The sequence below is a fragment of the Rhododendron vialii genome, chromosome 2a (genome assembly GCF_030253575.1).
Source record: "Rhododendron vialii isolate Sample 1 chromosome 2a, ASM3025357v1".
Classification (NCBI taxonomy): domain Eukaryota; kingdom Viridiplantae; phylum Streptophyta; class Magnoliopsida; order Ericales; family Ericaceae; genus Rhododendron; species Rhododendron vialii.
Genome location: NC_080558.1, coordinates 44,345,685 through 44,454,887, shown reverse-complemented (window position 1 = coordinate 44,454,887; position 109,203 = coordinate 44,345,685). Strand labels below are relative to the sequence as shown.

The window sequence follows — 109,203 nt, the reverse complement described above, 5'->3', positions numbered from 1 at the left end:
TGCACATAATGTGTATCATTCTTTATCTGTCAATCACCCAACAAAAGAGAATGCTAGTGTCCCTATCGCAGAAGTTGTCTCTGCGTAATTTATCGTTTCCATCACGTGATACTCTGGAAACGCTAAATAATTACTCCCCACACCTTGTCTAGTTGCAGGTCTCTAAATCCTTGTAACCTGTAAGGTTAATTATTAATCACATAGGTAAAAGAAGAGTTCTCCTATGCAGTTATGTCAAATATACCCTTGTTTTGAAGTGTTTTATTTTCAAATGGTAATGAATGCCCTTTAAGTTTTTTTGTTCCTTATAACTTACTGTAATATATATGTAGTTTGGCTGAAAAAATAGTCAAGGTTTTTTGTTTTGGTTTTTTTCCCGGGTCAAGGTTTTTGTTTGCTTTACAAGGGATATATGAAAAAGAATAAATGAACGAAATTTTAAGTGTGCGCGTTTGCTTGGCTGTACAGAAGTGAATTTGAAGGTCGATGCATCTTGAGGAAATAATTAACATCATCCATGCAGGAGGCCAGGAGGGGATGTATCGGTTTTAAGAAAAGCGTAATTCTGTCACTAGGGTATCACTCCATTTTGTTTCGTACGTCTTCATTCCCGTGAACTTGCACAAGTACTTTTTAATGTTTGAGAGTGGAACAAGTAAAAGTGCAACATTATAATTCAAGACAAAAAAGAGTACAAATAAGTGTGAAAATCACTATTATAAGGTTTTAAATCAGAATTCATCCTTTTTTCCTTTTGAAAAAGCTAGATTATTAAAGATGTTTGTTTTTTGGCACAGAAATTTGAAACACTTGGGCCTACAATAAAAACCAAAAGAGATCGCTTTTAAGTGAAAGGTGGGTATATATTTTCCTCAAAAGAAAAAACAAAAAACCAAAAGGGCAAAAAACAAATAATTTAGACAGGTCATTTTAGTCTTGGATCAAAGGAAAACATCTGGAATCAATCCTTTCAATGGAAAACAGGTAAGAGCAGCAAAAGGACATGCAATAAAGCAAATCATATGTCATTTTCTCTTAGTGTACAATATATAACATCCATCTTCTTCTTGTTATTATATGTTGAGTTTAAATAGAATTTCTGCTTCCTTTTGTCCAAAATGTATGAAGATCGAACTCCTAAAGTTAGGGTTTGTACTAAATTAAATAAAATTTTCGTCTATGTCTTATTTAATTCTCTTTTTTTTTTAGAATTTTACTCAAAATAATTGATTTTTCAATTTAGTCTCGCCGAGAGAAATCAGTAAAATGAAAAAGATAGAGCGTACTTGAAGAATTTAAGAAAAGACAAATAATGCAAAAAAAAAATGGTCTGATTAGGATTAATATGACAGTAATTTTGTTGATTTTTTTTTATGATAAGATTTTACGCTTCGAATTCTTTACGTCATATCAAATCGGGAAAAAATAATTGACGCTAAACTTAATAAACATTCGAGACAAAAAACAATTCCGAAAAGACATAAAAGTTGTACAGTCTCTGTACAAAAAGTGAAAATTCTTAGGATAATTTTCCAACGATAATCATTGAATGTTAAGAAAACAAGAGGAGGATACAACGGATGAGAGATTCTCCCTCTACTGGAGATTTGTTTTAATCAAAAGTCCAAAAGAGAGAGACAAATACATAGGAGTACTAGCTAGGAGTAGTATGAGAGAGGGGAAGTACTGGTTCTCACGCTTTTAACCCTCAAATTAAATCTCATTAACTACAATTAAAAATACTGAATAATCCTCGGTGCCGGGAAATGTACGGCCAATCATTGGGTACTGCCGGAGCACCAAGTGGGCATTGTCATGTGATATTCTTCGCAAATAAAAGATCGTCATCAGACAATGTGGGTGAGTACTCCTTGTCTAATGACTCAACAAACTCAACAAACGTGAATGCTAATGTCATTGCTACATGATTTGTCACTACGTAAATGGTTAGAGCAATGCAATTGACATCGCATATTATACTTCGTAGAGTTTCTGTAAGGACTAACACACTTGTGTCAACGGAGTAAAAATGCTGTGTGCAAATGCGGAGTCGCTAAACTTTTCCAAATGGTTAGGAGTACCACGTACGCAGGCAATGACACATGGTACTCCGAAAGAGAGAGAGAGAGAGAGAGAGAGAGAGAGAGAGAGAGAGAGAGATACGGTAGTCGTATGTGGACTTTGGGCAAGTGGGCAGAAATAATAAGGAAGAAACCAAGAGTAATTAATAAGTCTGGACCATCGTATTAATTAGCGCCTTATTTAATTTACTTTCAAAACAAGAACCGAGGAAAATTTACTCATCACTGTTGGTTTGGGGACCATTTATACTCTTTTGGGGAGATTTTGTCCAAATTTTAAAAATAATAAACTTTTAAAAAGCACAGAAACTGATGGTATTGTTTAGAATTTAATGAACTTTCAAAGTTATATTATTAGTTGGAAAAAAAGAAAAGCATGGGTTGTGACAGACTTTTGGGGTACACACAAATACTGTAAACTTTTACGCCCTTTTATAGCACTACGCTTTCCTTTGATCCCTTTTTTTTTTTTTTCTCATTGTGCGGGGCGGTCTTTATCCGGTTCTCCTCCAAATCTTCGGTTTGGATTTGGAGAGAGTAACACTTTTCTCAAACTAGATCAGCGAGATAGAACACTATGTCTAGCCGGTTGGTAGGCACTCTAATGCCTAATTTAGACTCAATTGGAGAAAAGGAGAGAAAAGATAGAGCTTAAGAGTATCCACAATGGCATAACCAAAAGTGCTAAATTTTTAAAGTTAATAATGTGTTTGTGCAAAATATGATTCACAATGTTATCATCAAATTTAGCAACCTCTTTAGAAATAATCAAATTTTAGATTTTGGATAACAAAAACTAACAATATTTTGTCAATAACCAAATTTAATTAACCTCACATTCTCAATCAAATACACATCATTACAAAAAAAAACGTTAATCTCTTCCATTTTCCACTCTCTTTCTTCTTCTTTTTTCAACAATGTTTTCAAAAAAAAAATCTACTTAAAATTATTTTTATTTTAAAAACTGTTCCCCCGCCCCACACCCCCCCCCCCCCCCCCCCAAATAGTATTTTTTAACTGTTTTTAAAAATAAAAAAATTGTTCTTTTTTCGAAAATTGCTTTGTATAAGAAAATTTAACATTTTCTTATATAAAAATATATTTTTTCAAAAACCGTAGTTACACAAAAACTATTTTTCTTTTTTTTTAATTTCAAAAAAAATTTAAAATTATTTTTTATTTCTAATAAATAGTTTTTATTAGTCTCAATTATTTTTAGAAAAAACTATTTCTATGTTCACAGTTATTAGGTTTTTTGTAATTTAAAAATGTGATGTGACAACTTTTGGTTATTCAATTTTGATTGTGTTATTGTGGACCTCTACATTACTAATCTTAGTAATATCTTAAATTGATAATCAAAAGTTGATGTGATAACTTTTGATTATCCATTTTTGATTATAGTATTGTGGATATCCTAAGATTCAATAGTAGTGATCTATATACCTCCTTAGGGTTTATCCCTTAGGCTTTTATAGAATGAGTGTACTTGTTCCTCAAGTAATTACGTGCTAGGCATGAGCCCCGTGATTTCACCCATAACTGTTTTAGGTAGGTAACGTCATGCATGATGTTCAGTGTCCACATGATTGAACACACGTGTCCGGAATGTCACACTGGGACACCACGTAGAATTCAATTCACTGCTGAGTCACCTTACAGACCGGGCGCGCTCCTTTCTGGCCGGACCATTTTGGTTTTCTTCGATTTGACTTGTGTGGCGGGCTTTCGTGAACGGCTAGACTAAGCATGTAGCCGCCCATGTGCGTTCGGTCCAACCAAGCGCAGTGAAATAGGTTGCCCGTGTTGTCAGTCCCAATGGATCGGACATATGGTTCGGCCACACGCCCATCTCGGCATGTCAGCCCAAGCATAGCTTGTTCGGGCCAATTGGTACGTACCCACTGCATGTCTTGGACTACTTATTTGCTAGGCTTGGAAAATAGCATTTCGTTTCGGCCCAATTGACCTGCCGATTTGGCCAATTGGTGTTTCGATTCGACTGTTTCGGTTCGGCCGCACACTGGCCGAACCAAAAAAAGAAACAAATCAACGAGTTTTAAGAGTACATCCGATAACATTTTGCAAGAAGAGCACACTAATAGATACTACTCCAGTAATTTAAAACTATCAAATGATACATATTTTTTTAAAACTGAACTATCAAATGGTCTGATTTGTCAATAAAGTACAGAGGCATTAAATTAAATTTCTCTTTTTTTAATCTTTGGTATTTTTATATTCCTATGTTAGTTGGGGAATATATTCAATACGATGGAATTTTAGGGGCAACCCACTGAATCTGCGATCAACAACATTCCACGTGTATTTACAATGACCTTCTGGGCTCGGCTAAGCTCCACTGGAGTCGCGGCTCGGCTTTGATTATTAGTACCAATCATTTGATAGTTTATCCAATCTTAGGACCTGAAATCTGAATGAAAAAATAAAAAATTGAATCGAACATCTACGCATACCGAATTGAGCTAATTTTTCACTGGCTCACTTGGTTTTTAAAAAAAAATTATTAAACAGCTCGGATCATCCGTGGAAAATCCGAAGTGAATCCTGCGTTCCCGTCGGTACTCCATTGGTATCCATTCTGTCAGTTCCCTTAGGATTACGCTATGTTAAAGTACAATACATAAGTGGTAGGAGTTAGCTACTGGACTTTTAAGCTCATAATGCTGCTTCGGTGACCCTGGCATTTCACTCCAGGTTTCGAAGACGAAGGACGGGTACCAAACTTCCAACTGAAGGATTATGGAGCCGGACACGATAATGCTGCATAAGAAGAACTACCCCGAGGCCAGTACACTGGCCCGGGACACCCCTGCATTACCAAAACAAAAAAATCAAAAACTATATGGTACAGTAGTATATGTAAGCAAAATCTATAGCATGCCGTGCATTGACATGTGATATTCAATCAAAGCGTGCAACGCTTGATGAGGAAAAAAAATTCCAAAAAAAGGAGTCGCTTTCGTTGCAGTAATGGGCTTGGTTACAAAAAATTGATGATTTCACCCAGCGTTGAATAATTGAGCCATTTTTTGATTTGTCAACTTTTTCCTCAACATTTCAACCATAGATTTCTCAAACCCTATATTCAAGTTAGGTAGTTCTAGTGGACTACGAAACGCCCACGTCGACCTGTACTACATACTCAACTTGTCTGAAAGCATCGGTCAACTTATTTGCTTACGCGTATCTCGGATAATTTTTGCGAAATCAATCACACCTTATGAACTAACTTTCCAAGAGCTAATAGCGTCGAGAAATTTGCAACCAGAGATGTTTAAATTTTGTATATTTTTTCATAGTTTATGAAATATCTATATGACTATGACTATGTCTATGTCCTAAGTAACCTCTGGACCATCGATGTAGTCGATGATGGGTTTTGATTTTGGTTTTTGAATTTTTGTCCTTCTTTGATCTTTGTACTCCTTTTTCTTCTCGATCATTTTTTTTGTATCGACTAAAAGGGCCCGTTTGTTTGACAAATACTGAAAGGTAACATATTATTATAGGTTATTTCAAATTCAAGTACCACTTATCTTAACACAACTCGGACTACATCGCCACAAACGAGATCAACACCTATGAATCAAAGAACTATTGTTGCTTTTGACACCACAGTTCCTTGAAATCCCCTTCAAATGTATGATGAATCTTGTGGGGCTATGGAGGTGTTGAAACACAACATGCGCGTGTGGCATTACCGCAACCCATTTACTGGAAAAAAAATTATTCCTTGTGAGATTATATATGTATTTCATACTCAATTTGAATCACAAATTATAAACGAATTCCAGATATTTAGCCTTTTTAGATTAAAAGACCCCAACCCACTTACTGAAAGAAGATTATTCCTTATGAGATTGTACATGTTTTCCATACTCAATATGAATCACATGCAAATTATATATAACCAAACATCATATATTTAGTCTTTTTAGATTTAACATCCAATGTGATATCCCGAACACGTAAGTTATTAGGAAAAAAAGTCCGATATGATAAAGATAGCTCATGTCGGTCATGCATAAATATAAGACTCTGAATTCAAAGCCTACAGAGACTAGCACTAAACTTGGGCACAACCAATAAGAAAACTTTAGTTAGCTAGACTAGATTACGTTAGGTCGCGCGGCTCGGTAGCCGCCCTATATATAAGTTTACATAATTAACTAGGCCTGGGGGCTGGTTTAAAAAATTAAGTGAAACTAGGGGACCACAATAACATTTTTTCTGATAGGGGGACCCAATAACAATTAATTTGTTCATACTTGAGGACATGAGGGGTTTGGTGTATTGTGTCTACTTACCAGTCAAACCCACACTATGCCAACGTGTCCCTACTTTTCAAAAAATATTGCCTATATTTGGAAAATGGTATGCTCTCATTGCTGAATGTTACGCTTCTTAACGGTAAATATCACGTCTCGCAATGGTTCGAGGTGCATATGGTGGTACATATCCTTTACAGGTGTTATGCCTATCGCCTAAAATGTTACAATAATATTACGCCTCTCAGTAAAAATATTACACCTCTTAATAATAGTTCATATTTTGTCTCTCGATAAGGTGGTGTGTAATGTGGGCTTGTAACATTAAACATGGCGGCTGCTGGGTCATATTATTCACAACTACCTTTCCTGGGTGGGCCCACCCAGATTTGATTTGGACCCTTACGTGTGCTGAATTAATTTAGGAAAATATATTAATTAAGGACCATAAAGTCATATAAATAGTAAAATAATTACACCAAACATGCAACCCGGCCCCCCGGGTGTCCTCCGTGAAAAATTTATCAGTTTCAATCAATTATCGAAGTCACACACAACTTTATTGTGTTATAATTAGAGAACAAATAAATGTGAGAAGATAGTGTGATTCGAGAAAGGGCAAAAAGGTCTTTCCATCTTAAACAAAAAACGAAAACGTGAAAATGAGAAGTAAAAAGCTCCTCGGACTAGTGCATTTGTTGGGAGTAAAACATAGAGGAAGGGGAGAAATTTTAACTTGCTGAAAATTGTTGAAATGGAGTTGGATGATAATTGTGAAAGGGGAGTGAAATTGTTGAAATGAAAGAAGGGTGATGTTCATGACGAAATGGAGGATGGTGCCTCTATATTTTTAGAGTTTTAATCCTGTTAGTCTCTAGTGCTTGTATGTTTTTTTTCCGTGATCTAGCGAGGGTGGTGTGTTTTTTGTCGGGTTTTTTTTTTTTCGTCCCCGATTCTTCTTGCTTAGTTCGGCGAAGTCTTTATTAGCTTGGGTGTTGGTGTTGGCTATATATTCTGTTGCAGGTTTTAGGCTTTCCTTTTTATAATATATGAGAAAATAATAAAATGAATGTATACGTACCTATTGAATTATCAAAATCAAGAGTAAGTACTGATCCATAAGAAAACGTGTAAAAAAAATGATGTTGGGGCGCCAGGTAGCACTGCCCCATACCACCAATTTTTCCCCCTAGTAAATGGGTCCATGATTTCCTCGATTGAGACAAAAGTACTAGTCATATACTTTGATTGCAGAATGCAAAAGTAGCTAGGGTTGTAGCTTGGTTTTGCAAGTTTTGTTCCTCGTTCTTGACATCTTGTGTTTACAAAAGCATCTTTGGCTTGTATTTTATCAAACAGTAGTTTTTAATCTTTTCTTGAATCTTTTAGTAAAGAGAAGAGATTCAGAGATTCAGAAGAGAAAGCAACAATATATAATATAGCATATATAGTTCCAGAGAAAGAATTATTCTTGGTTTAGAATCATAGTAATTTTCAAAGAATATTGAAGGCTTTTGTTCCAGATCGAGAGAGACTTTATTCTGTTATTCGAAGAAGACGAGACAAAATGCTCCGTTGTTGGTTTTGGCCTTTTCTAAATGTTTCGTTACTTAAATAACAGAAATCCTATTGGTACCGACGGTACCCATAGGGAAAATGCACCGACGGCCACCGGACGGCCGTCTCCGGTCACCGGACGGCCGATCCGAGCCGTCCAAAAATTTTAAAAAATAAAACCAAGTGGCCTTGCGCGAGAATCAATGGCATCCGAGGTGTGTAGGGTACTTGATCCGAGTACCCCTTTTTCGTGTATATACACGTATATACAAATATACACGAAAAATGGGTGCTCGGATCAAGTACCCTACACACCTCGGATGCCATTGATTCTCGCGTAAGGCCACTCGGTTTTATTTTTTAAAATTTTTGGACGGCTCGGATCGGCCGTCCGGTGACCGGAGACGGCCGTCCGGTGGCCGTCGGTGCATTTTCCCTATGGGTACCGTCGGTACCCATAGCAGTACTCCTTAAATAAATGATGATCAAGTTTGAATATTTCTTAAAGCGTTAAAGTTTTTTGGCCAAACTTTAACTAGCTTCGCCTCGGTTTCTTCAACTTGTGGCGTGTATTCGAGTTACTCGATGAAAACTCGTTGAGCTTGTATCAATTGATATGCACAAAACACATATACCTCTGTACCCAAAACACATATACCTCCGTTCTTGAGCAATTTCAGCCACATAATATTGAACAAAAGACTCTTCCCAGGAACAGATTATTGTGCTTATGCAATCTTGCCGTTAAAATTTTATGAACGCTAATATATGTGTACTACTTTTTCCGATACAGTAATGTCTCTGCACGTAACATGGGTAGTAGTAATCAATTTGACCAATAATAGGATTTGTGAAACTTTTTGGAGTTTTGCTTAAATTAGGTAATTAGCCTTTTGACTCTGCTCGTGAAACCAAATAGAAATGCGACATTAAGCGCTGCTACTTTTTGGGTCGCGTCAAAATGATTGAATTGTGTTGTAGCAAATGTGGAGGTGACACAGTCTTAGGTCAAACATATACTATGTTAGTTTGTCATTGAATGGTACTAGAAATTTTCTCTCATAATGTGGCACAAATAGTACTCAATAAATTGGACCCATCAAATTTACAATCTTTAGAATGTGCCAACAACTCCAAATCGGAGAATTCATCATTATTTATATATTATTATACGCTATCAGAAAGATGTTCGGAAACGACATCGAAACCAGAAAGAGCACCTCTGGATGCCCCAACTTGAAACTCCATGGAAACTGATCACTAAACAGCAAAATACAATGTAAATGGTTCAGATACTAGATAGGAAACATAACTGAAAGCTGTGGAATAGATATCAATCATCCCAAGCTTGCTTATAAAACCATTAAACCATTTTTTCCCAGCGCCCTGGCAAACACATTTGCTAGCGGATCTTCTGAACGCACGAATGGTGTCCTGATGAAATGACAGTCGACTTCAATCAATGTGTTTCGTCCTCTCGTGGAAAACTGGATTGGACGAGATATGGATGGCTGCCTAAACTCGCAATGGTTAAGCATGGGCTCATATCCTGGAAAGCCCCCCCAGAAGGCCGTAACGAAGGAGATTCCCTTCACAGAACGTAAAAGGCCTCCCTTAATCACAATAACTGAAAGATCACAAGTTGTAACAATAAAAATATGGATTGGATTGTCTCCGGTCCTATTTAATTTGGACCGGACCACCAAACAGTCTAGATTTCAATTGCTAATATCTTGACGATCAATGGTAAAAATTGCGGATGGCTTCGTACAATATGAGAAACTAATATTATGGTAAGATATTACACCAATATACAATTATTGATTGTTTGGATGGACGATTGAGATTTCGAACTGATCAGTCCAATTTTATGTAGCACGAATACCGATACATGATATTACACGGATACGACATTGACACTTACATAAATTTGATAAAATTGGAAAACACTACCCTGTTGGGGACACGTTTGAAAGCTATATTATGTATATCATGATATGAAGAAACAAAATTTTGAAAAACAACGCTCTAAATTTAAAGGGTCTTGGTAACCTCTGCCTGGTAAGCAGTGGACAATATGCAAGCAATGGCAAATAAGTTCGAAATTCAACACACTTTGCATTTCATGAATATCGATATGTTTTTCTCAGATATCAATGCATCTTTTATGCTTTTCTCAGATATCAATGCATCTTTTACGCGTTATTCTTCGCCCTTAGTTAGCATTTCTTAATTCTAAATATCATATCAGTTATGGAAAACGCTTCAAGACATACCTAATAAAAAACACATATCATATGCACCCAACAAATAGCGCAGATTGCACTATCACATCATATTTGTGATTATAATCATTGACAAAAGTGCCTGAGAGTGTTCCGAAAATGCTTGTAGCAATTTCTAGAGTAGAGTCTCGAGAGCGTCCAAAGTATTTGACACGTGTTCGGAGATTGTCGGTCGGTGTGAGGAAGAATCTGACACCAGCGCATCACATTCGACAAATTGTCCCCTTGCTACATAGGTCTAATGATTAGCCGTGACCGTTGCTGCAGTTGACAAATCAATTCCTACTAGATATGTGTTCTCAAAATAATAAAAAAATAAATCACTAAGAAATAAAAATCACTGGCACGTAAAATCATTACGAAACAGAAAATGGTAACGATTTTTGCATTCCAAAATTTGCCTTTTAGTGGTTAAAATTACCCACCAAACAAGCACTCAAAGATAAATTTTTGAAGTGCATTAATGAGAAAGTGGGGTGCAAACATCATTTTCTAATAGTAAAATATATTAAAAAAAAGACGCGGACACAAATTAATGTGTCTAGAATTTTCAGACGTGTAAGAGCTTCACGTCTACCATTTAGAGTGCATCAGACAGTTACATATCAATATTAGAAAATTAGTCATAAGTTCATTATGTGAACTTCATAAGCCCACAAGTCCACCTATTAATTTTGTAAGGTCTCAATATCTGGATCTATGCATTTTCTTCGGTGTTTTTGGCCTGGTTTTAATATTTTATTCTCAATTTGAGCCTTTCCAGCTCAATCCCTTTCCCTCTGTTTTTTATTTTTACCATGTTTGGTTCTCTTATTTGACGGGTTTCTTTTGATTGAGATTGCTTATTCATGTTTAATGGATACTATATTTTGGGGCATATTTCAAAAAGGGGAAAAGAAAAAACTACGAGGGCGTATTTCATATGGGAATAAAATAATTAACCTGGTTGATGTTTTTGGCGAGTGTTGAAAAATTAATAATTTCGATCATCAAAGCAAGTTTGAAAAATAATCTGTAAATGGACTTAACAGGCCCGTTCGTCCGGCCGCTCAAAAGGGACGAGAGGGAATCCAATTCCATTTCCGATTAGCAGACAATTACGTGAGTGCATTTCCACATTGCCATATAGGGTCTCCTTTCAAGGCATTGACTTAAAAACCTAAAAACTAGAAATTAAGGGCTTCTATTTGATTAATATATTGCCCTGTTCCTTTAAGGGTTTTGGATTCTAATCATTATTCTATTTTTCTCCAATCATTACTCTCATCTTTTTCTCTATCTCTCTCCAATCATTATCCTTATTTCCAATTATTACTTTATTTCTCCATTTTTAAAATATTTTTTTGAAGGTTTCTGTATAAAAATCAGCTCTACTAGATATCGGTAAGGGCTTTCTCAGGATTTCTGAAAAAGCTCTTACCGATATCTATTGCACCTTATTTTTTACAAGAACCCTCAAAATGATATTTTAAGAAAGATAAGCGGTTCGAATCATATCTGTGGAACCCGATATAGACTCCACAAAAATATATGTGCATGATATGTGTACGAAAATCTGTGCAAGTAGCACAACTACTAAAAAACTGGAGTTTGCATAAATCTGTGAGAGCCCGTATAGGCCGCACAAACTTACTTAGGAATTTGACTCTTACCTGCGTGTGTTATCTTGTTGGTTCATCCGTTACGGATTTTGTCATGGCTTTAATTCACCTCCCGCTCGTAGATGGGATTGATCTCCAGAATTAGTCACTCGAGCGAGCCCGTTGCCGAGCTGCAAATAAACAAAACCTTAAATTAATGATGGCTGTTCAAATTGAATTACTAATTAAATGGAGGCAGGTGAAAAGGAAAACAGACAAAACAACTGAAAATCAGTTAAACAAATTGAAATAAAAAAATTGAAGCAATTGCGTGGGGTACGTAGCTAGCTAGATAGGCATATAGAAAAAGTTTATATACGGTTGTACAATTTTCCCCTATTTAATTGTTAATTAATTGTCTTATTTTGTACCATAACAAGTAGCACTGACTAATTGATACAAATATTAAATTCCCCAAATAATAAATAAATTGCAGATTATAGAGGAGAATCTATAAGAGAGATAAAGTACAAACCATGTAGGGTCAAAGGAATGCAAATGGAATTGATATGAAATATTATATATAAATAGATTTAGGGTTTAGGAAAATATAAAGTGGTCCTCATTTGGTGACGTGGGCATAATATAAAAAGCTTAAATTGAAATGAACAATTAAAATATTTCAGACTTTTTGACAATTATCGGCATGTGATCATTTATATATTTTCAAAAACCAAATTTAACAAAGTTTTACAAAGTGATTACCGCAAGAAGTAAATTATAGCTTAAACAATATTCTGCTCACAGTTCATGATTAAGCTTGCATGAATCAATCCTGTTCTGCTAAAAAGAAATAAGTACTTATTTTTTGAATTAAATGTAATATATTGTGAGATAATGATCTATCTCGTAAAACGAAAAATAAGTACTTAAAAAAATACCTTAGCGGAACGGGGGGTTTTAAGGGTAGGTTTCTGCTAAACTAAATGGATTAAATAGACTAAAACTCATGTTTTTACGGATTAATTTCTAGATATGTCATTCTTCTCATACACATTAACTAAAATACCATTTAACGAAAACAATTTGACTATCATCATTAACCTATAGTCCATTTAATTTAACGAAAATACACCCTAAATGCTTCTTTCCCCCAAAAGCTATTGCAATTAATAGGAGTAGTTATTAAGCATTTAGACGATGGGATTGATCTCCCAAATACTAAATAGGAGTACTATCAGTGCTCTAGAAATATTCATGGGGACTTGAGAAATTATCAAATATCTATTGGGTTTAAATGATTGTGACCCTGAATTAGTCTTCTTGTTTCTTTTCAGAAAATGGATCATAATTAAATTAAAGGCCTAGTATAACACCTCAAAATATTGAGGCCTCATTTCTGAGGAGAAAAAAGAAAAAAAAAAGGAGCTCAAGCCCTGCCTAACCCGACCTTAAGACTGATCTTGCATTAACACCTGGGGGTTGATCGAATGAGAGCATTGCAGAAAAGAAGGGGCTTCTACCCTAAGCTCGTAGATTCGACTCCTACCCGCTAGCAAAAAACTTTAGAGGCCACAAAAGTTTATTTAACTGTTAAGTTTGGGTTTTCGAAAATAGTCGAGGTATGAATAAACTAGGTCAAACCCTCATTAGTCGAGGTATGAAAAGGTTTTGTATTGAAATCATGGAATGTCAAGGAGGTGACGTCGGTGGGATAACTATAGTGATTGGAAAATGGGACGAGTTCTCGAGATTATCGAAAAATTAGCGTACCTCTGTACCGAGATCTTTTGGGTCATTAATTAGATCGTGAGGTTGTGTGAGTTTTTTTTTTTTTTATGTTTCAAAATTTTTATGCAATCCAATAGCCGAAATGCACCGGTACAGAGAGGTTCAAAGAATTTCAATTCCCATTTTATGGAGCCATCTAGAGTTCTAATTATTCAGTGCCCCTGGAGCACAGCCACGCGGTGTTCTCAGACAATTCAGCACCACACATCTTCGCGGAGTTCACGACTCAGTGTATAGACCCCACAACCCTAATGGGTGGGATCAAAGCCTCAGACTTAGGGGTTTACTTCTTCCTAAGGTCTCAGGTTCGTAACCTCTTAGGTACTATCAATCTCTTAAAAACCAAACTATACAGAGCTGCTGCTGCTTCTTCTTCTTCTTCTTTTTTTGTAAAAAGAGAGAGTCTATATAGAGCTTTGTTATGCCTTTAATTGGGACACCCGCAAGTGGGCGGTGGAATTGGTCTCCTAAAATTTAGTGGAGGCGCGCACAAGCTGGTCTGGACACTTGAGTTATCAAAAACAATATGAAGAATCGTGGCTGTGCTCCGGGACTACTTAATAATTACTCTGGGGTAGAGTTCTTTTATTTGCTAAAGACGACCTATTGTGAGAGCGTCATAACCCAGGATTACTAGTTTAATTTATGATTTACTAATTTATCAGTTGAAAGGTCTATTAAGAATTTCCTATGGATGCAAGTGAACTATCAACAATAATATAAAACCGACCCCGAATGCGACCCAACTGTTTTTTTTGTACTTTATACAGTAATTCAAGCTATATATCTAGGTAGCCAATTAAGGTTGTTATTATTCGGTAATCAAAGGTCTGTGCCAATTTACGCGCACATCAATTAATTAACTCGTAGGGACCAATTCCATCATTCACTTTCGGAAAAGCCAGATTAAAGTATTAGGACCGATCCCACTAGAGTTGATTGCACCTAGGAGATTTCAAACTTGAAATTTTAGGCGAACAAATTAACTGTGAAGTCTCGAGCCTCAACCAACCGAGCAATCCCGTGAGATTGAACTTGGTTAACAAATTAAGTGTGATGAAATGGACTTGGTTAACGTGAGTACTATAGAATCCACCCCAAGAAATCAACAGGGTCCTTACTTTTCACGTTAACCGAGTCCATTTCATCACAGTTTTCTATTGATTTCTTGGAGTGGATGCATTAATGGCTGGGGTGGTTGTAGGTGGATTTGCAGTTCTATTTAGGGAGAAGAATTGGACTACTTAAATTAATTTTTTTTGTCTTTTGGGCTTTTGTTTGTTTGTGAACTTGTTAATGACGGTCCTTGTTCTATCCTCTTTATTGGCGTAACATAATGAATGTTATCTTGACTTTGGAATGGAGAGGTTGCCAAGCACCTCCTGCAAAAGCAGGTGCATAGCGGTCAATCCGGCCGTTTATCTTGACAATCGATGGCTCGGATCTTTGCCGAGTAATCGACGGCTCAGATTTGTATGCGCTCATATTCAATCCGAATCGTCCGTTACGAGATGAACGACCAGATCGGCCTCTTAACACTAATTTGCAGAGATGCCACTCTGCAGCATCCCCTACCTAACTTTGCTCTTTCACGTTTTCACTCCATTTTTCTTCATATAACCATCAAAATAAGCAACACATGGTTTGACTTTATTTCTGCTCAAAAGTTCATGTGGGAGAATAGTCTGCAAGAAAGAGTAAAAGCTTAAGAATTTGGTTTAGCGTGTAAGATTCCAATATCTCCCCTCATTAGCAAGGCCTGCCCTGACATTTTGGGGCCTAAGACGAATTTGGAAAAAGGGTCCTAGTTTTTCATTTCAGTACATGAGTAATTTTTTTTTCAGACTTATATATTGGGTACTAAAAATCGTTGGAGGCCGTAAATTTTACATTTTTGTACGGGAGTTATGGCGGTCGCCTCTTGGGCCTTAGCCCAGGGTCGGCTCTGCTCTCATTGTTCTAGTGTAGTTCAAATTACAAATTAATCACTTTGCAAAGATAATTTATTTTTGGCACTCTACTTTTTGATAGCCACGCTCTAATATTTTATCTTTTAATGTTCAAAACACACACGGCAAGAACACTTTTAAAGACAAATATTGGAGCGTAGTTATCAAAAAGTAAATGGAGGTTAAACTATCTCTCCCTGTTATAAAAATACTAATTCTCTCCCTCTCCATCAATTTTTGTATAAGAAGACTTGTGCATCTAATAAAACCTTGGTTGAGACTTGAGAGTTTGATTATCATTGGTGGTTGAGAAGAAATAATACTAACTTGAAATTCTCATTCAGAAATGTGAGTGTGAACTGTAAAACATAACAGTGAGAGCTTGGGAATCAGTGGGCGTGTTGTCCCTTTGAGGGGCAGCAGAATGCTCTACCCCACCCAATTCACTCCGGTCTCACTCCGATTGATCCGAAACATTCATTCTGTAGATTGGAGCAGGCCCCACTCAGCGAAGCAGCACGGTGCTGCCTCTCAAAGGGACAGCACGCCCCGTGAGTTCGAGAGCTTGATCCCTTTACATCTGTTTCAGTGAGAGTCTTCCGAAGAAAAAAGGAGCAGCAATTTTTCAGAAATCTTCACTAATTTTTATAAGAATGGGCCAACCCACCTTCATATTGATTGGAATTGATCTAGCCCACTACCCAAGACCCTGTTCGGCTGTTTTTAACATCGTGGATTTAGAGAAGATGAAAAGGTTAAGGAAAAGGGGAAATATAATTTTTTATTCCTCAAGCGTTCGGGTCAATTTACGCGCATCTCAGTAAATCCTGAGGACCGATATCACCGTCCACTAGCAGGAATCCCATTTAAAGCCAGAACAATACTTTGTATAAACTGACTTTAAAGGAGTTGATAACACCTGAGAGGTTTCGAACCTGAGACCCTTAAGGGCGTGTTTGATTGCAGATTTCGTTTTGAGGGGATTCGTAATGATATGGGATTAGGATTGGGATTGAGAATGAGGTGGGATTATTAATGAGGAGATGAATTATTTATTCATGTTTGTTTTGCATGGGATTAGGATTGGGATTCGATTGAAAATGGGAAGGGATTGTAAATAACATGTTTGTTTTGGCTAGGATTAGGATTGGGATTGGGATTGAAGTGGGTTTTTAAACATGTATTGCTCAATCCCATGGGGATGGGATTACTAGTAACACCCCCCCCATGGTATTGCTAATACCCCCATTTTGGGGGATTAACAATCCCATGGGACAACTAATCCCCCCTACAAAAACCTAACCAAACAAGGTATTAACAACCCCATGGGATTATTAATCCAATCCTCCCCTCCAAACCTCCTATCAAACACGCCCTAAGAGAAAGCAAATCTCTAAAACAAGTAAAGATATTTTTTGTTCATCAGCAAGATTCAGCTAAGAGTCACAAACACATTCAATCAATTTACATTATTGCCCTTTTGTTTGTAGAACTTTTTCACGCATGAAAAGACGTCATCGTACACTCACATGGATAAAGACCAAAACAAGTACAGATGCTAAATGGGAAGGTATAAAACTTAATTGCTATCATATCCAATTGCGAAATTTAGGCAGTGGAAATAAATCGTTAAACTGGATAACATTCCAGACCTTAGAGACGCAAAAAAAAAAGTTACCACTACAAAATTTTGCTTCGAAGGTCAGCTATTTGTTTCTACAGAAATTACAATTGTACAACAACCAGGTTTAGGCCTTCTCTCCTCAAAATGTCGAGTCTTTCCTCATATACCAACCAGTAACAAATGTACTCTTTTAATGCCAGACCAATGGGCATATCATTTCTATCCCTCCTCAAGCAGCAAATCAATGGTTAAAATACAGGTATACATACTATCAACAGTCGCAAGAAAACGGAAACCCATATGAAGGCAACATCCGGTTATCTACATATCGTCAAACCACATTGGTAGTGGTTCGAGCAATCCTCTGCGCTTCTTCAAGGTCCTTCAAAAACCTACATTAACACCAAAGTAAAGATGTGGGCAGAAGAGTTGGAAAATGAATTGAGGTTGAAAAATGAAACTCATTGTCGGGGAAGAAATTATTCAGACTCCAAACTAAGAAATCTGGGCATGCTGGTCATTGGCACGGGCTGAAGAGAATCCCATGACCAACACAAAGCACAGGTCCCCATACAAGCCCTCCTCGTATTAATTTGTCAATTGTGTTCTCGTTCTCAAAGCGTGAACTATGCAGTGTATTGGGTTTAAGCTTGAGATATGCACAACTATGCACTGAGCCACTGATAGAAAATCTGTTGAAGAATGGGTCTTGCAACAGACCTCTTAGAATTGAGAATTGCAGAGCCACCAAGTATGAAGCGAATTCCAGAATTGGCAGCATTTTGTAGAGCAACGGAACGTGACTCCTCATATGTTGTCCCACCAACAACAAAAATCACCACCTCCTGAGGCCTGCCGGAAATAAAATTTCTGAGATATCATAGATTATGAGGGTAATAGATCATATTTCACTTCGCAGACCTATTATTGGATAGATTCTCATAAAGTTTCCACAAGTAATGTTAGCTCCAATCCTGCTAAACATTATTTTCAGATGAGTGGTCCTTTACTATGAGATGAACCAGATAAATGATGCAGGGAGATACCAAGCCAACATAATGCATTAAGGAGCCGGATCTCAGCAAACATTAAGCGTACAACCAGTAGATCATGTAACTCATATCTCTCTTCAATTGCATGCATTAGTAGATGAGACAGCATTCATACTTCTCCAACCCCAAAATAGATAAAGACAGAGAATCTATTGTCACAAGTCACCGTGTAGATTTACTTTTGACAAACAAATGGATCTGAATGATCAAGTGGAAAGCATTTGATACGAAGTCCAGTGACACATGACTTGCTAGGAATAGATCATCAAATCGTCTACAATGTTCTATTTTCTTTCCATCAGCACTTGAAGGTTAATTCTATATGCATTTGAACTGGTAATGAAGAGGTAAACATGTTATTGCGTATTAACTTCTCTTATAAGTTACATCATGTGTCAATGCAATTTTAAGACAGTGATCTGATTTGTTTTGGGTCTCAAAACCCAGCTCCTCTCTCTGCGCCCGGTCCCCAATAAATTTTCTATATCTCTCTCTGCACTCATAATCCCCAAAAACCTCCCACAAAACCCAAACTGAACAAACCCTAGTGATTTTTGTCACTGCCTTACTTTAGATCAATTGTCATTAGTGAGATGGTGAATGACACAACTGCAACCAAAATATGATTCACTTCCGACAAACCTGGCCTGCTGAAAATGGTTTCCAATAAAAGGGTAGTCCACATCTCTCACCCTCCCCTTAACAATGCTTTCCATGGTCTGGAATAGAAGGGGCTGGTGTTGCGTGTATACATTCTCAACTCCCTGCAAAAATGAAAAACCAATCTCTAAGAACCCAGAAACTGTATTCCATGTTTTCAACATATTCGGCAGGGTGCCTCGTTGGGTGGTGGAAAAAGAAAAAGAAAACACGCGCGCGCACACAGAGAGAGAGAGAGAGAGAGAGAGAGAGAGAGAGAGAGAGAGAGAGAGAGAGAGAGAGAGAGAGAGAGAGAGAGAGAGACGAGACGAGACCTTGAGTCCACGTGCCATGTTCCGAGCAATATTTAGAAGGTCTCTGTTTCCGTAAAGATCCCCGGTTCGCTTATCCACACCCGCTTGTTTTAACAGAAATTGCACAAGCTGGAATTACAGTGATCAAAACAAAATTTTACATATCAGCCAAGCTGAATGAATGGTATATCTGAGAACATCAATTCAGAAGGTTACACAATATTAATCATAGACACAGTAGCTTTCATTCATGAGATGTTTGACAGCACCATGAAAACGTGACCCTTCTAAAAGATTCTCAATCAAGCCCTCACACCCCTACTAGGTCAAAACCCCAATTTCCCGAACCCATATTTAACTAACACGCACCAAAAAACACCGATGTGCTCAAATACACAAACAAGCTAGACGGTTGTTGAACATCTAGCATGCAAAGCAAACTGTTAAGAACTTAAAGAGTAACACATGTAGAATTCATTACCCCAGGCTTATACTTGGGAGAGCGAGAAGCCAGTTTGTTGAAAAGCTGCATCAGTTGAACAGGGCTCTCCTTTTCATAGCGCAATGCATACAACATAACAAGCCGTAGACGATCAATATCAGGGACATTTTCATTATTTAAAAGATTAGTCACAGCCTGCAAAAAAGCACAACTGGGAACAGTTATCATGTTTGCGGTTTCCATTCCTTGAAGAAATAAAGGATGTTAACTAACTATAAAACAGGACTGAAAATATAGCAGAATAGGACAGAGGTGAAGCACTAAGCGGATCCAATATGGTGTACAAAACAAGAACAAAGCACAAGAATAGAATACTTCAATACCGATAGTCATTCATACATCTAAACAGAAAAAAAGTAAGAACACTAACAAGCATCACATGTCAACCAAAGTAATAAAGCAAGACTCAAGAAAAGCAAGCAATGGCAAACCCATCAACCCAAAATTTCATCTAGAGTCCTAGACAGTAACTTTCCAGAGTGGATCCAGACATGTCCATTCACATACTGGTACGTGATTCCATCAGTAGGGGCTTTAACTCCTAGCATGACATTGCATGGCTCATATTACAGTCATGCCACAGAACTACCGCGTAACCTCCTTTTTCGGTTTCTATTCTCTAATCACATTTTGAGTAAATAGAATCCAAACAACGAAGCTAACAACTTTTTAAATCAATCGAATCAACCACTAACGTGAATTGAGAATTCAAAGCACCATACCATAGTATATTGATTATATACTACTTGGTCCATCAAACTATTCCATAGTTGCTGCCACTAAGCTGATCCCTCAGTTAGTTGATGAGATCCTCCACTAGGGGGTCACGAGTCCGCTCCAAAACCTCGCTCCTGCGCTCCAATGTAAGATGTTCCTAAGAAGCTTGGTTCACTGGTATAGGAACTGCCTTCCCGATTGGGATGGAACCTCTCAAGCCCAGAGAAGAGTTGCAGCAACCATGAGAAAATCTAAGAAGAATTAACTAAATTTTGTTGAACATTTAGTATTCACATAATATTTGACTTCTACTCACAAAATTATTTGGAATTGTCACTGATCTGGCAATCTCTAATACCAATAGATATTCTAAAAAATATATGACTAACTAGTATTCTAGATATAAACATATTCCTGTCTAGTTCTCCTATAGACATTTCCAACCTTAGGATCTTCTATATGGTCACTTCTCCCCCGCTCCAGCTTTGTGAGTTGATTGTTAAACCATCCTACTCAAAACCAGTTGGCTATTAGTGGAGAGGCCACCAGGCTCGTTTAGGCGGAAGGCAATAAATTAATGAAGTGTGACAAGCTTTAATATGGGTAAATTGCTGCCCATTCTCCACATCCTAATCCACATAAAAAAATCCATCTCTTCTTTACTAAGAACTTCATTTGCTCAATACTTTCTTACATCTTACAACAACAAAATTTGTTCTGCACAACCATGGTTTTAAAACTCAGCTGTAAACCTCACGTTAATAGAATGGGTGCTTACCGCCACCCGTTACAATACACCTCTCTATTGCCGCCATCGTTATGCTCCAGCCATTACACCCCGTGACCACGTCATCACGGTCACTACATGTCAGAATCTCAATTAGACCCAAGCAAACTGAGTTTTAATTACACAATCTAGAGCATTAAACAGTTCAGTTCCAAAAGCAACATCTCAGTGATCAAAATGTTTTGTCCAACTTTTCCTTACTTTTTTCATAAGACAAAACATCAACATACAGAATTGAAAACATAACCACCGAGATTCTTAAAAGGTTAAAATAACAATTCTCACAATGAAAATTATCAGTCATATCCAACTATGGCATTTAGCAAGTCTGATCTCAATCATGGTACATTTTGTACTGTGCCATATTTATTTCCATTGAAGGAATAATCATCTATTCATGGAAAGAACACTCCAGATCACATCCACTTAAGACCCGTAACTTTTAACATTTTCGCATTTATGCTCTTTAACAGGGCAATCAAAATTTTGTTATTGATTCAACCTTCGGCTCTTAAATACCTATGCAACCTTACAAAGTTAGAAATGATGTCTTCCACAGTTGACACCAACTGATGACAACATGGTTGGGCCAGGTAACAAGACAAGATAAAAGCAATTAAATAACTCTTTGATTACTATTATTGTTGACATCTGCAGCAAATAAGAAGTCACTGTAAATTGAAACATGCAAAGAAATTACTGACTAGACCATCACAATTTCTGATCAGCAGGACTGGAATATTATACAAAAAAATTAACCACCTCAAATGCTGCCCCTTGTCCCCCATTGCAAGCCAATTCTTGTTCTGTTTGTGAAACTAACATGAGTTTTCTCTCTTCAACTATCTTGCTCATTTCTGTTACCAAGGTCACATGCTTTGAGACATTTCCATGCATTTTCCTGTACTCAGGGTAATTGTCCACGAATTTGGCCATGTCTTCTGCAGAATTTACAGAATTTGATAACCAATGATGTATTAGCTATTACTAACCTATAATCATCGCGCAGAAAGTAACTGATAATCTGCTATTAGTAACAACAAATGAACCGGTTGCGCCGATTTCCAAATGTACTCTATACAAACCTATTGTCTGGATACTCTGGTTACTTTTCGCCACTAGCTGAAATTCGTCCACCATCCGCTTGATATTCAATCCTATATCCCCAAAATTCTCGTACATATTAGCTTTAAAAAAGGCATCTTGCTCTGATGACAGCACAACCTCCTGTAACCATGAGTAGGAAAAACTTCACAAAATGTGAGACGAAAGTATTGAAAAAAGAATGAGCGAGTATGACAAGAAAAACTCACCTGCTGATCCTTCGAAATTTTGCCGATGTTTCTCAAGTCCACTTTATTGTCTTGAATACCAATCAACTCATGAACCATAGCCTGTTGAAAGACTCATAAATGCATTAGTTGCATTTTCTATAATGCTCAACCCTCCATGAAAAAAGTTAGAAAGAAATATCCAAACAAAAGTCACTGCCCGTCGAGGACCAAGAAGTAACACTTTGAAGTCTTAACAGTCATAAACCAAAAGTACCTGATATGTCCACTGGTTCAGCAATGGTGTAACAGGGTCATCCCTCCTATCTATTATTAGCAACAAGGGAGAAATTTCTGATCTTCTGAAATCAAAAAGGCCACTCTCCTGCTGGTACATCAGCTTCTGTTATGTACAGAGGAAATAAAATAGATTAATTTCCCATTGCAGTACAGATCATAGAAGGGTTCACAGGCAGACAATTTAAAGGGATATAGGAATCCATGTCAGAATTAAAACATTGGCATGCAATATCCAAGCAAAATATTGCACTATGGCAACTTTTCTCACCGCTGCCTCTTGTGCAACCCTTTTAGCAATATCAGAGGTCCGCTGATATCTAATAACGGGTCTACGTTTTAGCGCCAAGAAAATTGCTGCAATGCCATCAATCACTCGATCACAGAACTGTTGCAAGCCCGAAGGATCTACAACTGCTGGCAGCATATACATGTGATTCGCAGGGATATTTAAAGTGAAATGGAAAGGATCAATTGCAACAAAATCTGCAAAGAATTCCTGCAAAATAAATGTAGATTCATATATAGGATATCCGATATCTTTTTTCGAACCAAGACACAAAAGTTCAAACCGTATAATTCCTATGTCAAACAGAATTTTTGTTTACACATTGCTCGAAACACCAGATAAACAAGGCTTATTGCAAACCATGCACACATGAAACAGAGTATCTTGGAAGGCTCTCCTTGTTAAACTATCACACTAAATTTCTATCAACAGAGTGACATTATCAGGACTCGGTAAGGAAACCACACAAAGATATAACAAAGTTTTCGTTGATTTTGCAGGACAATACCCCATAAATCTGCCATCCAAATCCACACTCCTTGTACAAATAGATAAATGGAAAAGATAAAGGGCAACTGATTGCATGAAGATCCTGCCACTGTAAGGGAAACAATACCCCCGCATATCGAGAGGCTGTTTTCAGGTATTTATTGGAAAAATATTTAGATAAAAGCAATTTTTTGGTATTATCTTAGCAAAATGCAGACTTACCTGAACTTGCTGGACAGCTTCATGTTCATCCGAATCAGCTAAAATGTGAAGCTGGGTGTCTTTCAACATGTTGGAGAAAACTGTAAGTCACAAAAGAGGCTTAAGTCAACAACTTGCGAAAGACTGGAAAAATTAGAAACATGAGTGATATTCACATTGAATATCTACTCTCAAATTTTAGTTGAGATCAACTTCAGAGTACATAGATTAGATTCCCTCACATGTTCATGGAGATCAACTTACAGAGGTGATACTCTCCAAATCTTGGACTGGCCAGCTGACGTCGCATTTGCTGGATATTCTCAGAAGTTGGCCGAAGAAAATAAACTGCTTTGAGATGTGACATGGGCTCCCTTGACTTGGAAATGGAATCTACCAGTTCCACCAAAAACACTTCTTTCTGAAGAAGGTCTGACTGAGAATAGACAACGCTAACTATACTAACCTGCAAGTTACAAAACAACTGACTCCTTAAAGAAACCCAGTAAGGCCATCACACAGTCAGAAACTAGAAGGCAAACCTGAAATCCTAGTACTTCAATTTTCACAATCATCTTCTTCTTTTAGGACAGTTTATGCGAATACAAGGAACATAACCCAGGAATTACAAACACGGTTGGTGGCCATCAACAGACGAAGATGGGGGCTATCCAAAGATGGTATATGAGGTGTCAAAGAGAAACGCACTATTTCCCACTAAAGAAAGAGAAGAAGATGTTTGAGACATAAAAGCAACCAGAAAAACATGGAACTACTACAATTATTTTGCAGGGAGCTTCCATTCTTTTTGTACCACCTATTCTGTTGAGTATCCGAGACGTTCAATACAAAGCAAAGCCTAGCTCAAAGACATCACAAGATTTCTTTAATGAGAGTCCACAACGAATTAGGTTGATTACAACATATGTTCAAATAAGAAGTAATCCACTAGCATTAACTGTGAAGCCTTCCATAAAAGTCAAAATCCTAAATCATGAACAGCTAAGCAACAAAACATAGGCAAAGAACCAGAGATCGCATTTCAATCCAATGTACTTGTTTGTTGAACATGTGAATCCAGCACTCGCTCATAAGACTAAAAAGCAGGAGAAAAACTACGTGAAAGAAAGAAAGCTTGCCCCAAGTATGCAAACTCTCGAGGTTTGGACCTACTACCCTTCACATTTCACCGGATGTGTTCATGGACAGGATTGGCATGAGTACATGCGGAAATAGGTGGGTCAGATAGGGGAGTTTAAGAATTAACAGTGCCAATCTACGGTTGGATTATACCCTCAAATTAAATATCAAGCCATTAAAATACGTAGATCTAGGCTTTTGGCTTTCAGACCTCGCCCAGACGATTGCGGTATCAGGTAAGAAAGAGAGAAGTTAACCCCTATGAAGTTGAAGTTAGAGATAGACACTAAATCAAATCAAATCAAGTCAACACTAGACACTAATCGAGAATATACTCATAACAACCAACTAATCAAACAAAAAACAGCATTTCCTAATCGGCTCATGAAGTAAAAAGCCCCTTAAACCACTGAACGAGCATAAACCACAAACCCCAGCCAATTTCTTTAAATTCTTACAGAAGTCTTTCTATTCGTTTCTTGTTTTACAATAGATCTGCAGAAGCAGTAGTCAACAAGAGTAACATGATAGTGGTGGACAGTAGGACTAGGGGAAGAGGAAGACCTAAACCGACTTTGGGTGCTGCGATACGAAATGATTTGGGTTTACCAAACCTAAGTGAACAGGACAGAGCTCAAGGGGAAAATAGAATTCATGTAGCCGACCCCAATTTATTTTGGATTATGCAATGAAGGTCGGACAAAACAATAAAAATAAACACATTATTTTGTCAGTTTGTCCTTGTGCAATATAAATGAATCTCAAAATCGATACATTCTCTTGTGAATTAGATAACGAGATGTGAGAAGGAATTGAAGTACGGGTGAATTAAGTGTACGAACCATGCTAGAATACCACTCCTCCTAAAATAAACACATTACTTTGTTCTCGTGCAATGTTTCCGCTCAACTAAAAGGACTACAAAGCCCATGTTTTCAACAAATAAAATTCCCATTACTTTGTTCTTGTGAAACGTTTCCGCTCAACTAAATGACTAAAACCCATGTTTTCCACGGATTTCTAGGCAGGTCATTCTTTACACATACATCAAAAGCTAAAATACAATTTAGCGGAAACAACTCGACTATTGTAAGGCTGTAGTCCAATAATAAAGGTGAAACGCAAATCTCGAAATCAATGTATATTCTCTTGTGAACTGGATTAAAGGGAAAGAATTGCTGCCGAAGATTGAGTGTACGAACCGTGCTAGAATCGAGGATGAGGACCTTCATGCCGGAGATGTCCTGCAACATGCGGTTGATGTAATCGCGCACCGCTGAGACTAGAACCATTCTTTCGGTCGAAAAAAGAGCAATTCAATCGTTCGTTCGTTTGATCTGAGCGAGGTTTGAAGTGGTTTTTCCGAATTCGTGATCTTTTCGGTGCGACTCTGGAAGGAAAAGTAAGATCTGTGTTGTGTTGGAAGGGATTGGAAATTGAAGACGACGAGGTCGGTTTTTAGAAAAAAAAAAGGTGCTAATGTTTTTGATAAAAAAAAAAAGTGATGTATAATCAAATTTTATAACCTGCATCCACAATCGGATAAAAAAAAAAAAAAAAAACCTGCATCCACAATGTAATACTAATCAAAATTTGTTGGATCAAATTTTAATTATTCATTTAGAAGTTGTTAAAATAAACAATATCAAGTTACACATTGTTAACTTTTTGTCCATAATCAAAATGGGTTGGTTTAAATCTAACGGTCAATTTTTTTCTTCTCAATCTAATGATCTACATTAAATGACATTCTAATAAAATAAAAGAAAGTAAAATTTATTAAGATTATTTATAAAGTGATTAATATTATTAAATGCACAACCACTTGCTAAAGTGAAAAGTAAGTTTCACCTATCAATAAAATATTTACTTTTATGGAGAGTGAGTTTTCCTCTCTCATGATGAGTGTACTTGATTGAAAATATGTGGGGTCCAATAAATTTGATTATTGGCAAAAAATTGCTAGTTTGAATTATCCAAATGCTAAAATTTGATGAGTTGTTAAGAAGTTGCTAAGTGTAGTTATTACAATGTGAGCACATTTTTTAACACACATTACTAATTTTAATAACCTTTTGATTTTGATTATTACATTATGGATGCTCTTTTAAAACACATAAAGTGATCAATATTGTTAAATGCACAACAATTTGCCAAATTAGAGAGTGAGTTTTACTTACTAATAAAATGTTCACTCTATAGAGAGTGAGTTTTACTTTCTCATAATGGTTGTCTTTGATTGAAAAGATGTAAGGTCCTATCAATTTGATTATTTATAAAAGATTACTGGTTTTGATTATTTAAATGCTCAAAATTAATGAGTTGCTAAGAGGTTGCTAAATTTGATTATTAGAGCATTTACAGTGGACTAATCAAAATTAAATAATCAAAGGTTGACACATTATTTTTTGATTACCCATTTAAGGGATTACAAAAGTTAACAATGTGGAGCTTGTTTGATAACATGAATTCAACACTTAAAACTGAATCAATTAAGTAAATAAGTGATTCAGTAGGTTTGATAATGACATTATACATTGCTTAACAAATTAAGTGCTACTTAAAATATATGCTAAAAAGTTGAAAAAAATAAATAGTGTTGAGCTACTTAATTCCGACTAAATTCTTGTATACTTGTATTTAATCTTCATACCACCGCCACCACCGCTACCGCTACTCCTACAACCACTCCACCACCACCATCACCACCACCACTACTTCACTTCGCCAACATCACCATCACTACCACCACCACCACCACAATGCCACTATTACACAACTGTCACTCCACCGACATCACTCACTGTCACCATTACACCATCACTCCACTGCCACTGCCACCACCACTCACTGTCACCGTTACATCACCATCACTCCACCACCACCACCATTACACCATTATCGTCAGCACTCCAACACCACCACTGCCACCACCACTCCATCACCACCACCACGACAATCATCATTCCGCCATTATTATAAGTACATTGTGACCATTAGTAAATTAAAAGAGAATTGAAACTAACATTAATTTATCTTTTTTTTAATTCAATACTTAATATGTTTACCAAACAGCTTTTCAGCTTAAAAAATTCAGCATTCAGCTTTCGGTACTTAATTTTTCAGCATTTAGTTTCAATTTTCAATTTTATCAAACAGTTCCGTCCATTTGAGGTCTTTTTTGGATAAGGTCCTCTGTTGGATGAGGTCTTTTTTTTGGGTTTCTTTTGTTTGTCTTTCTGAGTTGCACTTTGTGTTCTTCTCTTCTTCTCTCGATGTACCCTTTCGAGGTTAATAAAATGCTTGGTTTGTGGAGCAAAAAAAAAACAATATAGATGTCCACAGTGGATAATCAAAACTTGTCACATCACATTTTCAACCTGTAAAAATCTAAAAATTGTCACCATAAAAAATAATTTTTTTGAAATAGTTTTCAAACTAATAAAAACGGGTTATTAGAAATAAAAAATAATTTTTTGAAAAAACACTTTTCCGAAAAAGTTTTGAAAAATATAGTTTTTTGAAAAAAAGACATTTTTTTTTTTAAATAACAGTTTTTGAAAAATAGTTTAACTAAAATTTGATGAGTTGCTAAGAGTTGTTAAATTTGGTTATGCCACTGTGAGCACTTTTTTGATGGAACATTGCTAACTTTAGCAGTTTTATGATTTTAGTTATTCCACTGTGGATGCTCTTACAATGTGAGCACTTTTTGAAGCACGTATTGCTAATTTTAGCAACTTTTTTGTTTTGATTATTACATTGTGCATGCTCTTAGGCCATCCACAGTGGTATAATAAAAAATGGATAACCAAAAGTTGACACATCAGCTTTTGATTATTCACTTAAGAGGTTGCTAAGCTTAACAATGTTGAGGTTCACAATGGTCACTTCTAATCCATAACCAAAATAAATGGTCCACTACAATTTCACACAATCTCTCTCTTCCCCTCTGTTTTCCGTTATCACTTTCCTCCATTACATTTTTTTTTTTGGCAAAAATATATCAAACATGTGGAGTTCTTCCTAGTATTATCTATCAAAATAACACCAAAACTTTTTTTTTTCTTCCTATTCATGTAGCCTATATCACAATCCACCACTTTTTTAATCTTTTAAAAAAATCAGATGTGTTCTTGAATTTGGAAAAGAATGCAAGATTCTTCCTTTTTTTTTTTTGCAAAGTTCTTCATTTACTCAACCATAGGTGAAGGAACCAAAAAAGAATAACTACTTTTTAGTCGAAAAAATCATTTTTTTTGTTGCTAAAAAGTGATTATTTTTCAAAATAATTGGGTAAAAGTAAAAAAAAAAAAAAAAACTTTTCCGATTCCTTTTGTCAAGACGAATCAATAACTCATAAAAATTTGATGCAAAACTAACAAATGCGAAAAAAAATCAAATAAAGACAATTTTCATATTTAAGTTAAGTTCATAAGAATGCAGCCTAAAATAGAAACGGAAAAGAAGAGTGAAATACCTTAATCCAACAACGATGGGTTAAATTGTAGATGATCGAGAAATATGAATTTCACTTTTGGAGGAAAAAAAATAGAAACGTTTGTGGTTGAAGTGAAGAAGATATAAAACAGGTGAAGAAGAGAAGAAGAAGAAAAGACTAATTGAAATATGCATGTATATAATTTTGGAACTAGTTAACTTATGTGGTGTGGGATTCACAAATTTTGATTATTGAAAAAGGTTACTAGTTTTGGTTATCCAAAGCTCAAAATTTGATTATTTCTAAGGATGTTGTTAAGTTTGATTATACCATTGTGAGCCATTTTTTACACTAATATTGTTAACTTTAACAATAATTGACTTTTAATTATACCACTGTGGATGACCTTAGTCACTCTTCTTCCGTTATAAGAAAACGAGTCTTATGAAGCCGAGCACGCTAATGTTTTGGTTTGTTTATAATTTTTCCTTGAGCTCAAGCTCGAATCAAACCGAGCATGCTAATGTTCACACTTATTTATTACTCTCTTTGTCCCAAATTGTTGACCATTCTTTCTATTTTAGGATGTCCAAAATAAATGTCCACTTTTCACAAATGATCAATAGATTTTTAAACGATTCTTGTTTTGCTCTTTCTCTTTCTCTACGATTTCCTAAAACCAATTGTACCGTAAAGTATGTGCAATATAGAAAGAGAAATGTTAAAGACAAAGAAAATTTACCCCGAAACTACCCCGAAAAGATCAACTAGTGATTGAGATTCACTTTGATGTGTGTGACATAATCATCAAAATGATTCTCAACCATTGATTGCTGTTTTCAGGGTGCTTTCGGGGTAAATTTTCTTTGTACCTAGCATTCCCCATATAGAAAAGTCAAGTACAAAGTTATTATACTGTAATTAATAAGTTGGATTCCCCAAAAGGAACGAGCAATTTAGGATAGAGGGAGTAATTTATTTGTGAGCTCAAGTCCAATAAAAATTTAATGAAACGAACCGAACTCGAACGAGCCCAAAATGAGCCATTCATAACGACTTAGTTCATTTATATAGCCCTGGTGGAGATTGGGTGAGATCCTCTGTGCGATTTGAAACCATTAAAATAGTATCTTACAAAATTCTTGCCAAAGGAGTCTGGGTGGTGTAGTTGGTTATCACGTTAGTCTCACACACTAAAGGTCCCCGGTTCGAACCCGGGCTCAGACAACCCTCTGAATTAATTTTTCTTATTTTCTGCATTTATATTTTTTTCCCCTGAACATGGATGGCATTTGGCATTTTTTTTTTTTCATTCATTAATCCTAATCTACTTCACCTTAGGGAACTTGGGAAGGGGGATTGGTGCTTAAAGGAATCGAACCCTGCCTATGGGCATGAGAGTATAAGGGAGGCACCAACTGCACTCCACTTCAGTTGTGGGTTGCATTTACTTCAATTCGTTAATTATTGTTTTCTAACATTGTACAAATCCTCGCACAAAGAGAAATAATCGCAGGGGCTTTAGAGTGTGTTTCACTAACTAAAATTAAGTACTTATTTTTTTAATTAAAGATGATGTATTGTGAGAGAATGATTTGCCTCATAAAAAAGAAAATAAAGAGTACTTAAAAAATACTAAGAACCTTAGCGGTTTGAGGACGCTGGTGAGTTCTATAATTTTGTTGACAATAGAACAAACCCACCCACCCACACGCACAAAACACATATATCCTCTCATTTTCCCTTAAAATCAGCCAAACATGTCCTTAAACACAGATAATTCTTAGGGTGCGTAAAGCAATTTATTTTTTCAATTAAATGTGATGTGAGATAATAACACGTCTTATAAAACAAGAAATAAAGTACTTAAAAAATAGAACCTTAACAGAATGAGGCTTTAGAAAGTCAACCATGAGTAAGGAAAATAATCTGTGTTCTTATGAACATAACTTAAATCTGAGAAATTTGTTCTTATTTAATTTTTTTTTTCATTCGTTAGTTTTGCGCCAAATTTTTGTGGGTTATTGATCCGTAAAATTTACTTTTCTGATTCCTCTTGTCAACTTTCGTCGAGACAAATCAATAACTCATAAAAATTTGACTCAAAATTAACAAATACGAAAAAAATTAAAATAAGAACAAAATTTTCAAATTTAAATTAAGTTTAAATTAAGTTCATAAGAATGCAGTCAGATTATGCTAAACAAAAGTAGAGTTTAGAACAACAATCAGATCCGTTTGTACTTCTTTTTTTGGGTCAATCGGATCTATTTTCATCCACATGATTGACTTGTTACAAAAAATTGGAATCAGCTCATCTTTGGTTCATGAAAATGAACTGTACCGTCTAATTATCCAGTTTTTGGGCCCATGTGGAGCTCATTTGGATAATTAAAACCGTTCACATTTTAGATCTCGTTTCGAATATTAATCACGCCAAAAATCACTTTGATTAGATACTGATTAATAGGATTTTGAAGTATATTTATTAAAAGATACTTTTTTTTCCAAGATAAATACTTTTCGAAACCATGTCAACCGGCATTCAATCAACTTAATTTTTAATGCGATCATATTCTCAACGAGTTCTAAAAATTGAATAATTTGGATCCCCGAGGGATTCTGAAAAGGGCCAAAACTAGATCGTGAATGGACGAGAGAGGATCCAGTTCCAAAAGTTATACCAACACATGTTCATTTTGAGACTTTAGACTTAACATTTTTCTTTTGTGCACGGTCTCAATAAATTTTTTCTCTAATTATTACTTTTATTTTTCTATCTATTTTTCTCCACTCAGTATCTAAAAAACTTCCTCAAGTCTCAAACCGAACATGGCGGCAATTATCACACACGTGGTACGTCCAAACGTAATTTGAATGATCCGGATTTTAGAGAGAGAAAAAGAGGAGAGAAAGTGGCCGGCGAGAGGAAAGAAAGGAAATAAATTTGGATCGTACAAAACATGTTTGGATTTTGGACGATTATGATCACCGCTCGGCAGCCAAAAAAAAAATTTCGTCCTACGCAGAATCTGCATTGTGCCCAGAAATTTTGAATTGCTTTATTTATGCTTTCACCACTTCTCCTATATACAAACCCCACCCTCGACTTATCAAAAAAACCCCACCCTCTTAAACCCCAATTTCCCGGAAAATTTTCGCTCAGATTTTCTCGAGAAAATGAATCAGCAAATCCTAGAGAAGCTACTCTCGGAATGACGACGGTTGACTCTATCAAGGTCTAAACTGTTCTAATTCAAACCTCCGTATACTTTATGTCTGATTTTTTCCTTTGAAGTAGTATGTCGTAGTCCTAGATATGTAATCGTCCTTAGGGCAGCTACCGAACTGGGTCGCTCGCGAGCAGCTCGAGGCTCGGCTCGATTGTAGATGCTCTGCAATAACGTCTCGTTTCGGTAATCGAACAGAGTTACGAGGATAGTTTTGAACGAGCCGAGCACTTCAAAGCTCGGCTTTATCGATTTTGCATTTAACATAGACACTTCGTATTGTGGTATATATCCAATTCGAGGAAGTCTGAATTTGAAGCGCATTATTATACAGAGATAATGTTGGCGACTAAGGGGGTGTTTGGGAGCCAAGTATTGTTTAGATTTTGAATTTGTATTGTACGTTATAGAGTTTTTGGATTATAATCAGAATCTTTAAAGGTGTTAGGATAATAACGTGCAGAGCAGATATCTTGTAGAAGAGTGATGTGTAAATTTGTATTGAGAATCCAAGAAACTCCTCCGAAGATGATTTTTGAATTCTTCAATCTCTTGTTCATTTATCAAAAATATTCAAAATGCATTTTGACAAAGAACATTCGAATAATTTGCTCCCAAACACTCAAATGCAGAAATGAAAAACGTAGAATGTGAAAAGTGGGTGGCCAAACACCACCTGAAGGTGTTTGGAATCACACCGCCTTTGGAGTTTTAGATGGTTTATGTTGTTTTCAATATGCATGGTGTGAGTTATGGTGACGCTAAGTGTAGGATTTTCAGTTGATATCAAAGGATCTTATTTTGTTTATCAACTTGCTATATCCCAGTCCAGTAGACAAGAAAAGGTTGAATCTGGATAGAATGAGAGACAACTTATTATGACTGGTGCGTGGATTTATGCCGCTCGTTTCTATTGTTTCGTGCTTGGTTTTCATTGCTGCGAAATTATAGAAAGAAAGAGAGATTGCATCTCGACTCTCAATAGTGGGGTTATTCTTTTTATGGCGTCGTGAAAACAAAGAGCTTTAACCTTTTGTCCTTTGTTTCTTTTTTTGTCTAATTTCTTTAGCAAACAAAAAATGGATGTTCCCATTTTCGTGCATAAGTAAATAAGGTGATTCAGAAATACCTGTTTCTTTCCGCATAACCAAAGAAAAAAGGGAAGAATACCTGTAAACCAATGTTTGCATGGACAAGGATAGGGAACCCAACTGCATATCAATTATACCCTCAGAAGTTAGTTCTCTTATTGGACAAAAGATCAACTGAGTCTTGAATCTCTTGATCCTCTGGTAGTATCTTACACATATTCGAGACGTTTTTGAGATTGCAAATTTGCCATATATTTGTAGCAATAAATCTGGATTGAGGCGAATTAGAGAACTCTTGGCATTAAATAATGATACAATACAAATTGCCTTCTTTGGAAAAGTATTCATGTCACATGCCTTTTACTCCATTGGTGCCATCTTATTGCGAAAGCTAACCACAAGCGCAAGGGAACGTAGGTTGGTTGCACACAATAAGTAAATTGTAGAACTCTTTAGAGAAAGTACTTAGTGTTGCCTGTGGTATATGTGTGTTGGCTGGTAGTAATCTTTGTTGTATATGTGATGTTTTCAATGATTCTGCAATAGTTTGCTGCAATTTCACATCATGACTATGCAGTACTCTCATATAAAGTTGGATTTTTTAATTCAATATTGTCATTCTACCGTAACACCGATCCACTCTCCACTTGATCTAGATTGAAACTGATTTTGAGATGTTACCTTATGTGGCTTGGAAAGGAGCAAGAAAAATCTCTTTTCCTGTAGCCGAGCGCCAACCTTTCCCATCCTATTTTGGTTGATTGTATAATTTGCATTACCCCATGTACAAGCAGCTTAATCTGTTTAACTTTCAGTTTCAAGTTATGAACTATTGAGTTTTTAACTACAGGGTCTCATATCATGCATCATTTTGTCTGCTGATTCATTTTGCAGTTACCCTTCTTCCATCAGCAATCTTCTTCTCCAGAAAATACTTATAATATTTGAGTACAATGGCCAGAAGTAGTAAACCTTCAAGGAGTAAAAACCCTTCAATCAAATACAAATATAGTCCACTAGAGGGGGCCTCCTTTGAACTTGCTGATTTTGGTGATGAAGATGGTATTCCCACTTCCAGTGGTAAAGGTAAGCAAAATGGTGGAAAATCTGAACCACAGTCTTTTGAGATGCTCAGCACAGCTGAGCTAATCTCGGCAGTTGGGCATATATGGCACTGTGCCAGTCGGCCTCTTTCTTTTCTCCAACCAAAAACAAATTTGAGGCACGATAAGGGTGACTTTCCCCAAGAGAATGTACTGTGTTGTACCTACGGCAAAGGTAATGTCAGCACATGTAACTCAGCTGAGAGCCAATATTTCCCTGTTAATTTGATGACTACTAACGATTCTTCACCCGTGGTACCACCAAACATAGAGCGTTTGAAAGTATCTGAGCAGATATCATTCTTTGAACCTCACAGAGTAAATTATCAACATTCTCTTTTATGGGGATTCATGCAGCGTAGTTCAAGTATCCGGAAGGAAAAGAGTCCTACTGTTGGAATTTTGCATGATATGAGTAGCATATACGGATGGATGTCACTCCCTGGTCTAAAACAGAAGGTAAACTCTACCCTGATCGAGAGCAAGAAAATTGATGAGTGCTGCCTTTCTGGTGATAATCGTACAAGTTGCTGTAATTTAGGCAATCCCGCCTATCCTCCAACAAATGATGGCACTGGAAGTGCTGACTCCCATTCTCAAATAGCCAACTATATGGACTCGTCATCAGGTCAAACCACTACAACTGTTGCCAAGGCATCTTCAACATCTCTTTGCTCAGATTACTACATTGAGGCTCTCCAAAGGGAAGAAGCAACCAGTAGTGCTTCAAGGACCCCAATTTCTAGACTTCCTGCAGATTACCATCTCAAATATTCAGATAGTAATGCGTATGAAGAAAGCCAACCCAAAAAAGACAATGGTGATATGCATGTGAACAAGAATGATCAGCTGAGTGAGTTTGTAATGGCAGACAAAGGTAAAATAGAGGTTTGCTCACCATCAAATAATAAACCCCACTATGGTCTTGCAAAGCAACAGCATGCTTTTGCTGGAGCATTGGCTGGTATATTTGTCAGTCTTTGTCTGCATCCAATGGATACGGTTAAAACTATAATTCAGTCATGCCGCGCAGATCAGAAATCCATCAACTACATTGGCAGATCAATCATCTCTGATAGAGGTACGATGTTTCCCAGAATTGTAAAAGATTATGCTTGGTAGAAGTCCATGTGTTTTTCTGTCTTGGACTAAAGTGGAAAACCAATTTTTATTCTTTTGATTAACTTTGTGTTTGTCCTGTTAGCAGGTGTAGCTGGACTTTATCGTGGAATTGCAAGCAATATTGCTTCTTCGGCCCCAATTTCTGCAGTTTACACCTTCACTTATGAATCCGTAAAGGGTTCTTTGCTTCCTTTTCTTCCCAAGGTGAAATGTTTTTGCTTTGTTCTATGCAACTTTTGGGACTGTACTTATTTCCTTATTGTCGAGATGTTTCTTTTTGAGTGCTCTCTCTCTCTCTCTCTCTCTCTCTCTCTCTCTCTCACACACACACACACACACACACACACAAGCGCATGCATACTCACGCTCATTCTCTGTTTACTTCATTTTTGGTTGACTTGGGTGGGGAAAGAGTAAGAGTTGGTGAAGCAGGTTTCAAATACAAGAGTTAAGGCCTGTAAGATTAGTGTCTCCCTCTTGGTCTTATCATGAGAAAATTTATACCTAACGTGTTAGTAGAAGACTCACATTTCTATGTACCCAAAAAAAAAAAAAAGAAAGTCAACATTTCTGTGGTGCAGGAGTATCAATCAGTTGCCCACTGCATTGGAGGTGGTTGTGCCAGTGTTGCTACTTCTTTTATTTTCACTCCCAGTGAGCGCATAAAGCAGCAGATGCAAGTTGGTTCGCACTATCAAAACTGCTGGTATTCCTCTAATCTTGACGATGTCTATCCCAATAGTACAAGCTTAATAGGACCACTCTAGGAAAGGGATTGTGTTTGGTCTCAGGTTTGTATAAACTTTGATAAACTAGGTGGCTCACTGAGTCAGGGCTTGACCAATTTTAAGTTCAATCTATGAGAATAAATAAGTCATCTCTTAGTGGTATACTCCCCCCGTCCCAATTTGTTTGTCTACTTTCACTATTCGGACCTCTCAAAAATTGTCTATATTTTCCAATTTATAATGCTTTTTATATGCAATATGGATCTTGTTTGATAGATCTCAATTAGTTCTATTAGACAGAATTTTAAAAATATATGAAAAATTGTAAATTGTATGATATAGATGATTTTGTGAGCAGTAAGTATGTCGAAATTGGACAAACAAATTGGTACAGAGCAAGTATGATATGGAGTATGTCACAATGACTCAACAATGATGATAAAGATCGTGTACCTGCAATATTTGTTTGAAACCTGGTACATCTCTTCATGGCTCTTCTCAGTAATTTGTTATCAATCCTACGACTGGATCAGATAAGGCTCTGGACAGAGTTCCTCATTGAAAGAAAGAATAGTGTACTCTTTCTATCTGTTTATGCCATGGACACGCAATCTTGTTGCTCAAACAATGTGATAATAAGTATTGCTCTCTGTTTTGTGTCTCTTGCGATTCGAGTTGAAGTTGTAATTACTTTATACAAGATGAACCAACTCAAGTTCTGCTGCAACTTGCCACATGAGACTTCTGTGTTATTTCTGTGCATCTATGCAGGAATGCTTTGGTTGGGATCATTAGTAAGGGTGGTTTGCCTTCATTATATGCTGGATGGGGTGCGGTACTCTGCAGGAATGTTCCTCACTCTATCATCAAGGTGATGTTCATTCCTGTCTTTCATTTATAATTGTCTACTTCTACACTAGTGGTTTTTGAGGTCATGTTTATTAAAGTAATCTTCCCAACATATGCAGTTCTACACATATGAAAGCTTGAAGCAATTGATGTTACCATCACATGACCCTAATGCTCAACCTAACACATTACAAACGGTTTGTCTGTCCACATTTGAGTATCTTTCTGATATATTGATGCTTGTGTTTTTACAGTTGTTAGGCTTTTTAGGCAACGGCTGACTAGTTATGTTTGTGGTTTGTTTTAAACCTTTGATTATAGATGCTGCTTTTGAAGAGCAGTAGTATCATTACATTCAACACCAAATCAGTTCAGGGGTTGTCTGAGGCTAAATCCTACTCCCTCCGTCCCTTTTTTAGAGTCCAGTATTCCATTTTGGACTGTCCCTTAATAAGTGTCCATTTTATAAAGTTAATGGGTAAAAGTTGGTGAATTTTCCATTTTGCCCCTAAAAGTAAATTTCATTTTGAAAAGTTAGTGAGTAAAAATGTAATGATGATGTTTTCATAGAGGGTAAGGAGAGAAAGTGGAGGTAAAAGTTGATATGAAAGGTGTAATGATGATGTATTTTTAATAAGTTGGAATTATGAAGCAGGACACTTAAAAAGGGATGGAGGGAGTACTGCATTTTTATGGAGTTAGCAAAGCTAATTGTTTCCTGTTCTTACAGCTGGTTTGTGGAGGATTAGCCGGATCCACTGCTGCTCTATTTACAACTCCTTTCGATGTGGTAAAGACAAGATTACAGACGCAGGTTTGTTATATCTTGCTATGGAGTCCCGTCGTTTAGCTCTCTTTGTAGAGTCATTTCATATGCCAAATGCTCGTACATGCAGCTTTAGTTAAAAAAAACACTTTAGTAATAAATCATATTGCAAAATGTGCATTTCTTTTGTTTCTCTTTGCAATATGTACTTATTCCGACAATGTGTGTGTTTTGCAGATTCCTGGATCTATTCACCATTATAATGGTGTGTTTAATACTCTCATAGATATAGGCAAACATGAAGGTTTTAAGGGTCTTTACAGGTAATAATTCCCAAAGTGGTGGTGGTCTATTGCTAAGAGTATGCATAATGTATTGCCGATAAAAAAAAAGAAAAAAAAAGGAAAGAGTTTGCATAATGTATTTGTGTTTATCTTCCATTGTTCAGTTTTCCAAGGAATGTCTGCATGTATAGGGCGGGGATAAGATTTATCTATCCAAACCAAACCAAACCAAATCGTATGGCCCCAATCAATTTGAGTTGGCCACACTTCCTTTTTTGACAGTTCGTTTTGTCCAAGGGTATCTGTTCACTTAAATTTGACAAAGAATTTTTAACTAAAACGTCCTGTGGTCCCCTAAAACTTCCATTACCAGTAAAACTTTCCACACTTTCTTTCCACTGCTCCATTGGTCAAGGAACCTTGACAATCTTTTTGAAAAGTTTAATAGCACTATGCCTTGTATACTGCAAAAGGAATGAGGCTTTACTAATAAGCCGGTGATTATCAAGTAGATAGAAGCCTACCCCATGCAAATCGCTTTCTGAAATGTTATCAAAGTTCATTAATGAATACTGAATGGTGGGTTTGTGGAAACTCTCTCTATCTCAAAACCAATTGGCAATGAGTGGAGAGGTCCAAAATGTTATTAAGTGATCACCCATTTCACTCCCAAGCAATGTGAGACTATATTTTCCTTAACATCCACATCATCTAGTTCTTGCACAGTGGCAATCTCATCAATTGTTGAACTGATCTGCCGATTTTTAACTGTTGACCTGATCTGAGATAGTTGATAAGTTGAGTACCCAATCTCATAAAGAGCCCCCGCTTTAACCATTTTTGGGTTGTTTTATTTACAATATATTCTTGATATCTTTCCTAATTGTTGATTTGGTAACACGTCTTGTAATTCTCTCTTTTCAGGGGCTTGATTCCTAGATTGGTCATGTACATGTCTCAAGGAGCTATTTTCTTTGCATCATATGAATCTTGCAAGAGGTTATTCTCTATGGAGATTCCACAGATTCATGCTTGGACGTTCGAGTATATACAAAACATGGAAGATGAGGCTCCATAGTTTCATCCGTAGTTCGATGAGAGCAGATGCACAGAATCCAGAGAGTTCGCAATGAGACCTATATATTCAACTCAGTCAGGGTATTATAAATCGACGCAGATTACTCGAACAAGCCCGGGTATTGGAACTCCAGGCCGGTTTTCTTGGAATTACTATACATCTATGCTCCGTTTGCCACCAAAAACGCAATTTACAGAAAGGATTCATCGCTGACAGCTTTTATGTGCTTGGAGAAAGTCGAGGATGTGTCGAGGAACGCTGGGGGCAAAAGAAACTACAGCAAAAAAGATGGACGACATGGTCAAGGCATTGCATGCTAACGCATGTAAATACGTGCAGAATGTGTACAATCGTGGTTTTTTTGAGCTGAAGCCTGTGGTCTAACCTCACTCGAAGCGCGCCTCACCCTTTTTTCCCCGTTGGTAGAAATCATGTTTATTCTTACTTTGTACCTGAAGAACAGTAGTAGGAATTCTTTGTTTGGTTGGCAGGTCTTGCGAAGGGAATTGGCCTCTTTTCCGGCTTTGTACTAACATTCGATTTTTTCAGTATGAAAATTCAAATAAATAATTTGTTGGATATGCATGGGTGTGCAAACTTTATTGAACTTTTTACAGAAAATAAGTCATTGGTTTGGGCCAACAGGTTAGAAAATGTCAAAATCTCGAAAGAGCGTCAATATAGTAAAATCAGATTGTAATGACGTAGCTGGTCACTTGAAGTCTGGCTTCATAATGTGACTTGCAATGGTTATGATCAGGGTGAAAGAAAAACCGACGGACCGAGAAAACTGGCTGATTGGTTTGGTTTTCGGTCGGGATAAGGGTGGGTTTGGTTTGGCTTTGGTTTGGACCGGTTTCGGTTACCTGGAAATTTCTCCGAACTTAACCGAACTGATAAACCTCAAAACCATACCGATTTGGATTGATCAATCAAAGCCATTCATCTTAAACCCCCCCAAAAAATAACAAACCTTAGCTGTCCATCTCAATCTCAACCGCTCATTTCAATCGTAACTGAAAAAACCGAACCACTCCAAACCGATTTCGATCCAATGTTTTTTTTCGGTCTGGTTCGGTTCCCGACTACATTACCCTGAACTGTATAGTTTGATCCTGAACACCCCAAAAACCGAACCGACCAATTTTCACCCCAGTTATGACCTTAACAAAAGCACTATACGGCTTTCCATATTTTAAACCAACCAAAAACTGTCAAAGCCGTGAAGAAAGAGAACATCACAAATAGTAGTAATTGATTTATCAAGATTCTAATGCGTCTGTTGCGATAACCAAAACAAATTCACATCTACAGTATTAAATATCAAACCGTTGGGCCTCTCCCTCAACAAAGTCGTTGTAGTATAGTGGTAAGTATTCCCGCCTGTCACGCGGGTGACCCGGGTTCGATCCCCGGCAACGGCGCTTTTTCTTTTTCTAATCATCTCTCTCTCTCTCTCTCTCTCCTTGTTGTCTCTGTTCACATGGTATAAAAAGACTACCCTCACCGCTAAACATCTCCCCGTTCGTCTCGGCAATCTATAGTTCGGATTTAAAAATAATAATTCACGAAAAAGTTTCTCAAAATCCGAATTGTCCAAAACATTTTTGAACCGTGAAATTGAAAGTGGTGAAGAGGAGCGGTGAATGTTGAGCGGTGGACGAAGACTTTTAGTAATAAATACTCCACACATCAAGACTCGTGTACTTCTTCATGTAATCAGGTCTACTGCTCTCGTGGGTTCCAATTGGCATTGACATTCAAAATGACAATGTTTTTAAATACTCCTACTAGAGTTGGGTTTCGTGGGAGTACCTTAATTTCTGGGTTGGAAATGAGAAAACCAATGGCATATTCCTCCTCCTAATGCTACCTCTCAAAATTTACTTCTAACATAAGTGTTTGCTTTTCCATAACGTCGCATGTTCGAATTCTAACAAAGCCAAATATTTTAAACCAAACCTTGGGGTCATTGGTAGGTTTGTTCGGTCGTTAACTTCGGAGCCCCTAAAATTGATCAAAGTGAGCTCAAGATGACCCTGAACGTTGAATTACCCAAAAAGAAAGAAAGAAGATGTTTCTGCTACTGCTACTGCAACTTTCTTGTTGGGAGGGAAGATTGGATGAAAACCACAGTATCAGAATTCTCCTTCTTTTTGTTCTCTTTCTTGATTAGTAATCCCAAAGGACTCGAAATTGTTATTCGATTCTATCGACGCTTTTTTTATAAACTTGAAAGATCTAATTTTTCGAATTGGTGAAAAATTCCTTAGATTATCCACAAACATACTTTATTCTTAATTCAAAAAATGTTACTTATGTAACTTATGAGGCAAAATCTTCTGTGCCGAGAGGTTTTTCGGCTGTTGAATTTAGAACATAACAAAAAAAATACACAATTTAACGACCAAAAAACCCCTTGGCACAAAAGCAAAGGGGTTTTCGGGACAGAGAAGATCGGACCCGTGACATGCCAGAAGGGTTAGCTTCTTGAAAACCATTAGTCCATGTCACAAACAAGTTCAATCTTTCTGCATTCAAGATGATTATGACAATCTTCAAAATGATCCACAAAAGAAAAAAGAACGAGACAGACCGTTTTCCATTTACTACAAGAATGCAAAAACTGGTGAGAGCTAGGAAGTGATCTTTTTGCCCTAAAAACATAAAAATGGGAGCTTTACAGTAGCATTCCCAGGTGCCCATTACCCGCAAAATACTTTTGTACATGTGCACAAAGCTCCCGCATACATACTGCCTACGAGAGAGAGTGATCTGGCAAGTTTATAAACAGGATGATTTCTATTATTTCCACTAAACACTTTACCAATGAAAAAGTACAAAAAAAAAAAACAAGTGAAAAGAACCACAATATCTCAAAACTTGAAGGATTACTTCATTTCCTTGACTATTGCCTAACCTTATGAAATATGAACAGTATTTTGTGTACATTAAACTTTCCTAAAAAGGTAAAAGTAAGAACAAATCGTGTCGGCTCCCTAAAGAATCACGGTCCCTGCATTGTACAAACTTCACAAACTAATCACTGTCTCTCCTTTGCATCGTTAAGCAAACTAAAAGCCCTTGCACTTACACCCGAGCAATTGGAGAAAAGGGTGGGTTGGGTTTAAACGATGGTGGGATTTCTTCCATCTTCTTAACGACTTTTCTTTCTTCCTCCTTTGCAATTGCCTCAATTATGTTTTTAACTTCCTCCTCAATGAACACTCTAAGCGGATTGCATTGCAAGGATTGTTTGTCTCTCTCCCACCTGACGGCAGATGAGGCTTCTGTACAATGCAACATAGCTACGCAAATGGAGAACGCTTGTAACGAGGATAACTTTGCATGGAAGTCAACTGAATACCGTCCCTCCTCAATGACTTTCATGGTCAATGCCGGGGTATATTCTTTTGCTCCCTGCATAATGTAGGATGAAGTAACAGTTCGTGAGAGCCTAATTGGGGCTATTAAAACAAACTTCAAATTGATATCGATGTTGTACGGATACAGGTACATGTGTTGAGTGTGGGTATGTGTCTAAGCGTCAAGTTCATCTAGACCGTATTTCTTTGGACACAAACACAACTTGGTATACATATATCTTTTCTTCCCTGTATTTTCTTGGGTTCGTGGTGTTTGAAAGTTGGCATAAACAATTTCATGCACAAAATGGGAGACCTGTGCATAACTAGTGCTAGTACTAGTACTAGTAGTCAATCGTATCCCTAGCGACAATTTGTTAGTTGGATATGAGCTACATGTGTCAGCCGCATTACTCATACCCCAGGATACATCTCATACATGTATCCAAGTGTCGAGTGTTGGGATACTTGCACACATTGAGAAAATTGCATGTAGCATAGCAAAAAAAAAAAAAAAAAGGTAATATCACCAGAGTTGTAATTCCTCAGTCTCTTTAAGTTTTCCTTCCTCTTGGAAAGTGGGGGAGACGAAGGGTTAGACTCTTATGGCAACTTCCAGTCATCACAACCAAAAGGGCTACGACTGCTAAGAATTACTTCATAAAGGTGGTTTTCTCCAAACTACTTTGGTCTAAGATGTGCAAATACAAATATTGCAGAAGATTATTTGCATTGACTGGTACTTCATTTCTGGAGGTAATCTTCCGAGGAGTAATAAAACATGTTGCTCCAAATTATGAGAACCAAGAAAGAAAAGGATAAACATATTACAATCAAGTGGAACTAAAGGATAAACATATTGCCTATAAAAGTCATTCAAATCACCAGAAATAAGAGATAATAACCAAGTGTTAGAATGGTCAGTCTGAGTTGTTAGTGACCTTAACTGAGAAGAGCACGGTAAGAAGACTGTCAACCCAATCACCATATATGTGCACCAGGCCTTTGTTTCATTTTTGCATAAAAATGAATTAAATTCCGTGTCTTATATCAGCTATCTATTAACAAAGCTGTGGCAAAACATGTTATCAGGCCTCAGATGAGAAGTATACCTGAATGAAAAGTTCCAAAGGCTCCTGATTTTCAGCATTCTGAATACCGGGATTGCCAAAAACAGTAAGTGGGCAACCCATATCCCAACCACCACACTCACAGCCTCCACCTAACCTGAATCGATCAAGTAATGGTGAAGGACCACAACTATCATTACTGCCCAAACTATGGTTTCCAGAAGTGGTGACCACATTTACCTTTGTGGGCCTAGAGCAATCAGGAATCCCTTCCTTTTTACGCTTATGCGAAGAGAGATCAAGTAAATTTCGATGTAGTTGATCGCTCATGGCATCCCCTCCCTTGTATTTCAAACTTTCCCTCTTTCCAAATGGGACTTGTATGACAATAGCTGCTATTTCAAGACCTGGATGCAAATCCGTAGGTACCCAAGGGCGTGGAGTCGACGAATCAAAATGGGTACTTTTGGTAGCATGTTTTTGTTGCAGATTGAGTTTTGATTCATCGGCAACATCCTCTAATTCACGAGTTCCACTAAATGAACTTGGATTAGATACCTTGGGTGGTTTAGCAACATCAGGGGACTGGTTTAGGTTTCCTTGCACAGCATCACTTTGTCTTGCGCGAGCAACATCATACAAAACAAACTCTGTCACCATATAGTTGTCAAAATCCCCAGCATCTCTTAGCTCTGTACATAAATAGCAGGACACTTGCATCTGTCCCATTATTGAAGACTCTTTATTTAAATCTTTCAATCCCCATCCACTAGCATTACTCTTCCTTCTGTTGTGAAGATTGTGAAAAGTGTACACCCAATTCAAAGCATTCTCTGCTTTCCACCTCCGGGTTACAAAAATGTCTTCTGGGAACTTTGAAGTGAACTCGAAAAATGGCACCCCTTGTTTGTTTTCCAACTTGAGGTAGCCATGTAAGTGAGCTGGTGAACATGAAACAGCTGAATTAGAGACATCTTTTTTAACTGACTGAGGACTCAATTCAACACTCTGCGATACGTTTGAGAAATCATTCAATAGAGATTTCTGTAATGTCTGGCTTCTCTTGATGCTTGGAGGCCGAGCTGGTGGAAGCCCAATAGAACCACCCGTAGAACCCAAAGGACTCCTCTGAGACTTGGATTTGGTGAATGGATCAAACATCTTTCTGAAAGGGCTGAACCGAGACTTTGAAGAATCACCTTCCGATGGAGAAGGTGGATGGGGTGGTGCCAATTTAGAAGATAATGACTTGTGGAAAGTGAGAGAACCTTGTCTTTCCTCAAGCCCATTACCATCATTAGTAGGACCAACAACTGGATCACATCTGAACTTTGGATCCTCTATTTTCTCCCTGTCAACATTTTCAGCAGAGATCTGTTCTCTGCTATTTAAATCCCAACCGGTTTCCAAAAGCACATCGGATGAGACAACATTATCCTCATTGATTGCACACAAAGAATCAAAAATACTGGAGGGGAAATTGATGGCATGGCTTCCGGATAATTCGATTTTAGTCCTACATTCCACATCTTCACCCTTATTCATCATCCTTACCTCTCTAGAGCTTTGATACACAGAACCACGCTTCAGTACTTCCTTCCTCTCGACCCCAGAAGTCCGAGATGGAGTATTTTTACAAGACGAACTACGATAGCGGCGGAAGTTGATCTCCTTGATGTTCTCCTCTAAGGTCAATAAACCATTTGTGCAATTGGGTTTTCCTTTACTGCTGCTTTTTTCTACTTTCGAAGGATGCTGCGGAGGTGGAAGAACAGTTTTCGGGCTCCCTCCAACTTTACAATATTTTTCAAATTCCAACTCCATGTCTTGTCCCATATGCAAATCTACAACCTAGAGAAAACAGTAAAAGGGCAAACACAGATCATTAACTAGAGGGTAGAGAAAAAACATTTTAAGTATTCTTCTTAATAACACTGAACACAGATAATGGTTTTCTTTCAACAAAACTGTGGGACACCAAATATTTGGTGTACGCTAGCACACGGTTACTTACCAAAAAAAAAAACACTGAATACAGAATCAGAATTAAACTGCGAATTAGATACGAAAATGATCTGCTAAATACAGTTCCTGGACCAAATTCATGGTAAAGCACAGAGCTTCTCCCTCGAAAAAACCCCAAAATGAAAGGGTTTTTTTTTGTTCCAACTTAAGACTTGGAGGGATCTTGAAACGATTCTACTTCTAAGAATAAAGCCATTAAGATGGAAGCAAAAAATAGAAAATCATAACCTGCAATATGGAAATGCAAAAGCCATCTATAAACGTTAAACTAGCCCAAATTTGCAAGGATAAAGGACTATAAGTCTATATGTTTACAAAAAAAATACATTAAAAAGCCCATTTTGTTGTCTAATTTGACACTATAGGCAACTTGGTGAATCGCATTATCGAAGAGACCAGTTAAACTCACAAGTGCTACACAAAACAAGATCTAACAGAATAGCCCCTAATTAAATGAACACAATTCAATCACATGTACTTGTTGTGAACTGAATGCACTGACCATAATCCCTACCCATTTGCTCGAATCGGAGGAAAATGTTGTAAAGCAACCTAACAAAACTTCAAAATCCAACTTTAACTTAATCTTCTTCACTTGAAGCAGTAGTTAAAAGACCTTATATTCAGCCAAAAGCAAATCCATGGACCCTACTACTAATTAATCCAAACCTTGAGAACAGAAGAATTTCAACAAGTAATTGCTGATACCATGAAACCAAATTCACAAAAATGGGTACTAGAGCAATAAAGATAGATATAATCATTCAAGAAACAATCTTTGTACACACTTGCATTCTAAGCCAAAAAAGAAATGCTACAAATGCTCGCGAAAATGGACATACCCCACTAGCTAGATCTCAGTGAAGTGAACTCAAAGAAATACCCAGCAAACTGTGTGCAGAACTAATCATATCTTTCAATCTCTTGAGCTCAAAGTCTTCATCTTTTATTCTGAACAACCAGTTCCTTCATCTGAAAATACCCATTTCACACTGGGATTAATCAGTTAAAGAACAGTACTCAGCTGAGACAAAAAGAGGTATAGATGCGTAAAAAGAGGGGTTTGGATCATTAAAATACCAATGTAAAGGAAAGTGATAACAAATACAGAGTACATAACAAAAAGAGAGTGGTAGGGCTAGAGAGAGAGAGCATGCCTTGTTGGGAGAGAGATGATGAGGGTTGATAGACAGAGAGCTGCCAAGGCTCTGTTCATGTCCACTAAAAAAGCCATTTCCATTCACACTCATATCATATTGGTTGGTTACTATACTGTAGTTTTTTGTAGGAAGGTATGTGTCCTGCTGCTCTTTCTCCCTCTCTCATCTGTCTCTCTCTAACTTTTCTTTTTGACGTTACCTTCAAGGCCAGTGCTTTGAACACTCCTTTGGATGCCCAACTGCGAAAAGACAAGATTACCCTTAAGAGACAACTGTTCAGATGCATTTCCAGGGGCATTTTGGGTACTTTGCTGGCTCTGCTAAGAGATTACAGTAAAGAATCACTGACACAATTTGATTATCTTAATGTTATGGGGAATCTGAATGTATAAATTTCTGTTTGCTTTTTCCTACAATAAGTGTTTGTTATAGTTTACTAACATTTTAACAAGATTCCAACATTGAATAGTGTTTTGATACTATCACCAACCGGCTGGCTTAATGAGTGACTATTTGGAGTTTTCAGTTCAATGCATTAGTTAAAGAAAGTATCTAAAACGAGAAATACTACAATGCACGATACTATTTGGGCGAGCACGGTATGCACTCATTGAGTCGCTTCAAATTCATAACGTTTTTGCATAGAAACTCGTAACTTATTGTGTGACTTCATAGCATTTAAGGAAAGATTCACAACATTCATAGAAATGCATAATAATTTTACGAATTTAAATTTTTCATAATGAAAGTATATCCAAATGCTATGAATTGCTATTCAAAAGTTATTACTTCAAGACTGATGTTATCTATGTTTGTGCTAGATGTTAACGAGTCAAAGGCTATTCAAAGGGTGAATAACAACGTACATACCCCAATAAAAGGTGTATTGTAGCATTCCCCTCTACGAATGCAATGAGATCGTAGTTTTGTTCTTGCATAACTATGGTAAGGTTTCCTCCACATGACTAAATGTAGTGGTAACCGAAATAGTCCAAAAAGATGTATGGAGCAGTCTATCTGTATATGTTCTTTCGAAATAAATAAAATCTCAATATTGGATGAGAGGTCCTTTTATAATTGCATCATCCCCTAGTCCGATTACATTCACATTTAACACCCCAAAGATTTGAAAGTATGGTTAGGTTTCGAATTGACAAGTATGCCCATTATGGGTGACATTCAACCTATTGCTTGATGATCAATACCCTACCAGTGTTCACCATGGTCTTGAATGGAGTCACAGGATGAGTGGAATTTGTTAAATATTGATTGGCAAGAATTATGAGTAAGGAATTTTTTTTATACCATAACACCCTCTCGTATTAAGTGGGTATCATGTATGTGTAGATCTCACTTCATGTGAGAACGCCGTTACGGTAATCGTGAAATTGGAGAAGATTAAATCTAGATTAGTTGAGGAAAACACATGCATCATAATTACCTGTCAAGTACTTATCAAATTTCGTAAATCGTAAATTAATGTGGAGAATTTCTATTCCCGAAAAACTGCTAGACTAATCTCCCTAGAAAAACTGTCCGAGCAATATCACCCAGCTTACGAAGTGAGTTTTTTTTAAATTTTTTTTTGAATTTTTGCTCTAAATATAATTGATTAACCGGAAATGCAATTAATAAACAAGTGAAATCTAGTGACAAGAACACTAATTAATAACTGGTCATTTTCCTCAGGCGAACTAGGGGATGGTGCTGTGCACCCGTCGCACAGCACGGTGTTGTGCGGCATCCAATCTGTCTGTTCGGCAATTTATTGATCCAAATCTTATCTCTACCTTGTAACAGCCGAGCCGTTTGTTGCTGAGATGAAATCTGGACCATGAAATTGCCAAACGGATAGCTCGATGTTATTGGTTTTTTTTTTAATTGATCCAAATCTTATCTCCACCTTGTAACATCCAAATCTTATCTGAACACTAATTTATTGGTTTTTTTTTTTTTTGCAGTGGTCGATGTTCTCGAAGAGTATTAAAAATGAATGAGTTGGAATACCAAAGCGAACCTGAAAGGGCTTGCAAACAGGCGGGCTGCAAATGAGCTGAGCTTTGTCGGGCTTGAGCTTGGCTCGTTTAATCAAGCCAAGTCTCCCTTAACGAGCCGAGCTTTCAACGAATGAGTCGAACTCCACTCGGCTCGTTTGCGAAATGAGCTGAGCTGAGCTCGCGAGCTGCTCGGTTCATTTGCAGCCTTGGGCAAAACTTGATTTTTTAAGTCCACGAAATGGACCGGAGAGGATCCATTTAAAAATAAAAATAAAAAAATTAGAAAAGGTTCATTTGAGTGAAGGACAAAAAGGTAAATGCAAGTGCATGGGGTTTGGGTTTTAGGTTTTGGCGGGATGGGTCGTGGTTCACATCGACCCCACGGAGCTTCCGATCCCAACACCAACATTGGGAGTGCACCCGCAGATCACGTGCTCACTGCCCAGCTACTGAACCCTTTTATTACTAGTCAAAGCTACTAAGCTATTGAAATGCTGACCAAATTTCTAATGCAACTTTGACCCATAACATAATAGTACTACTACTACCCAAATGTTAGAGCCAAATTGATAAACTAATGCAACTTTGACCCACAGAAGATGATCACTAGTTTGCATCAATGCCAGTGTTTTCAAAGCTCTAGGCACGTCGAGGCACCATGATCCCTTGGAGGCTGGAGCCTAGGCCTGTGTGTGTTGATGTGCCGCCAGGGTCCCCTGGAGCCTAGGCCTGTGTTTCATCGCTACGAGGCCCAAGTGTAGAAACAAGCTAGGATTCTGGTATAGGCAAAATTTTCAACGTAGGCAAATTTACTCAAGTTTCAAATACCATAGGTGTATTAAGATATAGCATCCACATCTTCAAATAAGTCCGATACGAACAAAAGCATGACAATCCGTGAAAAAGGAAAAAAGAAAGAGAGTCGCAGGCGTCCAGCATTAGAGTAATTAGTAGTAATAGTCTCGGTGATAAAGAACAAAAAAGAACATTGAAGGAGAAGAAAGAATAAAAATCTGAGCAGCTGATGTACTTCTATAGTACACAGAGAGCAGACCAGAGCAGAGAAAGAAGAAAAAGAATTACGAGTAGAAAACAGAGCAGACAAGAAGGAGAAGAAGAAAATCGAGAAGTGGAAGATCAAAAACAAAGCAGAGGAAGAAGAATAATAAGGAAGAAGTTAACTGGAATGGAACAAACTCGGCGGACCGTGAGGCGAGAAGTGAGGCACGCACTCAAGGGCCTCAATTGCGCTTCATGTACAAGCGCATCGCCTTGGGGTGTTGGTGCCTTTTAGAACACCAATCTACGCAACAACTCTCAAAACAAAACAAAAAGTTACAACTCTTAAAGACACTCCTTCGACCAAAAACGGATTGAGATCAAAATTTTGGAGGATCCACAACTTGTCATCCGAATGGTAATTCCCTGTACTGTCATGTAGTTGTCTGGGGGGTGTTTCCCGACAATTTCTGAAGATATTAGACTGATGTGCAAGAGGCTAGATATTAGACTGATGTGCTAACAAAACATAGGATGCATAAGGTCCAGAGCAAAAGACGTGAAGCTATAATTCCAACCACGGATTTACTCATGAAATCAAGAAGGCAATGCCGTATACCCCGCTAACGAAATACTTCCGACCTCCCAACTTTACACCCTGAATCTCCCAAGGTGCAGTTAGATGGTTAGAGCATCATACACTACATAAAGATCTGTACAACTGCAGACACTATTAGCTATATGCACATGAAGAAACCCTAAGGAAGTATTGACACAGTAATAAGCTACTCAGCATCGTCGGTTCTAGGCTTGTTAAATGATTTCTGGGTGTCCAAAACCGGCATATAGGCTTCGGTTGTCTTTCTGAAAACATCACCGCCGGCAGGATTATCAGAATCCTTAGGGCTGACCAACTTCTTCTCAACATCTTCAAACTTGGCAGTCGCCCATGGTGCGGTACCCACGCTCCTGACAGTACTCGGACCGTCGATTGTCAGCATTGATGCCTCGTCTCTAGAGGCATACCAAGTATGGCCGCAAGCTGTACACTCCAACTACAGAAAAACCAACCAAAAAATGACAACAAAAGATAAGTCAGCGGCAACCAGAAGAGATGGATCCTCAATACCGTTTCCAGGATTTGAGCTTTTTTTTAACTAAACCCTGTTTTAATACAGTTCAAGGAAAATCTTGATATACTAAACAGACGGCAAATTATAGTCTCCTTTTCCAAAGAAAGAACAGAAAAATGAAATGAAACTGCCAAAGCCAATGCATGAAACCCTCTCTAAATCCAGAAATTCACCAACCAAAACAAATCCTTTCTACAAGATTGTTTCAGAAAATAGAATCCAAGACACTGACCATGAGATCAAACATAAACAAACAAAAATCCTAAATTTAATGTAAGAGATATAATGCAAAATTCCTTTTATCTTCTCTTTTGTAGCGGGTGGAGTTAATAGGTTGAAAGGCTATAATCAGCCATAGATTTAACTTCTGGATGCTGCTTGTTAAAGCAGGTGGTGATAAATGGAAAAATCTATGCCTAATGAGGAGAAGGTTCTTTATTCAACACGGCCTCATTCTTTTTAAGTTCATGTTCTAAGGTTGTTCCGGGTTGTTCTGTGACAGTTTGGTTTGTCTTTTTAACCCATCTCTTTTCTTTTTAGCGGTTGTATTTGGGTTGTGCGGCTTGTTCCCTTTAGCACTCTTTTTTCAGTAACTACCCCTTTAGCACTCTATTTTAACGCAATCTGTCTTGGTGTATAATCTGCACAGTGCCAGTTAATCAATACCCGTCACCCATGCCCAGTTTCAGGAGGGTGATTCAATCAGCAGTTACAATTTACACCTCACTGGCTTCTCAGTTCTCGCTTCTGCACAATTTAAATTAGGACTGCTGATACGAAATTCAGTTCTTTGGCATGCAACATTGCGAGTTGAATAGACAGGGGAAAACATTGAGGACTACTTTTTCCTCTGAATGCGTTGCTTTCTTGAAAAAAAAGAGACATTTCCTGAATAACATGATCACATTATGACACAAATCCATGCATCGTGAACGTAAAAAAGCATGGTGAGAACTGATGTAATACATTTCTTATGGATTTATTACAGAGCTTCAAGCCCTTAAACAAATCCATTATTAGCAGCATTCATTATGAGAGATCATTTTGCACCAGTTCAACCACATAGATATACTGGCATTTGGTACAGCTTATTCATGGTAAGAGAGGAGGTGACAACAACCAAACTTCCTAAAGAAGAGGGAAAGAATGTAAGAACCTGATAACGTTCTCCATGTCCAGCTTTAATGATATCTATTACACCCACTTTTCTCTCCATGCATCTCTTGCAGCGAGCATCAGTCATCTGTTTCAAGAGTTAAACAAGTAACTAACCATATATCTAGTTTGCTAACTCACAATATCCCACAAGAGAAAGACTTGTGATTTGCACAATCCTGCTTAAATAGGGATGCAGTGAGTATGCAATGCACAGCATACTATCAGCAAATGAGACCCCGATGTCCAACGAAGGAATACAAAAAACATGCCTCAGTTTGAGTTTGGAAACTCAAAGAGAGTGCACTGAAATTGTTTTGTATTTAGTAATTACCTCTTTGATTATGCTGGTTTCTATGGTCTACCCACTTACATACATGACTCAAAATACAGTGAGAAAGCTTACTAACTACAACTAATATTACTGAATTTTGCCAAGCAAAAAAGTGAGAAAGCTGATTATTTAATCATTATGATACGGATTCCATATTGCCAATCGCGGGGAAGAGTCCTCCAAAAGAGTAATGAGATCAATATATCTGTAGCCACGTGATATGCTAAGCTTCAATCTATGTCTACTCATGTCGTGCATTTCTTTATAGGAAGTTGCATCGTCCAACACTCGTTACTGTCAAATGCTTGAAAATTTTCTTCCACGTTGAAGAATAGCACCAGATGGAGAGGGAAAAACTATACCTGCATGCGCTTTGGCTCATCAGGCTCCTTGCTTGCTATTTCCTCTGTAGTTAAACCCTCCTGGAAAAAGTAAATGAAAAAGTATAAGTATGTTTTCTTTATCTCGTAACAACCAAGCACAAACACACACACACACACACAAAAAACCAGATTGTAAGAGCATAAGGTGTCACAATTTATTTTGATTACTACTTGTATGCCTGCTATTCAAGGAAGTCACAACTATTCAACGCTTAGAATTATCTAGAGTCCCAAACGAATTGAACACAAAATATTGCAGTCAACACGACACTATTTGCTCACATTAGTCCCAGAAAAAGTTATGGAAAATAGTTCCCAATTTTATCATAAACCTAAAAGAAAGGTAAGTGGCAGGGCCCCCCTTTTTTGTAGTGGTTGCGAGATGCAGTTCTTGGTGGTAAGGACACAAAGGAATTGTCCTGAAGGTGTGAATACTACACGTTTTGTTAAAATAAAGCATCATAGAGATAAATGGTCATAAACAGACAAGGAATCTATCTGGTATTGAGCACATTTAGGAAGACTTCGCAACTCTCTTTAGACTGCTCAATCATGTGTAAAGAGCCACCAATTCTAGAAATAAGTACAGACCGTAGAGCTGCAACTAGAGGCCAATCATGCCCGAAAACCAATTCCAAGAAGCACATATAATAAAGAGGATACCTTCAACTCGTTAGGTGACATGCCAAGTATTTTCGACGGTTCCAACTCTCCATTCAGTATACGTCTCGTTAATAAAGCATTGCTCTGCCAAGTGTTCAAGAAAGAAAGGGAAAGAACAAATATAAGACGTCACAATCCCAGCACATGTATAATGAAGAACGACACTTGACACACACAGCATAGGAAGAATTCTTATATAATCTACATATGCTGACGATTTCTTCCCTCTGGATACTAGAAATCAAAAGCTCTCTGCTCTCAAACATACCAAACAGAGAGGCACAAAAATAAAAAATTTGCCCGTGTCGGAAGCCTGCTTCCAAATCAGACATTAATTGATATGTGTTTCAAGACAACTCCGCTACACTGAGCGGCAGTGCATGTGTTTGAGAGAAACCTCTAGTTACAAACCATTGTGACTCTGTAGACCATCCTGCTTAATTTAATGACAGATAAGAAACCCATAGGGATGCTTTTAAGTGAGTTTTCAGTCCATTCCATTTATACATAACAACTACAATGACTGCGATAACAAAACTGAAATTCAGAGAGGATCATGATTCATGCATGTGTGACACATACTAGACAGACAGTGAGCCAGCTAACCTTGAGATTGAAGAATAACTGCCTCATCTTTTGGTTATATTTCTGAAAATCTGAGGAAAGCGCATCATGCGAGGCTTGCTCAAGGGCAGTTACAGCGCGAACAGCAGCATCTGGCCATACAAAAGCAGTGCCTCCCTGTAAAATGCAACCAAGACACAATGAAATATCTGCCATCTCTGATCTCAAGTTCATAGGATACTACTATATTTGCGATGCAATACAATCATGCCAAAATCAGATGAAAAACCCCAATGCTCACAATTAAAATCTTCTCTTGAGATCCATTTGCACTTTTTGAGCAACTGTCACGTGCCTGATCAATGCCATGAGATCCGCCTTTCTCCTTATCATCAATCTGCCCATTGTCCACCGAACTGAACCCAAGTTGAATTCCTTGTAGAAGTTTATCTAACCATTTGTCGCGGTGTGTTTCACCAGTAAGGGCTTTAAATTTTGCTAAAATGGTGTAGTATTCTAAATCTTTATTATTACTTTTAACACTCCCTGGGGTTTCCGCTTTTAGAGATTGACCAGACTTCGTGGTTGTCTCATTGTCCCTTGAGACATCAAGAGGTGAAATTTTTGGTTTTCGCATCAGTCTGTTATTCTTCAACCGATCTTCCTGATCAGCAACTGCATCGTCTGTCTCAATATCAGGAAGATCCCCCAGTCTTGATAAGGTTTTCTGAACAAGAAGATCGATTTCATGTTGTTTGTTGTCTTCATAGTCTTTGTCTGTCAGCTTGAACAATCTCCTTTGTTCGGTGTCATACACCTTTTGCACAATAAATCCAGGATGCTGTTTGCGACTGGGGATCTGTTTGTTACGTGGGATAAAATGTGCCACACATTTGTGCATCACAGACTCTGCTGGAACCTCGTCGCGATGAAAACTGTAAAAGAGTTCTCTGGCATCCCTTGATTGCCAGTTGCCCCCTCCCTTTTTTTCTGCCTCCTCAGGACGGTAGAACCACTGTCCAGTTACCATCATGGATCCATCTCTTTTCTGACTAACATCCTATAAAGAGGCACCAAAAAAAACCCAACATAGGAGGAAAAGAAGGAAAAGAAGCATACAAAGGTGGTTTAATACTGTGAACTACACAATTTAAAAAAAAAAAAGTGCAATGCCACAACAAATTAAGTGTTGCCAAAAACTTATAAGCCTTGTACAATAAGGATGTCATCAGGCTCATGCCACAACAAATTAAGTGTTGCCAAAAACTTATAAGCCTTGTACAATAAGAAGGTCAACAAAGCCTGTTGACATCCATACTCAAAAAATTCTCACTTGATTCAAGGACAAAGAAAAGTCGGTATGGGCCTGATTTATAATATCAGAAAATGAATTCGAAAAGATTCCAGCCTCATGTAACCCGCTCTCCAGGGGTGGACAGACTAGAATCAGAGCATCCTTAGATGGAAATGCTTCACTGCCCAACCCTAGAAACTCCAGTTCCTTGAGATCAAAACAAACTTGAACATTTGAGGGCACGCAGTAACTCGATAAGCTATGTTAGAAAGAAAGTAATTCCTCTTTCATTATACCCATTATGTATCCAACTCAAATGAATGAGAACCGTGATGTGCTAAATTATAGAAACCAACTTCTTGTATGTAAATGAAAGTTAGGAAACATCCAGAGCATGTGATCACAACTTGTTGACATGAAAAGCAATGAACCTACTCAAGCCACAGATACAATCGGGAAACACTTCGAAGAACCATTGATAAACAAGGAGAGTAATTGATATAGCGATTACCTTAATAATCGCCACATAAGGCTTTTGATTTTCTGCCTCGGGAACTAAAAGCACAGGATCTTCCTGCACAAAACCCGCACAAAGTACCGCGATGGATAAGCCAAAAAGTATGATAAAAGCATGAAGAAATATGGTTTGCCACCTTTCAAACATCCAAAATGAAAGTATTGTTCAAATGCAACACACATTGTGCGTGTGCGGGATCGCAAGCGTGAAAACATCTTTCAAAAAGATCCCAAAGCAAGGATTGAGTGTGCAAGCGCAGAATAAGGATTAAGTGACCAGAGAAATGACCTAATCAAATTTATCGATTACGAAACAAGGTTTATTTCCTATTCCGTTTGACCCAAAAAAAATTCGAAAGAAGGGGGAGGTGACTCACGAGATCGTATCGAAGCCCGTCGTACTCAAAAGCGTCGTAGTGGTTCCGCCTCCCTTTACCCTTGCCAGAAACCCTAATAACGTCGCCGATCGGCTTGGCATCCTCCTGCACCTCCTCCTCGTTATCGCTTGCAGGCTTCTCTTCTTGTACTTCTTCTACAGCCTTCTTCTTCTGCTTCTTTCTCTCTCTGTCTTCTTCGTCGTCGTCTTCGTCCTTGTTGTTGAGCTTGAGCTTCTTCTTCTTCCTCTTCCTATCGTTCGGTTGCTCTTCGTCCGTCGTCGGTGAAACTGAACGCGGTGCCCGCGGCGGCAAGTCGTCCTCGTCGTCGCTCGTTGCCACCTGCGCGAACCGTCTGTTACCGCCCATTCTCTCCCTCTCTCTCTCTCTCTCTCCAGTATTCGGTTAATTGGGTTTTTGGGAAATGATTTTTGCCCCGAATAGAATATGCGTACATACATGAATGTAGATACAGTGCGTACAAACCAATTTGGGACCCGTCTCGGGTAAAAAAATATGATCCGAACCACTTTATTTTGTTCAAAATAATATGTGTTGGCTCCTTATCAAAAAATTCTACTTAATTGGATATGGGTAAATGCATTTACAAAACATCACTTTCTTTCAAAATCTCAAGAGCCCTGCACAAATCATTTTGAACGAAAGAGTGACTCGAATAATTTTTGTGGGATCCGAGACGGATCAAAATCCATATATACGTGTTGTAGGTACATTGAAAGAAGTATGTACCTATACCTCTATAGGGCGCTTTGCTGTACAGAATCTCCAAGTCAATCTTTACAGGATTGGGAAATCGTGTAGGGTGGAGTGCCTTAGATTGTAATACTGACGCGGCACATGGGATTAAAATATTATTTTAATGTGAATTGTTGATTAATGAGATCGATAGCTGTACGCCGTACTGTAATCCTTGTAGGCGCTTCGCCCTATAGGATTCCCAGGTGTTTTTGCATACACCTTTTATCGTTTGAGCATAAGAACACAATTTTAAAAAACATAACTTCGGACGCCAGTCACACAACTGTATCTAACGCCGTTCAATTCGCGTGGTCTCACACGCATCAAATGGCTTCCAACATAGTTGCGTCTCCCAGTCGTGTTTCTAGACTTTTTGCTATTGTTTTGCACTTTTTATTTTTATGTAGGTAAAATTACCAAACTGTCTTTACTTATTACTCTCTTTGTCCCAATTCTTTTGTCTCTTTTAAAAGTCCGTATCACTTTTCAATTGATTATATCTTGCAATATATAATATTTTATGTGATTTTGAAAACACCGTTTAAAAGAGCTCATTGAGATCTATCAAATAAAATCTATATTGCATATAATCAGTATTATCAATTAAAAGTTATAGTTAGTTTTTTAGCCAGTATTAACGCACTTATCACAATGAAGGGTAATTTTGTCAATCTCTGATAATAAATAGTAACGCAAAAAGAATTTTAGAAAATAGTGTAAAAAGCATTTCCCGTATTTGGGCTATTGTTTGCCCAACCCTGTTTTTGGATTATTATCTTGAAAGTTGAAAAATAATTTTTTTGGATTTTCTCTCCATTACTGCCCAGTCCCAAGTGGACCCATGACAGTTGATGTTTGATAGTAATTGACCAAGTGGGCCCATGGCAGGATAAAGCGAAAACCTCGGTAAAAGTGTAAACGAGCAAAATTTTAGAGTGTCTCGGCTTGGCTTGTTCAAAGCATAATGCACTCAAGCTCAAACTTTATTGATATTTGAGAATTCGAGATTGGTTCGGGTACTAAACGAATCGAGTCCCTGTGTACTAACTCTAGCTCGGAGCATAAAGGAGACAAAAGTTTTATTCTAATATCTGATCTGCTGAACGAATTGAGCGAGTCTTTAATGAGCTGCTCACAAACATCTCCATTTTAAGAGTGATGATTGAACTGTTAATTGCATGGTCTAGAGAAGTTCATAGCATAACGTAGTGACATGAATATTCACATCTCTGCACAAGCAAATGACTAGATAAAGATGATTTCGAACTTTATTCCAATGTCATTTTCTTTTTATTAAAGCTCGATATCCTGTCCAATAGACCGACTAATTGGGAGACAATTGGACAGACTAACCGGAAGACCAATCTCACCATAATGATGGTTCCGTATTGAAAAATAATAACTCAATTGCATCCATACGGGAGTTGAACCGTAAACTGTCCAGTCTCATTTTCTAAGCTGCATTTTCTGCACCAACACCCCCCAGATTTCTAGTATCAATTGGTTAAAAATGAGGGTTCTCACATTTCAATCATGGTTGTGATCACCATCTCGGTTCACTCTAAAATGCCTCTGTATAATCCAACAAGGATAAAGAAACAAAAATGTTACATAACCAAGGCTACATATCGAATAAAATATGGTGATTCCCAGAGCTTGCATCTGAATTCGTTCTACAAATTACGAAAAGGAAAATCCTCATCCGAGGTGCAGATAAATCAACCTATTGCTCATGAAAATGAACAAGAACAGTTATTTGCTCCTTTCTAGTCTCCAAAGTAGTTGAGCATTATGGACAAAATTGACCACCTTATATGAGAAATGGGATTGCTAAATGCGTGAGGCTTCGGTTGTTGCCACGCTCACTGTGCTCAGCAATTTCCTTCAGACTCGTCCAAGGTTTCTTCTTCCGTTTGTTTGACGTGCCGACAGATTTTTCTGCATCTAATGCAGCAGAATTACTTTCTGGTTCAGCTGCTTTCTTAGACGTAGATCTATTCCTTTTCCTTCTCTTTGCCTCCAACAAAGTTGTACAAGTGCTGACCGAAGGTGTTGCTGGAGTCTCTGTCACAAGATCCTCTGTGGTCATTGTTGGCAAGGCAATCTCATCTGTCCTTTTAACCTCAGGGTTGCTCATTGCAGGTTTCTCTGAGTTGACAGACTTTAGGACGATTGAGCGTGAAGATTTCGATTTCATGGGTGGTTTGGCCTTTGGAGGACATATCTCTTTCGTATGGCCTCGAGGAGTCCCTCTCTTCAGGTTTCGATGCGAGCAGAAGTGGCATGAGTATACGACATTGTTTTGGGTGGAAATATTTGGCCTTTTGTGTCTACTACGCCTTGCTTTTGCTCTATTCTTTTCAATTCGAATGGTACAATTGTATCCAGGCTGAAGAATGGATTCGCACCTGCAAAATGACACAAGAATTATTATACATCTGCTCTAGTCTAGAGAAACTCTCCCATGTACAACTCTCTGTTGACTAATATAAACTCTGGTTAGGGAAAAAAGGAGGTAGAACTGAGATATTCAAATTATGCCTTCCATTGCTATTGTGAAATGAGATTTTATAGACAAACATCAGCATATTTCCAAATCATTAGTGCCAATCCAAAACTTGTTTCTGATCAGATTTCACAAAAACTGGTTGGAAGTCCTTCATAACCACAATATGCCATGTTCAACTGAGGAGAAGGGCCTACATGAGTGATCTAAAGTCCTCGCCAATTTGCAACACGATCAGGTTCAGAACTGGCCATTAGGATACCATGACTGGTCATCTTACTTACCAAATAGTCTCATATTTGAGCCCACACAGCACTTCCCAAGGATGTACAGAGGTGAAAAGATATGTAGACGGCACAAAAAGGTAAACAGATGCAACTAAGAGGAATCGAGCAAAGAAGGCAAAGAAAAGAAAAGAAGAAGAAGGCGAAGAAAGAAGAAGAAGATGCAGCCTAAGTATGGTAGACACTGTATGCAAAACTGTCCTTCTCAATTGCAGAATCTTCATATCAACTAGTTGCAGCAGATTACAAAGTTCTGCAAATGGTATTCGCCATGCAAAAATGTTCAAACAAAGAACCATAAAGCAAGGCATGTTGGAGCGCTACCCAACTATTTGTCTGAGAACCATAAAGCAAACCAGTGTTTGGAGGGTTTCTCATTGTGTTTTTGCTCCCTAGCTAGGTGTGATTTTCTCTTTTCCAGGGCTTTCCCCTGCAGTTGATTCAGCAGGTCTTTTTCCCTGCTTCGTTCTGGTTGTAAGGGTTTGCCCTCTGATTTTTGTTTGTTTGCTCAATAGATGGTTTAATTACCAAAAAAAGAGTTAAGAAGTTTAAGATTCAAACTTTATTCCCCAATCCAAGCTTCATTAGAATGTTCATTGTATCGGGGGGTTTTTTCCTGCACTTCTTGGTCCCATTTTCTTCTTTTTCCTCCCTTGAGGGGAAAGAGAATAGAAACTGGAATAAGAAGGCAGCAAAGAAAATGAACGTTTGGCCCGTTAGGCTCGTTTATCAAACCTTTAAAATTGCCAACAGGCAATCACAGAGCAATGCAAGCGTACTAGCATGCATATTGTAGCCGATAACACATGCAGCAGGGCTGCTAAACGATCCAAGCCACCCAAGTTTGAGCTCGTGGCTTGTTAAAAGCTTGTCCACAAAAAAAAAAAAACAACAACTCAGAACGTATATTCTTATTGCTTAACAAACTAGCTACTACTCGGCTTACTCTGCTCGTTTGACTTATAGTTATGATGTATAAGAATTCAAGCTACTCGAGATCAGCGAGTTTGGCTCGATCAAAACTTGTTTGAGATAGACTTGTCTCATAAACAAGCTAAGCCATAACATATTTTGAACCTCGTTAAATTTTTCACACCATGCTTGAACAACAACCCGCTCGGCTCGTTTATCACCCCTACACATACTACACACACATACATACTGTAACATACATACATACATACATACAAAAATAATGAGAGAGAGAGAGAGAGAGAGAGAGAGAGAGAGAGAGAGAGAGAGAGAGAGAGAGAACCTCTGGCAAGTAACCAACGATAGGTCAGGCGGTGCCCCCAACGCCTCACGAACAGCAGCCAATCTGTGCCCGAAAAAGGCACCCAAAGAAGGTATAGATGCTTCGCCGCTGGCCCAAACAGCGAGTTTTCGAAGGTGATCTAGTTTGAGCATGGACTTGGGGTTCACACTAGTTTTCCTCTTCCCAATAGATTCCTCTCTCAGTGTCATTGAAGGCATCGATCCAGAAGGGAAATTGGGTGGCTTCTTGTTTGATCGTTTCTTCCCCATCTTTTTTGCTTTCTCTCTCTCTGGATTTTTGGTCAAGAATGTCGTCGAACACCTTAGCTTTGTTTGGTAACACTGCCACTTTTCTGTTTCCTGTTTTCTACGGAGTATTTGTTGAAACCAATTTCTACTTTTCCTAATAAAAAAAGTGAAAGCGGAAAACATGTTTTGTCAACTGTTTTTTAAAAAATATATATGTAAACATGAATTTTTTTTGACTGAACAGCCGAAACTTCTCATTAACTTCCAAAACTCAAAAAGTCGGAATTACAGAGATTAGTAAGACTCCCCTATGAAAAGCTAAAGCTATCCAGTGAGCAACTCTATTACACTTCCAAATTATTCCAATAGCTTACGGATCTACTATATTCACATTGATCAACAGTCCAAAGAAAGCCAATAACTTTGGATATCTAACATGGACAAAGATATTTGCTCCTCCAGCTAATCATGTGACTGATTTTGACAAGTCACAGAGCCAAAACTGAGTCCGCTTAGAAGGATTCAAATCGATTAGCAGTTAAAGAATATCATCAAACATGAATTCAAGGATTTGGATTCCTAATCCATTCGGGCCTGTGAAAGGAACAACCAAAGCCAACAACGAAGGGAAAAACAAGTACTTTACATCTCTTAATCCAGGTAAATCATTAAGTAATCATCATATTAGATTCGACCCGTCAAGTTTTACAAAGATACACAAGGAAAATCAATCCTGTTGCCTTTACTATCAAAATACAGCACTTACAAAAAAAAAAAACCCTATCATGTTGCCTTTCTTTCATGCAGTGAACACAAGGGCCAAGATTTCGCAGCCTCAAATGCTCAAATCAATGCCTTTTTTCACACAAGCACAAATACAACAGTGACGCTTCTACACGAACGATACCAAGAACAACATATCAAGAACATCACCGTGCAATAGTACTCACCGTACGTATTCCGGTGATCAGAATCCTTGGACGCCAAGCGTGGTCAAATACTAGTGATACTTCTCTGGAATCAAACTACAGCAAGTCATATATTAACGAAATGTTAGAAGAAATCATTTGCAATAGATGAAAGGTCAACTACCCCAATTCAATCCCAAACATGGGACTAATATTTCAGAAAATTATTGCCCAATAGTACAAATGATTAGATTCAGGCAAACTGTAAGTTATAAATATGCCCTAGTTATTGAAAAGAAGCTGATTTCACAAGGAATGAGAAATCAAACAATAACTGATAAATAGCACAAAAAGCTCAAATAAGCAACAAAAAGGATGGATAAGCTGTTAGGGTTTGCAAAATCACATCTACTAACAGAGTTTTAACCAGAGAGAGAGAGACCTAGAGAGAGAATCCAAGCCTCGTAGAATCCAAGCCTCGTAAACATGGGCCAAGATTTATGTTGAAGATCATCATCAAGCCAATCAATCCCATAATTTGAGGAGACCAAGTTGACCCATGTGACCCTAAATTTACTCCTCATAGACTCATATCAGACCTTGATATCCTTTGTTTTCCTAAATTGTAAATACGTTTTAGATTTGGTCTTGTATATATATTTGTTGTAGCTTGTAAATCAATTTAGAGTGTTATCAATAAAAGGTCTAACTTTTTAACATGGTAGCAGAGCGGCACCGATCTTGGTGACCGGAATTGCTTGTCAAGTCCAGTAGAATCTACATTGAAGAGTTTCTAGACATTGTCAAGTCATCCTCAACGGCAACATTGCCTTTGTGAGGTTTATAGACATTAATCCTCATAGAAAACCTCACTGCCATTTCACCGGGAAGACGGAAATACTGGATTGTGATATTCTCAAGACCAAAATCCATCCAGATTTTGATCTTTGTGGCTACCAAATTATTCTGCTAAGTTCTCTTTTATTTTATTTTATTCTATTTCCTTCGTACTTACATGATCTTTACTTCACAATCCTTGTCTTATAGCATCAGATAATGGCAAACTCAAAAAGGACTTCATCCTCTATTATTCATGCTGGTCACATCTACTCTCTCGAGTGAAGCACTTTGCCTTTCGTCCTCTCTTGATCACACTCCGTGGATCCTTGACGGTGGAGCTACTGATCATATGGTTTGCTTCCCAACTCATTTGACCTTGTTGCTACCTGTGAAGGGGCGAACAGTCACATTGCTGAATGGAACCGTAGCACCTGTCACACATATTGGGTCCATTGAATTTTCTCCTCACTTAATTTTAACTAATGTCATGATCTCAGATATTGATTCCTCTGATTTTGATGAGTGCTTAGTCTGTCGTTTAACAAAATAAAAAAAGACTCCCATTTTCTTCCCGTACTTTCATCTGTCTCACCTTTTGAGTTATTGCACATGGACATTTGGGGTGGTTATTGAACTCCTTCTTTGTGTGGGGCTCAGTATTTCTTAACCATTGTAGATGACTACACTCGTTGTACATTGTACATGGGTCTATTTGATGCGTTGCAAATCAGAAACACAAGGCCCTTTTGAAATCCTTTGTACAACTTGTCGAGACCCAATTCTCTTCAAAGGTTAAGATCATTAGGACTGATAATGGGTAGGAATTTAACATGGCAAACTATTTTTCAGAAAAAGGGATTATTCATCAGTCAAGTTGTGTATCTACCCCACAACAAAATGGAGTCGTGGAAAGAAAACATGGTCACCTTCTTAATGTGGCACGCGCCTTGCTTTTTCAAGCCAATTTACCAAAATATTTTAGGGGTGATGCTATCCTAACTGCACATACTTGATCAATAAAACCCCGACGCCCATTTTGTCCGACAAGTCCCCATACGAGATGTTGTTCAAACGGAAACATTCTTATAGTCATTTGAGAGTTTTTGGGTGTTTGTGTTTTGCTTCCACACATGCACAAAAACCATCTAAATTTGATACTCGCTCCACACGGTGTGTTTTTATTGGTTACCCAGACCCTTATGGGCAAAAGGGATATAGAGTGTTTGATATTGATAGTTACAAGGTTTTTGTTTCACGTGACGTCACCTTTTATGAAAATAAATTTTCCTTCTCTAGCATTATTGAGGAACCCAATCATCCTGTATTGCCTCTTCCTATTAATGAAATTGATGAGAATATTTTACAAATACCATCAACATCTCCATTTCGACTTCATAATGTTAGCCCTTCTAGCTCAAAAGTGTCCATTCCTCTGGGTGATATTCCATCACCAACCCCATCTAGCGTGTCAAAGCACACTTCTAGCTCATATTGCCCTGAACCAATTCTATCGAGTGACCCACCGCAAATTACCCGCCAATCAACTCGGCCCACTAAGCCCCCTGGTTACTTGCGTGATTTCCATCTTGGGCATAGTCTCCCGTCCCGATCATTGGACTCGGCTATGGTTACTTCCAGCGATACTTCTCATCCCTTGTGTAATTTTCTTTCTTACGAGCCTTTATCTCCTTCTCACCATACTTTCACAACTTCTATTTCCCTAGAAACAGAACCTCAGAATTTTTTGCAGGCCATGCAAGATCCAAAATGGAGACATGCTATGTGTCTCGAAATTGATGCTTTAGAAGCCAATCAGAGTTGGACTTTAACTTCCCTTCCACCTGGGAAGAAAGCTATTGGCTACAAATGGGTCTACAAAATCAAATACAATCCTGATGGCTCTGTGGAGAGATATAAAGCCCAATTGGTTGCAAAAGGTTACAACCAAATAGAGGGTTTGGATTATAGCGAGACATTTGCTTCTGTTGCCAAGTTAGTAACCGTGTGAGTCTTACTCGCTTTTGCAGCAACTCAGGGCTGGCATCTCCATTAACTTGATGTGAATAATGCCTTCTTGCATGGTGAGCTTGAAGAAGATGTTTACATGGCTCTTCCTCCTGGTTTCGGACAAAAGGGGAAAACAAGTGTATGCAAGCTTAACAAATCCCTCTATGGTCTTAAACAACCATCAAGGCAATGGTTTTCAAAGTTATCTTCAGCACTCATTGATGCTGGTTATAAGCAATCTAGGGTAGACTATTCACTTTTCATCTGATCTCAAAATAGTAGTTTTACTGTTGTCCTTGTTTATGTGGATGATGTGATCTTGGCAGGAAATGATGTGGAACAAATTCAAGAAATCAAAAGATTTTTGAATGATCGTTTCAAGCTAAAAGACCTTGGGAATCTCAAAAACTTCTTAGGCATAGAGGTTGCCCGTTCAACAAAAGGAATTTACTTGCCGCAAAGAAAGGATGCACTTGAAATTCTTGAAGACACTGGATTCCTAGGAGCAAAACCAGCAGATTTTCCAATGGAACAAAACCTAAAGCTTAATAAGCTTGATGGAAAACTTTTGGAAATCCTTCTACTTATCGTAGACTTGTGGCTAATTTATTTGACCATTACAAGGCCAGATTTGGTGTATGCAGTGCACGTGTTGAGTCAGTTCATGGACAAGCCATGTATACCTCACTTGGATGCAGCACACCGCGTATTAAGGTATATTAAGCAAGCACCAGGCCAAGGTATTTTGTTATCCGCCGCTAGTCTGGTTCAGTTAGAGGCTTTTTGTGATGCAGATTGGGCCAGTTGTAAAGACACGCAGCGGTTGGTAACTGGATATTGCATTTTACTCGGCCAGTCACTTATTTCTTGGAAAACAAAGAAGCAAACAACTATGTCACGTTCTTCTGCTGAAGCAGAATATAGATCAATGGCTGCAACTTGTTGTGAGGTTACTTGGTTAAAGCAAGTATTGGAAGATGTAAAGGTAAATCACTCCCAGCTAGTCAGGTTATATTGTGACAACAAGGCAGCCATCCACATTGCTTCAAATCCAGTTTTTCATGAAAGCACGAAACACATTGAAATTGATTGTCATGTAGTTCGTGAGAGAATCCTAGCAGGAATCATCCAAACAGCTCATGTGTCTACAACTCAGCAACCGGCTGATCTTTTCACTAAATCTCTAGGTTCAAATCAGTTCCATTTTCTACTGTGCAAGTTGGGTGCTATGAACATACCCAATACCTGAGGGGGAGTGTTGAAGATCATCATCAAGCCAATCAATCCCATGATTTGAGGAGACCAAGTTGACCCATGTGACCCTAAATTTACTCCTCATATCAGACCTTGATATCCTTTGTTTTCCTAAATTGTAAATACGTTTTTGATTTGGTCTTGTATATATATATTTGTTGTAGCTTGTAAATCAATTTAGAGGGTTATCAATAAAAGGTCTACCTTTTTAACAATTTCGCAGCCTCAAATGCTCAAATCAATGCCTTTTTCATACAAGCACAAACACAACAGTGATAATCCTACACGAATGATACCAAGAACAACATATCAAGAACATCACCACGCAATAGTACTCACAGTGCGTATTCCGGAGATCGGAATCCTTGGACGCCAAGTGTGGTCAAATACTAGTGATACTTCTCTGGAATCAAACTGCAGCAAGTAGAAATCATTTGCAATAGATGAAAGGTCAACTACCCCAATTCAATCGCAAACATGGGACTAATATTTCAGAAAATTATTGCCCAATAGTACAAATGATTTGATTCAGGCAAACTGGAAATTATAAATCTGCCCTAGTTATTGAAAAGAAGCTGATTTCACAGGGAATGAGAAATCAAACAATAACTGATAAAAAGCACAAAAAGCTCAAATCAGCAAGAAAAAGGATGGATAAGCTTTTAGAGTTTGGAAAAACCGCTTCTACATAACAGTTAATTAGAGAGAGAGAGACCTAGAGAGAGAATCCAAGCCTTGTATGGAGTTCGTCAATCGATGGATCGAGAGAACACAGAGAATTTGTTTGGAACCGTGTTCCGGAAAAACGCTATCAGAAAGAATTTTTTCAACGTCCCAAAAAACAAGTAACGCGTGCGTAAGAGACGCGAGTTTAGTACTGACTAGTCTTCTCAGTTTCAACCTGCGAAGTGCCAAAAAGAAGGCCTCTCCCCCTTTTTCTGGGAATTTTCAAACTTATTTCGGAATTAATTTGATGATCCGATTTGTCCAAATTGTAAAACATGTTAATTACGATGATTCTGAAAAGTAAGAATTTAGTCGAGTACCAATTGGTCAATAATCGGAGAAGATATGTTACGAAAAAAATTGAAAAAAAGTTAGCTTGACACACTTGATTATAACCTTATCAAGCTAGAAAAAATGAAGGCGGCTTATCTTGCCTTTTTTAGCAATTTTACACCCGACTTTGGAATTAATTTGATGATCCGATTTGTCCACAATGTGGAAATTGTCAATTAAAATTATTCTGTAACTGATTAATTCAATCTGATACCTCTTGGTCATTAATCGGAGTAGATATGTGTCGAAAAAAATTGATAAAAAGTGAGACGGGTGCACTTGATTTCTCCTTCTCGCCGTCGTGGTCCGTTCACCGTTCCAAAAAACAAGTAACTCGTGTTCAAAAAACGCGAGTTTGGTCATGACTGGAATTCGCATTTTCAACCTGCGAAGTGCCAAAAAGATATTTCTGGGAATTTTCAAACTTATTTTTGAACAAGTTTTTTGATCCGATTTGTCCAAATCGTATAACAAGATTATTATGGTGATTCTGAAAAGTATGAATTAGGTCAAGTACCAATTGGTCATTAATCGGAGCAGATATGTTGCGGAAAAAATTGAAAAAAAGTTACGTGGCTACACTTGATTATAGCCTTATCAAACTAGCCTTCTTCTCCTACCTTTTTTTGCAATTTTAGACCTTACTTTGCAAAAAATTGGATGATCCGATTTATCCACATTGTGGAGCTTGTCAATTAGAATTATTCTGTAGCGTATCAATTGAATCTAATACCTCTTGGTGTTTAATCGGAGAAGATATATCTCGAAAAAAATTGATAAAAAGTGAGCCGGGTACACTTGATTTCAACTTGAAAGGACTTTTTTTATTTTTTCCCTCCAACTGGTCGTCGCGGTTGGTTATAACAGTGGCAAATCCAAAGTCGACCCTCGCCCCCATCGACCCGAGTTCCGGTGTCCATTGCAAATCCCTCCGTTCCGAAATGAGAGTCTATCGGTATCCAAGTCTAACTCACCCACACTGCCAGAAATTGATGCAAGGTATATCATGCCTCCCACGTGTTTGACATTTGGCTTATGAAAGAAGTTGTTTTTCGGCCTATGGGTTTTGTGAAATCTTGATTCAAAAATAAGCAGCACCATCGGTATCCATAGCTTTGAACCGATTCTTGCATCTGAAGTTTTCTGGGTTCTCACAGATGAATGAGAACAAAAAAAAAAGAAAAAAAGATTCAGTTTTGAATATATTTGCAGCTGTTTTTGATTCATTCTATCATAGTGCTTCTGATTTCGATTAACACAACAGGTCGATTCCTGCAAGTCCGAATGATCACGTTGAGATCCTTTGGGAAGGATTTCCTGCAAAACAAGTCCAAGGATCCTCAATGCTCTCTTTGTCAAAATGTGATGGAGTCACATGCCCATCTCTTCTTCGATTGCTGCTTTTTCTTCTGTGATTTGGCGGCAAGTTTTAGATCATAATGATTTGGTTAGACCTCTTCTGCCTTTATCCCAAGAACTGGAATAGGCTGCTCAAAACAGAAGGGGTAAATCTCTTCGTGATACAATGTATAAGCTGTCGTTAGCAGCTTTCATTTATGTTCTTTGGGGAGAGCTTAATCTTCGAATCTTCCAAGGAAAATCCAGGGATGTGAATGGTGTACTTTCAGAAATTTTCAACTCTGTTAGAGCAAAAGCGAGCTCTTGGTCTTCAATCCAATTCTCTGCTCAGAATTGTCAAATTTGCGACGCTTGGTTGCTGGATTCCAGAATTTTCGCTGTCAACAATTGTTCATAGGCTATTTTTGTTCATAGGTGGCTTTGATTGATGTTGTAGTTTCGGGGGTATGCCCATGTGTTCTCTTTGTAGCTTTTCGTGCTTTTAATAAATTTTGCTTACCAAAAAAAAGTCTAAGGACCGATGGTGTTTCCGGTCGTGGACCCAATAGGCAAAAGAGAGAACGAATGCCAACCGAAAAGTGTAATAGTGTGCGTACCTGTTCCATCCAAGTCGTGGCTATACATATAGAAGTGCAGAGGGTGGTTACGTGTTAGTGGGTCGTGATCATGGGATCGTAGGGTGGTTAAGCCGGAGTATGTCTGGTTCATTAACGGAGTGATGGTACTGAGATTTGTAGGAGAACGTGGAGAGTGGTGATTCTAAAACTAAGGCAAGGCCTGGAACGGTGGCGCCAGAGCGTGCCGACCGACCACTCGTGAGCCGAGCAGAATATGACTCACGCAGCCAACCTTGTTTGTCGAGCAGAAGTTCCTTGACACATGACACATTTCAGAGCCCGGCGAGGCGTGTCCAAAAATATACTCATGAGTGACTAATACCAAAGAAAGTACCAGACCAATGATATTCAGGAAGAAATAGCCTTAATCATTGCCTTTAAGTAGTTGAGTTTTTGGATTCCCGTTTGCAGGGCTCATACAGTAATCAAAGTTATTTGAAGCTCGTTAAATTATGAAGCTAAGCTCGGAGAACTACTTCTCGATTGATTGACAAAAAAGGAAAAAAAAAAACTTCTTGATTGTTTGGTTTTTGACTCTTTTGAAATTTAAGACACTAGATATTGGCTTGTGTCCAATTCGATTAAAGCTTATTTTAACCTAGTGTACGCTGGGAAGTTTGTCCACTTGGATTAGAACCACCTTCTTATTTGGAAGAGAAAGATCTCGTCTCGATCTACCAGCAGGGATGCAAATGAGTCGAGCCGAGCCAACCGAACCAAATTCAATGAGCTTTAATTGTATAATCAAGCTAGCTTTTGGTTAGGTATGAAGGATTCGATCTAAATAAGCTCTTAACAAACTGATCTTGAATCGAGCTCGTGGAGTTTTTGATTCGTATTTTTTGCTTCCCAGTTTGCTGAGCAAAAGAACCACAAACTTCTTCACTCCCCTGCAATTAGTGGCTGTTGCTAACAGTTGACTCACACCAACAACTTCGAGTTTGGTGTACTCACCGGCGGAGCAAGAATTTTTACAAGCGCACCAACATTTCTTCACTGAGGAAAGGAGAAAGAATGACATAAGATGGGAAACCAAGGAAAGCAAGACCACACAGGGAATCCAGGGGGAAAAAAGGAAAGAACAAGACCACAGCAAACCAAATGACTGGTGAATAGAAAATCCCAAGCCTATTAATCCGATTTCTATCAAACCATCACCAAAAAAAAAAAAACAGTTGTAGGGAAGCACTAAACGTAACTAACTGTGTTATCGTCGTCAAACCAAGGATGCAAAAGCAACAAGATCCATCACCTATTCACAGAAGAAAAATTAACTATAAAGGTTTTGAACTATAAAGACAAAAAACAACTAACAATTAGCCATCTGCATTCTGATCATTCTACTATACATTTGATTCCTCCTTTCCTCAGCTGCTGCAACATTGGTTTTACAGGCTTACCTGGCACAGAGTCACGTAACACTTCTCCCTCCGATTATTGGCCATCTCCTCTTCGGCATTGGTTCCAAACTTGCATATGTCGCGCCGGAATTTGAAATCATTATTTTGATGTGTAATGATCTCATTTTCACTCACTTCAGCACCATCATTTGTATTCTCCATTCCCCTTTTAGCTTCAATACACAATTCAACCGAATCGACATAATTCTTTTTTTTTTTGGTTGTGTGGTCATAATCGACATCATTCATTTCTTGTTCATGGTGGAGGAAGCTGAACATTCAAATGAATTCATTTGAATGTTCAGCTTCCTCCACCAATGCCTCAGAATTGTCAGCATTTTTGTTCAGTGGTTGGTCTCTGCTATTGCCTTTTCCTTTGCTTTGTGCTTTCTTCCTTGTAAGTGGCGCTTCAGATCAAGCTCACATGTGACAGCGACCTTACACAGAGAACAACTCCACAGTTTCTGTAACTTTTTACTCAAATTGACTGAGGGCGTATGTTGACAAATTCAGTTATTGGTGCCTCAGATTTCCGCTTTGCCCAGAAACGCTCGAGTCCAAAGGCTTAGCCTGCAGCAAAATAATATGCAGTAACCACAAAACAAGTTACACAAAAAAATATAGATAGATAAAGAAGATAATCATGATGTGGGGGAGGGGCAGCAGATTGCAGATGCAGATCGAGTCTTCATATGGATCTCATAGTCTCATGCCAATTAAAGGACCTAGGTTTTATTAGTAACTAGAATCTCATATATTCTTCCCAGTCCAATGTGGTAAGTGGAAATGGCAAAGCAGATTGTAAATTGAAAAATGCAACGGTGGAAATATGGAATCCCAACCCCATATTGGGTTCCATGCACTTCAATGCGTATATGATTCTTCCAACGTAAGTTTGCAAGTGAGGCAGCATGAATATGAAACTACTGAAATGTGGCTATCATATTGTGTCTCTATGAATCCCAACTCTTCAGATACGAGGCATGGAATGGAACAGACCCAAAAGCCGGGTATGTAAATCTGGGCATGTCCCAATCCGACACAAGAAAATGTAGTCGTGTATTTGGTGCATCGTAATGCTTCTAATGAAAGAACATATGAGGTTATACTGTCAAGAAATCTAGAATTGAAACTAAAGGAGGTGGTGAATAAAAGGGGGAGAATGCTCTCAAAATAGGAATCAACAATAAGATAAACACTCTCTTCTTCTTCTTCTTTTTGTATTTTTGAGCATTGCAGAAACTCTAAGCGTCGTCGTCGTCGTCTTGTTTTTCTTGATAAGTACTCATTTCATTCAAGACCAAACATACAAGTTCTTAGGGGCATACCCCAGATACAAACCAAGTGAATGATGCAACCACCCAATGAAAGGTAGACAAGGGAACCTACGTATGACATCCAATGGTATTCACTTGGTATACAGAACACGCGCATGATGCAACAGAATGGGGTAGCCCATTTTCCCCTTGTAGATCCAGCGGTAGTTGATGAAAAATGCTCTTTAAATTTTCTTTATTTAACCTATTCTATAAGGAAAAGGAAGCTTCTGTAGGGGAGGATAAATTTAAGAGTCCCTTTTCATATAATTTCAGAAAAGTAAAATCTAGTAGTTCTTAGCATATGTTTCCCTGGTTGAATTAAATTAGGAATAAACATGACTAGAGAAAAAGTAGCATACTGAAAGTTCGGAGAACTCCAAAAATCTCCTGCGCAATGAAGGTAAAATTTCAGACAGAAGATCTCAAAAACAGTAGGTTAAAACGGAACCCAATTGGTCGAAGTAAGCGTACATAAACATGAGCAGATACAAAACTACAAACAGTTACACAAGGCACGATAAAATAGAAATTAGGAGTCTAGACTCTAAAGGAATTCCCCACTCTTTCACTGAGTAGTCATCCATAGGGCATTTCCAATCCTGCAACATACTTTGTTACCAAAGTCACAGGGTATAGTACGAGTCAATTAAATACTACAGTATGTATCATCTTCTTAGGCCTCGTAAACTTAAATCATTTTAACTTGGCATATATATTCTTTTGCCCTCATTACCCGTGAAGGTCTACATTGCCCAATAGCTCACCTAATTTTTCAAGTAATCAATAACAAACCCCACTTTAGGAGATAGTTGCAACTTATAAGCAAATGACAGATACCGCACAGTAGATACAAAGAGATGCCACCTCATTACCAAATACTAAATGATTTAGGCCTTGTTCCACTAAGGTTCTTAGCAGCTATCTATGCACGATATTCATCCATTTAGTAGAAATAGAAAACTTCAACATTCCAATTTAATCAAGAGTGACCAGCTAACTTTTTTTCAATTTTTTTCAGAACATATCTTCTCCGATTAATAACCAATCGGTACTAGACTGAATTCATACTTTTCAGAATCATCGTAAATAACATGTTATACAATTTGGACAAATCAGATCATCAAATTAATTCCAAAATGAGTTTGAAAATTCCCAGAACAGGGAGAGAGGCCTTCTTTACGTCACTTCGCAATTTGAAGATGAGAAGTCCATTCAGTAACAAACTCGCGTTTCATACACACTTGTTACTTGTTTTACGGGCCGGTCTAGCGGCAATCTCTTTGCCGATTCAAATCCCTTCCTGGATCAAGCGAAGACCAAAAACCCTACCAGCTCATTTGGATGGTGAGATAAGGAAGGAGGGCTCTTTCTCATCAAATCTCACCGTACACCATTTGGTGAGATTGGGTGAGATATGGAATGGTGAGAAATGAGGCAATCAAAACATTTTCATTTTTGAACTTTTCTCCCTCTTTCTCACCAAAAAATACTCAACTCACGATCTCAGGTACGCAGATACTGTCTTTTGGTTATGTTGATTGACTAGTTCTGTACGCATACCCGACATCCTATTTCGAGTTATTTCTTCTTGTTTCGATTAGTTCTGTGGAACCTCGAGCTCGTGATTTTCACGTGCTACAAGCTAGTAGAAATCACGAGCATGTACCTCGTGAAATTAATGATCTCGAAGCTAGTAAAAATCACTAGTCAAGAAATTCATGAGCGCGAGGTATTGGAGTGTCTTGAGCGTTGGAGGTCTAGATCTATTCATGGGTCTCGGGGTTAAAGCATTTTGTGCACTTTAGGTGTTTGTTTAAAGTTCTCAATGAATCCGGTACAGGAACCACGTAAAAACTAACTGAATGCATGTATTGAATGCATGTATATACATAAATCACCCACATAACTGAATGCATTTCGAGCTCAGCTTGCTTGTAAACAAGTCGAGCCTATCTAATTTACCTAACTTTACCTAATGAGCCTCTTGAAACGCGCCGAACCTATAGAATGAGCCGATCTTTTGCAGAACGACCCGAGCAGCTAGAATGATATTGAACTGGATATCGAAGTATACATGGCTAGTCATCGAGGTTTTATGCCTGTTGGTTGGTTTCACATCGAAATGGTATCTGTTTAGTATTGCTTTATCAATTAGAATGTATAATAAGCATGTACAACCTATTTTCCATCGCAGTGTGCCCTTTTCCTTTGAAAATAATGCACTCACATATGATTCGTGGAGGAACGTACATTTTCTTTTTCTTCTTGTTTTTTCGAAATCCGAAAGGAAAATCCTATATGTACCGACCAAAAATGTAGGGAAACCGTACCGACGGCCGTGTGCGGCCGTCTCCGCCCACCGGATGGCCGATCCGAGCCGTCCAATTTTTTTTTAAAAAAAATCCGAGGGGCCCAGCACGGGAATCAACGGCATCCGATGTGTGTAGGGTGCTTGATCTAAACACCCTATTTCCCGCGTTAGGCCCCTCGGATTTTTTTTTTTAAATTTTTGGACGGCTCGGATCGGCCGTCCGGTGGCCGGAGACGGCCGCGCGGCCGTCGGTATGCTCCGGTCGGTGCAAATAGCACCAAAAAGGTCTGAACTAATGAAATTCACGAGCTCCCACCTTCAGAAAATACTACACTTGGCTCTTATAGTTATAGTGCTTTAGGTTGATGGTGTCCCTGACTAAAATCTTGTGAAATAGATACCAGTGGTTGGGAACTGAGTAATCGGCGACCCCTCTTTGGCCAATGGACTCGGCCTCACTCCCCCAATGAGGGCTTGATTGAGAATCATTTTGAAGGATCACGTTTTCCTGGTGCTATCAAACATCTCATGAACGAAAGGTACTATTTTGCTCCAACAAATATTTGACGATGCCCTATGTCATAAACATAGCCTAAATTGGAATGTTGAAGTTTTCTATTTCTACTAAATGGATGGATATCGTGCATAGATAGCTGCTAAGAACTTTAGTGGAACGGGGCCTAAATCATTTAGTAGTTGAATATCGTGCATAGATAGCTGTTGTGATCGACTTTTTTTGCAGATGGTAAAAAAGAAGAAGAAAAGATTGAGTTTTGAATATATTTGCAGCTGTTTTTAATTCCTTCTATCACGTGCTTCTGATTTCGATTTACACAAGAAGTCGATTTGTTTCTTGAATGGTACTAAAATAGAGATAAATCTGAATATACCCTCGGTATATTGGTATTCTTTGCCTGATCACAGGTGTTTGATAAAAAGCCTTAATGAAAAATCAATTAAACCTTAGTAATTAATAAAGAGTTGTTTTCAAAAAAAAAAAAAAAAAGTAATAAAGTTGCCCTTTTAATATCTTCTTTTTTTGCAATTTTGCGGAGCAAAAGAACACGTGGTCTACTTGTGCGATGCAGAATCTTTGTAAGTAGTTTATGAGTAATATATTTTTGTGTCAGTTTTACAATCTCCGGAAACTATATAGCACATAATTTGATATTGAGGGTTGGAGCTTTGGGGTTAAATGCTAAATACAATAGACACGTGCGTTTTAGTTATTGAATAGAGCTACTTTGTTTGTTTGGTTTTTTTTTTTCCTTCTCTTTCCAAAAGGTTGTAGGCTTCAAACTTCCAAACGAGCTGAGGACCAAAATTCAATATGAGGGGATACAAACCCAAGTAAAGGAAAAAATGTTTCAGCTTAAATTCGATTCTTATTGTAATCAAGGTATCATATCATTCGTTTTTTTCTTCTTTTTTTTGTTAATTAATCTGGGTTAATGAATCTTAGATTGGTTAAGTGAATCACCTCAGGATAAGTCGGCATCTCCTTCACCTTTAGCTTGTGTCTTAAGATTTGAAAGTGAGGCTAGAGTACTGTTGATTTGTAGATGTTGATTAAAAACAAAAAAAAAAAAACAAAAAAAGTTTGCTAAAGACAAAATGAAACAATTGTCTTTTGAGTCGTCTTGATTGAACTTTTTTCAAAGTTTTTTTTTTCATACTTTTCTAATGTATATTTTTTTTGACGAATCATGCTCCTAATAATTTTGAGGAAAAGCCATGTAAGAAATCACGCCAAGTATATAATACCGAAGCAAATACCAGACTAATAATTTAGGAAGAACAAGGCATCTTTTGTCTTTAAGCAGTTGTGTTTTTGGATTCCTGCGTGCAAGGCTCATAAACATATCACGTTATTTGAGTTTGTGTTCGCTCATTAAAAGACCAAGTTTGAATTTTTTTTTAAAGTTTGTTAAATTTTTAAACCAAGTTAGAACAAGCTACTTCTCGGCTTGTTAGGATAATATCTCGTAAAAAATGTATGACACTCAATATTAGCTCATGTTCACTTCGATAAAACTTATATGAGTTTGGCTCATCTCATTAACAAATCAAGCTTGAAACATGTTTGTTAAGTTTTTAAACCAAGCTTGTTAAGTTTTTAAACCAAGCTCAAACAACCTCAAGCCAACTCATTCGGCTCATTTATCACCCATATCTGTGTTCTATTGGATAGTTTTCGGAAAATTAAATTGTCTCATTAGTAGGCAACAAAAGAGAGAATACAAATACGGTTAGAAATTAAAAACCGTTCAGAAAGATGAAAAGTTGGTTTTGGCTAATATTTGGTTTTCATTTTTTATTTTTTAATCAAGAATATTTTTCTTTTAAGTAGTTGTATTTTTTTTCATCGATCAAAAAAAATAGGAATCCTTTTCGTAGAGAAGAATTGAAATTGGAAAAAGCAAAGTTGGGCCAAAATGCTACACCAAGAGGACGTTAGAAACGAATTTGAAAAGGAGAGCACATGTTTGGTATAGATAAAAATGTGTCATTGTGTCGAACTTTAGTTTTCCCTGATTACCAAATCAAAGCACTTAATTCCACTTGAATTACCCTCACCTTTTAATACCCGTAAGGGCAATGTGTTCTGCTGGAAAAGATAGATGAAAATTCGAAAACTATTGTGATCGTTTTATTACAATTTGACTTGCACAATTATGGCATGTGCCTGGCCTCTAGTTTACCACTGATGTGCAGATACAATCACTGTTGTTTAGCGCCGAATGTCAACTGATGGAGAGCGGACACTTTATTTTTTGGGTGAAACTAGATAAGGGCCGTAACGCCCCGAAAATTCGGAGACATTAAAAATAATAATGAAAAGATTATTTCCACAAAAGAAATTCATAGATTTACTGCGTCACCATTTCAAAAGCAGATGTCATTATTTTACAACCGTTTCGAATAAATCAAAATATTACAATATCCAAATACACTTAGAAGCTTCCAAAATAAAGTAGACTTAAATTAATCAGAGCGACTATGCGCACGGAAACCAAGGTTTTCAGCTTCTTCCTCAGTAGGATTTAACTCGATCGAATCGTACGACACTTCTGTCCCATCTTCGGTACCTGGCATTTGAGTTACCAGGGCAACATAGTACCGTGAGCGATGACGCTCAGTAGCCAAAACCCACCCGAACCCATAACTTACAAGCAACGAGATATATAATAGGAATGCAATAAAAATAACATCAATGCAATAAAAATAACATCAGAAGATAACAAATCCATTATTTCATCACTATTCTTTAACCTAAGTGAAATCTCAGATCTTATCCACAGATCCGTTCCTACCCATAACCTCTGGCACAAACACTGGTGTGGTCCGACTCCCCTTTTCCAGATCCAGATGAAAGATACCTAAGTTATATACCTGGGTATCCCATCCGCAACCATAAGTTCGGATAAAACTTCACCGGCAACGCTCAAGCGCCGTCTAGCCCGGGTTGTGACGCAAGCACAATGCCACCCTTATGTCCCGTCCCAACATCCGAGAGCTGATCACCACCATGCCGTACCCAGGATTCGTAAATCGACACTTTCAACAAATCACAACCAATCAACCTCCAATAATTCAATCCCCGGATTCCTTGTCCGGAATCACAATCACAGCCTCTCACATTATCCATTTTCCTTTAAACTTACTTTCACGTCTAATATGTTAAATCCGCACATCGCAACCAACCCCGGGAACCTATTTGGCCAATCTATCAATACAATAACATTTCACACAATTCAACACTTTTCGAAACATGCTCATGGGCTATAACAACAAATAAATTTGCGATAAAAACAAATCATGCGATGACGCTAAACACGCGAATAATTTATCATACGTTAAATCTAATCATGCAATTCAATAATCCAACTAAACATACCAACATCCTAAAACTATTTAATCGTGCGACAACACTAATTATGCGATTAAAACAAATTAAGTTATTCCTTTTCTTTTCTCTTTTCTTTTTCGAAACTAAAGTCTACGATTTACTCTTAATCACCTCGGGACTTATAATCTTAGCCTTTAATACTCAAGGGTTAGATTTATGAGCTAATCTATTTAAGGGACTAAACAGCAAATATTCTAAGAAATTTTCAAATCCAGTGGCTACCATTTTCAGGAAAAACAGTGGGTTTCGGCCGGTTCGACCGGCGGCATCGGAATGAAACTAATTAACTTCGGGGCTTAATATTAACTTTTACCATTTAAGAGTTAGATTTATAAGCTCTTAAGTCACGACGGGTTAAACTGTAATTATTCTATTTTCCATTTCAAATTCCAGTACTGTTTTCAACGGAAATCAGTGGGCTTCCGCCGGACTTCGACCGGCAACGTCGGATTCGATTAATATCATACCGTAACGCTAAAAATCATAATAGAAACACAATATATACTTAGGGAGGTGAGTCCCGAACTACCTCTCGTCCGGTGATACGATTTTCGGAGGGATTTCAGCGGCGGCGGCGGAACTCGGCTGTTTTTGTGGCTGTTTTCCGGACTGTTTTGCAGCTAGTACCGGGGCCGGAACGAGCAGACTTTTCGGGCCCATTCGGAGAGAAAACGAAGCTGTGTTTCGGAGCCAGAATGGGGCTGATTCAGAGCTCGAAAGGATTTGATTAAAAGGTGGGTTTCGTGACTGGGATGGGCTGGTGGCGCCGGAGGTGGTGGAAGGAGAAGGTGTCGGGCGGTGAGGATGGGAGGCCGAGAGGGTGGTGGAGGAGATAAGGTTGTAAATAAGGTGATGTATTCTCTCTCTCTCTCTTGTTCTCTGCCAAAAATAAATGGGAAAGGAAATGGGGTTTACTTTTGCAGGGAAAAAGAGTATGCAGTGTAGGGAAAATAAATGGGTTGCTGCAAATGGCAGAGGAGAGGGTGGAGGTTCGGCTGATTTTGGGGAAAAAGGAGATGTGAGGTGATGGTGAGGGTTGAGTATGGGTTTAGTAATAGTTTGGTTAGGATTCTAGTTTAGGATTTAGTTGGATTAAGGTTTGGGTAAAATGATCCAGTGTGCACACACGCACACAATAAAGAATTAATTCATCGGGCACTTGCGCGCACAATCGATTATGGAATAAAATTTTGGTGTGACGACATAAATAATTTTTCGCATTAAATAAATTAACAAAAATAGTATTTTTGTTTTGATAATAATAATAATAATTTATTAAAAATACCGGGTCTTTACAAGTCTTTACAAGGGCTATGTGCTACCTCAAGTTTCGCAAATTCCTTAGTTACATACAAACTAGTTTATTATCAATACATGCATTCACTCTAAAGTAACATTGCGTTCTTTTTTTGAAGTAATAAAATAACAATGATTCAATGACAATAGAACTGAAAACATTGACCATTTTCAATAACGTACAACAACCTGAATACTCATAAACCATACAACAAATACATGGTATCCACAATGTACCTTACAAACAAATACACAAAGAATAAGCACACAGGATTACATAAAATACCTAGCTACATGCACTCACATGAATGAAGGGTCTCACTTACGCGGCACCGTACTCTTTATCAAGGATTGTTGATCACACCAGATACGTTAGTTTGTAGTATTTACCCTGGCCCGCAATCCACAAATCTTCAGCCCGAAATATAATCCCAACATGTTTTAATGTGGTCTCCAAACTTGTTCCGCAGCCATTTGAGGTTTTCAAACTTATTCCACAGCCATACCTAGCTACATGCACTCACATGAATGAAGGGTCTCACTTACGCGGCACTGTACTCTTTACCAAGGATTGTTGACCACACCAGATACGTTAGTTTGCAGTATTTACCCTGGCCCGCAATCCACATATCCTCAGCCCGAAATATAATCCCAACATGTTTTAACGTGGTCTCCAAACTTGTTCCGCAGCCATTTGAGGTTTTCAAACTTATTCCACAGCCATACCAAGAAGTGGCATGCGTGAAGTACCAAAACAAATCCGCATAGCCCAACCCAGCCATGCCACAGCATTCCAAGCGGAACCGCATACTTTTGGAATCCAGTAGGGAATACTAACGCCATAGCCAGAAAATAACCATTAGACATACAAAAAATTGTGATGTACACAGTGAATATGAGCTGCCACATTAAAAACTTGTTGTTGGCGGGGAAACCACTCAAGGCCAGCATAATAGTGCACAACGATCCGATTAAAACCAGAGTGTTAACAAGCATATAGTCAGCGAGAGGGTTTCTGTAAGAGCTGAGGTACCAAGGGTAATAAGTACTCCCATTAATGTCCGTAAAGTTGAAATACACCGTCAAATAAGAAGTAGTACTGTCTAGAACGGCAGTACCAGCATCTTGGCCCGTTCCACCGGATTTTTCCTCAAGACCAGCATGCAGACTCATAGTTTGGTTCCAATTACTAGATTGAGATTCTTGCCTAAAACCACCAGGTGGACTCAAAATTGCTTGGTACGCCATAGTTGCTGTTAGGGTGGCTGCTGTTATTAAATGACCGCGTACCTGTAGGCATAGAAGACGAATTTATAAAAGATTTTGGGTCATGGTAACTAGAAAAAAGAGGTTTTTTTTTTTTAATTTTAACTCCGGATCCTACGTACCAATTTACCCCGACTAATTTGGGATGAATTCTACCGTACACTAATGAATGATCTACATATATAAAACTGGGGCAAAATCCGTATGAAATTGGCTCGACAAAGGAATTGATAATAAGTGGGTGACGGTTCAATTTCATACCAAAGGTTTCGCAAGGCGCGGTTGCCCCCCCCCCCCCACACACACACACACACACACAGATGTCATGTACTACAAGAGGGCTACTGTGCTTGTAGCAGAATAGAGCTTGTCATACAGGCCTGTTTTGGAACAAAAAATGTGATCCAAAATGTTTATATTTTTGTCTCGAGGATGAGTTTGTCGTGCATTAAAAATTCACGCTGATTGGATGTCCGTATTTCTATGATTTAAACATGTTTGCAACTTTGCGTTGAAGTTTATTCTCAAAGATCATACTTCCTCCGTCTCAAAATGATAGTCTCCTATTAAAAGACATGCAATTTTCGGATAAAATAAATAAATTTCTTACATTCCTAATTTTTAAATTTATTTGCATCAAATTAAAGAACTAATCGAGATCTTTAATTTGGTGCAAAGAAACACGAAAAATCATGTAGCTATGCATATGTATGAGTACTGTAGTTGTATCAAACTGTGGAAACTCGTTGGAATGAGAGGGAGAGAGCGTGTGTGAACCATCCGACAGTACGTACCTCTTGGAGCCAGGTATGGTTAACCTTGAAATACTTGATCCAAAACGGATAAATACTTTGCAGTACTTGTCCAGCTTTGTGCCGCCAATCAGAAGGCGTAGAAGGAGGATTATCGGGTAGTGATTTGGGCTTGGGATTCGACCCACCGCAAGCAGGTCTACGAAGGCCAGCTTGGAAAAGAAACTCTAGGATTTCCATGGTTTTTAGGTCTCTATTAGGACAATGTTCCACAAAATCCAAAGCAGTAAATCCTTTCCGGTTCTTGACATTGGCATCGTCTTTAACAATCTTTATTTCCAACAGATATTTTATGGTCTGCACATCCAAAGTGTCATTAGTGTTGGAAATTAAGAGGAAGATTTAAAAGTAATTAAAGCTGGAGAAAATTTGACTAGATTTTCCTTCCTAGATTATTGTATGTATAACTCGGTATCCGGCTCGATGTCTACTAACAGTGGTCCACCACAAAATTGATACCATGCGGGTAGAAGCTAAGTCACATAGTGCGCGGGTGCGAGCGTGAAAACGTCTTGCAAAAAATTACTTTTTGCGCTAAAAAGTAGTTGTTTCTTAAAATATTTGGATAAAAGCAAAGAAATTTTATTTTTTCAATTCCTCTCGTCTAGACGAATCAATAGCCGTCCAAAAATTTGAAACAAAACTAACAAATGCGAAAAAAATTCAAATAAAAACAAAATTTTAAAATTTAAGTTAAGTTCATGACAACACAGCCTGTAGAAGTCGACCACACCAAAAGCTTCTCAAGAGTTCCGGCCATAGCATGATTACCACTATGCCAAGTCTAGGAGATTGATGGGATGGGAGTTCCAAAGAATCGCATTAAAAAATAAAGATGTTATACGGAGTATTTGTTTTTATTATTCTTATTTTTACTTATTATGTTAGAAACTAGTCTTGAAATGTTAGAAATATGTATTCTAGAGTATTTAATTTAATTTAATTTAATTTATTTCTAATATTTATTTTGTCAACACGAAGTAGTAGTTTCTACTATTCTCTATCGGTCATAATTAGGTTCAGGATATATCTTTTATATTTGTTAATTTGTGAGATACACCTTCCTGTTTTGCTGATCTCTTTTCGACAATGCAATTTCTTTAACTTATTTTGTTTAGGCGTGATTCGCAAGTATTGCCTTTTGTTACTTTATTTCCTAGTATGTTTACGGTCTCATAGTCAAAAATAGGCATTGAAAGGCTTAGGACAAGGTGATTAAGTTAAAAATTGCAGCTTGTAGTGATGCAATATGAGTCAATTAAATAGTTTAAAACCTTTCATCTTTATTTTTGACGTAGTTTATTGGTTTTGTTGAGTTTGAAATAAGAACTTTCCATTATCAAAGTAGACCTGAGAAGGATCCATAAATGGCCAAACTAAATAGTTTGGTCCTTCTTTATCCTCATATCGGTGAGGGTAACTACATGTATACATAAATACTTACATCCATTTGCTTGAGGGCTGCAGCAAGATGTAAGATGGTGTTGCCATCATTGTCTTTGGAGCTGAGGAGAGACTCCTTGTCATTCTTCTGCAGATATTGTACGAGTGTCTTTAAAGCTTCTACCATGTTATATTTCACACACAAGTGCAAAACAGTCTCTCCTCTGTCCAGTTTCTCATGAATCGACTCTGGTTTAGCTCGAAGCAATGCTGGTATCACCTCGACTCTCCCTTTTATAGCCGCCAAGTGGAGAGGAATTCTACCTGTTGGAGTACATGTGTTTGAGAGCTATATACATTCCTATACAAAACATATACATATATAGTTAGGTTCCGGTAAGGGATCCCTCATTTTATTAAAATGCGGGACTCCCCTTCCCGATTGAATTTCGATGATCCGAGCCGCTCAAAGTGATCAGAACGTGATTTTAAGGGTCACCGTGAGAAATCAACAAAAAAAATGACCTGGAAGGGCTTCATCCGAGCAGTTTTCATTGAACGGTTCAAAAAAAACTGCTCGGATGACGCCCTTCCCGGTCATTTTTTTTCCTGATTTCTCGCAGGGACCCTTAAAATTACGTTCTGCACACATTGAACGGTTCGGATTTTCAAAATTTGATCGGAAAATGAAAGTCCCTCATTTTAACAAAATGAGGGATCCCTCACTTGAAAATTCCTCTATACATATATTCCTATAAATGTATTCAAAATATATGCAGAATATATGTTGTTCCGTATATGTGTGTGCACACGAGCATGACAAGTATACACAATCTCACACACACTGGAGGAAAGTTGCTATGAGCATCGGGTTATAAGATGTTGGAGTTGCCACTGTTTGATTTGTTGACGATTTAAAAAAACTTCTATAAGCAACTAATAGGAAAGAAATATAACATTGAGTACCGTCTTCATCACGACCGAGGCAGACATTGCTCTTCACCCGTAACAACTCTTCCATGATCTCAAAGTGGCCCTCGGTGCAAGCTAAGTGAAGGGGCGAACACCTTGCAGAGTCTAACTCGGTGGCCATATTTGGTTTCCAAGCCAGAAGGGCTTTCGCAAAGTCCAAATGACCGAACGAAGCAGCTACGTGCAAAGGAGTGGTGCCATTGATGAAGAAGCCTGTGAGGGAGCTGACTTGGCTGAGAATGAGTTCGTCCTCTTTGATCAGTGCTTCTAGTTCTGCGACGCTCCCGCTCAAGCAGGCATCTTTGAGCCTTCTCCCCGCATCTCCTACCTTGCTCATCATATCGAACTATTCAAGCTTATGCTTTAATAAGAAGAGAGAATTTTTACCAACTCGAAGAATGATATCGAAATGGCATGCGAGGCCTTCTCTTATATATATAGTAGCTAGGCAAAGCCCACCGAAAGAAAAACATCGATAACAAAAGTCAAGCATTTCCGTGTAAAGAAGATTCAGTCTTCTGCCGTCGATGAAAAATATGGGTGATTTATTTGACATTGTTTGCCTTTGCGCAAGCGGTCTGAAAATGACGAATTTGTGAAAATGATGAGAAATTTCACCTCCTAGAGAGAGGGAAGCTGCCCGGGGATGCTGCCAAGCACCCGCATGGGCGAGGGGGTGCCGAGCGACATCCAGCTGTTCATTTCGGCACGGACGGTTTGGATTGAACCTGAGTGCATACAAAACTGAACCGTTTGAATTGAATCTAAGCACATACAAATTTGGACCGTCCATTTTCGGATCATTGTACCTGGCTATTCTATTAGTAATGAGTTTTCACGCGTCCCATTTCAATTTGGTTCAAAGTTGAATTGGTAAAACTGTACAAGTATCCAATAATAAAGCTCAAGAGGTGTAAGTTTTTTTCTTTCTTTTTTTTTTTTAAAACAGCCCGGAAAAGAGAATTTATTAATTCTTGAAAGAGTAAAAAGATTAAAGGAAAAAGAGCGCTAGAGACATCACAATGCCAAAGGAAAATCCCAACTAGGTTAGCATCCACCCCGATGACAATCATATATCGCTCAGCACCCGAACAGAAAAAGAAAAAGGTTGGCTAGGAACCAACATGGAAAACTACATCATGATCACGATCTCAAAAACCACCTTACCTAATACAACAGATTTATACTATTTGGTGTAGCCAAAAAAATACTCCAGGTCATCTTTCCCACATCAAATGAGGTGTATGTATTTTTCAATAGGCACTTTTTCGACGTCTAATCGTCTTATCTGTTTATCACAGCGCCGTGGCGGAGCCACTCTATTCCTACTGGGGCACCCGCCCCCACTGCACCTTTTTTTCTTTTGGAAATTGGTAGTTTGAGTTTACCAAATATTTAAAGCAATGCACATGTTATTAGATTAAATACTTGTTAAAATACGAATGACTTGTTTGAATTGTTACACAAATAAGCTCCACAAAATCAATGTCTGCAATCATATCAAAGTAAAGATTCAGTAAATTTATTGAAGAGCGAGTAATTTTCACCCAGTATGGACAGCGAGTAATACGCATATGTTCACCTAGTGTTTAAGTGCATGGCTGAACAAAATAGAACTCCAAAACTTGAAAATTCTCATTTGTAACATGATGTAACACCCAACATGAAAATCACGCCGCATTAACAACGACCATCAAGTCAAGAGTTGGTGGGATGTCGTCGGGAGTTGACTATTGTCGGAGATTTTGTTTTTATAATGCCCCCACTGATGTATATTCCTAGCTATGCCACTGTCATAGCGTATCATTCATTTATATAGATATTTATCTATTTGTCTCATATACAATATGTTATTTTTTAGTTGCTTTAGATGAACACGGCATAAGGTATATGTTAAAAATGGTCAAAAGTATGAGGGGTGTAAAAAAAGAGCCTCCGAATTTGCTTTAATAAGAAGAGAGAATTTTTACCAACTCGAAGAATGATATCGAAAGAAAAACATCGATAACAAAAGTCAAGCATTTCCGTGTAAAGAAGAATAGTCCAAAGTCAAACATCGATAACAAAAGTCAAGCTAAATTCTTCTTGACATCTCGACTAAAGAATAGTCCAACAAATTAGCCTGTCTTAGAACAGTGAAAGTTTTAATAAGATTTTCCTTTTTTCTTTTTCTTTTGTTCTATTTTCAGTGAGCTTTTATTGAAATTGATATATAGATTCTTATTGGTCGTATTCCTCTTGTTGAGACGAGTAAAAAGTACAGAATATTGACAAACTATTTTAAAAAATTCGCTAAAGTCGAAATAACTTAAGTATAATTAAGAAAAAACTTCTGGACATCTAAAATAAAGAATACTCCAAAGAATTATGTAGCAAAAATAATATGCTGATTCCCACACCTTGCATCAGAATACAATCAATAAATTGCAAAAAGGAAAATTCTCATCTAAGCATTGATCGAGGCAGATAAAACGACGTATTCCCTCACAAAATTCTATGGTAATAGTTAAGCTCCTTAGTAGTTTTCACAGTAGTTGAACGCTATTAATTAGCATGCCAAATCCGACCTCCTTATAGAAGAAATGGAATTGAACTCAGTGATTTCCTTTAGCCTCGTCCAAGGTTTTTTTTCTTCGCGCGGGTTGTTTTTTTTTTTGATCCAACGCGGGTTGTTTGATGCGCGTGTTGACAGATTCCTCTGAATTGACTGACTTTAAGACGATTGAACGCGCAGATTTCGATTTCATGGATGGTTTGGCCTTTGGTGGAAACATCTCGTTCTTATGGCCTCGACCTCGAGGAGTCCCCCTCTTCAGGTTCCAATGGGAGCAGAAGTGGGCATTAATTTGTAATAAACAAATTAAATTGTTCAGAGCCAGGAATATCATGGCCTTTCGCATCTATACCTCGCTTAATTAGCTGTATTCTTTTCAATTCCGGAGCAATTGTATCCAGTCCGGACTGAAGAATGGATTCACGCACCTGTCAAACAAGATTTATTATATATCTGATTTGATATATAGTTTTAACCATAGAAAATGAAACCAATTAAGCAGAACTTTCTAGTTGCGCGCAGTAACGTGACTATGGTTAGGCCCAAAAAAAAAACGAAAAGAGAAAAGAGAGATCGAGAGGTAGAACTTTGACAGTCAAATTAACTACAAATCCAACAAGTAATTTGGACTCGTACTGCCTTTTTTGCCTTTGCAAAATGACTTGACATTGCCAGGAATATCATGGCCTATTTCGCATCTAGTTCCAAATCATTAATTCTATGTTGACAATCCAAAACGGTATCTACAGGATACAAGAATAAAACAAGCAATGGCTACCCCATCAACCCAAAATTTCAACTACAGTTCAAGACAGTTAGCTTTCTAGAGTGGTCCAGACATGTCCCATCAGGAGAAAAACTTTCTTTATGGAGCTTTCCATGAGGAAAGATTACGGAGCTCGATTTCAGCCGTTCAAAAGTATATTGGATAGTCTAAATTAAAAACAATTTATTACCGTTAATAGATTATCTATTAGCGGTAACAATTTATTACCATTGTGTTTTGCCTGACTTTTGTTTCCCTAATAGAGGGAACATATAACCTTAATATAATAGGCCCCCATTGTGATACTTGAAATTTTGGATCTTAAAACTTTTTTTTACAATGTAAGCATAGTTAAATTGTTGGTGTTATTAATTTATGAGAGTATGTTCTCTCCGCCAGGCGTGGAAACCACAACATCTCCGCCAGAGGTGGAAACCATGTGGTTTCCACCACTGCTTGAGGGACCCATAAGATTTTTTTGTTTTAATTTGAACCGTTCATCTTATAGGGTACATGAGTCGTATATTCATGAAAAAAATAAGCTTGATTGGATATCGATAGATATATCAAAACTTGAATTTTGGTTTACAGAATGGATGATCATAGATTTTGAAGTTAAACTATCCATGACTGTCCATTTCCTAAATTGAAAGTAGATTTTTAATATACCTATTGATATCTGATAAATCTCATTTTTTGCGTAGCTATACTATTTTGCAAACCCTACAAAATGAACGATTCAGATTATAACAAAAGATGCCTTGTTGAGCCCGTAACGAACCGTGGTGGAAAACCTAAGGTTTCCTCCACTGGTGGAAAGAATTTTAACTCTTAATTTATATGCATCTACTTTTGAATTGTATATTTATTATGATTAACGATGTTGAAACATAAACTAAATTTAGTATTTTGGTATAAGAAAGTTAAGTCCAAACAAGTCCAATTGACAAAGTGTCAATTGACCAAACCCAAAGATGGGAGATATTTTTGAAAAAGATATAAATATCTAATTTTTAAAAACTCTAAAATATACTTGTGAAATATTTAGAGTTTTTTTTGTAAGAATTAGTCACATGTGTAATTCTAAAATTACCTCAAAGTTTATCTTGTGTAAAATTAATTATATTTGTACTAGAGATTTCTATGGAGTAATAAAAATAAGAATGGGCTCTAACCATTTTGTAACAGAGTCGTGCTATTTGCACCGACACCAACCTACCGACGGCATATCGACGGCCGCGCGCGGCCGTCTCCGGCCACCGGACGGCTGATCCGAGCCGTCCAAAAATTTAAAAAAAAAAAACCGAGGGGCCCAGCGCGGGAATCAACGGCATCCGATATGTATACACGAAAAATAGGGTGTTTAGATCAAGCACCCTACACATATCGGATGCCGTTGATTCCCGCGCTGGGCCCCTCGGTTTTTTTTAAAAAAAATTTTGGACGGCTCGGATCGGCCGTTCGGTGGCCGGAGACGGCCGCGGTACGATTTCCCTACATTTTTGGTCGGTACATATAGGATTTTCGTTTGTAACAAGCCAAAAAAATTTTGAATTCAAGTGTAATACATGTACTCTCAAAGTTTATCTTGTGTAAGTGGCGCTTCAGCTTCAGATCAAGCTCACATGCGACAGCGACCTTACACAAAGAACAACTCTATAGTTTCTGTAACTTTTTACTCAAATTGACTGAGGACGTATCGTTGACAAATTCAGTTATTGGTGCTTCAGATTTCCACTTTACCCCAGAAAAGCTCGAGTCCAAAGGCTTAGCCTGGAGCAAAATAATATGCAGTAACCACGAACATATGGATAGATAATGAAGATAATCATGATGTGGGGGAGGGGCAGTAGAATGCAGATGCAGATGGAGTCTTCATATGGATCTCACTAGTCTCATGCCGATTAAAGGACCTAGGTTTTATTAGTAACTAGAATCTCATATATTCTTCTCAGCCCAATGTGGTATGTCAAAATGGCAAAGCAGATTGTAAATTGCAAAATGCAACGGTGGAAATATGGAATCCCAACCCCATATTGGGTTCTAAGTAAATTTAGAACATAAGTTTGCAAGTGAGGCAGCATGAATATGAAAAAACTACTGAAAAGCCGGGTATGTCCCAATCCGACACAAGAAAATGTAGTCGTGTATTTGGTGCATCATAATGAAAGAACATATGAGGTTATACTGTCAAGAAATCTAGAATTGAAACTAAAGGAGGTGGTGAATAAAGGGGGAGAATGCTCTCAAAATAGGAATCAACAATAAGAGAAACACTCTCTTCTTCTTGTTTTTTTTTTTTTTTTGAGCATGGCAGAAACTCTAAGCGTCGTCATCGTCGTCGTCTTGTTTATCTTGATAAGTACTCATTTCATTCAAGACCAAACATACAAGTTCTTAGGGGCATACCCCAGATACAAACCAAGCCTGCCAAACAGCCTAGCCCTCAACAGCTATACGTCACAGGTCCAACAAAACACTAGAAAACAAAACTCACAGGCCATATCTAAGGAGGAAAATAAAGAAATAAAAAACCCATACCAATGTGTTAGCAGTATTGCACTGGATAAACCAGGCATCACCAAAAAACTCGAAGCTTCTTATGTTCTTATTCCACCATCAACCCAAGGATAAGAGGGTCCAATTTGCTTAAAACTTGGATCAACGATGTGAGACCCATACCATGCTTATATCCTAACTATATCCTCAAGCAAGTGAATGATGCAACCACCCAATGAAAGGTAGACAAGGGAACCTACATATGACATCCAATGGCATTCACTTGGTATAAAGAACACGCGCATGATGCAACAGAATGGGGTAGCCCATTTTCCCCTTGTAGATCCAGCGGTAGTTGATGAAAAATGCTGTTTAAATTTTATTTATTTAACCTATCCTATAAGGAAAAGGAAGCTTCTGTAGGGGAGGATAAATTTAAGAGTCCCTTTTCGTATAATTTCAGAAAAGTAAAATCTACTAGTTCTTAGCATATGTTTCCCTGGTTGAATTAAATTAGGAATTAACATGACTAAAGAAAAAGTAGCATACTGAAAGTTCGGAGAACTCCAAAAATCTCCTGCGCAATGAAGGTAAAATTTCAGACAGAAGATCTCAAAAACAGTAGGTTGAAATGGAACCCAATTGGTCAAAGTAAGCATACATAAAGATGAGCAGATACAAAAGTACAAACAGTTACATAAGGCACGATAAAATAGAAATTAGGAGTCTAGACTCTGAAGTAATTCCCAACTCTTTCACTGAGTAGTCATCCATAGGGCATTTCCAATCCTGCAACATACTTTGTTACCAAAGTCACAGGGTATAGTACGAGCCAATTAAATACTACAGTATGTATCATCTTCTTAGGCCTCATAAACTTCAATCATCTTAACTTGGCATATATATCCTTTTGCCCTCATCACCCGAGAAGGTCTACATTGCCCAATAGCTCACCTAATTTTTCAAGTAATCAACAACAAACCCCACTTTAGGAGATAGTTGCAACTTATAAGCAAATGACAGATACCTCACAGTAGATACAAAGAGAGGCCACCTCATTACCAAATACTAAATGATTTAGGCCCCATTCTACTAAGGTTCTGAGCAGCTATCTATGCACGATATTCATTCATTTAGTAGATATAGAAAACTTCAACATTCCAATTTAGGCTATGTTTATGACATAGGGCATCGTCAAATCTTTGTTGGAGCAAAATAGTACCTTTCGTTCATGAGATGTTTGATAGCACCAGGAAAACGTGATCCTTCAAAATGATTCTCAATCAAGCCCTCATTGGAATCCTTTTTGTAGAGAAGAATCAAAATTAGAAAAAGCAAAGTTGGGCCAAAACGCTACACCGTGAGGACATGGGAAACGAATTTTAAAAGTAGAGCACATGTTTGGGATAGATGAAAATGTGTCAGTGTGTCAAACTTTAGTTTTCCGTGATTACCAAAATAAAACACTTAATTCCACTTGAATTACTCTCACCTTTCAATTTAATCTAAACACAATACACTCCACCACGTTCACATTAACTGTTCCACATCCACAATCAAAAACAGTTTTCTTCAAAATCAAATGATGGGCAGTGTGTCCTGCGGGTAAAGATAGATTCAAATTCGAAAACTATTGTGCATATTTCTATTACAATTCGATTTGCACGTGCATGACGCGTGCCCGGCCTCTAGTTTACAATTGATGTGCAGATACAGTTAATCACTATTGTTAAGCGCGGAATGTCACCCGATGGAAAGTGGACTCTTTTATTTTATTTTTGGGTGAAACTAGATAAGGGCTATGTGCTACCTCAAGTTTCGCAAATTCCTTATTATTATTGTAGCGTTCGTTCAAAAGGAGTATACTTTTACTGCATAGAATTGTCCCTTGAAGCCTAATATATTAGTTACAAGCTAGTAGTTTATTACCCATACATGCATTCACTCTACAGTAATTTTGCGTTCTATTTTTAGAAGTAACAATGATTCAATAAGAGGAGAAGAACTAATTAAGGAGATTTTAGTGTTCTCTCTCTAGAATACTTCTGCCGTTTCTTCCCTTTTTTTCCGGACGCCGATTGTGCCTATTTCACCGTTTCCCCGTTGGATCCTTTCTTGGCTGGATCCGATCTCGCGCATGCCTAATGGCAAGGCGGTTCCGGCTTCATGTGGCGGTTTTCGTTCGAGCGATTTGGTTCTCCAGCCGGTTCTTTTTGTTGGGGAACCTGTTTTGCTTAACGGCAAGGGGACCCTTGCGGCCTTTGTCTCGTTACCCCTCTTTTCTGGCCGGGCTGGCCTTGCCTCCGTTCAACAGCCTTCAAGTTATGTACTGGTGGAAGGTGCGAGCAAGTTAGTGGGGATCCGAGTTGGAGTATTTGAAAGATTTAGCTTAAGAAATATGTATCATTTTGGAGGTTTTTAGGGCCCACCATGTATATTTATCTTGGAGACTTGTAATTATTGGAGACAAATTTTATTTGAGACAATGTAAAAATTCAGGCCGTCACATAACCCAGGCTACATATCGAATAAAACCTGGTGATTCCTAGAGCTTTCATCCGAATTGAATCTATAGATTACAAAAAGGAAAATCCTCATCCTAGGCGCAGATAAATCAACCCATTCGCTCATAAAATTGAACGAGAACAGTTATTTTGCTCCTTTCTAGTCTCCTAAGTAGCTGAACATTATGGACAACATTGACCACCACATATGAGAAATGGGATTGCTAAATTCGTGAGGCTTCGGTTGTTGCCACGCTCACTGTGCTCAGCAATTTCCTTCAGACTCGTCCAAGGTTTCTTCTTCCGTTTTTTTGACGTGCCGGCAGATTTTTCTGCATCTAATGCAGCAGAATTACTCTCTGATTCAACTGCTTTCTTAGACCCCGATCTATTCCTTTTCCTTCTCTTTGCCTCCAACAAACTTGTACAAGTGCTGACTGAAGGCGTTGCTGGAGTCTCTGTCACAAGATCCTCTGTAGTCATTGCTGGCGAGGCAATCTCATCCGTCCTTTTAACCTCAGGGTTGCTCATTGCAGGTTTCTCTGAGTTGACAGACTTTAGGATGATTGCACGTGAAGATTTCGATTTCATGGGTTGTTTGGCCTTTGGAGGACATATCTCTTTCGTATGGCCTCGAGGAGTCCCTCTCTTCAGGTTTCGATGCGAGCAGAAGTGGCATGTGTAGACGACATTGTTTTGAGTGGAAATATTTGGCCTTTTGTGTCTACTACGCTTTGCTTTTGCTCTATTCTTTTCAATTTGAACAGTACAATTGTATCCAGGCTGAAGAATGCATTCGCACCTGCAAAATGACAGAAGAATTACTATACATCTGCTCTAGTCTTGAGAAACTCTCCCATGTACAACCTTCTGTTGACTAATATAAACTCTGGTTAGGGGAAAAAGGAGGTAGAACTTAGACATTCAAACTACGCCTTTCATTGCTATTGTGAAATGAGATTTTATAGACATACATCAGCATATTTCCAAATCATTAGTGCCAATCCAAAGCTTGTTTCTGATCAGATTTCACAAAAACTAGTTGGAAGTCCTTCATAACCACAATATGACATGTTCAACTAAGGAGAAGGGGCTCATAGTTGAATTTGCAACACAATCAGGTTCAGAACTGTGGCCATTAGGATACCATGACTGGTCATCTTACTTACCAAATAGTCTCATATTTGTGCCCACACAGCACTTCCCAAGGACGTACAGAGGTGAAAAGATATGTAGAAGGCACAAAAAGGTAAACAGATGCAACTAAGAGGAATCGATCAAACCAGGCAAAGAAAAGAAAAGAAGGAGAAGAAAGAAGAAGAAGATGCAGCCTAAGTATGGTAGACACTGTATGCAAAACTGTCCTCATTGCAGAATCTTCATATATCAACTAGTTGCAGCAAATTACAAGTTCTGCAACTGGTATTCCCCATCCAAAAATGTCCAAACAAAGAACCATAAAGCAAGGCATGTTGGAACGCTACCCAACTTTTTGTCTGACAACCATAAAGCAAGCCAGTGTTTGGAGGGTTTCTCATTGTGTTTTTGCTCCCTAGCTATGTGTGATTTTCTCTTTTCCAGGGGCTTTCACCTGTAGTTGATTCAGCAGGTCTTTTTCTCTGCTCCCTTCTGTTTGTAAGGGTTTGCCCTCTGATTTTTGTTTGTTTGCTCAATAGATGGTTTAATTACCAAAAAAAAGAGTTAAGAAGTTTAAGATTCAAACCTTATTCCCCAGTCCAAGCTTCATTAGAATGTTCATTGTATCAGGGTTTTTTTCCTGCACTTCTTGGACCCATTTTCTTCCTTTTCCTCCCTTGAGAGGAAAGAGAATAGAAACCGGAATAAGAAGGCAGCAAAGAAAATGAATGTTTGGCCCTTAGGCTCTTTTATCAAACCTTTAAAACTGCCAACAGGCAATCACAGAGCAATGCAAGCATACTAGCACGCTATGAAGCACCGACACCTCTAAAGGTCGAAGTATCGCAGTGTCAGGACACGGGGACAAGGGGACACCGCGGGACACCTCGGAGATACGTACGGGACACGCCACGTGGCGTGTCCCATAGTTTAATATTAAATTTTGAGGGGGACACGGCTGGGGACACGGCGGGACACTGCTGGGGACACCGATGGGGACACGGCAGGGGTCAAACTGTAATTTTTTTTTAAAATTTTGGGGGCCAAACTGAAATTTTTGAAAAATTTAGGGGTCAAACTGTAATTTTTTAAAAAAAAATTGGGACCAAATTATATATATTTTAAATTTCTGGGTGCTAAACTATAATTATTTATTTATTTATATATATAAATAAATAAATAAATATACACGTGGCGTGTCCCCTGCCGTGTCCGTGTCCCCATTTTTTTAGAATTCCCGTGTCCCGGTGTCGGTTTCGGTGTCCGTGTCCGTGTCCGTGTCCGTGTCGGTGCATCATAGCTAGCACGCATATCGAAGCCAATAACACATGCAGCAGGGCTGCTAAACGAACCAAGCCACCCAAGTTTGAGCTCGTGGCTTGTTAAAAGCTTGTCCACAAAATAAAAACAAAACAAAACTCGAACATATATTCTTATAGCTAAATGAACAAGCTACTACTTGGCTTATTTGGTTCGTTTGACTAATTGTTATGATGTATAAGAATTCAAACTACTTGAGATCAGTGAGTTCAGCTTGATTAAAACTTGTTTGAGATAGGCTTGTCTCATAAACAAGCTAAGCCGGAACATATTTTGAACCTCGTCAAGTTTTTCACACCATGCTTGAACAACAACCTGCTCAGGTCGTTTATCACCCCTGCACATACTACACTACACACACATACAAACTGTAACATACATACATACAAATAAATATATACACAAATACAAATATATACATAGAGAGAGAGAGAGAGAGAGAGAGAGAGAGAGAGAGAGAGAGAGAGAGAGAGAGAGAGAGAGAGAGAGAGAAACCGAACCTCTGGCAAGTAACCAACGATGGGTCAGGTGGTGCCCCCAACGCCTCACGAACAGCAGCCAATCTGTGCCCGAAAAAGGCACCCAAAGAAGGTATAGATGCTTCGCCGCTGGCCCAAACAGCAAGGTTTCGAAGGTGATCTAGTTTGAACATGGACTTGGGGTTCACACTGGTTTTCCTCTTCCCAATAGATTCCTCTCTCAGTGTCACTGAAGGCATCGATCCAGAAGGGAAATTGGGTGGCTTCTTGTTTGATCCTTTCTTCCTCATCTTTTCTCTCTCTGGATTTTTGGGTTGAGAATTTCGTCGAACACCTTAGCTTTGTTTGGTAACACTACCACTTTTCTGCTTCCTGTTTTCTATTTGTTGAAATCATTTTCAACTTTTGCCTAAAAAACAGTTGAAAGCGGAAAACATGATTGTGTCAACCTGTTTTAAACCCAATTGACGGGTAAGACTCCCCTATGAAAAGCTAAAGCTATCCAGTGAGCAACTCTATTAAACTTCCAAATTATTCCAACAGCTTACGGAGATCAACAGTCCAAAGAAAGCCAATAACTTTGGATATCTACTATGGACAAAGATAGTTGCTCCTCCTGCTAATCATGTGACTGATTTTGAAAAGTCACAGAGCCAAAACTGAGTCCCCTTAGAAGGATTCAAATAGATTAGCAGTTAAAGAATATCATCAAACATGAATTCAAGGATTTGGATTCCGAATCCAGCAGGCCTGTGAAAGGAACAACCCAAGCCAGCAATGAAGGGAAAAACAAGCACTACTTTACATCTCTTAATCCAGAGAAAGCATTAAGTAATCATCATATTAGATTCGACCCATCAAGTTTCATTTTTACAGAGATAATAAGGAAAACCAATCGTGCAGCCTTTACTATCAAAATACAGCACTTACAAAAAAAAAAAAAAAAAAACTTATCAGGTTGCCTTTCTTTCATGCAGTGAACACAAGGGCCAAGATTTCGCAGCCTCAAATGCTCAAATCAATGCCTTTTTTCATACAAGCACAAATGCAATAGTACTCACCGTACGTATTCCGGTGATCAGAATCCTTGGACGCCAAGCGTGGTCAAATACTAGTGATACTTCTCCGGAATCAAACTGCAGCAAGTCATATTAACAAATGATAGTAGAAATCATTAGCAGTAGATGAAAGGTCAACTACCCCAATTCAATCCCAATCTAAATGGTTTGATTCAGGCAAACTGGAAATTATAAATCTGCCCTAGTTATTATTGAAAAGAAGCTGATTTCACAGGGAATGAGAAATCAAAATAATAACTATGTAATAAATAGCACAAAAAGCTCAAATAACCAACAAAAAGGATGGATAAGTTGTTAGGGTTTACAAAATCGCATCTACTAACAGAGTTTTAATCACACAGAGAGAGAGAGAGAGAATCTTGTACGGAGTTCGTCAATCAAAATTTGATGGATCGAGGAGTATATATTTTGTCGAAATCGTGTTCCGGAAAGACGCTATCAGAAAGAATAAAAAACGTCCCAAAAACCAAGCAACGCGTGCGTACGAGTTTGGTACAGACCGGACTTCTCATCTTCAATCTGCGAAGTGTCAAAAAGAAGACCTCTCCCATTTTCTGGCAATTTTCAAACTTATTTTCGAATTAATTTGATGATCCGATTTGTCCAAATTGTATAACATGACAATTACGATGATTCTTGAAAGTATGAATTCAATCGAGTAACAATTGGTTATTATCCGAGAAGATATGTTGCGAAAAAAATTGAAAAAAAGTTAGCTCGCCACACTTGATTATAACCTTGTCAAACTAAACAAAGATGATCCTTCTTCTCCTACCTTTTCTTGCAATTTTACACCTTACTTCGAAATCAATTCGATGATCTGATTTGTCCACACTGTGGAACTTGTCAATTAGAATTATTCTGTATCACATCAATTCAATCTAATGCCTCTTGGAGTTTAATCGAAGAAGATATATCTCAAAAAAAAATTGATAAAAGTGAGCCGGATACACTTGATTACAACTTGAAAGGGCCTTTTGTTTTTTTCTTCTCCTTCTGGTCGTCGGGGTCCGTTATTACCGGGGCAAATCCGAAGTCGACCTTCGCCGCCGCCGATCCGAGTTCCGGTCACCGTTGCAAATCCAAGTCTAACTCGTCCACGCGGCCGAACCCGTTGCATTTAATCCAATTCCATGGCCGTATCGGTATTAGAAATTGATGGAAGGTATATCATGCCTCCCACGTGTTTTACATTTGGCTTATGAAAGAAAGTTGTTTCTGTGAAGTCTTGATTCGAAAATGAGCAGCACATTCTTTCATCTGAAGGTTTCTGGGTTCACGGATGAATGAGAAAGTTTTGCAGATGGTAGTAAAAAAAAGAGGGTAAAAAAGATTGCAGGCTTCAAACTTCCACGCGAGTCGAGGACCAAAATTCAATCCGAGGGGATACAAACCCAGGTAAAGGAAAAAATGTTTCAGCTGAAATTCGATTCTTATTGTAATCAAGGCATCATTTCATTTGTTTTCTCCTTTTTTTTGTTAATTAATCTGGTTAGTGAATCTTAGACCGGTTAAGTGAATCACCGGAAAAACGCTATCATCAGAAAGAATAAAAAACGTCCCAAACAACAAGCAACGCTTGTGTATGAAGCGCGAGTTTGGTACTGACCTGACTTCTCATCAGCAACGCCTGTATTCAGGCATCTTCTTCTCACACGAAAAGACAGGGCTCCGACGAAACTTACAGAGAACACCGAACTCGATTCTCCTAACATCTGATCAGGCATTAATTCAACTTCTTCAAACTATTTGGTAACGCTATTCTCTATATACTTGCTGCCCGCTCATTAACTGATGAAGAAATGTCTTGCTTACTTCACTCTGTAGTTATGGGCTTATGTGTTGTTATGTGCAGACATTGCCGCCTTTGGAACCGAAAACTCTGACTCAAGACTAGAACCGCTTGTTAGTTTCCTGTATAATAGCCTAGTATCCAAGCTCCTGAGCAAGCCCTGAAGAGAGCCCTCCACAGGGCTTTGAGAGTGGTGTTATAATGTCATAACTAGGATATTTTGCAAACTGGTTTCCACAAGTTGTTGTATTAAATGAGAGAAGTTAGTTAATTGTCTTGTTCTTTTAATTGAATGTGATGGTCCATTGTCCTTAGTTGCTTTACTTTGGTTTGTGTTTGAGACTGGAATTGTTCATTGACTACTTCTATAGGAAATTAGGAATCTCTTCAATCCGTTGCTATAAATGGTGAACCTTCATTTACCTTCTAGGCTTTGTTTGGATAGATATGCATTTCAAATAAATGGATTTGACATTATTATACCATTGATGGATAGCTCAAATATGGATATCAACATTGAGATTAGGAGGTATATCATCGCACGTTTCCTGGTGGAAAATCGATTTCAGCAATAACTATTAATAGGAGTGATTGAAATCCTCCATCTTGATGATTGTAACAATACAAGGAGCATATGTTCTGCCTCTGGTCCAGCTTCTACTCTTGTTTCATATGATTGGTAGAACCCAAACATGAAATCTCTTCATTTGAATTCCATGTCTATCCATACTGAGCCTTAAATTTCCTTTTGTCTGACAGTTGCAGATGTTATGCTATGGACGAGAAAGCTCTTACAGTGGAGATTCTGTAAGCAACTCTTGCTGTTTGGTTGGTGTTTGAGATATCTGGCTATGCCCTTCTATCACTTGTCTATAGTGTTCTTTTCCTCCGGGCTTATTCTGCAGAAATTCTGAATCGGTAACCTTCAATGATTTCTGATGTTTTTACGCTTCTTTCCATAGTAAGATAATGGTGTTTGTCAACCCTAAGGTATCCAAGTATAGTTATTTACAGTAACCGGTTATGGGCTCCTGCACTGTCGTTTCGAATCGTGCTTGACCTTATTCTTAACTGCAGTCTTGGGGGTACTCATATTTTGACATGTGATCAGCTTGCATCACTGAGGACATCTCAGAGCCACTAGCCAAAGAAATAGCAATGACCAGGAGTCCTTGTACCAGGTCCATTGTCTTCCGACACAGCTAAATCACGTCTCTTGCTCTCAATTCTGCAGCTTTTGAAAGAAAGCAATGGCTGCGGCACAAAACCTTATTGGAAACCAACACATATAGGCCAAGGGTCAGGTTTGCTGTACAACAGAGGCTGAGTAATGAAGACAGGTTGAGGGGCTCGGGAATGATGCTTGATTATTGTTGTTGCTTGTGCAGAAATGATGTAGAAACTCATAACCATCTCTCTTTTGAATGCTCTTATTCCTTAACCATTTGAAAGAGTTTGATGTCCAGAAACATGGTTCGAGGGGTGCCTTGGAAAATGGTGAACATTTTAGAATGGTTCAGCTCTGATGTCAAGGGCAAGGGCCTCAAAAGTATTAGTCTCAGTTGCTCTTTGGCTGCTGCAGTTTATAGCTTGGGGAGGAAAAGAAATCCTCGCGTATTTCAAGGCAAATCAACTGAACAATCTCAACTTCTTGACTTGTTCGGATAATAACTTGTAAAAAATGTATGACACTCAATATTAGCTCGTGTTCACTTCGATAAAAACTTATTTGAGTTTGGCTCATCTAATTAACAAATCAAGCTAGTTTGGCTTATGAAAGAAAATTGTTTCTGTGAAGCTTGATTCGAAAATGAGCAGCACATTCTTTCATCTGAAGGTTTCTGGGTTCACGGATGAATGATAAAGTTTTGCAGATGGTAGTAAAAAAAAAGAGGGTAAAAAAGATTGCAAGCTTCAAACTTCCACGCGAGCCGAGGACCAAAATTCAATCCGAGGCGATACAAACCCAGGTAAAGGAAAAAATGTTTCAGCTGAAATTAGATTCTTATTATAATCAAGGCATTATTTCATGTTTTTCTCCTTTTTTTGTTAATTAATCTGGTTAGTGAATCTTAGACCGGTTAAGTGAATCACCGGAAAAACGCTATCATCAGAAAGAATAAAAAACGTCCCAAACAACAAGCAACGCTTGCGCACGAAGCGCGAGTTTGGTACTGACCTGACTTCTCATCAACAACGCCTGTGATTCAGGCATCTTCTTCTCACACGAAAAGACAGGGCTCCGACAAAACTTACAGAGAACACCGAACTCGATTCTCCTAACATCTGATCAGGCATTAATTCAACTTCTTCAAACTATTTGGTAACGCTATTCTCTATATACTTGCTGCCCGCCCATTAACTGTTTGATGAAATGTCTTGCTTACTTCACTCTGTAGTTATGGGCTTATGTGGTGTTATGTGCAGACATTGCGGCCATTGGAACAGAAAACTCTGACTCAAGACTAGAACCACTTCTTGTTAGTTTCCCATATAATAGCCTAGTATCCAAGCTCCTGAGCAATCCCTGAAGAGAGCCCTCCACAGGGCTTTGAGAGTGGTGTTATATTGTCATAAGCAGGATATTTTGCAAACTGGTTTCCACAAGTTGTTGTATTAAATGAGAAAAGTTAGTTTATTGTCTTGTTCTTTTAATTGAATGTGAGGGTCCATTGAGTAGTGGATTATGGAACAGAATTGTCCTTAGTTGCTTTAGTTTGGTTTGTGTTTGAGACTGGAATTGTTCAGTGACTACTTCTATAGGACATTAGGAATCTCTTCAATCCGTTGCTATTAATGGTGGACCTTCATTTACCTTCTAGGATTTGTTTGGATAGATGTGCATTTCAAATAAATGGATTTGACATTATTATACAGTTGATGGATAGCTCAAATATGGATATCAACATTGAGATTAGGAGGTATACCATCGAACGTTTCCTAGTGGAAAATCGATTTCAGCAATAACTATTAATAGGAGTGATTGAAGTCCGCCGGCTTGACGATTGTAACAATACAAGGAGCATATGTTCTGCCTCTGGTCCATCTTCTACTCTTGTTTCGTATGATTGATTGAACCCGAACATAAAATCTCTTCATTTGAACTCCATGTCTATCCATACAGAGCCTTAAGTTTCCTTTTGTCTAACAGTTGCAGACGTGATGCTATGGACGAGAAAGCTCTTACAGTGGAGATTCTGTAAGTAACTCTTGCTGTTTGGTTGGTGTTTGATATATCTGGCTATGCCCTTCTATCACTTGTCTAGTGTTCGTTTCCTCTGGGCTTATTCTGCAGAAATTCTGAATTGGTAACCTTCAATAATTTCTGATGTTTTTATGCTTCTTTTCCGTAGTAAGATGATGGTGTTTGTCAACCTTAAGGTATCCAACTATAGTTATTTACAGTACCGGTTATGGGCTCCTGCACTGTTGTTTCGAATCATTCTTGACCTTATTCTTAACTGCAGTCTTTTGGGTACTCGTATTTTGACATGTGATCAGCTTGCATCACTGAGGACATCTCAGAGCCACTAGCCAAAGAAATAGCAATGACTAGGAGTCCTTATACCAGGTGTTCCAGGTCCATTGTCTTCCGACAAAGCTAAATCGCGTCTCTTGCTCTCAATTCTGCAGCTTTTGAAAGAAAGCTATGGCTGAGGCACCAACCTTATTGGAAACCAACACATATAGGCTAAGGGTCAGGTTTGTTGTACAACAGAGGCTGAGTAATAAAGACAGGTTGAGGGGCTCGGGAATGATGCTTGATTATTGTTGTTGCTTGTGCAGAAATGATGTAGAAACACTCGATCATAGCCATCTCTCTTTTGAATGCTCTTATTCCTGATCCATTTGAAAGAGTTTGATGTCCAGAAACATGGGTCGAGGCATGCCTTGGAAAATGGTGAACATTTTTGAATGGTTCAGCTTTGATGTCAAGGGCAAGGGCCTCAAAAGTATTTAGTCTTCAGTTGCTCTTTGGCTGCTGCAGTTTATAGCTTTTGGAGGGAAAGAAATCGTAGCGTATTTCAAGGCAAATTAACTGAACAATCTCAGCTCTTGCTCAGAATTTCCAATGAAGTTAGGGATTTGCCGAACTTTCTTTTCTCTCTTAATAATGGGTTTTTACTTCCCGTAAGCTCTTATCCAATACCCATCAGGCCATCATTGAAATAGTGTTTGGCTAACTCAATTGACCATGACTGCAAATAATGCAAAATACTTTCTGGGTCTATCTCATCCAATGCACCTTTTTCGTCTTCCTGGGTTCTTGTGATTGGATCTAAAGTAATGGTTTTCGATTGGCACTAACTGAAATTAACTTCCTTTCTATGATATTACTCGGTACGTCTTTACTATATAGAGTAAATTTTTAAGGAAAAGATCAAACAATTTTCAACTGGGATGTATATATATAATTGTTGATCGTTAGCTTAAATATATAGTTCAACTCGATGTTCATATCCCTTCGATAGAGACAGAGTCTTCGTTTGATTGATCTAGAGAGACAGTCTTTGTTTAATAGATCTGGTTGAATAAGGCAGTTGAAATTAAAGAATTAATTGAGATTGGAGAATGGTTTCTTATCCAAAACGCATCGTTATAATAGTTAATGCGGCTACCGAGGTGGTAGCTCAGTTGGGGGATCATCACCCCCCCTTATCGCTGGGGAGAGTTTGAGTGTCCGCGGGTACTTGAACCTCGTTTGTGGATCAAAGGGAGGGATCTTTCACCAACTGTACACTAAGTGGTGTCGTGGTGATGGCCCGTTTTCACGAACGGTAGCTATGGTTCGAACCAGACATTCTATTGGCGGATAGAAAGCCCCTATGACCACACCCCAAAGAGGTTACTACGCTAGTTGTCCTCCTCACCCTTTTTTTATTATAAAAAAAAGAAGAAGAAAGATTGACAATGACTGCAAATAATGCAACATACTTTCTGTGTGTACAGCATCCAACTGCACCTTTTTCTTCTTCCTTGATTCTTGTAAATTGTAACTGGATATAAGCAATTGTTTTTTATCGGCGGCACTAAATTAATTAACTGCCTCTGTATAACTGCAAGGGGTTTTTGGTCAAGTGCATATAAAAAAATTATGATGTCGCATGTTTGAATTTCACATAGATTAAATAATCCAATCCTTGAGGTCACTAGAGAATTTACTCGGTTGGTAACTTCATAACTCTAGAATTAGTCGAGGTACGTGCAAGCGGACCTAGACATTCAGTTATACAAAAAAAAGAGGAAAGAAAATGCAAGTAATAGCCCAATATAGGCTGTCAAAATGACAAAAACACAATTCTCTATTTGTTAAAGTGCTTTAAAAAGTGTATCGAAAACTATATTGTTTTGTATTTTTCTTGCCTTATTGACAACTCACTTGTCGATAGCATAACCGATTAAAAAACTCTTCTTCGGTATATTCTATAGCTTTTTTCGGTAATCTATTTATAAAACGCACCTCAACACTCAACAGTGGCGTGCAAGTACCAACAAGACCAATCGATTTGATGGGTATCATAGAAGAGGTGTTTCACCTTATTATTTGTGTTTTTTAGAAGGTTCAATTTCAATTTCTCACATTTGTTTGAATGTATCTTTCCCCATATTATTTGCTCACTTAAACTCTGCGCACCGATACTATTCACATTTATTGTATGTAAATATGTGACGTGCAAATTTGATTTAGGCAAATTGAAAATATAGTTGCATTGGGGCACTTCAAAACATGGAAAAAAAAGAAGGGGACGGGGGATTCTTTTAGAGTCAAAGATATTAAATGAGGGTTTCAATTTCAATATTTGGATTTCATTTGCTAAATACTCTTTGAATAAAACCATTTAATAATGAATTATAGTTTACTACCTCCTTCTTATATTCTTTTATTTTTTCCCATTATTCAAACAATCTAATATAAGTTAATATCTATTTTCGCATTATACTCTATGTGTTAGGCGGTACCAAGGTTGGAGTGAAAGACATCAACTGTCTTGTAGTTCGACGATTAGTTTGGTTCAGTCCAAAATATTTATAATGAATTATATATTGTAAGTGCCGTTAAACTTACATCAATCCAACTTCTTACTTTTGTAAAAAAAAAGGAAAATAAAACATGGAATGCCGTTCACATTTCACGGAGGAGATGATGGCGGTGTATTTAATTTCGGGGGGGGGGGGGGCGCAATATGAAAATGCATTTAGTCAAATCTAGAGGGGAGATCCTACGTACATACACACAATTGGTTCGGTGCACCCCATTTGATTGATAGGAAAACAGAAGAAAGTAATTTCGTGTATGATTTTTAAAACAATTTTTTTATTTTTTATTTTTGCTAAGATGATCAAAAATTTGTAACCGAAGTGTTTTCGTTTTTTCGGTTTGAAAAGCGACAAGACTTTTGGTAATGAATCACTACTAATTAGGAACAAAAGGAGTTTATCTTGAGGCTATTTACTTATAAGAGTTTGCAATAAACTATAAATATATCTATCTCAACTTTAATGAGTTAGAATAAAAGTTTGAATTATTAAACTAAATGTACTATTAATGTAATGTATATGTTGTTATAAAATTAAAAAAAATATCTTTGAATTAAATGCCTTTTCTTCGAATGTGATTTTTACATTTTTTTAATAAGAAAAAAGGTTAAATTTAACTTAAAAATAATACAGCTTTTAAAACTGAAAACTTATTATTCACAATTCAATCTATATTATAAAGCGCAAGTGAGTTTTTACTATTCACCAATTTATAAGTAAAATGTGTGTTTCTTTTGAGTCACAGGAAGGTAGGAATAATTATTTGATAATTTTGAGACACTATCATGTGATGTTATAAAATTTCTATCCACCACATATTTTCGCAGAGCCAATACTTATGTGTGGTGAATAAGGATTTTGTTGAATAATGTGGCAGTGCTCCAAGATTGCCAAATTTATTTTTCACCGAAAGGGTGGGTACTGAGGCCAAAATGGTGTTCATTTAGAAGCTTCCCAAACCAGACCATGAAGAAACCACATCACGGACACGTGTACTCGATCCCTGTTGCCTTCGCCGGCAAGCGTGGTCATAAAGGCTGCCTCATTCATTCTCTCTCTCTCTCTCTCTCCTCCTATAAACCACATACAAATTTCTTCTTACAAGAATTTAATTGTTGCGTCTCCCTTTGCTTTACAAAATAATTGTTGTCCTCAATCTTCAACCAACGGTTGGTTTCACCCCCAGGTTATTCCTCATATACTTCCATTTTCTCTCTCTGTAAATACATAAATAAAGATTCTATTTGGAAATTGCCCCCAAATTTCAGATTTCGATCTGTTTGTAAGTTCTGCTGCTTTTTCGATTTCCTGAAATTTGGTGGGTATTAGCTGTAAAGATTATTTGTATCATCTTTCTGCCTTCTTTTTGGTTGAATTTAGCATTTGGGGTTGAAAAAGGTTCCAGCTTTGTTGTTCGTTATTTGTGGATTTGGCTTAATTTGGGCGTTGGATGGATGCTTTGAGCTGATACTTTGATGGATTTTCAATAAAGTTGGGATTTTTCTGCTGGCCTTTCGTGGATTAACAGTATTCTCAGATAGAGATGGATCTCTAGGTTTAGGATTGCGATTCTTTGTTGCACTTAGGTGCCTATTTGGAAAATTGAAACTTTGGTTTGTAAATCTCCAGCTGGGTAGGATATATTGGGGTGAAAGCGGGCCTAGTTTGGTTGATTTTGAGGCTTTAATTCACTAGTTTTTGTGTAATTTTGTGGCACAAGTGAGGGAATTCGTGGGGCTAGGGTTTTGAATCCTCAATTGGGTAAGATTCTGAATTTGCTTCACTAAAAAAGGACTTCTTTTACATCAAAGTAGGTTTTTAAGGTAGATCAGCATTTGGGTTCAGCTGTTTTTAGTTGGTAAAGATGGTGGAGTCAATTGCTGCAACATCCCTTTTGGGTCACCGGCCCGTTTGTGGGAGATATCATTCCAGTGGTTTCTCAAGCACTAGGAAGCTATTCGGTGTGGGTCGGATTCCTGTACCAGATTTTATCGGTGGAAAGGTTGTTCGGACAAATTTTCGGAGGTTGGGAGTTAAAGCAATTAAGGCCCAAGCAATGGAACTGACTAAGGAGGTATATTCCAGTAGAAAAGAAGAGAGAACAATTAGGGGTTTTCAGGACGGGTTTGATATTGATGCGGATCGAAAACCAGGTTTGTGGCCACCGGAGAACAAGGCTGATAAACCTTCACTTCATAACCCCTTGCTCCGACAAGAAAGGATGGGTTGTGGGTGGTTAGGTGCCATATTCGAATGGGAAGGAGTCCTAATTGAAGATAATCCTGATCTTGAAAATCAAGCCTGGATAACTCTTTCTGAGGAAGAAGGACAATCCCCTCTCCTTGGTTACACGCTTCGTAGAATAGAAGGCATGAAAAATGAACAAGCCATTTCCGAAGTCTTCTGCTGGTCGAGAGACCCAGCAGAAGTCAAAAGACTGGCTTCTAGAAAAGAAGAGATTTACCAAGCATTACAAGGCGGGATATATACATTCCGATCCGGGTCTCACGAGTTTGTCAATGTTTTGATGCATTACAAGATACCCATGGCATTGGTTGCCACCCGTCCAAGAAAAACGCTTGAGAGAGCAATTGGAGAAATTGGTATCAAAGGTGTATTTACAGTAATCGTCACGGCTGAGGACGTTCACAGGGGGAAGCCTGATCCGGAGATGTTTTTGTATGCGTCGCAGCAGCTGAATTTCATTCCAGAGCGGTGTATTGTTTTCGGAAACTCTAACCTGACGGTGGAGGCTGCTCATGACGCACGAATGAAGTGTGTGGCGGTTGCTAGCAACCATCCAGTGTATGAACTTGGGGCCGCCGACTTGGTTGTGAGTCGTTTGGATGAGCTTTCGGTGGTTGATTTAAAGAATTTAGCTGATATTGAGATGGCTGAGTTTGGGTCCAGTGAGCCGGAGTTGGAGATGGAGACGGAGGAAGATGACGATGAGTCGTACTCAGCTTCGTCCACGGCAGCTGGTGATGATTTCTGGTAACCTCTCTCCATATGTACAGGATGTTGTGCTTTGTAGCTTCATCTAATTCTTGATTATGGAACATTGATACTTGGGATCATATGAATGTATAAGAAATAGGGATATTCGAAAATCAACAAAAAGAGAGGAAAGAAAAAGGTGGTCGACATTGGACCATCACCTCACTGTTCTCTTATAATTGTTATCTTCGGAAGAAATGTATGTACATATATTTGGGACATGCTCATTGTGTTTTCTCCTTTCTCTTTTAACTTGATTCCACGTTATGAATTGTGATATCAGAAATTTGATGTAACAGTGCGGATATTTGCTATAAACTGGTATAGATAATGAATATTCTCTGGGCATAAATTTTGATGACTTATTATGTTAAACAACAATTGCTTTCGAGTGTTCTGTACCGAGAGGGGTTTAAAATTATAACCTCCATATGTGTTTAACAATTGCTTTCAAGTGTTCTGATACCAAGAGGGGTTTAAAGTTATAACCTCCATATGTAGCGAAAATGCTACACAACAAACTGTTGTGGCTTGATGCCCCCTAGGCATGCAGTGTTTGTTAGAAGTTGTGAGCTTTTGACGGCGTGTAGACAACACAATTTAAGTTGTGACCTTTTGATGGCGCTTAGATGTTCAACACACTTGCTCGGCGGATGCCACTAGACTTAGTTTGATCTGCATTTCCAAATTTCCACTAAGTCTTGCGTATACCATGAACAGCTGATCTTGGCCAGTCGTCGTCGTGTGACTCGACAGATCCATTTGGGAGTCCTCGATTCCCTTTCATAATCTGAATGGAGGCTTTCTTCATCTGTGAGCCTAAACTCTTTTGAGATCACTTAGATGGCTATTTTCGTGTTTGGAACAGGGATGAGTTGCCCACTTTGTGATTCAAACTTAGTATCAATTTTCCCTGCTACGTTCTGCACCCTCTATAATGAGATATCCACCCGTGACCCATACCCTCTATAATGAGATATCCACCTGTGACCCATATGACTCGTGGTAAAAGGAACAAGCTTCATTCGGTTGGCCTTCCTATAAACTGGTATAGATAGTGAATATTCTCTGGGCATATATTTTGATGACTTGATATGTAAAACAACAATTGCTTTCGAGTGTTCTGATACTGAGAGGGGTTTAAGCTCTTCATGACCGTAAAGTTATAACCTCCATATGCGGCGAAAATGCTACACAACAAACTGTTGTGGCTCGATGCCCCCTATGCATGCAGTGTTTGTTAGAAGTTGTGAGCTTTTGACGGCGTGTAGACAACACGGTTTAAGTTGTGACCTTTTGACAGTGCTTAGATGTTCAACACACTTTTCTTATACTCGGCGGATGCCAGAAGACTTAGCCTGATCTGCATTTCCAAATTTCCACTTAGGACAGCTGATCTTGGCCAGTCATTGTAGTGCACTAGACAGATCCATTTGGGAGACCTCAATTCCCTTTTATTGGTATCTGAATGGAGGCTGTCTTCTTCTGTGAGCCTAAACTCTTTTGAGATCACTTAGATGGCTATTTTTGTGTCCAGAATGGGGACGAGTTACCCCACTTTGTTATTCAAACTTAGTATCAATTTTCCTTGCTACGTTCTGCACCCTCTATGATGAGATATCCACCCGTGACCCATTCGACTCCTGGTAAAAAGGACCAAGCTTCATTCCGTTGGCCTTCCTACGAGA

General features: G+C 38.1%; 8 protein-coding genes, 3 long non-coding RNA genes and 2 other non-coding genes across 22 annotated transcripts; 7 read left to right on the top strand and 6 right to left on the bottom strand.

The window, feature by feature from the left end:
• Positions 1-17,107: 17,107 nt before the first annotated feature.
• Positions 17,108-26,350, bottom strand: LOC131315649 (vacuolar protein sorting-associated protein 45 homolog). The gene is made up of 13 exons (XM_058344828.1): positions 26,063-26,350; positions 23,985-24,186; positions 23,742-23,821; positions 23,013-23,240; positions 22,722-22,847; positions 22,487-22,567; positions 22,259-22,400; positions 21,936-22,114; positions 19,649-19,804; positions 19,189-19,296; positions 18,857-18,978; positions 17,883-18,014; positions 17,108-17,554 (listed from the first exon to the last, which is right to left on the bottom strand). The coding sequence occupies exons 1-13, from the start codon at positions 26,150-26,152 to the stop codon at positions 17,494-17,496; spliced, it is 1,707 nt and encodes a 568-aa protein (XP_058200811.1). The 5' UTR covers positions 26,153-26,350; the 3' UTR covers positions 17,108-17,493.
• Positions 26,351-30,454: 4,104 nt separating this feature from the next.
• Positions 30,455-30,528, top strand: TRNAV-CAC (transfer RNA valine (anticodon CAC)). The gene has a single exon. It is a non-coding gene; the product is annotated as a tRNA-Val (tRNA).
• A 1,891-nt stretch (positions 30,529-32,419) lies between these two features.
• On the top strand, positions 32,420-39,816 carry LOC131315646 (uncharacterized). 2 transcript variants are annotated; one of them, XM_058344825.1, is made up of 9 exons: positions 32,420-32,540; positions 34,517-35,806; positions 35,933-36,051; positions 36,429-36,553; positions 37,347-37,446; positions 37,544-37,621; positions 38,155-38,238; positions 38,428-38,513; positions 39,399-39,816. In XM_058344825.1, the coding sequence occupies exons 2-9, from the start codon at positions 34,576-34,578 to the stop codon at positions 39,550-39,552; spliced, it is 1,977 nt and encodes a 658-aa protein (XP_058200808.1). In that variant the 5' UTR covers positions 32,420-32,540; positions 34,517-34,575; the 3' UTR covers positions 39,553-39,816. The 2 variants fall into 2 exon arrangements, with proteins under 2 accessions (XP_058200808.1, XP_058200809.1); XM_058344826.1 differs by lacking the exon at positions 37,544-37,621 and having other exon boundaries at positions 32,421-32,540.
• Positions 39,817-40,904: 1,088 nt separating this feature from the next.
• On the top strand, positions 40,905-40,976 carry TRNAD-GUC (transfer RNA aspartic acid (anticodon GUC)). Its single transcript has one exon. It is a non-coding gene; the product is annotated as a tRNA-Asp (tRNA).
• Positions 40,977-42,335: 1,359 nt separating this feature from the next.
• LOC131315645 (uncharacterized) lies at positions 42,336-47,374 on the bottom strand. 2 transcript variants are annotated; one of them, XM_058344823.1, is made up of 4 exons: positions 47,170-47,374; positions 46,855-46,984; positions 44,030-45,838; positions 42,336-42,972 (listed from the first exon to the last, which is right to left on the bottom strand). In XM_058344823.1, the coding sequence occupies exons 3-4, from the start codon at positions 45,821-45,823 to the stop codon at positions 42,643-42,645; spliced, it is 2,124 nt and encodes a 707-aa protein (XP_058200806.1). In that variant the 5' UTR covers positions 45,824-45,838; positions 46,855-46,984; positions 47,170-47,374; the 3' UTR covers positions 42,336-42,642. The 2 variants fall into 2 exon arrangements, with proteins under 2 accessions (XP_058200806.1, XP_058200807.1); XM_058344824.1 differs by having other exon boundaries at positions 46,855-47,374.
• A 3,362-nt stretch (positions 47,375-50,736) lies between these two features.
• LOC131315648 (uncharacterized) lies at positions 50,737-57,020 on the bottom strand. The gene is made up of 8 exons (XM_058344827.1): positions 56,588-57,020; positions 56,206-56,268; positions 54,702-55,460; positions 54,443-54,577; positions 53,837-53,920; positions 53,153-53,212; positions 52,458-52,544; positions 50,737-51,223 (listed from the first exon to the last, which is right to left on the bottom strand). Exons 1-8 carry the CDS (start codon positions 56,951-56,953, stop codon positions 50,954-50,956), a joined length of 1,824 nt encoding a protein of 607 aa, XP_058200810.1. The 5' UTR covers positions 56,954-57,020; the 3' UTR covers positions 50,737-50,953.
• Positions 57,021-58,934: 1,914 nt separating this feature from the next.
• Positions 58,935-96,025, bottom strand: LOC131315652 (uncharacterized). 5 transcript variants are annotated; one of them, XM_058344834.1, is made up of 5 exons: positions 67,361-67,450; positions 66,985-67,059; positions 62,587-62,661; positions 61,389-61,790; positions 58,935-59,751 (listed from the first exon to the last, which is right to left on the bottom strand). In XM_058344834.1, exons 4-5 carry the CDS (start codon positions 61,655-61,657, stop codon positions 59,154-59,156), a joined length of 867 nt encoding a protein of 288 aa, XP_058200817.1. In that variant the 5' UTR covers positions 61,658-61,790; positions 62,587-62,661; positions 66,985-67,059; positions 67,361-67,450; the 3' UTR covers positions 58,935-59,153. The 5 variants fall into 5 exon arrangements, with proteins under 5 accessions (XP_058200817.1, XP_058200816.1, XP_058200818.1 ...); XM_058344833.1 differs by having other exon boundaries at positions 66,985-67,426; XM_058344835.1 differs by lacking the exon at positions 66,985-67,059 and having other exon boundaries at positions 67,361-67,412.
• On the top strand, positions 60,091-61,314 carry LOC131315654 (uncharacterized). The gene is made up of 2 exons (XR_009196839.1): positions 60,091-60,444; positions 60,493-61,314. It is a non-coding gene; the product is annotated as an uncharacterized LOC131315654 (long non-coding RNA).
• Positions 62,550-62,796, top strand: LOC131315656 (uncharacterized). The gene is made up of 2 exons (XR_009196840.1): positions 62,550-62,670; positions 62,713-62,796. It is a non-coding gene; the product is annotated as an uncharacterized LOC131315656 (long non-coding RNA).
• Positions 80,447-84,777, bottom strand: LOC131315650 (ankyrin repeat-containing protein ITN1-like). 2 transcript variants are annotated; one of them, XM_058344829.1, is made up of 4 exons: positions 84,344-84,777; positions 83,439-83,701; positions 81,977-82,291; positions 80,450-81,206 (listed from the first exon to the last, which is right to left on the bottom strand). In XM_058344829.1, exons 1-4 carry the CDS (start codon positions 84,687-84,689, stop codon positions 80,550-80,552), a joined length of 1,581 nt encoding a protein of 526 aa, XP_058200812.1. In that variant the 5' UTR covers positions 84,690-84,777; the 3' UTR covers positions 80,450-80,549. The 2 variants fall into 2 exon arrangements, with proteins under 2 accessions (XP_058200813.1, XP_058200812.1); XM_058344830.1 differs by lacking the exon at positions 81,977-82,291 and having other exon boundaries at positions 80,447-81,206.
• Positions 92,626-95,945, bottom strand: LOC131315651 (uncharacterized). The gene is made up of 2 exons (XM_058344832.1): positions 95,630-95,945; positions 92,626-93,474 (listed from the first exon to the last, which is right to left on the bottom strand). Exons 1-2 carry the CDS (start codon positions 95,896-95,898, stop codon positions 92,856-92,858), a joined length of 888 nt encoding a protein of 295 aa, XP_058200815.1. The 5' UTR covers positions 95,899-95,945; the 3' UTR covers positions 92,626-92,855.
• A 1,469-nt stretch (positions 96,026-97,494) lies between the features above and the next one.
• LOC131315653 (uncharacterized) lies at positions 97,495-102,877 on the top strand. Of its 3 annotated transcripts, none has more exons than XR_009196838.1 (3): positions 97,495-98,085; positions 101,631-101,678; positions 101,981-102,877. It is a non-coding gene; the product is annotated as an uncharacterized LOC131315653 (long non-coding RNA). The 3 variants fall into 3 exon arrangements; XR_009196837.1 differs by having other exon boundaries at positions 101,947-102,877; XR_009196836.1 differs by having other exon boundaries at positions 101,631-102,877.
• A 2,614-nt stretch (positions 102,878-105,491) lies between these two features.
• LOC131315644 (5-amino-6-(5-phospho-D-ribitylamino)uracil phosphatase, chloroplastic-like) lies at positions 105,492-107,736 on the top strand. The gene has a single exon (XM_058344822.1). It carries the CDS (start codon positions 106,383-106,385, stop codon positions 107,514-107,516), a length of 1,134 nt encoding a protein of 377 aa, XP_058200805.1. The 5' UTR covers positions 105,492-106,382; the 3' UTR covers positions 107,517-107,736.
• The last annotated feature ends 1,467 nt before the right edge of the window (positions 107,737-109,203 follow it).

Excerpts from the sequence above, each read along its gene's own strand:
- LOC131315649 (XM_058344828.1), bottom strand. The coding sequence starts at position 26,152 with ATGGTTCTAGTCTCAGCGGTGCGCGATTACATCAACCGCATGTTGCAG. Across the intron at positions 22,568-22,721 it reads TGAACCAGTGGACATATCAG|GCTATGGTTCATGAGTTGAT; the intron begins GTACTTTTGGTT and ends GTCTTTCAACAG. Across the intron at positions 17,555-17,882 it reads GCAATTCTCAATTCTAAGAG|GTTTTTGAAGGACCTTGAAG; the intron begins GTCTGTTGCAAG and ends GTGTTAATGTAG.
- LOC131315646 (XM_058344825.1), top strand. The coding sequence starts at position 34,576 with ATGGCCAGAAGTAGTAAACCTTCAAGGAGTAAAAACCCTTCAATCAAA. Across the intron at positions 36,554-37,346 it reads TCGCACTATCAAAACTGCTG|GAATGCTTTGGTTGGGATCA; the intron begins GTATTCCTCTAA and ends GCATCTATGCAG. Across the intron at positions 38,239-38,427 it reads AGACAAGATTACAGACGCAG|ATTCCTGGATCTATTCACCA; the intron begins GTTTGTTATATC and ends TGTGTTTTGCAG.
- LOC131315645 (XM_058344824.1), bottom strand. The coding sequence starts at position 45,823 with ATGGGACAAGACATGGAGTTGGAATTTGAAAAATATTGTAAAGTTGGA. Across the intron at positions 42,973-44,029 it reads CTTTGGAACTTTTCATTCAG|GGAGCAAAAGAATATACCCC; the intron begins GTATACTTCTCA and ends TACATTATGCAG.
- LOC131315648 (XM_058344827.1), bottom strand. The coding sequence starts at position 56,953 with ATGGGCGGTAACAGACGGTTCGCGCAGGTGGCAACGAGCGACGACGAG. Across the intron at positions 56,269-56,587 it reads ACGGGCTTCGATACGATCTC|GAAGATCCTGTGCTTTTAGT; the intron begins GTGAGTCACCTC and ends GGTTTTGTGCAG. Across the intron at positions 54,578-54,701 it reads CTCAAGAGAAGATTTTAATT|GGAGGCACTGCTTTTGTATG; the intron begins GTGAGCATTGGG and ends TGCATTTTACAG.
- LOC131315652 (XM_058344837.1), bottom strand. The coding sequence starts at position 61,657 with ATGGGGAAGAAACGATCAAACAAGAAGCCACCCAATTTCCCTTCTGGA. Across the intron at positions 59,752-61,388 it reads TCGTTGGTTACTTGCCAGAG|GTGCGAATCCATTCTTCAGC; the intron begins GTTCTCTCTCTC and ends GTCATTTTGCAG.
- LOC131315650 (XM_058344829.1), bottom strand. The coding sequence starts at position 84,689 with ATGATGAGCAAGGTAGGAGATGCGGGGAGAAGGCTCAAAGATGCCTGC. Across the intron at positions 83,702-84,343 it reads CCTCGGTCGTGATGAAGACG|GTAGAATTCCTCTCCACTTG; the intron begins GTACTCAATGTT and ends GTACTCCAACAG. Across the intron at positions 82,292-83,438 it reads CAGCCCTCAAGCAAATGGAT|ACCATAAAATATCTGTTGGA; the intron begins GTAAGTATTTAT and ends TTGGATGTGCAG.
- LOC131315651 (XM_058344832.1), bottom strand. The coding sequence starts at position 95,898 with ATGAGGAAGAAAGGATCAAACAAGAAGCCACCCAATTTCCCTTCTGGA. Across the intron at positions 93,475-95,629 it reads TCGTTGGTTACTTGCCAGAG|GTGCGAATGCATTCTTCAGC; the intron begins GTTCGGTTTCTC and ends GTCATTTTGCAG.
- LOC131315644 (XM_058344822.1), top strand. The coding sequence starts at position 106,383 with ATGGTGGAGTCAATTGCTGCAACATCCCTTTTGGGTCACCGGCCCGTT.